At 41.5% G+C, this 144,179-nt stretch overlaps 5 long non-coding RNA genes across 6 annotated transcripts; 3 read left to right on the top strand and 2 right to left on the bottom strand.

Annotated features, from left to right (window-relative positions):
* The first annotated feature begins 62,907 nt into the window (after positions 1-62,907).
* On the top strand, positions 62,908-67,546 carry LOC310894429. The gene is made up of 4 exons (XR_014579898.1): positions 62,908-64,292; positions 66,325-66,596; positions 66,703-66,769; positions 67,452-67,546. It is a non-coding gene; the product is annotated as an uncharacterized lncRNA (long non-coding RNA).
* A 5,983-nt stretch (positions 67,547-73,529) lies between these two features.
* LOC310894433 lies at positions 73,530-143,917 on the top strand. The gene is made up of 3 exons (XR_014579904.1): positions 73,530-73,942; positions 132,987-133,052; positions 142,595-143,917. It is a non-coding gene; the product is annotated as an uncharacterized lncRNA (long non-coding RNA).
* Positions 86,519-96,474, bottom strand: LOC310894432. 2 transcript variants are annotated; one of them, XR_014579902.1, is made up of 4 exons: positions 95,188-96,474; positions 93,321-93,447; positions 89,200-89,294; positions 86,519-87,311 (listed from the first exon to the last, which is right to left on the bottom strand). It is a non-coding gene; the product is annotated as an uncharacterized lncRNA (long non-coding RNA). The 2 variants fall into 2 exon arrangements; XR_014579903.1 differs by lacking the exon at positions 86,519-87,311 and having other exon boundaries at positions 88,816-89,294.
* On the bottom strand, positions 113,027-123,159 carry LOC310894427. Its single transcript, XR_014579896.1, has 2 exons — positions 122,894-123,159; positions 113,027-115,433 (listed from the first exon to the last, which is right to left on the bottom strand). It is a non-coding gene; the product is annotated as an uncharacterized lncRNA (long non-coding RNA).
* On the top strand, positions 123,183-126,074 carry LOC310894428. Its single transcript, XR_014579897.1, has 3 exons — positions 123,183-123,322; positions 124,803-124,995; positions 125,731-126,074. It is a non-coding gene; the product is annotated as an uncharacterized lncRNA (long non-coding RNA).
* Positions 143,918-144,179: the final 262 nt, after the last annotated feature.

Here is a 144,179-nt window from a genome sequence, read left to right as displayed (position 1 = left end):
GCTACATGGAAGATATTGCTTCAAGGGAGAAATGGCAAAGTCCAGCCTTCAGTAAGTACTGTATATCACTCTCACAGTACTAATAAAATATTGATTTTATCATAATCACTTTGAAAATGAAAAAAAATATATATCTCCAAAACAAGGCATTCTTCAAATATCCAATGAACCTTGTGTTAAAAAGTTCAGGCTTAGCAAATGGGCTATAAGGTTACACTGAGGATCAAGTTTACATACTGTAGTGCCCACTGGCATATATTTCTTTAAGTACACATTTTAAAAAGGATGTGCAGAAATTGCTCTGTATAAAATTCCAGTGACTGGAACTGAGAGCAGATTTTCATCCCATTCCTAATTTTTGCAAAATTAATGCATACTCAGCTACATGGAACAAACATCGATGTATGTTACTCCTACAGATGGTAACACTCAGTGCATGTCTTTGTTGAAGGATTTTTCTAATTGCTGCTTTGCATGAGTGAGGAATGGTGACTAGTTTCTCTTAAAAAGCAGGTAAATGCAGAGGTTACCAGTATTTCTGCCAGCACTGAATAACATCTGATGCAGCATGCACTTGCACAAAGCACCCCATCTGCAACATCTGCCGTGGCACAGGGCAGCAGTTGCTCTGTGTTGGTAAGCCAACCTGAGGTGAGCTTTTTAATGAGTGCTAATTTAATATCGAGTTACAGGCTCTTGTTTTCTATACTATAGCATTATAAATCTCTCCGCCCTACTGCCGCTCCTGTGCTCTATGGAAGAAACTGACAAGTAGCAGCTACAGTGCTGCGTGATGATAACCTCAAGTATAAAATTGCCACGATAACATTTAGTCATGGTAGACCTACAAGAGACAGGAATGTGCTTCTGTGTTTGGGAGATTGCCAGCTGGGGAAGGCAGAACTGTCAAGATAAAATATCTAAGGAATGAGGTGTTTAAAAGAGAGTATGGGATATCCATCTTTCACTAAGATACATTAGGAAGCCATTAAGGAAGAGGTAAAGAAGTTTATAGTAGAATTTGCTGGAGACAAAAATGTGTAAGCCCTACCATTTAAGCCTGATAATTGACAGAGCAGCACATCTGCAGCAGCTGAAAGATGCCTTTCTAAACAGCAATTCACTAAAGGGATGGAGTGACTGGGAACTGAACTAAATGGATCACTTCAGGAGCCGGCATTTTGGGCCCTTTCATTCACTCTGCTTCTTACCAGCGAAAAAGGAACATTAAAGCTCTTCAAAGAGAAAACTGTGTCTCTTGAAATTCTTTCTCAAAAGGCCTGAGGGGAAATCTGGAGGGTATTTTGCAGTGAGTTCAAAAACTAAAGGAGATCATCACTTTGAATTTTTAGCTACCTAAAGGCTGAAATAGGCCCTAAAGTTTTCTCTAATAAAAAGGAATACAATAGTAGTGTATGTATTAAAGCCTTACTCTGGTCATCATCTTTGTATTTTGCCACTATATAACTGAAAAATTCAATATCACTTAATCACCTGAGCTATCCATTCTCTCCCATTATTAAAAGTATTGGTTCACAAGACTAAAATGCAGGGAATTATTTGTAATAGAAGTTGTCTGAGACAAAGAAACCAGAATCAGGGCTTACAGAGTTGACCTTGTTTATCCATGCCTGAAATACAATGAAATCTAACTGACAGCAGGCTGAAATTTATTTTTATATTCATGTATTCTTGGATTTAATTTCCAGCATTAACTTCCTATTACATTACTTTTTCTTCTGGCATCAGCTGGAGCTGTGATTAAGAAAATATTCTTATCTATAAATATCCTTTCTAATTACAGGGAAATGACACATTATTTTTATTCTTGACCTTGTGATTTTCATTTCATTCTAGATTTTTAAGACATTCAGCTATTCAACTATGAACAGCAAACTGTTCATCCCTCCAATTCTGTGCTAAAATATCACTATGCTGATGATTTTCTGTCCATTTAATTCTATATTTCACCTTCAAGATGCTCGCTAGGACAATTTGTCTTGCAAAGGCTCTCCAACAGCTGCTCACTGCGGCATGTCCAGGCTTTCCAAACTGGTGTTACTGTCCCCTCCTTCTCCTCCCTGCTGATAATGACCTCTCAGTTAAACCCATTTGCTCCACTCACTGCTTTGGACAAAGGTGAACACAAATACAGTCTCTGAAAGTGTTTCATGGGGGATCTGAGGCAGGGTCCTTGATGTTTGTTGGTTTTGAGGAATGATCTCTTAAAATTTGAACCCCAGCTTACCTCCGCACATCAAAAGGACTGAGATGTGCTACATGGCCTACAAAATAACTGTGTGGTCTTAGGCAGAAGAAGCCTTGGCCAATGCTCTTTAGGAAAACTATATTCACAGTCTGAAGAGCAAGGCCAGGTCTGAGTGCAGCCAGGGTAAGCAGCTGCACGGCTCAGGGAGGAAACGAGCTCACATCCTGCTCCCCCCCAGCCTTTGCCAGAGGGCCGGAGGCTGGGCTGGTGGCCCTGCCAGGAGCGGGTTTGGGATGTGTGAGGGGGCAGCCGCTGCTGGCATGGAGGAGTGGAGGCAGGGAGCCGAGCACCTCCTGGCACACCAACATTGTCCCCCTGCGTCTCCTGTCCCAGCTGGAGGCAGCGGCAGGAAGCCTCCTCCTGCAAGGCCCATGCTGGGCACCTGGCCTGGGTGTGTCTGTACCTTTCCCCTTCCTTCTCCACTGGCGGTGGTGGCCCACGCTGAGGCCTGGCATGGCTGAGAACTCTTGAACGTGTTCTGCAGTCAACTTGGCTGACACCTGGCACGTTCTTCTGACCTCCGGAGGTGTCAGGTCTTGCGTGATGAAGAGCAGCCCACGTGGCATGCCGCGCTGCTCAGGTGAACTCTTGTGGAGAGGCTATGCCGACCAACCGTCCTACAGCAACAAATTGAGACAAAATTATTTTGGGGAGCAAAGACTTGCTGTTCCTCCTGCTAAGGCCAGGTGTGCACTTGAGTAACTGCACAGGTTTCGTCTGGAAGACTCTCAATTTGCACCACTCTAAATTACAGCAGAACCAAGTGGAAAAGGTCAGTTCACCAGCCAGTAGCAACCAAAAAAGCTCAGTTGAAATCAGTCTAATCCAAGTGCACAGTGAGCTCTAAGTGAGTGGGATGAGCTACCACTGTGTTTCACACTGAACTGCAAAGCCACATTTCTTGAAAACGTCGCTGACTTTCCACTCCCAGTCTTAACGTATGGGCATGACTCCCACACAGTAAAAACCAGCAACTTGGTGCCTAGTTTGGGACAATCATCAGGAAACAAATACCCAGGTTATTTTATTGGAGAACCTTCATATCCTGTGAGCAAAAAAAAGCCAACAATGAGCGATCCTAAAGTGAACCACTGCACACGCAAATTGTGCAAAGGAGCCCTTGTCTTCGGGGCTCCACTTCAACAGGAAGGTATCAGTATAATTTGGATGGCTTCCACCTCAGCAGCAGCAGCAGCAATCTTCCCAGTGCAGTCTGTTTAACCTGGACAAGGGAGCACTAAATTAAGAACAAAAGGGGAGAACAAAAAGATGGGACAAATGAACATTCATTTAGAACAAAAATTAATATGTCAAGAACAAAATTAATCAAGACACCTAAGGACATTAAGAGAATAAATTCTTTAATTGCTTGTACACTAAAGCCAGGGGTCTAGGTAATAACATAAGAAACTGGAAATGATCTTTTACGAGCATATATTCAACTTCAAGTTGGCCTTAATGAAAGTAGGGAGAAAATTTTACTTGATCAGAATGTTAAAATCATCGGTTACAATCTGTTTAGGAAGGGTCAGGTTGTGAAAAGTAGCATTACACGTTCTGAATCACTGACAACTCAGCAGCGAAAGAATTCCTATATCTCTGGATCAGTCTCTTGAGACACAAAATGAGAAATGAAATATAAATTGCAGTCTATTACTGACCATGATATAACACTAGAAAACAGGGAGACTAACTCCACAGGTTTTCATGGCTAGCATGCTCTGAGGAAAAACACTATTATAACAGGAGACATCACTCTGAAACAGGCTGAAAATTGCTCACTGTAAATGTTATGGTGGTCTTAGAATTTATAAAATTGATATACAAAAATCTCAGGTCAAACAGTCTTTCCTCTTGCATGGGAGAATTCTATTTTACATGTAGGTCTGAGAAAAGAAGTGGAAATGATCACAGAAATGGTGTGGAATTCATTTAAATTTTATATTTAAAAATAGCTTGTAATCTACATGTGTTTTATCTAAAATAGACATCTCAGCTCCTTTTGCAATGAATGGATGGAGCTAGATATCTCCAGGAGATGATTTATCCCATCCTGGGAGAGGTATGTAACCTATAAGGGGTAAATTCCCTCTGGAATGACCAACTGTCTTAAAAAAACTATTAGCAGAGCCCTCCATCTAGCTGGGGACACCCAGCCTTCAGAAATCAAAATCTGGAGGAAGTGAATCCCATTCGAACAGACCCCAGTACCTGGACGTGCCTATTTCTAGTGGGACTTTGTCAAGATTTTGTTTAAATCCTGCTATTCTGATAGCAGGATTTAACTCAAACGGTGGAACAGTCCCACTGCGTAGGAGAGATTGCCTGGCGGCACATATCTCTAAGAGAACCTTCGGATCTTCTCTCTCCTTACTGGTTATATCTCAGAGCAAAGTGAGAAGGACTAAGGCTTTTCTACACCATGACACCATTTAGACACTATTTTGCCCCTTTTTTCCAAGCCAGTTAGCAACAGGATAACAGGCCCTCATGCAGGACAGACGAGCTGCCCTGGGCTGTGGGAAAAGCAGGGGAGCTCTAAGATGATTATAATGCATTTATATACCTTCTCAATGGTCCAGATGAGAGGCTCTGGCCTAAGGGAACAGCTGACATTCAGTCAGAGCAGACTATCAAATGGATGCTTAATTTTCCACTCTCTTTCATCTTCACATGTTTAATTATGTGCCATTCCATGAGTCTGCTTTATTTTTGCTTTCTTTAGGAGAAACAGGAAACAAACATAAAAGTGCATATGTAATTGGTATAAGGGGAAAAAACGATATTCAGCTCCCATAAACTTTTGTTTGTTTTGAACACTGAAATAACAGGGACCTTTTATAGATTGGGCAACAGATCTGCATGTCCTCAGAACCTCACCCCCCAAAAAAGAATGGAGATTTTATTTTTGTGATGAGGGAAAATTCAAACACGCACCTGGTTCCACACTTATCTGATGAGCCAAACCAAGGCACACTTGTCTTTCCATCTGGACTTTCATCTCGACTCTCATCTGGACATTTCAATTTCCCTTTGAAGTTGAGGCTCTGTCTTTTGATTTGTAGTGTTTGAACGGGAATGCCACTGTTGTATCAAATGATTTCAGGGAGGGAACAGCACAGCGCTTGGGCTTACCATCAGTTCAATAATAGCAACATCACTCACATATAACTTTGTTTCGCTGGCTGATATTAAGAAAAATGGTTGCTTGCAGAATGATGCACAGGTCTGTCAAATATACACATACATGCCCTTTGGACTGAAAATGATTTTGTTTTATAGCACCAATTCGATGATACAAAGTTCATAAATTTGTATTAGGAATGTGATTGCATCATTCGGATCCTGTGGTGTGAAATCACAAGAGAAAAGAACCCAATTACTGCAAAAAACACTGGAAGTTTTGCGTAAAAATCAATGGCAGGATATGACCCATAGTTTGAAAACTTTAAGCATGTAAAAAGGACTTAAATCTTTATGACGAAGATTATGGTTCTGGCCTCTAAAATAATAGCGAGTATTAACTGCACCATCTCAACAGTTTTATGAGACAATAATCTGGTTCTGAAGTGGATAAACTATGAGGCTGAAGACTGGGTAGTTTATCTCAATGAGAGATCTGGAATACTGCCCACTAAAACAGAAGGATCGGTAGCATTATCAGCTGACTGAAATAAGTAAAATATATTAAACTAAAATTTAAGTAATTCAACAGCACTGGCCATAGGAAAAGTAGCTATAATTGGAGAAGCCAGAAGGGCAGGTTTCCGGTTTTGGATTCAAGGCTGGAAGAACATTAAATTTGTAAATATCGAGTAGGCAAGAGGCCACACTAGAAAGCTGATTGATTTGTGTCTGTTATAATGCCCCAAGTTTGTCTTAACCTGCAGAAAATATTGGGGGGCATGTGATGGATATACTTAATGTAAATAGAAGATTAGAGGCCATGAAAGGAAGCAAGTAAATGATACCTATGTGACTAATTTTCTTTGTCATGCTGTAGATAACATGCTGCTTTTTTTTTTTTTTTTCCCTCTGGATAACACCCCCCCTTGTGTCCTGGAGCAGGCCAGATTCAATCACTGAAATGAGTTCAACAGAAATTCCCAAGGAAAGGGAAACCTTAAAAATGAGTTTGAGGTAGCAAGTGGTTATGCTCTGTGTGATAACTCTCTTAGAACATTTCTCTTTTGTGGCTTGAAAATATAACAGGTATTAAAAAAAAAATAAAGAGAAAAAAAAAAGGACTGACTGTCCTGGAAGTGGTGAACAAAAATTCTTGAATGTGAACTTCATGTGACTTTTTACTTCCTACTAGGTTTTGTCTTTGTGTTTATTTGTCTGCAGACATGGTCTTTACATAAGGAATGTAGTAAAAACAAGTTTAATGAAAAGGAATTCCTGAGAAAGCTGTATGTACAGCTATAATCAGATACAATGAAACCACAAAAACTTCTGAAGGTGTGAGGAGAGCTGTGATTTTCTTTCCAGGATATTGAAGTAAACCAGTTCTATTTTATCACAGGAAGAGAATAACATCTCAACTGGATTAATGTTGTTCTTCAATTTAAAGAAAATTATGAGACACTGAAACAAAAGGGGACAAGACCTGGGTCTGCACATGCTGCACCGCTCTTGTGCTGTAGAGTTGGTTCTTGGCTCTGTCTAATGGCAGAAAAGGTTTTCACTGTGTCCTTTGGTGAAGTTAATAACTTTGCATCATGCAATTCAGCGTAATGAATAGCACAGGATCAGGATCCCACCCTCTACCTCCAGCATGCTCTGGAAAAGCTGCTGTGCCATCAGGGGTCATGGGCACAGTCCTGCAGAACTCACATTTCCTTCCTCTGAAAAAAAATGGAATGAAACCTGCTCTTTTATTGCCTGTTATACAAAGCTGGGCACTGAGAAGTGTTCTGAGCAAGCTGCTTTTCCTCTGAGCAGGGAAGTGCAGCAGTATTCTAGTGGCTACAGCTCGTGCTGGGAAGGCAGGTACACAGCAGCAGTAGTGGTGGTGCCCCCGAGCAAAATGGGACACTGGCTTCCAGTATTAATGGCATCATTCATGTGCAAGCAGGAGAAACAAGGCATGGAGCAGCAGTACAGCTCTCTTCAGCCTTGCCTACTAATTAGCTCCAGTGGTGGATTAAATGTTTATCATTAAAAAGAAAAAAAGGACCTTGCTACTTTCTGTGATGGTTCATTTCAGGTAACCTATTACCAGGAGCACCCGCTGGCATAGCCATTCCTTGGCTTGAATATGGATAATTAAGCCTAATACCAGCCTGCCTCGTTATGAGTTTGTTAGGGTATTTATTATTTTCTCCATTAATATGGGTGGGAGTCCCATCTGCACATGGAGAGAAGAACAGACCTCTGCTTGAGTCTACCACTTGGCAAGCCTCCAATTAAGTTAAACTTCAGAATTTGTCTTCAGGTCGATATGCGACAACACGTACGATAATGACCAGTTTCAGCTTCAGAGTGAAGCTGAAGTTGTACAGCTGCATTCCCGGCATCCAAAGAGCAGCTCACATGTGCAAAATATATTAGCTGCAATAATAGGAGCTACTTACATTAAAGCATCCTGAAAGCCTTATAGGAAACCCTTCCTCTAATGTTAGCAAGATGATTTATATATGTATCTGCAACGTGTCCCTAAGTTCTCTTTTCAGGAATCAAAGTGTACTAAAGTTTCACATTCCCAAGCTCCTTTTATTTCAACATGAAAGTGATTAAAGATGTTTATCTGAGCTGGAGAACCTTAAGACTGTACTGCTTTCATTGTAGGAACGATTAAATCGATCCCAGAGGGACTTCAGTCACATAAGAGAAGTATTTGAGAACTCTCCATTAACCCGTTTGCCATTTTCTTAACAAGAGCCCCTAATGCATAAACAAATACCATAAGTGTGACAGGAAAAACAACTGAAAGAACAAGATTTGCTAGAGGGAATGCTTTCCTGATATTAGTGACTGTATGGGACTTTGTAAGGAAGTTTTTTTTCCCCCTTTTTATCATGAAAAGGTATTCAGATTATTTGCTTTGATACAAAACATGATTTGGTAGAATGTAAAGACACTGGTTTGGCACACAGAAGAAATGTATCTGCAGCTAAATTATTTATTGCACATATTATATTTCAAGAACAGAAAACGCTAATTTTGGCCATAATAGTTAAAAGGCCAAATCTTACCCACTGACCAGAGTTTTGGAGAAAAGCCATAGCAACACTTCACAGAAGGAATCAAAGCTTTATGTTCTGGCCTTATGAAGAAAATTTGTATTAACCAAGAAAAGGATAGAATTACAAGTGCTAAGCTTCATTGTAGAAATCTGCATGCTGAAGACCCCTCTTCATGGCGCAATAGCGATCTTAGGACATGCCACTCTGGTCTACTAGGGCCAACAGTGTAATTGCCTGCTGCTGCTTTCTTCTCTTGTTTGCAGGGTTTATGGAGGAATGAAGGAGAGAGGCCAACCACCAAGCTGAAACCCATGTACTGTTCTAAAATGGACAGGAGAAAGAGACTTGCAATGAGCTGGCAAGCAAAGAACCAGCAGAGGATGTATTGCTGAGAGAGAGCAGCAGCCCTGGGACTGCTGCAGCCCAAAGGCTCGATTTGTAATCACTCCACTGCCTGAGTGTCAAAACCATTTGGCCCTCCAGGGTTTATAGAGTGATAAACAACTCTGTTTTGTCATTTCATGCCAAATTCATTGTATTTCTGCAGTGGAGGCTATAACTAATGTGTAGTTAAAGGAGATGGAGACGCTCTCTGGTTTCTTGAGTTGGCAGGAGGAGTGATTTGGAAAGCAGTAGCTCAGCTGGGTGGGAGGGTGCACTGTGACCTCCCAGCTGCAAAGGGAGCAGTGCTAATGGGCTCCCTGGGAAGCCCTCTGGTTATGAGATTTCACCTGGAAACTAGAGCTGCAGAGAGGATGAAACTTAGTTGGATCTAAGAAAAAAATATCAAAGCTCTCTCTTCATCGCATAGCCATTGGCAGAAACCTGCAAAACAAGAAATCAAAGGAGAAGAAATGTTTGGACAATATGGGCTTACCTGGAAGCTCTTTGAAGAGGTGCAATAAAGTGAAAGTCACTGCACCAGGCTGGAAGTCAAGGCCCTGCTTGCAAAGGTTGCCAAAATTAGAGATGAGGCAAGCATCAGGTAGTTGAACCATCCACAGTGGTCACTACAAGACAGCTCAGCTGGCAAAAGGTTTCCATGGCTCAGCTTCTTGAAGGTGTATCAGTATTTACTGGCTGAACAGTCACTGGGGCTGAAGTTTGTGCTATGAGATTTTACAAAATTGCCTGAACAGGATGAGTGCCTAATTTCCACTAACTTTAAACTCAATCTCCTTTCAGAGGGGTTGGAGGCCTGTCTTACACGGGTATTTCTGTAAATTCCACCAGTGACTCATCTGCATAGTGGAAAGGCAATTTGCAAGTCTGCCTTGCTTTGATAAGCTCCAGCATGGTGACTGGTTCTGGGAAGCTGGCCCCATGCAACCATCTCTCTGGGTGGGCACCACTGAGTAACAATGCCTGGTAAGGGGAAGTGCTTTTGACCTCTGGGTCCCAGCCACTGCTTGCCCACAGATTTTTATCAAGGTCTTGCCAGGCTCATGAGCTTGGAAGTTTCTAATTTTGCACGTAGGAATGTGTTTCATTCATCAGGTTTCTCAAAAGCTCTTACAGCTGAAATTTTTTTGCTAACTCTAATCTTACGGCCGTGTCTGTAATGTTATGTTTGGAAAATGACGACACAGGACTCGTCTATTATTGCATTGTTCTTAATTATTTTGCATGGAAGATGTTGAGTGCTTTTCATCACAGGATAAGAAATTTTGTTGCTGCAGAGTGTAGCCTGATACTAGTCCTTACTGACTGGGGGAAAGGAGTAATTCCTGTATTCACTGGACATTCATTTAGACTCCTTTTTATAAAGCATTACAACAAATTGGTCAGTGGGCTAAACTCCAAAAGGGCCACAGGCCCTGAACAAGTGTAATTCACTTGCATTTCAGGGATTGTAAGATGTGCCCTAACGTGACTAGCAGCAAATGAAATCAGCTCCGCATCCAACCCATTCACTACATTGGTAATAAAGACAAATACATTTGATCAGATTCTCAGCTGGATCAATAGCAATTTGAGCAGCTGGGAGATCTCACCCACCTTGTTACTGTGAGCCAGATTTCCATGGGAATTACAGTCCAGCTTCCCTCAAGCCTGTACAGGTTTGTGTGCCCAAAGTCTGCTTCTTCACGTGTGCAGGTGGAAAAACTACATGCTCAAAAATGAATCACTGAAAAGTTATCTGGATTATTTAAGCCAGATCTTCACAAGAACTAAGCAGATGCAATTCCCTGCAAATCAGTGTGGGTACAGCCATTCAAACCACTTCAAGTGAAATCGCTACTGACCTGTGAGGAAAGAGTATCTCTGTACCAGTATGTTAGCTTGCAATGCAAATTCAGGCTGGGGCCCCAAATCCCTGGTTATCCACACTGCCTGAAGGCTGGTAATTACCCTTCCTCTAGCCACAACTGAATGCATTAGCTTCCTGGCAGGAAAAGACCGGCACTGGGGAAAATGGGTTCACCTTTGAACCTTGCCTTTACAGGCAGAATGACCACAATTGCCTCGATTGCAAATTTGAGCACAACTTCCCAGAGAAATGTGGACATGAACTCTGGGTCTGAAATTAGGCTTACTAACAGCTCTGTGTTCCTGGCCTCCTCTACACACCAGAAACCCTTCCAATTAGCTTTAGTATTAGTGGTGGGTAAAATAAAAGAACAACAAACACAAGCAACCCAAAGCCCTGTATCATTGGTTTAGCTGGGGGTGGGGGTGGGGGAAGGAATCTCAGGAAAATGTACAGAACAGACTACTTTCTGATCTAGATCAACAAATTCACCAAATCAAAATATCAGAAAAGTTATTTCAAGAACTTTAAATTTTGTGATTCACAGGGTAAAACATATTAAGGAAAAACAAAAACAAAACAAAACAAAACAAGAAACAGGAATTCAGAATACCAGTCAGATGTGTACTACTCACTCCTCTCCTGTATCAGCTAGGTCTACTTTGATTTAGCTGGCATGATATGAAATGAAGAAATGACTTTAAAATCCTATAAAATATCTGTAATCAGCTTGGCATGAGGAGTGTGATTTAACATGTCTGTGTCTATCAGATAACAGAAAGGAACACAATCCTGACTGGAGCCTATTAAGATGCAAATAAGTATTAACAATCGATAGTAATTTCAGCATCCTCCTGCCAGACAGCCTTGCACCCGGAAAATATCTCTGAGCCACTTCTCATGGCTTGGACTAGATCTTTTTCTAGCTTTAAGTCTGACTTTCAAGCATGAGGCTTTATGTTTTCTAAACTTTTCTGGATGCGCAAGTGTCCCTGCTGTGGGGCTGTGTATCCAGCTTAGGCTGAGGTTTCATGACAGCCCATTGGCAACAGAAACACTGGATGAAAGTCTGTTTCTCATTTTGATCCAGGAGTTCAGACATAACCACAGCAGTGCTGTCTTTTTAACATGGGAACAATGAGCCCCAAACATTACCATGACTGCTGTTCTCTTCCCAAATGCTCTCTGCCTTTGCCAAAATAAAATTCACCAGAGTTCTTGTGAATTGAGGATTTGCTTTCCTGTCCTGGCAGATGCCAGGTCTAAGCAGGCAGAGTCACGCCCTTAAAAAGAAAACCTATCTTGCACGTCAGACACTGATGGCTCAACATCCAGAAATGCTGTATGATTATACAAGTGATCTGTGAAGGGACCCTGAAGAGACCCTGACAATGTGTAAGACATTGTTCATTTCTATTTACCTCTGCCTTGGGGCTTGCATGGTTTTCAGCTTTGATACCAGCAAGTATGCGGTAGCTTTTGCCCTCATATACGATAAGTATAAAAAGTTATTTGGCTGATGAGCCGAAGAAGTAGAGATGTGTGGATTTTCATAAAGGAGACTTCAAAAAGAAGAAATGGAGGCCATCAAGAGTCACTGGAAAGCAAGTTCCCAGTGAGGGCATTGCCTGAGTGCTACAGCTCTTCACCCATAAAACAACTTCACTGACCTTTGAAGTCTTCAAGGTGTCTTTGAGAGCATCAGCATCTGTACTCCCAGATGACATTAGCTATCAAAGAGGGAAAACAGACTGATTCTGTGTCTAAGAAGTTGTGCTGGCTCATTCCTGATGTTAGTATTGTGTGAGTTGTCTTGCCTTTGGCTCCTCACGATGTAGCACGGAAGCTTCATTTTGGCTTCTGCTTTTCTCTTTCTGAATGTGTACTGCTAGTGCACAGAGCTATTTGAAACCTATGACAATGGGACAATGACAAGGGACAATGTCTTATGAAAACTTGGCACTTCAAAGATGTTCCCAAATAGCTACCAAAGTGCTAATTCTCCGGGGTTTCAACTGACTGCTGTTTTTATTATTATTTTTTTTTCTCTACAGCATCAACAGAATGTCAACATTAAAGTAAGTTCTCAGAAAATATTTTTATTATTTTTTTTAATCAGCTTGCTGGAGAGGGAGACCAAGGGATTTGTGCTGTCATCTACAGGTCACAGTACAAATAGAAAATATTTGTGTTTTCTCCAGATGTTTTTGTTGCCTGCCCTTCTTTGCATTCCCCAAGCAATTGCTTTGCTTTCCAGCTGGATATTTTGAAGACTGTCATCGTCTGTTAATCTAAAAAGCTAGAATAGCCTGCCCCTGTCACCATCACTGTCACTGGCATTTTGATGTGTCAATATTGTGTGCTGCAGAAGACTGTCCTTAAGAGACAGTTGTAGTTTTACTGTATGCTGCACGCAAGCTACTCCAAGGACATCCTTACAAAATGGCGCTTAGCTGAAATTGTTCCCAAGTGATGCCCCGTCTAGAACACAAACACCTTTAAAGACTTTCTTTGAAACTTTTCCAGATTCCAGCTTTTCCCAAGCTTCCTATTAAAATCTTTACCTGAAAGGGATGAGTTGCTCAGCCTATGTTCTGGCTGATATAGTATACAGATCAGTGTTTACATCTCTCCTTGCACTGGGTCTAATTTATAATTTAACACTGTTGAGACCAGCCTGACAATGTAAACATGGTATATTGATGACCTGCAAAAAAGAGAAGCTGTCTTCTATGCCAAGTGCCTGTGGCTCTGTTTATGTTGGAAATGCATTATTAAAGAATGTGTGTGGTCAAGCTATAACCTTTCTAGTACTGAAGTATTCATTTTACTCTGGGTCATTTCTTTGTTTCTCCTCACATAGTCTCCTAATCCAACAACCGATCGAGTTTCAGCCTTTCACTTCAAACGCCCCCCACCCCCCAATTAAGATAGCACGATACACAGTGTGACAGCTTTTTCGGTCTCTATGAACCATGTGTGGTGTGTCTTGTACTCAAAAACTGAATTATACTAATTCTGGGAGCAAATATGCTATCCAGATAGCCTGAAGCAATTTATTTCCAAAGCAGCCATTTATTGTCATCTCAGCCTCTGCAAAATAAAAGGTCTGGATCATTTATAATTCATTAAGACTGACATGACAACTGGCTGAGGGCATAATGTCTGTCACACTTGGACTTCTAGGTAGAGGTTGGAGATGGGGACAACAAAAACAGTACCACAGTCTTGGCCAGTTTATCCACTTCTCTGTACTTGGTCCTGGGCTGCCTGATTTTCTGAGAAGCTGTGTCAATCAGTGGGCTCCCTAAGCTACGAAGTTCTGTAGAAGTACTCCCTCCCACAGCCTGGGTGAAAGCTGTAGCAGCCTTTGTCCATTAAATATACACAGGGGACTTCCTAAATAAGCCTTTATTTTACTGTCTTCAGAAGATATGCGTATGGTGTGATGACCCACAAGAACTGTTCAGGAAAAAAGAGATGCTGTGGTACTAGCACTAAAAAAATGGACTCTGAATGTGAGGAACAGCAACCTAAAAGCCTTTGGCAGCATTGTGCTGTAACTAGACTGGTGCAGAAGTGTCATTAATCCTGCCTTGGGAAACCCGTGCAATGAACTTCCCTGCAAAACGAGTATAACACCCTCTGCTTCTGAAAATGCTTGAAATGTCCCATTTGACCTTTCTCTTTTGTCCTGTATCTGTGGCACCCAGAAGGTCTTCCTCTCTTTAAGGGGTTGACAGCTCTACAGTACTGATGGATCATGATGGTTGCTCCTGTCCTATACCCAGCATTATGTAATTCAATATTTTGATGCAAATATTTTATTGTATAAAGGACTTTTTTTTTTTTTTTTTTCCCCAAAGGAAGCTCAAGGTATGCTAAGAGATGTGGTGTGATGAGTGCCCTGAGACACATAAGCAGAGCCGTGTTTCATTTGTCCAGCTCCAGCGTTGCACATGCTCCATCTTGATCAGTTATACAACAAACAGACTTTAGTTAATAACTCTGACCCAGAGAAATTTAACATATTTTTATGCTTCTCTGTATTTTAAGAAATATCTGCACATTAACAAATTTGCCCTGTGATATGAATAAGATTACAAGGAGAGGAATGATCATTGCAAGTTTTGCAATGGTGTTTGTAAGAAATTATAGAAATGTAGGCAATTAATGCAAAAGCCCTTTTTCTTGTGTGCATGAACACAAATATATTTAACAAATATATTAAATATATTTAGCAAATATATTTAACTCTTCTGAAAAAAAGATAGCAGAGCAACAGTGAACTAACCTTAGTAGTATATATTTGGGTTTCCAGGTATCTAAATTAGTAGCAACCCCTTCAGCAGTAAACGTATCTTTTTGGCGAGGTTGCAATGTTAACTGTGTCCTAGTTTTGTTGTTGTTTACTCTGTGTGACATCTATTGACTCAAATGAGCCATTTTTTATTCCTTTGTAGACACAAGAGTGAATTTAGCACAGTATGTTATCGCAGAGCTCCTCACAGACAGTGCTGACAAATAGCTGTGTGGACAACCCATTCAGGCTGTAGTACTATCTATCAGCAATGACAGTAGCTGGCAAACCAGTGCTGTTTATATCAATTTGTTATTTTCTAGGAAGTTACCCAGCTTCATTATTATTGGGGGAGATAAAACTAAGATGAGAGGCCAAGACCCTCATTTGGTTCTTAATGCACTCCCATTGCTTTGATGTATTGCAGAGAACAAAATTGACCGATGTGGTAGCTCATTACACAGGGAAAAAACATACACTAAAATAACATATTTTCTCTAGCATCAGTTTAGTGACAGCTCACAGTGCTCTAGGAAGGATCTTGGTCCAGATATTTAAAATATACCCTCCCTACTTGGTCCTGCAGAATTAACTGGGATTCACGATGCACAGCAGTCTGTAGGTGCAGAAAACTCCGTAAGATTCAATGTCTTAAAGAACAAGTGTATCACTTTATGAGCCCTGTCTACCAAAACATTTCACTGGTTTTTGCACAGCATTACACAATACCAGTACCATGGCACTTCTTTAGGACATTATTCCAGGCTCTCTGTGATACCCTGAGCAACAAATCCTTCCCATCCCTTGCACAGTAGGTAAAAACCATAATTGTTATACCACAGATGGGGAACATGAGTCCCAGAGAGGCTCAGTAACTTTTCTGGGGACCCATGAGACCAACATAAGTATCTGGAAAACTCAGGTTACACTCTGGCTTTAGGGGGGGTTGCAACTCAGGGCAAAATTTACTTGGTTTTAGTATTTATTATCACTCACACAGTAATGTCTAGGCCAAAAAGGCTGCAACAAGAAATAGAAGCCAAGAAGATGGGGATGCAGCTGTGTAGGAGAAGGAGAGGCAACTGGGGAGTACAGGGGATGTTCAGAGCACTGAATCATTGACTGTGGCCATGGCAGAAGTGCCCAGGGATGCATCTATGACCCGTTTACACTGTACATGAAATGTACATTTATCTTATATTACATGTATATTATATTACATTATATGTACATTATCTTTCCTAAAAAAAGAATTGAGAAACTCAGTGTGACATCTTGTTTGCCCCAGGCAATTAAAACTAAAGGTAAAAGCAGTCTAAATACATTAGCGCATTTCACAGCCCTTTGAGATTTAGCCCTCAACAGCCATGTTGTGTCCATTATGTACACCTGTTGTAAGACTGCTGGTATTACTCTCTTCCAGCCATGATGGGTAATAGGATAAAAAAACAAACATGGTATCTGGTCCTCTGGGAGTTTCCTGGTATATGTGTGGACTTGTCCAAAGCCTACATCACCTCAGAAGTGAAAGGCACTCCTCACTCATTCAATCTCAGCTTTGCAGGTTTGCTAGCATTGTCATCCTTCCTGAAATGTGAGGGGGAAGCTCATATGTATACAGGAAGGCTACTTCCTTGTGCAAACAGTCGTGTTGGAATAAGAAATGTTCCTCTCCAAATGAAATACTGGTCCATAGAAAATGATACTTTTGCACTGAGCGCCCATAAAAAAAAAGGGGAAAAAAAAAAAAAAAAGATTATTTCTCCAGAATTTATTTAGGAGGGGCAAATGGCAACTGGTTAAAGTTGATGCTCAGCATTTTATAGACAGGACACAGCAACAGTAAAACACCGATGACCATAACAGTAGGGCTATCAGTGCATGAGACTTGCTAGCCAGATGTTGATTTTCCTGTGTTGGAGTACTGGACTTGGAGTCCTTGCAGACAGGATTCATCTTAGCTAACTTTAGACATGGAAAGAACTGGGGCAATATTCAGAAACATAGGGTATGTTTTCTCTGTTCTGTTTTAAATGTCCACTGTAGGATGCATTTAGTCTGATGAATACCAGCCCATCTCATTTTACCTGTAGTCAAGCCTGGAATGTTACCTATCTTATTTTATCTGTATTCAAGCCAGGAAAGTTACCTATCTTGCCATTTGGGAGTCAGACCCAGGATTCAGCTTCACTGGTATTGTAAATAATGTCACATTGTCACTAATGACGAAAAATACACGGAGCCTTGAGTTTGTCTCTGATCCCAAAGTGACCCTCCCTGGCAGAGGAAAGTCCTAAAATTCTTGATTCACTACTGACTCCGAGCAGGGAGAGCTGCCTATTAAATCACAAACAACACTCCCTCATGGCTTGGATGTTTCTCGAACCCTTATGTTTGTGCTGGGACTTGCTGTACCTGCTTATTTGTATGAGACAAGAAGCTTAGAGTACAAGGTTAGATAGCAGCAAACATGCACAGGTGCTGCTGCTTCTCTCAGATGTAATTAGGCAGCTCTCCTAATGCAGGGACGGAGCCATCCTTCGAGCTGTAAAATATTTGTCTTTCATTATCTGTCACCCTCTGACTTTTAGTTAAAGCAATGCTCCTTTTCCTGGAACATGCACATAGTTAGGATCAATATCATAATCCTGTCTGACAGCTACTCGAAGGCTCCTTTGTGTTGATTAGGTTTTGGCAGCTGAACTGAGCTGCCACTGCACTTTCTTTTAATACTGACTAAGTGATAGGCTCGACAAGAAGTAAAAAAAAGGAAGTAAAATTCTCTTAAAACAAAAAACAATTAGCCCTTTTGTTACTCCAGTGAAGTGGAACAGATACTTCAGCTGCTGGTGGTGGTACAAGCAGAAACCTGCTCCCCATCCCCTGCTACACTCCAAGGACAGATGGATGAATGGTAGCGGTTGGCTTAAAGATGTCTTCATCTGTTCTGTTAGGAAGGAAAACAGGGCTTTGGCACCAGCGTTTAAAGAAAATAGAAGGTGCTAAATTCACTAAACTTTATTGGTTCGAGTGTATAATAATGATAGTTTAATGGCAGGGAAGAGGCAGATAATTAGAAGTGAGCAGCTCTGATTGCCCTTGTACCGCTGCTCCAGATAGCTTCTCAACACTTCTGAATCCTTGTTTGCTTTGTCTGAAGCTGAAATCCCACAAGGTCTGGATGTTACCAGCTGTCTAGCTAACTAACTGCCAGCACTTTCCCTGAATGCAAGCTATCAGCTTCCACAAAATCAGCCTCCTCCCCTGAGCTCTTCCTCGCTGTCTCTCCCCGTGTGATTGCTTTTATCTATTGCTTGCAGGAGCTTCTTCTAATCATATTGCTTCTTGCCTCCGAGGGTCAAACACAAGACCATTGCTACCTACACAAATGGGGAAAACTGTCACCTCTGCTAGACTGATAAGCATTTGGCAGGCAGGACACTGTGAAGTAGAAGAGCAAACAGCCAGCAATCTGCAAACACCATAAATATGTTACAATCTCAGCAGGAAGATGGGCACTATATGTACCAAGAGGCCTTTGTTTAATGAGCTGTCAGAAAGCAGGCATGAAATTATGTTTGAAAACATGTGCAAGCTGCGGAGACAGAGCTGGGGCATTAAAAAACCTCTCTGCCTTTTCTGTGGATGTTTGGAACGTCTTATCAGTTTGAGAACTGTCATGTGATGAGAGCTATCATTAGCAAGGTAATAGCGTTTGAAAGCTACTGATTTTTCTCTCTCAGCTCCATTTTGTGATCTAAATGAGTGAGAGAAAAACTTAACACTTCTTTTTGCAGATTTTTTTTTTTTTTTGTCCTGAAAACATAACTGGAAACACCAAAGTGAGCATAAAGGGAGATATGTCAAAATCATTGTAAATTGTAACCGTGGAAGCAAAGAATATTGTTGTTAATCCTGCAGAGATTGCATTCGTATTACCCCAGTTCACCTCCCACCACTCGTTGATTTCAATCATGCACACAAACAGCTTTGTGGTACAGGTGAGCACTGCATGTGACAGCAGTACGAGGGTGACACAGGGTCGGGGCAGCAGCCTGCAATTCAGTGGTCGTCAATAGCTGTAAAATTCTGTGAAAAATATGATTGCTGCAGTATATTAAGAGTGCTGGGTCACTTTAGGTAGGTGTAATAGGGTGTGCAGCAAAAGCAAGCTTCCATTGCTGTTAAATCATGCAGAACAAGTTGCTAAAGGTTTAAAACAAATCCTCAAGTATCCTTCGGGGTCACAAAGCTCTTTCTTTCTAAGACAAATGGAAATTTTCTCCATGCCCGAGCGTCTGTGTGTTTTCTTTGATTTTAAGAAAACTTTTTGCTATTCTTTTGCTGCTTGAGCATTTATGGTACACCCCCATGCTGAAAGGGGACTGGGAACATTGGACTGGATTACCATAAATCAGGGAGGTACTCATTCACAAAGGTGGCTTCTTTTCTTTCCTTTGTTGTTTTATGAAGGGCGTGGATTTAAATCCAAAGCTTTTTGGTTGGATCAAGTGGACTCCAGATCAAATATGTTCCTGTTCTTCTGAAACCCAGGAAGAACTAAGTTTTGGGAAAGCAAACAAATAAACCAAGAAACAAAGGATCAACTTTACATGGATCCTATCAGTTTTTGCTGCAGCATGAAGTGATCAGATCACAAGCAGTGTAGTTTTACCAATGTTAAAAAAATAAATGTTAAAAAACACATGATGTGGGGAGAAAAGCAGGGCTTGTAAAACTACACGTTTAGGAATTTTGCAATGGAAAATGTGATGTACAAGTAGACAGAATATTTCACAGAAGGGACTGTCTCTCTTTGAATTTTGCCTATTTATTAAAACAAAACAAACAAAAAATCAAGCAAGGAAAGAAATGTTTCTGCCATGAAATACTTCTCAGCATTGTCACACCGTTTGTGGTTTGGTGAGATCCTTGTATGGGGGCAGCATTTAACTACTTATCTGTTTGTCCCATGATCTTCCCACCCCACCTCACTCAGCATCCCCATTGCACCACAGAGGACATGGTCTATCAGGGAAGCGTGTTCTTAGAGGGTAATACAGATGTAACCCCCCTGTATTTCACATATCATCACCCTGAGTATTTCCAGATAGGAAGATTCAAGCCATAAATCTCTGGTTTGGGATTCTTCCCTTAACAGTCAAATATTTCTGTGGGGAAATGTTTAATATTTTTCAAACTGCTTTTTCAATGTTAATGTTTTGCCGGTGTAAAGCAGATGAGGACAATAGAAGCAACAGATAAACCTTGTTTCCTCTGCTTTCCATTTGCTGATCTGAAATAGGTCAATTTCTGCAAACGTGTTTCATTTTATCCTCACTAATATGCTTCAGTGCGTAAACCTACTAAAGCAGTGTTTGATTATATTAAGATCATAAAGCATGGATACTATAGAAACCAAAAATATCCTGTTAATTCATACAAGAAACTGTTTTGTCTGACCTTGAATAGATTATATGCTACATGCAGGAAATACTTTGATACTGTGGTCTTCTCAATGATGCTAGCTTTCATAAAAGACAGCATTTCTTTCCTTTTCCTGAGAGAGTGTCTAGTTTCCAAAGAGGTTATGCACTATTTGAAACAGAGGTAGATGCTGAACTGCAGGGAGATGGGCAAACAACTCTCAAGAGAAGGGAAAACTGAAAACCTTTCCATTCCATAATTTCTGAAATTAAACCATTTTACACAGGCTCATGAGGTGCTTTTTTTCTACTGCATTTTCTCTCCTCTCTGTGCTGGCTTTGCTACTGTGTTCAATATAATATACACATAGAATTTTACTTAGTTTTGACATTTTTTTTCTACCTTTCAAAACTCATTTTGCAGGGTGTTAAAAGGAAAAATGAAACTGTAGTCTGCCATAGGTATGGATAAAGATATTGAAATATCCTTTATTTTTGAAAATGCCTAATACCAAAAAAAAAAAAAAAAAAAAAAAAGCTTAGCAAAATAAGGAAATAAGAATCCTCAGGCAAACCAACCATCACCTCCACAAAGAACAGAAGGGGAAATGCTAGAGACTGATGGAGAAGAAAGAAGGAAAATAACAAATAGAAAAAGGAAAAAGAATTGTCATTCACAAAGCAGTGTTTGCTCTCCCACCTCCCCTCCCAGATGCTGTGGCAGATAGGAACAGTATTTAAAGCAGGAACAAGAAGAAGATAGTGAACTTAAATGTTCAGTCTCTGAAAGAGATAAAAAGTGATTGTATTTAGTTAGGCTGGTGTAACCAGAATTGGATTAATACTTCAAAGATGGATTTAGAGAAAAGATGTTGCAAGACTGGAACATAAAGGAGAAATAGCCTAAAAGAGCTTATGCAAAGAATGAAGAAAATATTTTGGTGAAAGGCTTGAGAAGCTCAGTCTGCAGTGTCTCTCTGAAACAAGACTGAAAAATGATTTGATTATATCCAATGGAGAGTAACTGACTAATAAAAAAAAAAAGAGAGAGAGAGAGAAAGAGAGAAAGAAAAAAGAAAAAAGGCCTTATGATACAAGGAAAGAAAGTACAATGGCAAACTGTAGCTGGAAACAGAAGGCAAAGAGATTCAGAGGAGAAGCACTGGGACTTGCTCTGTCTCAGTGCTGCAGAAGCAGTTCTGACAGACATCCATATTCCTCGTGTATCTCCTCAATGATAGTCATAGTCTCTGAATAATGGAGAATAACTAACTAACTCATCAGAAATCTGCCCACTTGGGATCAGTCATATACAGAAAGTGTTTCAACAAGCTGAACCTTAGCTGATGGGTCATACATCCTGACTACTTGAAGATAACCCATAGTGGGTGAGTAAAAAAGGAGCTGCTACTAGCATTTTTAAAACCACGTGCACAAGGAGGTAATCCATGTTTTCGTCATGCAGCAGCCCTTTGCAGGCCAATGACACAACACCTCTTTCTTCATGCTCTCTATCTAGCTTTCACAATTCAGAGGATAGCAAGAGGGGAGAAACAGGGACTTCTGTGCTTTCTTTGAGTGCAATACGTGGGCAAAGACAAGCAAATTCCCACAGACTAATCTGAGCTTCTTCATTTGTAAAGAATACAACTGCCCAGAGTGATCACATCTATCCCATGGGTTGGCCAAAGGGTTGTCACCAGCTGGAGACAATTAAGGCTTGCTGAAGTTGTAGCACTGCTGAGGCTGATGCAATTCCCTTCTGCCCCTCACAGGGGGATGGCTCCAAGTTGTGCATTTTCCACGCTATCTTACTGTTCACTTCTTTGCATATCCAAGTCCCTGCAAGGCTGGGAGTGAGAAGCTTGGCCATGAACAAAACAGAGAAAGAAAGAGGGAAAAGATCAAGATTTTAAGGGATCATACAATGTAGTATGGCAGAGATTAGCAATTGCGTTTTAGCCTGCTTTAGGTGCTGCAGGATGGATCTCACTGAAGATTGAAGATTGTCTTTTGTCTTTTCTTTTGTCTTTTTTTGGCCCATAGCCTCACCTGACTGATACAAAAATGGTCAGGAGGGACCTGTTCAATCTCTAACTTCTCCCACCAGAGAAGGAAAGCCACAATGAAGGGGCTTCAGTCAATGGAAAAACATGCATACCCATGGAAGCACAGAGCCGTACTCTTAACACTTGAAATTTCACTTAAGCCTATTTGCTCAGTCAGTGGAAAGGTAGGGTGCCTTTGAAGGCTTCTGAAGAGCAATTCAAGAACCTGAAAAAAGTGATGAGTGGGGAGCCAGGAGCGCAGGGACTTCAGCTGGAGCCTTCCAGCCTGGCTCAGTGTGAGGCTTTAACCACCTCTGCCCGGAGCAGGGCCAGGCTGCGGCTCCTGCCCGTGTCAGCAAGGCAGGGCATGGCTCTGCAGAACAGACGGTGCAGTAGAAAAGACCGCTGTGAGTCTCAGTCAGGAGGGACTGAGCATTTTTCCCATCCTGCTTTGGCAGGATTGGCCAGGGTTTGAGGCATCTTTCATTTCCCAGCTCTGTTTTTGCTGCAGAAGACACAGCTTCTTTCTATTTTCCTAGACTGGCTGATCCCAGCATGCTCCAAATCCATGAAGGGAAATAGGAAATGATTTTCTTAGTCCCTGAATTGACCCGTGGGTCTGACGATCCTGCTAGACTCGGCAGTTTCTCTTCTGGCTTGAGGAGCACATGTTTATGCACCTGGGATCATGCAGCTTGAATTATTCTTTTAAACATTTTCATAGAGAGTGGCAGTGTAACAGAAATCACTAAACAAAATGTACATTGTGTGTGACAGTTAGCAACGGGCCGGTTCACAGATTGTTAAGGGCTATTGAAAGTCACGCTTATGTTTTTCTTCTTTAACATTTTTCAAGGACAATTTGATTGCATTTCCCAGAAAGGTTAATATAAACAATCTGCTCCCCTCATTTTTATGAGAAGCATTTAAAAGTAAAACGTCCTGCTGTTATTTCACTATTGCCTATGTTATTGATGGCTGAGGGTTCCCAAATAGGTTCTGAATTTTTGCAGCTTAGCACATTTCTGGGAGAATTGCTCGAAAGTCCACCATCTCTTTCTCCATCCGGGCAGCCCTGAGAAAGACAAATTTCTTCAATATCTCTTTTAGCCCAGAGGGCAGGATTCATCCCTTGAACTTTAAAGCCACAGGAAGGGTAGGCATCTACTCAGAACCAGTCATTCAATGCCCTCTGCAACCACCAGAGAGGAAGAGAAGCAACTCTAGGCAACAGCTTTGCTCATCTCTCTTAGGTGCCAATCTTTGAGATAATTGACTTGTATTTTGGACATGACTTTCTTTCTCCACCAAAAATAAAGTCATTCAAAACAGCTTGCTTGGGCTGTGCCATCCCTGACCTGCCCTGGTGTGCTTCCTGGCTCTGCCTCACAGATCGTGTTGGTAGGACCCCCTCTCTATCACTGTCTTCCAGGGTCACTACCTGGCTCCAGTGCTTACTCATATACTCTGCAGTTACTTAAAAATGTGGAAATATCCCCTTCAGAGAATAACTTCTGAATGCTTGTTATGACTGTTTTTGGGACAAATCTGAAATTCTGTTGTAAGTCTAGAACCACAGGTAGGTTTTCCACATTATCTCCGGTTGACCTTTCAGGTTAATATTTATTTGCAGTTTATTTGGATGTTTTGAGCAGGGAGGGGTTGGACTAGGTTATCTCTAGAGGTCCTTTCCACCCTAAATTTCCCTGTGGTCATAGCTATGATTTTCACATAACCAACATATTACCCACCAGTCATTCAACATGTTCATCCTATGCCCAAGGAGGTGGATGTTATATTGATTTTTTAATATTTATTTGCATGCTTCCTCTCCCTCTTGGGGCAGGCTGGGTCCCAGTTGTGCTCTCAGACCTGCACGTGCATTTTCCATTTCCTCCCCTTCGATAGCTGCATGGCTGCTCTTTGTAGGGCTGACAACGCAAAAACAGGGCTTTTTGAGCAACTTGCTCTTATGTGAGCAAATCTCTGCCTCCTGCCAGCCAGGTCTGCCCAGAAGGCTGCTTTCTCCTTGTGCATTTTCCGTATTATACTACTGTTTGTTTCTCTGAGTACCAAGCCTCTGCAGATGTATTACTGCTGCAAAACCTGTCCTTTACACTCACACAGATGTGTAGAGCACTTTCATTCAGATTTGCTGGAGCGTGTGTGATCTCAGTGCTGTGGTCACTGGTGCATAAAAAATATTTTGCCATTTTTCATTAGACACTCTCTGGCTGCAGACACTCAAATGTGATTGATTACTTTATATTAAAAATTAAAGTGTGAGCAAGAATTCAGGTGTGCACATAAGTGGAAGGAGGCATGTATTTAAAAGCGATCTTATTTTAAGAAAGAATAATGATTGAAAATAACATAAATAAATAAATAAGTGGAATCAAAACCCACCTACTTGCTACCACGGAGTTAAAGCAGAGTTTACTACGTGTCTCCAAAAACACATAAAGAAAATGTGATTTAAATTCAACCCCCCAAAATCCAGGGTGCTACACTATATAGGCTGGTGGCAGCCAGCAGGGCTCCCTGAGCCCAGGAGGGTGGGTGGTGCCACGCCACACAACCCTCATCCCATGGGGCCCGTGGCGATGCTGCGGTCCAACACCAGCACGGCAACAGGGGTGTGTGTTTGTGCCAAACCCAGCTCAGAGAAAGTTCCCATCAAAGCCTTTCTGTAAAGGACATGCCGGTCATTCAAGCCCTAAAATTTCTGAAGTGACTAATGGTTTCTGATGCCTCCAGTGTTTTGGCATGTGGGTTGGGATGCACTGTAAGAAACTAATTTTCTGAAGAGAAGAGTGGTTGCTCTCTAATAAATGAGCTTCTAGAAGAGTCAAACCCAAAATTAACAGTCATTTTCCAACATTTCCAGCATTTATGTAGCCTTTGAGCAGAGAAATGTGAGATCTTACTTTAGGGTGAAAAGATTATAAGCCCCCATACTGGTGAGAAAATCAAATATATCTTGGTAAACATTCCCTATATAAGCAACATTTTCCAGAATCTTTCACTCACTGTATAAAAGCCCACTACAAGACAGTTAACATATCTAAAATATACTCCCAGCTCTCCAAGACTTACTCACAAATCATCTGGTTTAAAAGAGCACTCTCCAAGTGTACTTCACAAACTTTTCCATTTTGCCCTCCCAGGCAGCCTAGCAACATCACTGGCAATAAATAATGCTGCAAAGGAAATTCTGTGTCAACTAGGAGGGTTAAAAAAAAAAAAACTGAAGAAAACGTACAAAAAGTATAATTTATTGCCCCCTAGCATCTGCTTTTATCTGCCTCCTTTTGAGAACAAATTAACAAGTCTTGCATATCTCCATACGTTGCTTTCTGTGGAGCATCATGGCTGTGAAGGTACGTTTGCTTTGTCCATAAAAACAAACATGTATGTTTGCTATACATTAGAGAATGTGAGGATTAAATGTTGATGATACATTTATAAGATGATAAATCACTGCAAGAAAGAAAAATCAAAGCCATAAGGATTTTTTTTATTTTTTTTTTGTCTACAGAAAGCAGCCCAAATCTCAGCTTTTTATGTATACTCTTCAGTTCATAAAAACAGATGCTTTCAAAATGCAGATGAACCCCATATGCTTAATAAAATCACCCTTCAAAGGTCAGTAATGAATTTACATTATTTTTTAACAATTGTAAAGTTATTTTTTAGTGCCACAAACAGAATGAAATTGGCTTTTGTTTTTAGCTTTATTTTTTTGGTTTTGCTTAGCTATAGCCTGTGTATGTATGTGTATAAAAGATTTAGGCAGTTCAGCTGTAAATCCACTCAAATCTTTGAACTGAGTTCTCAATAAATATAGGTAATATTACAATCTGATCTGTGTTATGTGTGCATAAAACAGTATTGAAAAATATATATTTCCCCCTAAACTAATGGTGAATAAATTTAAGCCAAAGAAAATTCCCAGTGCAGTTATTTTTTTTCCAAAAATATATTTACCCTAACTTTAAAATCTAATACTGATATAATTTCTAGACTAACAATATTAATATGCTTAACCAGCATTTTACATTCAATTCAATTGCCCTAATGTCATGATTGAAGTATCATTGAAACATAGCTATAAATTACAATTATGGCAGAAAGGAAACATGGATCTGTATTTAAAAATGAGGGCTAGATGTGCTCAGAGCTCAGAGTAGCTGGGGAAGTCACCGGGGTTGTTTCAGATCACACCAGGTAGGGAGCTACATCTGAACCCAGAGTGTCAGGGGATGGTTTACTCAAGGCACACACCAGTGACAATTGCAGAGATAACATTAGTCCATTTGCAAGAGGGCTTGTAATCAACTGAGCCCTGCTTACGATGCTTTGTTAATAACCATTCCTTGTGTTTGGTGTATTTACGCACATAAGTATTTTTCTATATAACATTAACATATAAAAATAATATACAGTGGTAATGCCAATCCAAATCAACCAGAAATCAATATTAAGCCTTCCAAATGTATGGGACAGCTTTAAAAATGAGATTGGATCCACACACAGTTCTCAAATTCTTTTAATTTTCTTCTAGTTTCTGGGATTTAACATGATATTCAACTTTTCTATCTTTCTTTCTGTAACAATAGGGCTTGGAAATGATGATGTGTGGGGGTTCATTGTTTTTTTTTCCATAATGACATCTGCCATTCTCAAATGGTCATGTGCTTCCAAGAGCATTATAATTAAGAGGAAAAGTAGCAAGTGTTGACAATAATTGCTTGTAGATATCCAGAGTCAGTTTGATCAACTTCTACAACAAGGTTGTTGAATATGAAATAATAGCCAGAAAATTATATTTCTTATGGAGAAGGAAATCAGCCACACTCACAGACAGAATCCTAAGTGTTAAGTGAAGTTTCATCCTTTGCTTGTTGGAAACCACAGCAAAGTCCCCTGTCTTTAATGACTCAAAATCAAGAATTACTTTAGCAGCTCTAGGAATTATGTACCTCAAGCCTTAAGCCACATGTGAGACTTTCATTAAAACAGATGAGTTAGGAATGCTATTAGAAAATTAGCCTGCTACTTGCTACTTTAACTTCCTAAAACACGAGGCTTTGAACTAAATTGTATCAGTTTGGAGCAGCTGAAATTTTCTACTCTGGATTTACATCTCAGTGTTTTGTGGTGGTTTTTTTTTTTTTTTTTTTTTTCGGAAGTCTCATCTAAATGGTCCAGATGTCTACAAGAGAGAGGCTAATAAAAAATATAACTTTTGCCTACATTAAAAAAGCAAACCTTTCAGCCAGTCGGCCAAGGAGTTTCAGCAGGATGACAGCCTGGCACATGTGGCTGAAATCTGTCCCCACCTCACAGACAGACATTTTGTACTAACCTTCCCCAAATCTGCCCCATTTATCAAGCCTTTGAAAAACCTTGCTGGGCACATATTGGGTGCAGACTTGTGAGGTTTGGCTCCATCTGCGCCCAGCCCAGGCCAGCAGCCAGGATGCTGCACATTGCCGCCTACTCCAGCTGGATCCCTGCTTGCTGCGGTTGCCACAGGCTTCCTCCTCCCCAGGAACATGCTAGGAGTTGGGGTCCTTGAATTTGAGTCACCTGATAGGGACTGGAGGGGTCTTGGGGCTCTCAACCTGCCACAGGCTTGCTCAGCAGCTGTGCTCCGCAGGCCCCCTGGCTTGCTGCCCCCAAGGTTTCTCCTTGCGCCCTAAGGCTGCCAGTCTCCCCCCTCTGTTCCCTTCCCTGCTGCAAGGAGAGATAAATGAATCCTTGTGGTGTTCTAAAGGGAAATAAAGTAAATCCAGGGGTTTCCTATGTAATCTCCACATAAACATCTGGAGGTGGATGTTTAAGATCCCTTAAAAATGGATGTGCATGGCAGAAGGAAGAGGGTATCTGGGATCCTGCATGTGTGTGTCCAGAGACAGACAGAGGCTTGTGTCCGTGTCTCCCTGTCCATGCTGGTGGCTGAGCTGGGATGGCCAGGGAGGAGACAGGTTAGAGAGGTGGAAGCAGCTCCTTCCAGTGTGTCCTCAGCATCAGGCAGCCTGGAAAAAAACACACCACACGGTAGCCCAGAACAGAGGCAAGATTTCTTAGAAGGGGGAATATCTATGTTAGCACCAAAAAAAAAACAAACAAAAAACTACCAAATGAAAACAAACCAAGAAAACCATCAGGCTTACAAGTGTTTTTGCATGTCTGACAGAAAGGCAACAGACTTTCAGTACAGATTGGAAGGAGTTTTGACTCTTGATTATTTTAATAATCAAACTATTGATAAGATAGTATGAGAGAAAAGAGCCTGACTCTCTTTTTTACAGAACCATGACTACAACACGACATATAACAAACTATGCACTTAAAATACATTTATATGAGGTTCCCCCGGGATACAGAAGCATCAAGCAGCAGGGAATGGGAAGCTTTTACACACGTTTATGTGGCATCAGAAGGCTTGGGGGCACTGACAACACCTGAGCATATGTGTAGGTATGTGGTTTTCACACAGGCATTGTCCTGCAAAAGGAGACATCCCACACAGAATCATACAAGGGAGTTTCCAGCCATGGCGTCCCTTTTCCCCCACTCTTTTTTCTCCTTGTGATATTGAGACACCCAGGGCAGCAACAGACTCTTTACACCCAGCCGACTTCAAAACAGTTTCTATCTCAGATTACCAGAGTCTGCAGAATTCAGCTGTTTTGAGAGCAGTCAGAGGTCACTGCAAATCAGCACTCTTTGAAAAGTAACCTGTCAAGGCACCCACTTCTCATGGCTTACCACATCTATCTAAACATATCTATACACAAAATGGATGACGTCTCCTGCTGCCCTTTCGAATGGTTTAGTGTAAGACCTCTCTGTTTTCTCAGCCTTTGTACTTCTCTGATACACAGGGCCAGCCAGCAGCTCCAATTAAAAGAGCAGGGAAAAAAGAGTGGGTAGATCTTCTTCCAGATGGCTTTGAAGAGGCATCAATCTGCTACAGAGATTTGCAAGACCCCAGACAAATAGTTAGATAAGCCAAGACTTATACATTAAGGCTAAAATCACAGCACTGCATCAACCCACATGTTTTTTCAATATATGAATTACCACAGCAGTTTGGTTAAGTGGAAAAGGTGAAAGTGTAAACTTAAACGAAAGAAAAACAAGGACAATACTAGTAAGTTTTCCTACTTTCCCATTATTCCTGTTCTACACTAGTGCATCTAATCTTCATTACTCCCTACCACTATCCAGCAAGACTGTACCAGTACACCCATCAACTTGAACCGAGCCAATTGACTGATCCTATCCCACACCATCTTTTCATATGGCTGTTCTCATTACGGCCACAGATAGCCTCGACAGAAGGTCTTTAAATTCCCCAGTATAAGGGGAAGTGATTTCTTATGCTTCTGAGAGGCCACTTTGCCTGTTGGGATGAGGTGGTGCCGGGGCTGCCTCACCTTATGACACCTCGGTGGCTTCGGGACAGCACCGCACGGGTAAACCCACCCAAGCATCACATTTCCCACGTGCAGTTACACCATCAGGAGGAATCCTTCAGGTCACCAACAGCACAGACATTTTGTGACCGCCAGCACCAGCCAGTGCAAACATGAGGAGAAACCATCAGGGTGAAAGGGAGGGATTTGCAGAGCTCGGCACTTCTCGAGCGCTGGCTGCACCTGGCTGGGGCAGAGCATCAGCAGCCACATGAGCAGTGGGAGCCCAAGAGGCCGTGCCTGCCCCCAGGTTGCCCTTGGGGAGCTCAGGGACACAGGAGGCTGATGCCATGCTCCCCCCACAGTGAGATGATTTCCCCCATCTGTGCAGGCTGCTCCAGCCACCGGGGAGTTCCTGCTCCAGCGGTGAGGGCAAGGGGTGAAGGGGGCCGGTTGCTTTTGCAAACACGGTTAACAAAATGTTGATATTATGCTTAAATGTTGTCTCCTTGTCACTCACAGTTATAGGTCCGGATGTTAAAAATGCCATCATGAGAAGGAGCTGGTGAACTCTGGTGTTAGGGTCTTTTTCATTTTCAGTGTGCTTTCTGGGCTCCTGGGGCTGTGGCTGAGTGTCTAGTGAAGGACAGGGACAGCTTTAGGTTTCATACAGAGTGGGTTCAGTTCATTGCATAAATACAGGCAACTTGTTTCATTTGAGACATGCCAGGGCATCCAGACTATCTTGGAGAAGATCACAGGTCTCCTACAGGTTCTATGCTGTATGTGCCAGCTCTGTGTGGGTTGGATATCTTAGTTACCACTGAACATTTCAAATAGCACCCGGCGTCTGTGCTTCAGCAAATTAGCCAAGCTCACCACGTCCTCCTCTTGTCAAACAGCAGTGAAGTTATTGCATGGGCACAGGATAACTCACAGGGAAAAACTTAATGATTTAACTGAAAATTAGAAATGGAAAGGGTGTGATTCCCCTGGGAAGTTTGCCATTTTATCACCTTGGTTTATAGCTTGCAAATGAACTGTGAGAAAGGTTGTCCACTACAGGTGAGAAAAGTTGTCCAGTATCAACACATTGATAGATGGGCATCTCCCTCAGGATGTTCTGGCTTAGAATCCAGATTATAAGAATGAGAACAGAAGGCCTCATTTCAGACAAGAATAGAGAGTACAAACTGTTTATTGCAGAGTAATTTTAAACCACTGCAAGGGAAATTATTAAAACTCAGAATCCATTAAGGAGAAAATATTTTCTGTATATATATATTTCTGTACCCAAATTAGACCTAAAATAAAATCCTTATTTTTGACCCTTCAAGAAGTGCCCTGTATCTCTCATGAAAGCCAATTTTATTTCTTTAAGAAAAATCAATTGGAGGAAATGTGTAAACTGATAAATACAAATGCCTTAAGGAAAGAAATGGCCATGTTTAAAAATTAAGTAATCTGGATTTTATGACTTTATCTAAGGGGTGAAGGACTCCAGATGAAGTCTTATCAAAGACAATTATTTCTTGGAAAGAACAACAGCATTGAAGTTTCCTGATAAGGATGGAGCTACATCATGAGATGAAAAAGAGAATCTTCAATCGGATCCAACTCCTCTTATTGCACATCAGACTGGATCCACAAGTCCTTCAGTTCCTCTTTGGTCTGGATGGGCTTGAAGTGTCCCTAAAGAGCCAGAATGCTTGCTCCTTGGCACTTGAGTCATTTGTTCATAGTTCCACTCTTCAGACACCCATGGCCACTGAAGAGACTGAGGCACAGTCATCCAAAGGACATCCGTAGCAATCAATGTTTGACTTAAATGACACCAAATATAAGGAACCATACAAATATTACCCTCAAGAAATTGAATTGTTTGATATAAATAGCAACGAAAATCCATCCATGGGATGTATACAGGTCCCGTAAATTATCACCAGCTATATCTCAGATCATGTTCGCAGGCTAGGGAAGAATTCACACCCAGGGGAGGCTGCCTCCAAAACGCCAACACTGACAGCTGTGTTGACATTTCAACATTGTGAGGGTTTTGATACTCCCTGAGCAGGCCATTTTCATCCCAGAACAAGAGTGTCTATACGTGAATTAGAGACCTGCCTGGACTTACCAGGTGTGCTGCTCCACTGGACTTTGGGGCTGATATATAAGGGGACCAGTAAGTGTAAACAAGCTCCTGTGTCAAGGTACGCAAAAGACTGCAGCTATTTTGTATATTTGAAGCCTCGATCCACTTCCCTTTGTTTTTCCATCTTCCTGCTTAATCATCCGGCTGTGAGAAGGGAGATATTATGAAGATACAAGTAACAGGATGAACGTTATGTCCTGTGTTATTCAAGAAGTCAGATTCAGTGATGTAGTGGCCCCTCCTGGCTCTGCAATCAGGAGTCTTTTCTGACTGACACCATCAATTCACTTGCTGGAGAAGCCTCGGGGCCCAGGCAATTGGCTCATCTTTCACACTATCTTGCACTAATCGGCAGTAATGAAGGTATGTGTCAGTCTCTGCTGGATCATGTGTTTTAGGACAACTTTAGAGTAATCCTAGCTGTATGGATGCCACCAGACCACTGTCTCAGTCAAAACTGGAAGGAGAGACTGACTTCACACCACTCTGCCTCATTGTCAGTAGTAGCTACTAATTTTCTGGGTGAAAATTTCCTTCTTCCATAACAAGTTGAAGGTACAAACACTTATATGTGCCTATCCATGGTTCAGCCCAATGAAAGCCATGATGTACTCTTATCATCAATCCAAAATTATGGATATCAAGTTTTGAAGGTATTAGCTGATGCTAAATGGAAAATACAGGCTAAGAAACAGAATATCAGCTTGTCCTTGCTCACCCAGAGTTCTCCATTGCCATATTTACTCCACTCCACCATGAGTAACTTTTCTCAGGGAAATATATGCCACATAGGCAATCTGCTTAACAGGTAGAGAGTGCGAGTAATGGCCAACCTTGCCCCCTCATAAGCCTTCATGTAAGGTCCCTTGTCACCCAACATCATCAGGACAGGGCTTTTTGGCTACTTTTTGCTTCACACAGGGGATGTGGAGAGCATGAAGTTAAATCACAGTAACCTACAGGCTGCCCTCCAACTCGTGTGGATGGTTGGTGTTCTAGCCAGAATCAGAATAACAGAAAACACAAGAGTGATATAAACAGAGAAGTAATACTAATCAGCCAATGAATTTCGTTACAAAGTGTGTACAACACTTCCTCACCGCCACATATGCTTTCAGTACTCTAAAGGAAAGGCCAAAAGGGGAGTAATAAAAACACCCTCGGGTACTAAGAAATTGGCTCATAAAATAACTACAATAACAGTGTCAATTATTAGGTTTACAGTACAAGATAAATATAAATGGACTATATCCCCAAACTAGCAAAATATGGGGAATCAATCTCAATAAAAAGAACTGTTAGGGTAAGCTATTTGGGAAGCAGATACAAGCCTTTCCTGGCTTAGAAACATTAGGCTGCCCTTCTCGGTCGTGATTAATGTCTTCTGCTGCCAGATGACACTGAACTTCGCAGCGAGTGAGGCTTGGAGGGAGGTATTTGGAGTGCCTGCCTGTAAACTCCAGAAGCGTTATGACTTCTGTGGAGGATAAATGAACAAATCTCTGTATTTCTGCTCGAAGAGACACTCTGCTAACACAGAAATTAAACATATTTACAAGACAGGGAGTTATGATAGAAACCTGACCAGGCATTTCTCAAAGCAGTTGGCATCGTATTCTACCAATAGTGCTATGCTCTGAAAGCTGATCTCAAAGCCCATGCCGTGTTATGGGGGGCAAAGATGTTATCACAGCATGAAAGTGTGAGAATTCTGTGGGTTTTGGTTGTTTTTTGTTTGTTTGTTTGTTTTTCCTAATCTTGTTTTCCTTTGGGAAATTAAAAGGGCTTTGTTGTTGTTGTTCTTTTCCTTTGGGATGTGGCTAATGGGAATATGTTTGAAAGGGAAGGCAATGGTGGAGTTATACTTAACTTAGTTTCACTAAAGGTCTGCAGGTTAATTCATCCTTGATCTGTGCTTGCTTGGGCTCCTCACAAGACTGGTCATACAAATGTGTCATCCCATTAATCACCTCACTGGACAGACTCGCTCTCACATTCTGGCTGTAATCCTCTTTCTGCATAACCTGTTGTGGAGCTGCTTGAAAGACGACTAACCAGAGTGCAGCACAGGACACAAATACCCACTGGGAGACAGGCTGAAGGATGACATGAGTCACCTCATCTCTTGTTTGTTACGACACAGTGAAAAGTCCATAAGCTTCGGCTTGAGTTCACATCCTGGTTATAATTTTCTAATCACTTCAGGGTGATGTCATGGGTAAAAAATGCATGAGTGACTGAAATTAAATTGAAAGCTAGTCTGTTCCTTTTAGCATTACTACATTACTAGAGAGTGAGAGGGGACACAGGGAGTTTTTTCTTATCGCTTGTGGCATCCTTATTTCACAGAATCACAGAATCACAGAATCGTCTAGGTTGGAAGAGACCTCCAAGATCACCCAGTCCAACCTCTGTCCTAACACTAACAAGCCCTCCACTAAACCATATCACTAAGGGCTACATCTAAACGTCTTTTAAAGACCTCCAGCAGGGATGGCGACTCAACCACTTCCCTGGGCAGCCCTTTCCAATGCCTAACAACCCTTTCAGTAAAGAAGTTCTTTCTGATATTCAACCTAAACCTCCCCTGTCACAACTTTAGCCCATTCCCCCTCGTCCTGTCACGAGGCACGTGGGAGAATAGACTAACCCCCACCTCTCTACAGCCTTCTTTAAGGTACCTATAGAGTGTGATAAGGTCTCCCCTGAGCCTCCTCTTCTCGAGGCTAAACAACCCCAGCTCCCTCAGCCGCTCCTTGTAAGACTTGTTCTCCAGACCCCTCACCAGCTTCGTTGCCCTTCTCTGGACTCTCTCGAGCACCTCCATGTCCTTCTTGTAGCGAGGGGCCCAAAACTGAACACAGTACTCGAGGTGTGGCCTCACCACAGCCGAGTACAGGGGGACAATCACCTCCCTAGACCTGCTGGCCACACTGTTTCTTATACAAGCCAGGATGCTGTTGGCCTTCTTGGCCACCTGAGCACACTGCTGGCTCATATTCAGCTACCTATCAGCCATTTATTTCTCAAGACAGGGAGGACTTTTCCACAGCACCTTGCTGTGCTGCTTTCTTTCAAGGCATTCAAATGCATCCAGCAGTGCACCCCCTGGGCATGCCTGGTGAGATCTTACCTGGCTCCTGAGGTCCTTGGAACAGAGGTTCATTAGCCAGCATGCCAGCACTCCATAGAAATGGTCACCACAGGCTCAACTCAAATAGTTCATTGCCCAGTGCAGCTATTAAAAACCAATTTGTTAAACTGTGTGACCACAAAAATGCTTAAACATGTCAGTTGTTCTAATTTTTCAGGGGGGAAGTGGGGATACATTTTAAAGAATGTAGCACAGCACATAAGAAGGTCTGATTTTAACCAGATGGCCTTTCAGTCTCAGGTAATTATGATGATCAAGACAGTACGTTTCTGAGGCACCTCAAGGACAATTTCTGTTCAAACCACAATGAAATTATGTAGAAACAGAAGGCACTATTTGTGGCAGGTGAGATTCACAACTCTTGTATCATTACCGAGATCACTAAATGTAATATTATGCTGACTTAAGAAAACTGTAACAATTACAATTATGATTTAAGAACATAACCCTAATTACATTAAAATAAAATAATAATAATATCATTAACAAAGAGCCACTTCTGAAGAGCAATTTTCATTCAGAACCAATTTTAATGTTCTGGGCAAAAGTCCATCCTAATCACATTGAGAGTCAATACATTACTGTTTGACTTGAGGCAAAGGCACATCAATTCTTGACAGCTTCTGCAGATGCTCTGTCCTTTTGCAAAAATGCCCTTTGGTGTTTGGACAGGGTGGTTTGCAAAATGGTTTCATATCACAGCTATTAGGTAAAGTATAAATTCCCCCAGTGGGAAACACAGTCGTCCTCTACAGCAATGTAGCCCCCCTTTTTATGGATGAAATGTATTGCTAAATTGATCCGAAACATTCAATGGCTTGAGGGAGTGCTCTGTATGTGGCAGAAGTTTCCCAGCTTCTGTGTTGCATTTTTCAAGCTCTGCAGACAATTTACCATGGGGCTCTGGCACATTGTGTGGGTTTGTGGCTTCGCTGGGTTTGTTATTCTAGCCACTTACAGCAAGGCTGAACAAAGTCACTAGTGTCTCCCCTTAAGAAGAAAATTCTGATCGAGCCCACACTGCCATATGCAATTTTCCTGAACTAACAATCCAGAAGAAGCAGCTACAGTTGAAAAACAAAATTTTAGCTTGTTTACAACTGGCGACCCCAGCAGACTGTGGGGTGCAACTCTCTGGAGGACCATGGTTTGCCTGCCCTGTCTTCACATGTGGTTCTTGGCCACCAGATGAGGTGGACTTTGGTGCATCCTTGCAACCACTCCTATGTCCTGATGGGGCTTAAATTTATTCAAAGCACACCAGTAAGGACTGGCACATGCTGGTCACAGTGTGCCTGTACATTTCAGCTCCAGAGGTCACACAAACAAAAAAGGTTGAGAGCATTCTGGAAGGGTTTCTCCTCTCTCTCTCTCTCTCTCTCTCTCTCTCTCTCTCCCCCTCTCTCTCTTTCTCTCTCTCTCTCTCTCTCTCTCGCTCTCTCTCTCACTCTCTCTCTAGTTTTGTCCCTGCATTTTCCTTTTTTTTCCCCATGCATTAATGTCTCAGGCTACGCTTCTATGAGTAAAACAATGGGAATAGCATAGGTAGTCTTCTGTTCAGATCTGTGACTGTTTGCTCTACTATTTTGGTAATGAACCTCACGTACCATAATCAGTAAAAACTTCAGCACATATTCATAGCACCCATCCTACAAACCAACTTTTTGTTAAAAAAAAAAGAAAGAAAAAAAGAGTTTTCTTTGAAAAGAACACTTTTGGAAGATATGAGAGTTAATGTCGAGATGAGGCTGTAGCATGGTTTCATTTCTTGTGTTGTATAGTCAATAAATTATTCTTTCTAGTTTTGGAACAAAGATCTATTTGCTAAATATCTTCATATCCATTCAAGTCACACACCACCCCAAGGCTCTTAAACATAACAAATATTTACAATTTAAGTCACATCCCACAAGCTAGATTATATTGTTTTTATGCCTAGGCATGAGCTAAAAGAGACCAATATGCTCTGACCAGAGAAAAGTTTAAAGGATGCAATGAGGATTCTAAATTCATGTGATAATTTTTCAAAAAATAAAATAAAAGAAAATAGAGAGAGAGAGAAAAATGGCTCAAAGTGGAAAAACATCTTGTCAATATAGTAGCCAAGTTAAACCAGATGCCGCGAGGGTAACTTACCATTAGAAATCCCAGAGGTGGTTCTATTTACCAGGGAAGGGATGGAAGGGGTAAGTGAAATTAATATTAATTGGGTTTATTTAGCTTGGCCATTGGCCACAAAGTTCAGATAAAGTGCATTTCCCAGCCAACTCTTGTACATGTAAAATTTCACCAAGTCAGATGTAACTTAATGTTTTTCATCACTTCAAAAAAAAAAAAAAAGTAAAAAGCTGTATGGAGAAACAGTTTCCCTGCTTCTTTTGGCCATATTAGGTGCCTTCATTGTGCAACCATACCTGTAAGAAATATTTTCATAACAACCCTGCCGCTGGTCATCCAAAATTGAAACTGTGAACATGGCACTCTGACTCCCCTTCTCTGTAATTAAAGTAACTGAGCAATTTCTCAGTGAAAATTTCTCAGGACTCTGAGCAAGTCCTCCAGAAGTTTAATATAGCAGAAGCAAATTTCTTTTTACTACAGTATTGTTTTAAACCATCCATGTTTGCTGGGGGATGAAGGTTTAAAAATGAAGTGGCATCCTGTGAGCAGGGCACTTACTGGGGCTTTTTTTGGACTCATGAGGTGTTGCTGAGCTCGTGCACATTTCTTGAGGTTGATCAGACAAGACAAAGCTGGGCTGGCTCACATGAAACAATCTGGATTACGGCAAAACTGTGGGCTAAAATCTTGACCTGCGATCAGAAGTGAATTTCAGGCATGGCAGAAGGATGGGGTGGTTCCACTGGCCTTGGGCATGCACTGCATGTAGGTCTGTGTAGCTGGCATTATTAGCCTGATGCATTAATAGCCTCTCTAATGAAAGATGGGTATTTTCTCTTCCAGTCTTGTGCAGAGCCCCAAACTACTCACTAAGCTCTGTGCTGTCAAGAAGATACAGCTTTGGAGGAACTGCTTATTTTTACTGAAGTTTTCAGAACATACAGAGCAGTGACTCATGGTGAAACCTTCTTCCCTTCTCTTTAAATTGGTTTCTTGTCATTTTTATGGAACAGAATTTATTTGGCACTTTAAAAAAATGCAGAAATATCTCTATGCTGGTGCCCTCATTGCACAGAACTGTACATTATCTGCTGACTTAATTTTTCCTTGTCTGTTCTTGAAGTGCAGTACCAGTGGGAAGCTCCACTCATGACATAAAAGGCTTTTTAGGGGTGAAAAAGCCCCTGTGTAAGAGAACAAACTGCTGTTTGGTGTCTGAGAACACTCTTGAGAAAACCTTGGCAAGAAACTTGCTCAAAGAGCAAGAGAAGAGCAGGTCAAGCTGGAGGAACATCTGAGCAGCAGTGGAATGCAAGGAGTGAAGCTAAATTTCTGTCAAGCCAGGCTTCAGTGCAGAGCTGCAGTCCATTCCCTTGTGACAGCTTCCTTGCCTGTCACCTACTGCAGGAATCTTTTTTTTTTTTTCCTGTGCCTTTTCCTGAAAAGGAACAACCCAGCTGCCTCATTTACTCAGTGAACACATTTGGCATCTGAAGAGCTTGGATGACAAAGTTTTGCTAGCTGCATTTGCTCAGGCAAGGACATCTGGCTGTCATTCCACACACCCCCTTTGCATGGCCTTCTGCTGGTCTGTTTGTTGATCTGGCCATCCATGCTGTTATGTTTCAGATGGCTGGGACCATGACTCACAATTTCCTTTCAAGAGGGTGAAAAAATGGAAAACAAAACTCAGCAAGCTCTCTGCTCTTGTCCTTGATTTGCAAGTATCAAGCTACCCTTTCCCAGGAAAGAAATATATCTTTCTTTCACAGATCTTGAGCCAGTTTTCAGTCAACAAGTGGCCATATAACATCACGGTAGCTGGCAAAGCCTGGCAGCTTTGCTGATGGCCTCAGGTATCTTCTGGCCTCAAGAGACACCCTTGGCTGAAACCAGCTGATGAGGCTGGTTTGCAAAACATTTTCCACCCAAGACTTACCTAACAGTTTCCCAGCATGAAGCAACTGTTTTCTAAGCAGAGAGAGGGAAAGAAGAGGTCTTTCCAGATCCACCAAGACCTGCTCAGTCCCAAGAAACCCATCTTTTACTCCAGGGATTCTGTAAGAGGAGGAGATGCCTTACTGTCCATCTCCTGGAAGTGAGATGAAGGATGTGTCTAGGGGAAGGTGACTAGTTCAGGTCAAAGCAAGGACATGGAGTATAACTAAGAAAACTCCTGCTGAGGCAGGTGGCAGAGGACATGGTGGAAATCACTTCCTGTCACTGTTTCTGTGGTGACAGGGTCTGCTGTCCCAAGGCCTTCACTGAAAGGCAATAGTTTACAAGCAACATCCCACTGCATTGTCACTGCAACCTCATTCCTCTGCCCCCCCCATCAGCTGAGTGATGCACAGACTGTACAAATACACCCATTTCACTGGTGGCACACAGAAATGCCAAAGAGAAAAGGCTATGCCCCAGTCACACAGAGTGAAGAGGCCAGGTGGGAGGCCAGGCAAACCCAGCTTCCCACCTGAAAACAACAAGGGAGGTGTGGGAAATGGGCACTCCAGTTGCTTAGCCTCCCCTGCACCCAGAGCACTGCGATCTGCTGCAGTATCAGCCTGACCTTTCACCCCTGCTGACTGCTCACATTCAGCAAGACACATGCTTATTACTCAACACAGTAACTGAAACCTATTGGACTGTCCACGTGCTTCCAGTTAGGCATGATTTCCTCAAAGTATCTCGCAAAACACTTGGTACAAACATACTCCACAATAAGGAAGAAAATGTCTGGACCAATATAAACCCAGGAGGCAAACTACTGCACACCAATCCTAGCTTGCACGCTTCCTCTTGCCTACTGAAAAAGTTATTGAAAGCACAGGGTTCAATTAGTTGTCAGTGACCCACACATTGCTCAGTATTTTAACCTGAGATTATACCCACAAAATGAGCATGGAGGGAAAAACAAACAAACAAACAAACAAAAAACAGAGAAATAAAAAGGAGAGGAACTCTACATCCTCCTGCATTCATCCAAATCGTTGCCATCATCTCCAAAGTGGAGAGTTGGTTAGACAGAGATTTAATCTGCTAGCAAGTAGGCTTGGAGGGAAATAAGGGATCTTCTATCCCCCCTTTCAACAATGTTCTGTAGGCTTCTGTGCTAGCGTGGAGATTTCAGAAGAACTTCCTGAGAAGTTAAAGAGGAGGAAAGCTGCAATCTATTCAGTAAGCCTCCAAGTGAGTCAAAAGAAGGATTTATTACTCCACTGTATAAGCTGCTTTTAAGTAGTTCATCTTTCTCCCTCTGTCTGTTTATTTGTCTCTTTTACTGTCCCTAATGAAGAATCCCAATGCTATCAAGGCAGAATTACAGACACTTTATGTTTCTAACATTAGTTCTGCTGATCTCCCTTCTTTTCTGGTACTTTTGACTGCTGAGATGCATTTGACCTGCTGTTGGGAGGAGATACAGCTGCTAACTGCATTCTTCACTCCATCTGTTTTTACTGATTGGTATAACTCCATTAAAATCAGTGAAATAGCGCTCATATCAAGCTGGCATTACACGCTTTAGAATAGGGACTATAAACTCGGGACATTTCAGAGTTTTGCAATTAATCGAAAATCCACCACCTAAGTTTTTCCATGCATGCTGCTTTTGAAATCAGCCAAAAATGTTACACATTATGTGGGCATAATTTCTCAGGCAGATGGAAAACTGCATGCAGAAGCATTTGGCACAGGTCTGCAGGCAAGCAGTACTCTTCAGTATATGGCCAGGCTTTCTGGCTCTCAAAAAACATCATCTTTGCTCCGAGAGAGAAAAAAGGTGTCAGAAGAAGCATGTTTCTGGAGCTTCTCTGGATGCTCGAACCTGACGGGAGAGTTCCTGTGACGGGATACACTTTGTGGAGCCAGCAGTAAACTATCCACAAGTTTCCTCAAAGTCAGCAGGACCCCACAAGGCAATGTCTGTCACTTCCTGGATCGTGGCTGTCTTGCTTCCCTCAATTTTATGGTTTCTAATCCATTTCCATCACTTATCCTGTTTTATGGTTGTAACTGATAAGATAAATTAAGCTCTTTTTTGGAAGTGTCAGAGTTTAGAGAGCACACGGCTGTCAACTGGAGCACAGCGCTCTGTAGGCTCGTCCACTCCGTGACCTCATGCAGCATAAAACAGAAATTAAAATTATTTTAGGGCTTGAAAACACACATGCATCCCCATCAGACATTCCTTCAGGGACTCTCGTGAGATCAGAGCGATTATTTTCTGCTCACCATCCCGCCCCCTGCTGTGCTCACTCGCTGTGGCCGGTGTGCATATCGCCAGCACATGTGCACGCATGCGGAAATGCGGGAAGGGGCAGGTAATTAGCCTTTCTGGAGGGGACATGCCTTTCTCCTGAGAGCAGAACGAGAGCGGCCGGAGGACTGGAGGAGAGCAGATGTGAGTTATCAAGGAGGGAAGCTCGCAGACGGGACGTGAGGGGCAGCATCTGGCCAGCCAGAGAGGCTGGTAACCATTGTATCTGAGATGCCTCCGGGCACCTGAGGAGCACAACACCAAAACACCAAAGATGGGTCAACTGAGTTTTCATTGGCAGAAAACTTTTCAGATCAGCTAGACTATTTCAAGGTCTCACAGGGACAGGATTTCTGCCATTTTGCCATTCTGCTCTGCTCTTGTAGAGTCAGCCCTCCCCAGGGTGTTTTGGCAGGGTTTGGGGTGCTTGAGTTTGAATGGGATGAAGGTTAACTGGGTATTTCCAGGGCAAGCCAAGAGTCCGGCTCAGAGCCATTCCAAAAATGCTCAGCCCGAGCTGCAGCCTTGTCATGCAGAGATCATCCTGAATGACAGTTGACTTTTTTTTTTTTTTTTTCCTGAGCCTGCTCACCCATTCCTAATTAAAACGATAAGTTGAGGACAGTAGCTTTCTTTATAACACGGCCATTCCTTTCCCTTTTCCCCCACAGGTTTAGCGCTTGTGCTGACTGTTGAAAAATCAGTCATTAACAGCCAGGAAATGACTTTGCCATCAATCAGAATATTGCTCAGCCATGTTTCAGCTTTTTCCCCTTTCTCTGCGTAATTATTCTCATCCTCTGCTGATTACAGTTTATAATAGCTATAATTCTCTCAAAATCAATCATTACTTGACTTAACCACAGGGTTACCAGTAGAAACATGAATGAACACAGATATCCTGGACTGTTTTTTAATTATTATTCTTATTTAACAACACACAAGCTTTTAGGTAGATTATACTTAACCTTCCTCTTGGCAGTATTAAGCAGCAATTAATTTATTTTAATTTTGTTTTACATCACAAAGTGTTTGATTACATGGCCATTCCATCCATGCCAGGTGTTTTGATGACATGTTACTAGCACGTTATTTGGAGGTGAAATCTCAGTGGTTGTCCTAAATTAAACTGCTTTAAAAGAACAAACAGCTCTTGTTTGCCAACACTGACTCCACAATCAAAGTAAAACCCAAGTACCTGATTTTTATATTTGAATTATAGGTAAACACAGTTAAATCAAAGGCTGGCTTGCTCTCCTAAAAGGTGAATTTTGAGTACACTAAATTAAAAGCAACACTGGGATTTAAAAATCACATTTTCTCCTGAGCAGATTAGAAATTTGTAGCCTACCACGCACCATCATATTCCTACTACAGCTGAACAATGGCTTTCTGTTATTTCGCTTGCACCATGTGTTAGACCACTTTGCCTCTAATCATTTTCTCTTGCCCATATATTCAGTTTCCCATACTGATTATGTAGGTCTCTCATGCAGAAAAAGGAAATATTTAAAAATTGAAGGAAATAATTATATGAAATAACTAAAATTGTAAGCTGTACTGAAAAGCAGGTGTAAAGCCTCAATTGACTTTCAAGTTAAAATAAAGATTTAATTTAAAATAGACCTTTTTGTTATTTGGGTGAGGGAAGGTAATTTATGACATTATAGCATTTGATAGGGAATAGGAACTAAGTGTTTTGAGCCTCCTCTTTGTAGAGGTATGTCAGAAGTACTCAAAGGAAGCCATTTTCCCCACAGAAGAGTAACAAGTTCTATGATCCTATAATTCCATGTCTATTCTTGCACAAAACCTAGATATTTTTGTCAAGTATTTACATGCCAATTTCCACTTGTAATGCCCATGTCACACATCTGGCTCCTCTTTATTTGCCAGCTTGCAGTGAGCAGTAAATTACTATTAATTTTGACCTGATGAACAGTTCATCTACACATTCAACTGACAAGAGCAAATCTGGGAGAAAACTCGCGGTCATTAACATACAAATATGATACACACATAGATGGTGCCCCTTACAGCTATCTGCACTAAATAAATCAACTTCACTAGTGTGTCAAAATATAGTAAATACATTACTGGAGACAGTTTGCCAGTCTCAGATCCTGAAAAACAAATTCTGATATGAAATAGCTTGCTATATTGGTACCAGTGTTCCTCTGTGTTGCCTTAGACTTTTCATAAGGTTGGTAGCAGGTTTTGAACGAGTGTTAAATGAAAGAAAGTGTGAGGACTCACAGCTGAGATCCCATTTTATCCACCCTTTCTTTATAATTGTATGCTCCCGCATTTCATTGATAGAGCCCCTGTTTTCTCTCAGCTGCACCAGATATGGGTGCAGCAGGGAAGGGTCTGTTCAAGAACATTTTGTCAAAAAAGACTAAAAGATCACTTTTCTTCAGCAGACAGCATGACTGCGTGACTAACCTTGAGCAAAAAGGCACTTGAACTGCATAGGCCAGCCAGAAAGCCTGGTAAAATGCCTTTTATCACTCTGGTCCAAACTCTGGTCCAGCCTATTAGGTCTCCTACCAAATCTGGTGGCCCTCAGAGTGGGAGAGGATGATGGTGTCCAGTGAGCCCTGCTTCTTGCAAAGGAGCTCTGACACAAGTCCCGGGTCTCTCAGCCACATGAGAAATGGTCTGTAGGCCTAGGACCCCAGAGGCCATTATTTCAAAGTACTGCAGCCATCATGCAGGCACACAGAGCACCTCCTGCTGTGTCTCTGCCTTTCAAGAAACAAAGCTGTGTTGTGAACTATTGGCAATGTTAATAGCTTTCTTCCCTCTAGAGATTTGCTCCTGCTTTGGCCCCAAATATTTCAAAACAGCTGAAGCTGGCAGTAAGAGCCATGGGAAGAAAAAAGTGATGCATGTTAATTTCTGGTTTAGACATGATGAGAATTTCATTCTCTTCATTAAAATTCCCCTGTGCCAATGGGATGTTCCTCTGATTCATGGTCTATACCTTGTAATGCTCCTCTGTGAGATATCATATATGCAGTCTGAAGTCTTTAAGCAATTTTGCTGTCCTCTCCTTCCAAATACACCAGTTATTGCTCTCTTGACACAGAACATGTTCTCCTTCCAGTTAGGTGGTTGCATGTTTATTTAGGAATTTCGGGGCTTCTTTTACATTCCCTATAAAAAGACTGAAGTTATCAAAGATGGCAGCACCATGTTTATTCAAAGTTGGAATGGACAGACACAGTGAAAGGTTTGCAGAGAAACCTGCCAGTGGTAAATAGAAAAATAAAATGCAAAGGCAAAGCTGGATTCATAGTGACTTGGGAGCAGATTTGTGGGGCACAGAGAGTAGAACAAATAATCTGACCTAGTCGTCCTGAAGAAATGCCTGAAGAGGACAGACAGAAGGGCTCTATTGCTGGGTAATCAGATGAGTAGTTAAATTCCTGTTAAAAATATCCCATCTGTGGAAAGCTATGGTGTTTTGCTACTCAAACAACAGGTATAGATGTTTGTGCTATTTTTGCTTAGACAAAGAGTGGAAAATTTGCATTTAAAATGAGTAAAAATAAAGTCCTCATAACATAGCACTGGGTTGTCTCTCCTTAACCTGCTTAATCAGTTTAGGCCATAGCAACTGCTTTCCAAACACAAAAATAAAGCCCTTACTTAACTAGCAATAGAGACAAAGGCATCAAGGATTCAGAAAAAAAAAAAAAAAGCTACAGAGATTAGTGTTCTCTCCTACCCCGTAAAGAGTATTTTTATTATTTGTCATTTCAAAAAAAAAATATGGTAGACAAACATGGAGTACTTTTTTTCCAACGAGGAGCCATTTCGGGAGCACTGCATTTCCTTAGCCATGAAATGCACTTCTCACAATGTGAGCAGAATGACACTGGAACAGTGTGAAACAAGAATCAGAAACAGGTAAAAAGCAGGATCAGAGCCATTCTTCAGTTAAAAGGCAGCATACTGGAAGTACAAGTAAATGACCTACTGACTATTTTTTTGACTTCAACAATCTGAAACCAAGCAGAATTCATCCAAGCAAAATAAGGAGACTGGAAGCCCACTATGGTCAACTCCATGTGGAACCAACCTTTGTTGACACAAAGGTCCTGGATAGCACACCAGTGCAAGAGATGCTCTAAAATCCACCAAGAGAGTTATCGGGTCAACTGAGCAGAGAAGAAGGGTAAATGAGAGTGCCCTAAGAACAGCTCCTAAATGTATGTGAAAGAAGTTTGAGTTTGGGTGAATACTTCCATTGTCTAACCAATTACCAAATATTTTAAAACGGATCACTAGTAGATATAGATGAGTGACCATTCGTGTGCCCATTTTGAAAGGAGCATGCTCCATAATACCAGCCCTGCTGCTGTGAGGATGGTTTCATGTCCATCCTCACCACCCTTTCCTAGGGAAAGGAGTTGGCTGAAGAAAGCCCATATATCCTCAGAAGGCACCTAGAGGCTTCCAAAGCAGCATGGAGACATATATATGGACCACAGAGTCACTGGGGAATGACCAGGCAGCTTGTGGAGCAGTGGGATGAGGTGTAATGTGTAATATTGATTAAGTTTGTGTCAGACAGAACTGGTACACATGAACTCTATTTCATTGCTAGGTTTAAAGAAGAGCAATGCCCACCAGACTGGGGGATCTATGATTGTTCGCATCAGCATATACGATGAGAAACAGTCGCAGCATTCCTTGTAACCTCATTGATTCATGTTGCATAACCATGAACAGGTAACCAGATGCCATAGAAAGCCTTTTTCCCCCGTTTTCTGCCTTGCCAGGAGACTTTGTTCACCCTAGATGAGCATGACCTGGGTGACTTAATACAAAGAATAACCAAATACACCTCTCAGTCCACCATTCTCTTTCACCACTTCCACTGTCACTGTATACTCTGCATTTTTAAAAATATACACACTGTGCTGAAGTTTAAAGTGCCATGTTGAACCTCCCTGTGATGAACTCCATCACTGCTGGGAGAAAGCTGATGACTTTTCAGGCTGAGAAGCTGTGCTGAGAACCTGAGAAGCCAAGCCCAGGAGCCTGGTTATCAGTGTACTGGGCTGTCATCACACAGAGTGGTATCACTGAATGATAGGGCAAGCCTGTGAAAACAGATAGAGTTTCCTTAAAAACTCTACCTAACAAAAATACAAATCAGTGGTAGCAATCACACTGCATTATTCCTCAAGTCACCTATTTAAAATCACTTATTTTTTTCTAACTACCCTAGGGTGCCGCATATGTTTTCAAGTCTAGCCATAGAGTGAGGGGGTTTTTGTGCCAAGTACTACAGACCACACAGAAGAAGCTGCAATTAATGGCATTTCAGTGTTCTGCATTGCTGATCTACTTAACAATCCATTTTCGAGGACATTTTAAAAGTTGTTTAGCTGACTGCCAAAAATGAGGATCATTAAAAATAGATTCGCAGCTGTTCGGGAAAACTGAGATATAATTTTGTCTTCATTATGCCTTATTGCAGATGTTATTGATTTAGTCTCACTGCATTTCGGTGGGCAATATCAATTCACGCTGTCTTTGACTTTGGAAACTGGGAATTCCATTTATTCTTATTTTTAGAGCTCACAGTGTAGAAGGAGGAAAAATAATCATGAAGTAAATTTGGGAGAGAGCCTCTTTGTGTGGCAGCATCATTGTGCAGGTGATTGGAGCTGATAAACTCATCAAATCATCCCAAGACAGTGAGCCTGAGATTGCAGCAGAGTGTGTACAAAACATGCCCTGAACTTAGTACATGAATCTTATATGAGAATAGCCTACAGCCTTAAAACCAATACTACAGATCACAGACAACAAAGAAAAGTGTGAATGTGATCATATGCTATCTTCATGATATTACTGCCTTTTTATTATTATTATTTCATTATATCATTGAAAGTTGGCACTGTTCAGAATAATAATTTACCATGAAATAAATTAAGTAATGTACACCTAAGTGTACATTATCATTGCCAAACACAGAAAGAAGATCATTTTCTTCTGCGAAGAACATGCATTTAGTGAGAGTTTTCACATGCAGCTGCAGAAATTGGGTCTGTGTACGTACGGATGAACATATATGTTTGTGTGTATATAAATGTAGGATCAAATGCTGCTCTAGGTGGCATGGGGAAAAGATTCAAGTCACACTTGACCAGCTTCACTAGGAGCAGAAGACTAAGTTCCCTGGTATTTGTTCACTAGTATAGGAAGCCTTCAAGCGTTCCTCCAAGAGAAATTGTATAAAAAATTCCTGGAAGTTTAAATAAAATGCATACGTAAAAGTCCAAAGGCCATGAGTAAAAAGAAAAAATAGTAATAATAGCATAACCACTGAATTATGTATTAAATACACCTCTCAGTCACTCATTCTCAACAGGCATTGCAAATATACATGTTTTTGACTGCATAACACTGCATAATGTTACCCGTTTTGATAGAGAACAATCTGCAAACAACCTTCCTTTGTCCAGCAAGTTATTTTAAACAGTTGTGCCTCTTAACACCCTCACTCTGACTTTGGTGAGATCTTCTCACTCAGCCAGGCTTTAATGCTTTGTAGCCATTTTCAGTGGTGTGAAAGACAACTATTTCTGCAGCCCTCTTCTTTGTTGTGCTGAAGAGGACCCACACATGACCAGTGTGTGGGTTGGGAAAGCAGCTGTGGCATTGTTAGCCAGCACTCGCTTCCCACATACAGTACAACCCACCACAGACAATTGTCACCCACGGCATTTCTAAGTGGCTCTTTGTCCACTTCCATCACTTAACCCAGCAGACTTCCTAGTCTGCTAGAATTAACACTGTGCACGTTGCTGATTTTCACCTTAGGAGCACTCATCTCAGAACTGGTGTGGGACAGTCTTGCTGCTTTGACTACAGATCGTTCTGCACTGGAGGAAAGGAACAGATATTTTGCAGCAACACCTGGTTTTGGTAATCCCACTACATGTCATTTTTCTCCAGGACTGCTGAGAATGCTTAACATTTTGCAACCTCATAAAGGACTGGGGACTGTAAATCCCCCACTTGTATTGGCAAGCCTTCAGCTATAGTGGGTCTATGTGTGTGAGTAACAGCACACAAATATAAGTAAAGGAATTCACAGATTGTCTCTCAGTGTTTTAAAAGGAACTCAAAGCTCTTTACAGACCACAATATATCTCACACCCACAGAAGACCATCTCTACAAAGGAACTTTTCACATTGAAGCCTCAATGGGAGCATCTCAGAAGAACAGAACTGAATGAACCCTTGCAGCACTGAGTCCTGTGTTACTAAGGAGACTACTACTCCAAACCCCATGCTTTGCTAATTTAATTTCTCATCCAGCAGAGTGAAGTATAAATGCTGAATTTAAAGCATATGAACTTTGAAGAGAAGAGGGACGATTCATGTGCTTAGTTTTATGTGCTTTGCTGCTACGAGATTTGGCCAGCCAGCCTGCATTAGGGGTATGTATGACTTCAGGTGATGCAGTGAGCTGAAATAACTCACTTTGGCCAAAACAAAATTGCATTTTTCTTTCCTCACTGTCCCCATTCTTGGCCATGTGCTCCCATCACTTGCCATGCACTGATACCAACACTCAGCAGACCAAAACCTGCATGAGAGACAGGTGGAATGACCCAGTCAGGGAAAGAAGAACAAGCAGGTACAAAATGGACAGAAATGCAGAAAGGCTCCTTCTTGTCCACAGGTGTGAATCTCTCACTGGACTTGGCTGTCCTTTGTGCTGACGCCTACATGTGACTGTCACCAATGAGACATGGAGAGAACTCAACATCAGCATCGGACTTCCACATTTTTTCAACTAAGTATATGAAATCTGAGAAGAAAAAAAAACCATTTTAACAGAAGAAACTCCTGTGTTTCAGCCAAGAAATATAAATACACAAGGGAGAAGAGATGTATAGAATTATCCCATGTTTGCAGGGGCATAAATCCTTTTGGGTAGTGCAGCCTGCTTTGCTGTACTTTGGCCAGGAACCTCAGCTGGCTCAAAGAAGTGGACATGGTTCCTTGCTTATTGGCTGACACATAAAGGATCAAACTGGAACTTAAAAATATGAGCTCTTACTGTCTTAACTCAAGGCTCTAGGCTGTAACAACATGTCTCTGCTGCAGATCAGTGGTCTACTGAGTTGTGTCCTGTTGGCCCTTGCTATGTGTCGCCTTTCTAAGTCTCCGCTGACAGTAGTAAAGGGCTGTTCATTGCACTCAGCTCTGGATTTGGTATACAAGTCCATGTGTGTTGGCCATCTAGTCCTATTATTTACTGTTTCCTTGGTTTGAAATCACCATTACTCTAAGCTTGTAAACATCATCAGTGATATTGCAACTTGGGCTGTGGCCATTGTTTTGAGTATTTATTTGATGATTGGGTCTTGCCCTATTCACTTATACATGTGAGCCTAAATCCATGTCTCCTGGGAGCACTGTGCAAGCATTTCTTAAGTGCTTCTGTGCACTTCCTGGCATTATTCAGCTGGGCTGCATGGGCTTTCTCTTCAGGGAAATACCTGAGGCTGCTCTGACCCATCTGACTTTGTGTTGAGTTCCTATCTGGTCTCTGGAGACTTCACTGCAGTGTTCCCACACTGCCAAGCAGAGCTGCCTCCCTGCCTGTTCTGCACTGGTTAACAATCTCTTCCTTCTCCAGACTGCCAGCTTCCTATCGCTTTGTGGATACTCTATCCTCACTTCCCAGTCAAAGCTGAATGCGGTCTGAGTTCTGCTGAGGAGCCCTGTGGTCCACTGTCTGAGCAGAGTCATGGCAGCAAGACTTTGCCAAGGGCACTGCAATGTCTTTTTCTCAGTCTTTGCCTGAGTGTCCTTCAGACAACACCATTTCTGCTCAGGAATGGAGTATAAAAATTAGTATGGCTAATAGTACAATGATTAAAAACAACCTTTATTCAGGTTCATGCTCATATCTCATGATGCAGTTGAACTGCTCCTTTTGTGTTCTTCTGTGCACTCTGCACAGCCTGCACCACCCTAAATCTGCCTTTCTTTGGGCGATCATACCATACCACTGGATCTTCTTTTGGTCTGCAACCACCACGTCTTTTTCTGGTGTGGGAAGCATGGACACACCACATAGGAGGTGATCTTCTCTCTGAAGTTTAAACAACTGCAGTGTAGGTGTGTACAGATGAACACGGCCCTTGCAGATGCTTTCACAGCTGGTGGAAAGAAGTCATTTTAAAGCTCATCTAGTTTGTTTGGAGAAGCACTTTAAGATAGAGCAAATAATAACCTGCAGTTCACTGACTATACTGACTACATCTTAAGGACTGAAAAAGGAGCCCAGAGTCTGGATGTGGAGTTCAGTGAGATGATCCCTACCATGACACCAGCTCTGAAATTGCTTAGCACTTTTAAAAGCAATTTGATTTCTATTCTTCTCCCTCAGCAGATAGGACTCACCTGCTGATGCATTTGCAGGTGATGATAGTTCCACTCTATAAGTACTTCATATTTTACTGCCTCCAGCACCCTGTTGTGTCTAACGTCTAATTTGACTGTCTAGCACCACCTTTGAGACGGGCTTTCAGGCAGGTTGATAGATTGCATCTTTCAATGCCTGAACGATTTGTGAAGTCTCAGTAGAGACAATGGGCAATGTCATTTCCTTTCAGTGCAGTCTAATGTCAGGTGGTGACATGAGTGCAGTCCGCGATGGCTTATTCACCAAGCTGCTTGTTGTCAGAAGGCACACTTCACTGATGGCCAAAGGTGAACTGGCAAAAATGTTCCCATCAAAGAAGCATGGGCAATGAATGGGTCATTCTCAGCCCAGATATTTTGCTTTTCTGTACCCACATCATCTCTGCTTACATATGCTATAGGCTGATGGCTTTTGAGCAGTGATGCTGCTCGATTTCCTTTCCTAGTGTCACCCTTTGCCTCACATTGCTCCACAGAGCAGCAATGTTCTATGATTTATGCCTGGCTTAGGCTATCTTTATGCTTTCAGATGCCCACCTGGGGCCTCTGACTAACCCTGCCGTGTGGCAGCTGCCTTATGGCTTTGCGGTACTCTTCTGCATATGCAGAGCATCTGGACATTTCCAAAGATCGAGGCATTTCCTGAGGGAGCCTCTGTATCTCAGAAGGAGAATGGGGCTCAGCAGAGCTTTACCAGATGCCCTGAGGGGCTGGTCTCGGCTTCCTCTGCTGCGTGTAGCCTGTGCTCAGCCTCACACCCCTCAGCAGCAGACATGGAATGGTATCATGAGCCCATCTTGCCTTTTTCTTAGTTTCCCTTTCTCCTGAGGTGTGAGTTTCATCCATGAAAGCCATCTGATGAGTCCTGCCTGTGCCCAGGACCATCCATGGGTAGAGCAGGCCCAGAAAAGACCAGGCGGGGGATTTATTTTGGTGCTGTGCTCTGTAAACTAGGAAGAGCTCCCCCAACAGCTCGCTTGTCACAGCTGCACTGCCCAAGCACCCCTCATGTGCTGGAGGACATAATGGCTTTCTCCTCCAGCTCCCAGCCAGCCCCAGCTCGCCGGAGGTGCTGGCACTGCGCTGCAGCTGCTCCCCACCCAGACGCCACCCGAGCGGCCCCTGAGACCGCGGGGCTCAGCCCTCCCCCTGTCTTTGGGCCCATGAAGGTCTCTGTGCTCCTCCTCTCTGGTGGATGTCCGTCCATCTTGCCACTGCCTGAGCGGCTGCGTTTTTGCTTCCAGGAAGGGCTGTGCTGGGGTACGAAATGGTTCTGCGTCTCTCCTCTCACATACACAGGGCTGGTTTTGCTCCCCAGGCCCTAGTGGCGTCTCCCTTTCTGCCTCAACACAGCTCATACTCCTGCCTGCCAGGGGTGGTGCTTCAGGAGCTGTCTCACCACTGGTTTGCTCCTTGCCCTGGGTAGGTCAGCTGCCCTCATTGTCAGAAACGAGAATGGACAACTTTACCTCAAAAATACTATGTAGAATGGCAGGTCCCCTTAGCAGAGGTGTCTCTGAGTGGGGCCTTTCTGGTTTCAAAGCTGTGAGGGGGAGTTTTGGCCCAGCACATACCTGTTCCCTCACATTCCCTGCCTGCAGGTGAAGGCAGTCTCTCTCCATGCTTTTGAAACGTTTCTTAAACTGGACATTCAGCATTTCCTCTGTGCAACGGGCCAAAAAACACCTTTGCCCCTTATTCAGAGCATCATTTAGACCTTGGCTGGCATTCTAGGCAGGAGCCCCCACACCCATTGATCTCCCCAAATGTTTCTTCCTCCAGGGCGCGTTTCGGGGTCTGTGGGGGTGTTACTCCCACATCTCCTGGTATCTGGGCTGCACCCCTGATCTATCGAGGCTGTCCTAGCTTAAGCTACTATGACTGTTCTTCCTCATTTACATACGTATTTACTTTTCTCATTTCCCATAATTAAAGCGACTGCAATCCCGATTAATTCCTGTCATCCACGTCCACGCTGTTTAGCCCGAATGACAGCACTTTCCAAGCTACGCTCAGATCAAACACGAAGCCTCTCGCCGTCTCCTTCTGAAACCCGCAGCCACGACAGCTAAGAAGCTCAAACTACATCCGGGCTAATTAATAAAAAATTAAAAAGCCGCGGGCGCACTTGGCTGGGCACAACCAGAGCCGGCGGCCCGGGGCTGCCACCTGGTGGCGGTGGCTGCGGAGCGGCGGCGCGGGGACAGCTCCCCCCGGTGGCGGCTCGGCACGGCACGGCTCGGCTCGGCTCGGCACGGCTCGGCACGGCACGGCTCGGCTCGGCACGGATCGGCACGGCTCGGCTCGGCTCGGCTTGGCAGGGCTCGGCACGGATCGGCACGGCACAGCACGGCTTGGCATGGCTTGGCTTGGCATGGCGAGAAGCTTCCCGCACAACAAGCATCCTCCCGCATTCGGCCAAGTGCTTGCAATTATATATACACATATATATACTATATATATATAGTGTATAAATATGTATTTTATACGTATATATATATATTTCCTCTATTTTATGTCTTTCTTTGCGTTTTTCTCCTATAAACCTGCAGCACATTGGCTGGCGAGGAGCACGGGGAGTGCACCTCAACACCTGCAAACCTCAAATCCTTTAGTCCAGGTGACGTGTGCCCAGTGAGGGTCAGGGACAAGGTGATTCTGATATGCCCTGAGAGGTAAGCGCCATCCCCAGGAGCATAAGGGATGCCCGGTGACCAGGCCGACTGCCCCTTTCCCGTGACTCTTCAGTCCGCTAACCTGACCCATCCTGACTTTGCACCAGTGGTGCAACGACCTCACGGAGCCCTGGATCCGGTCCAGTACTTTTTATTTAGTTACATTCTGATAAAGCATCTGCTTTAAAACACAGGTATTATCTGTAGCCTAAATTCTGTTAGGAAACAGCTTACCTCAAAAGCTGACAAGCAATGACAACCCCTATTACATATGTATTACAACACCGGTGGTAAAATTGACCAGTAAATCAGTGGCAAAAAAGTGACCAGTAAATCATGGGCAAGACCTGACTACTGAGGTACAGAGTAACTGGTTAGGAGTTAGGCTGAAAAAATAAAATAAAATTAAAATAAAATAAAATAAAATAAAATAAAATAAAATAAAATAAAATAAAATAAAATAAAATAAAATAAAATAAAATAAAATAAAATAATAAAATAAAAAATAGCTAGCTCAAGCCTCGGACCAATTGGTGCTCCAAACCTTTTATTACTTTTGCAAATGTAAACACAGTAATTACATCAGCAAGGGAAGGAAGCTTCATTTAGTTCCCCTCCCCACCAGAGGGCTTCTTGCTTGGGCTGGAATTAATAAATACATCATAAACCTTGCCTTCTTCTTTCCTCCTCTCCCCCCAAATCCCTTGGCTTTTTGAGACAGCATTTTTCAAGTGAGGGCCTCAAAATGCTTTGCAAAGGTGGGCAAGTGAATTATTGCCTCTCTTGCCTGCAGACAAAGCTACAGGTCTAGAGGGGAGCCTCTTTGGAGTTCGGGGGGGGTGTGGAATTTGTTGTCCAGAGTTTCCCATGGGGAAGCAGTGTCTCCATTGTGCCGACAGGGAAACGGAGGCTGGCAAGTGACTTAACTTGGGTCACGACTGCCTCCCGTGGCTGGAAAAGGGGAAAGGCAAGGGAAAGGAAACCCAAGAAGCTGTGGGTTTTAGTGGTGGAAAAGCACAGGGACCCTTGGGGCCTTCTTCAAACAGAATGGGATTCTGTCTCTTGCCAAATATATCAGTTGAAAATGCTGGCATTTGTGTTTCACTGCAAAGAGACTTGCAGACAGGACTTGATCTCTAAACTATAGCAAAAAACAAGGCAGGGAAAACAAAACCAACCCCAAGTTTACTTGGCAAGAGAAGCATGGACCCAAATCTCAATCACATGGCACAGGGGATGTTGTGAAGACATCCTAAGAGTCTGAGCCCACTCAGCAGGAGTGCAGATGACCGTACCGTAAACACGTCTGACTCCATGCAGGCAGTTTGACTGGAAGTCCCTGAAGAACATGGGCATAGGGGGAGAAGCAGCCATAGGGCAACAGGGAGCAGCACCAGGTCCAGCCCTTGCCTGTCCAGTACTGAGACCCCACACTAGAACAGTCTTCTGTATGTGCCACTGAAGGCAGAAAAGTCCTCTCTTAGACCACTGTAGCAGACAAGTGGCCCTTCAGATGTCTCACATCACTGCAGTGTCTCACTTGAAGGCCATTGCTGGTGGGACATATGTGGGTCCAGCACAAGGCTCCCTCAGCGAGCCTCAAGGCAGCAGCAGCTCCTGCCAGGGGAGGCAGCCTTGGAAGAACAGAATGAGTTAGGGTATGAAGCTAAACAGGTCGATGTGAAGGGTAAATTGCCTGTTGGCAAAGGGAGAGGCCTACTGCAAACAGTACTGCAGCACGAGCTGAGCAGCCATCACAGCAGCAGAAGGGTCCCTTTCCCATTTTCTCATCCACCCAGGTTTTTACGTGTCTAAATGGTTTCGGTGCTGTTAGTATGCCTTTCACCAGAGCTGTTTCATCTCAAGAGACGTTGTCGGAGAGACATTTGCAGGCACAGCAGAGCTGGAGAGCTGTCGCCTGTTGGGACAAGCATCAGCCACTCCAGAGGAAGGCAGGACAGCCGCTAGATGAGACAACGCGTCACTGGGGACATCGTAAAAGGCAGCAGAGAGTCTCTTTCGTATAAATTACAGCGTATTTTTTGAAAGTTTGGGCTACTCCAGCTGCTGCAGCTAGGAGGGGCCTTGCCCTCAGTCAGAATCATCTCATGCAATTCGCCGGTCATGGTGGTGGTGCCTCACAAATCCCCATTCTGCTCCCCCTGCCTCCAGCTCACTGATTTGGAAAAGGCTTTAGCAAGCTTGCTTCGTATTATTATTATTATTTTTTTTTTCTTTCTGTGAAATAAAAAGCATCTGCCCACTCATCACAGATTGGATCTTCTTGTAAGTCAGAGACCCGGCAAGTTGCTCACACAAACATTTGCAGGGCCATGAAGATGAAAGGAGCTGCATCTGGCCTGCTCCGCAGCCTGTTGTTTAAACAGCAGCACACAATTCATACACTTTAGCTACAAAATAATAATGTGCTTTTAATTTACATGGAATGAACCCAGAAAGCTATAATTAGAAAGAGAGTTTCTGGAAGTGCAACGAGAAAATACTAATACAGTGCAAAAAGTGATCCAAAACCTCCAGTCCCATAGAGCTGTGTTGTCTAAAACGTTGTGCTAGCCAGTTTTTCTCTCTTAATCTAATAGGACCGCATCACTGGAGCAATCCTTTGTGAATGTTTAGCCTCTCTGACCATAAATCTTAGCCATTTGACACCCGAGTTATTAAATTATATTTGCGTTATATCATAACACAATGCTTAGACATATATCATGCCTCCAAGGATAGCATGGATCCAGCAAATGGTCAAACAAAGCTCCTCATTCCAGACCTTCTTTAAAGCTGAGAGAATCGCTCTAACCTGCTGGCAGCACTGGCCTGCATTTGGGTCTGTGCTTGATTTCACTTAGAAGCAGACCATATTACACATGCATAATGTCCAGGTTATTAAAATATGGCTACTTTTACAAGGAAAGACAAATCGCCAGCACTAGCACATAGTCATTTCTTATTACAATCCTTAATTGGGATTTCAGAGAGGTCATACACATTATGTCATAAGTAATAAAATTTTGGGGACTGAACAGAAGTGAGAAAAAATATTCATGGCATTGAATTATTTAAGGTTTGAATTCCACTGCATGGTCTGGAGAGGGTCTTCAGAAGCAATCTCTCCCTCTGTGCGGATGGAGGGATGTCTCATTCAAACACCATATGGATGCTGTCTAACAGCTCGTATCAGCCAGTGGTATTCTAAGGACCAGCTGTGGTTGCCTAGTAGTTTCTGCCTGCTGATTGACCTTCCCTGGGGTGTAGCACACGCGACAGTCGGAAATCACAAAATTCACCCCAGGTAGGGCAGTGCTCTTTATGGTGAGTTACAAAGTCAGCAATTTGCCTCTTGGCATTAGAGAAAAATAAAACCATCACATCTTGCCTCAAAACATGTTATGACTTTTAGGGGTTTGTCCCACTTGGTCTCACACCTTGTGCTTCAATTGTGCTAGGGATGTTTTGGAGCTAAAAGTCTTCATGGTCACGCTGACACTTCCAGATTCGCTTTTGGCTGGGGTGCCAGTATGTGTGTGGCCGCAGATGTTTTACAATTGCAGCAGGCGCCTCCAGAGAAGCTTCAGCAGAAAGCTCTTGCCAGGTGTCCTGCCCCTATGAGAAACAAATGTAGATGATTCATGACACCCAACAGGGGAGTACCACACCTAGTGGTTCTTGCATTATTTTCTTATTGCTCCAGGTTTTTGCATGCAAATTTCTTGCAAAGTAATTTCTCCAACAACTTCAAAATCTGTACTAATTTTGTAACAGAGCCTTCCCCATTACTATAATGTCTTTCCAGTCATCAATTCTTGGGGCTTATTATGTGAAAATTAGAAATACATTATTACCAGAAAAGCTATTCTCTCAACTGCGCAGTCATTTACAACCTGACATAATCTCTTAAAATCTGAATTGTTTGCAATGAAACAGACCTTTTTTCTTCATGAAGATGTCAGAGAATTTCAATTTCAGCTAATTCTTGCAACCCTAATGAGTTTCCTTCTCTAAGGAACTGGCAATGGTCTTTGTGCTATAATAGTTCCAGGAACAATTGGAAAATACTTAGATAATAACATAAAGTTTTTTAGATCAATATCACTTTTGTAATGTGAAACTTTTGCCAGATCTGAGTGTCTAAGCTGTTTCCTCTTTTTCTCTCTTTCTTTTTTTCTTTTTCTTTTTCTTTTTCTTTTTCTTTCTTTTTCTTTTCTTTTTCTTTTTCTTTTTCTTTTTCTTTTTCTTTTTCTTTTTCTTTTTCTTTTTCTTTTTCTTTTTCTTTTTCTTTTTCTTTTTCTTTTTCTTTTTCTTTTTCTTTTTCTTTTTCTTTTTCTTTTTCTTTTTCTTTTTCTTTTTCTTTTTCTTTTTCTTTCTTTTTCTTTTTCTTTTTCTTTTTCTTTTTCTTTTTCTTTTTCTTTTTCTTTTTCTTTTTCTTTTTCTTTTTCTTTTTCTTTTTCTTTTTTTTCTTTTTCTTTTTCTTTTTCTTTTTTTTCTTTTTCTTTTCCTTTTCCTTTTTCCTTTTTCCTTTTCCTTTTCCTTTTTCCCTTTCTTTCTCTTTTTCTTTCTTTCTTTCTTTCTTTCTTTCTTTCTTTCTTTCTTTCTTTCTTTCTTTCTTTCTCTTTCTTTCTTTCTTTCTTTCTTTCTTTCTTTCTTTCTTTCTTTCTTTCTTTTTCTTTCCTTTCTTTTTCTTTCTTTTTTCTTTTTCTCTTTCTTTTCTTTTTTTTTTAATTTTTCATTTTTTTATTTTTCTTTTTTTTCTTCTTACTTCTTTCTTCTTTTTTTAAATTTCTTTCTTTTTTCTTTTTCTTCTGTAAATTTATTTATATTTTTATTTTTAATGAGGATTTCCCTGAAAAGTTCTTGTGCACTGAGGAAGCTTTATACAATTGTGCACACCAAGAAATGACATTCAAGAATTTAATGGGCAGAGTCTGTAGTACAACACCTGGAAAATTGTACTGTTGCAGCATTGTAGCTGAAATTTCCAAATAGAAGACCATTCTTTCATGTACTTTGAATATTTTACTTTGTGTGTTATGAAGAGTGCATGCCCAGTAAATCTGATTGCAAGCAACTGTGTCATCAGCCCACTGAAAACAGGTCCATCTGTTCAAATTAATCGGTTAATACACTAAGACCGATTTTATTCATGTAGTTTCAAGCTTGCATTCACAAAACATTCTATTTTGCTGGCAAGTTAGTTGAATGAACTGTATTAACCCCAAAAAGATAAACCTCAACTCAGGCGGCAAGCACATCTGGTCCAAAACTTGTACCTGTCAATGAAAGCAATTCTTGGACTTCAAGGGGCTTCAAAGTTGGTCCAAGGAAGGAGGGCTCACAACTGCTGTCATGAAGCTTATACTGCCTGTCTTGAGACATTTCTAAATTGATTTCTCACTCTCCACATCAGCTCTTAGCCTTTTGTTCTTTACTCTGCAGAAATGTCAAGCTCCTGTTTATTTCAGGATTTCCAGGGATCTGAAGACAGTTCTCTGCAAGATACTGCAGCCTACCTTCTGGAATTTTGACTGTGTACCATAGATCTCCAGAGCAAAACTGCTCTACCTGCATTTGAAAGTTTAAGGGTCTCCTCTGAATTTCAGAATCACTACAGAACTGCTCTGAAACTAGGACAGATTTCAGACATCTCTACTTTTATGTGAAGGAAGAGCATGGGTAGCTCTCCCAGCCTATACCTCCCATAGCTGCCCTTCTGAACTGAAGAAAAGTAATTCTGAAGGAAATGTCTGCAGTCTGTCCCAAACTCGTTTGAGATCTATCACTCTTGCACTGGGCAGGATTCTGCCCTTCTTCTACTTGTTGCCCTTTTTTTTTTTTTTTTGCTGTTGTTGTTAATGTCTTTGGCAAGATGCTATCTCTCTAACCTGGTTCTAGTAGTCCCCCTTGTATGAACATTTGAGTACTATAAATTAAATAAATTTAAATAATAATAATAATAAATAATAATAATAAATTAAATTAATTAAATTAAACTTGCCCCACTGCTAACACATTCGAATTAACAAGTTCCCACTGCTCTTGCAGCCTGGGCTCTGCAATCACCTTGGGCCAGGCAGTGCTGTAATTTTAATGCTGCTTCCTTCTGCAATATTTTACAGCCACTTTATTTTCATTCTTTGTTCACTCTTAAAGCTGGCAAAAGTTTGCTGTTTGCTAACATCACCTTTAAATTGGAGAGCCAAAAAATGCAAATTCCGGTTCAGTGCCTTCTTGAAATTCTAAGTTTCCTGGAATTCCTGAAATTCCACTTTCAACTAAAAAGCAGTAGATGAAAGTAAGAAGCATGTTCTAACTGCATTTAGTTTTCCAGACTGAGGTTTATCCCAGTGCAACGTGTGTCCAAGAGTGCTCACGTCTACATCTATGTGAAGGAGCCTGGGGGCTGTTGGGTTTGTCTCTGTACCAAGAGTCACAAACAGCGAAGGACTGGGGCTCCTGCTCTGCTTCCAGTACAACATGTTCCCTGTCTGCAAGGCTGAGGGGGTGGAGAGGCCTGTCCAGTTTACTGCGCCATCTGCTAGGTTCAGCCAAATCGCTTAATCTTAACCAATTTCAAAGGGAATGAGGTCAAAACTTCAGAGGTGACCTTAACTCTTCATAAAATATTTGCTGTCTCAGATGTTATGAAGAAAAGGTTGTTTCAGAGGAACGAGGATGACTTGCCAAGATTCCTCCTGACACTGAAATGCACTTCCTTCTCCCTCCACAAATACCAGAGAGCTCATCACTCCTCTGTCCCTGCCAGCAACAACGAACCATCCCTTGTGACCTCCCCAGCTTCTTCAGTGCTGCAGCTTCCATGGCACCCCATATGCACACCTCCTGCCCCCTATTTCATCCTGTGAGTTCCCAGGACACGTCTCTGTACCCTCACGCAGCTTCATCTCCTCGGGTCCTTTTCATTGCCAGATGTCCTACAAGCAACTAGGACCCCCTTTACACATCCCACCTAGACCCCTCTGGGATGGGACACACATTCAGGTCCTATTTAGGGCTATGCCTCATCCAGTCTTTCCCTTCTCAGGCCTTTTCCAGAGGGACGTTACAAGTGTCATTAACTATGGCTCCAAGCACTGCCTAGCCAGAGTTGTATCAAGACAGGCCACCTCCTTCTCAATGTCAGATGTGCACTGATACAAAACATTGCTCTGTAATTTACCAGTACAGAAAAGTTGCTTTTTTACACACAATATGCTGAGAAAATCCTCAGCTTTAACAGTTGCCCAGAGCTCTTTGGATTGGACATGCAGTAAAATAGGCAATGCAGAGCATTTTAGAGCTTTTTTTTTTTTTTTCTCTTTTTTTTATCCCTCCCCTTTGGGCACCAGGAAATTGCACAGAGACATTTAGAGTGTGAGGACAGCAGCTTTTGAGAATGGAGTATGTTCCTAGAAGCATCTTTCTTCCTAGCATCCTCACCTGGATACTGTTTTTTAGCCATGGCTTCTTCCAGGTGTTGATTTCCTCCAGCTGGGAGCCAGGAAAGAGCAGTATATCCATGTGCTGCACATCATGTGAAGAGCAGGACCCAGCCAAACAGGGTTTCATGTAGATGCTGAGACAGAAGAAGACAGCAGCCCATTGAAGACTTTGAAGGGGAAGAAGCATTTGATCACACAGACCTCTGGCCTTCCCTCAGAAAAGGAAGATAGGAAATATTTTTATGTTCATATTCTCTAGGAGGGAGAACAACGCCTAAGAATCAGGTCAGTGAAAGACAATCAGCAGCATAAGTACAGTTGTGCTCCACTTGTGTGGGAACACAACATGTGCTATTTTAGCACCAGATCCTGGCTTGAAACACAGCTGAGGAGGACAAAGGGTATCAGCAGAAAACCTGGGGATGCAGAAAGCTGTTTTTCATTAACCTCTTCACTATTCTACTTAACACAGGCTGGTTCAAACGTGGATGTTGATCTGCCAAGATTCTTTGCCCTTAAAACTTTGCTCCTTCTTTACCAGAAATAGTGGAGGGATATCAGATGCCTGAAATGTCATAGATTTTTTCTATGGTTTACTAATATGAACCTTACTACATTCTGAAGAAATATTGCTCTTTTAGTTAATCCATTTCTATGTCCTAAAATCACTGCTTCATGGTGGTAAGAGGGCTTTAAAAACTCCATCATAAATGATCTTTTCTGATGGAACCCTACATCAGGGTTTTCTTCAGGAGTTGATAGTCCTTTGTGGCCTTTCTCAACTTGCTTAGGGTATTTAAAAGAGAATATGAATGCCATGCAGGCTGCATGAAAGGAACATTGAGGGTGACTCGGCGTTTCAATTTAGAAGAGTGTTTGGGTTCAGATAGTTGGAGACAGATCTGTTGCCATGTTAGGTCTGAGAAGGGTGGTGCCTTATGAGAGGGAACAAAGCTTGTTGCGAGTGAAGAGACATGGTGGAGTCTAACAAAAAGGTCAAAGTTTGCAATGTACTGTGCTTTGGCTGCTTTTTGACCAAAGTCAGCTGCTGAACAGGACTGTTCCAGTTTACATGATTTTTACTTTCTACTGGGACATCTCAGCTCCCACAGGAATGCAGGAGTACAAAAGTGATTTGATTTGCGTCAAGCCCTATAAGCCCAAGTCAAAAGACAGTCAAGAGGGCTGCTGCCACCGAGATCCTCTGATGTTCAGTGCAACAGCTGAAAAGACAGAGTACCATTCCCGCAGGGGGACTGGGCTCTTTGCCTGTGGCACACCCCGTCTCTCCCAGACAAGCTCTCATGAATGCCATACAACATCAGCACAAAGCCCATTGACTCCATCCCCTCTGGCACAGAGCCTTGTGCCAGGCCCCCCGCAGTGGCTCTGATTATGCAGAGTGCAGAGGAGTGAGATCACTGTGTTGAATTTTGAGGAATGGCCAGCAGATGGGAACAATCAGATAAAGCCGGTAACCATCACGGAGGAGGGGGAAAAAATGCAATTAAGTTCTCCTGTGAAACGTGGGAGCTAAGAAAGACCTTTCTTTCAGGTGCTGTCCAGCCACTGCTTCAAATCCTCACCTGAAGGAATGAAGTGACTGCTCAGCCCATCTGCGTGAGTGAACTATCACAGCCATCGTGTGAAAGGTGGGTTGGGAGAGGCATATCCTTCTACCAACATCAATACAAGAGTGCCTGGGGGCAATCTGGCAAACAGCTACCTCAGATCTGTCCTGGAAAGCCTGTATGTGTGCCTGAAAGGTCAGTGAAGCTCAACAAGACAGAGCAGCACGACTGGGTTTTGTTGAGCAAGCAAAGGAGAAGCAGGAAGAGGTCAGGGATAGCAAAACTTTGTTGTGGAGTTTTGGAGGACAGAAGCAAGGGCAGTGACGTGAAGGGACTCATGAAGAGAAGCAGGAAGCTTCCAGGGCCCTATCCAGGAAAGCATGGCATAGAAGCATGTTGATGCCAGGGAGAGGGGGAGAGGAAGGGGGCTCTGAAGTCTTGTTCATGGACCCTGGAAAGCCCACGCCCATTGATATTATGAGGTTGTAAAGGGATAAATGAAGTAATGTCATAAATGAGGTAAATGAAGATGTCAGTGCCAGTGCTGTAAACTCTTTGAAACACGGACCATCATTTTGTCTGGTGTTTACATTACCCCTACCCCTGTAAAGGCCTGGCCCATAACTGGGTCCATTCTACAGATGCACTGTTAAATGGCCTGGTTATCATCGATGAGATAATGATAACCACTCATGGCAAAAATTTCAATCCCACTCAAGGTGGAATAAAACAGTGGGACCAGTAACTCCTACTAGCTGCTATGGAATAACGTTAATTTCTAGCCACCATTTCTCTTCTCTTCTCAAATGCAACTTCACTTAAAAGAGGGTGACTTTGATTGCTCCTTGAGGGCTGTTATTCTGTCTGCACCTGATGCCTGAAGAAGTTGGTTCAAGAGCTCATGCATGAGTTCATCCTCAGTAAATGGCAGCATTCCCTACAGCAGAGGTTAGTATCACAATCATCACTTTAGCTGTAACAAAACAAGACAAGTGACTTCAGTGATCAAGCAAAACATGTACCAAGAGTCAAGTTATCCACAAGGGAATATAGCAGTAAGCAATACCTAGCGATCTAAAGAAGCAACTTGCAAAGGAGAAAAAGAGAAAAAGAAAAAAAAAAGAAAAAAAAAGTTGGAATTTGAGATAGTTCCTGCCCAAATAACATATTGGATCTGTGACACTTTGTTCTGGTACTAATTTCCTGGCAGCACTCACCACACACAGTTTCTGTTCCCTGGCAATAACTAACAACACTACCTGTACCTTCGCAGATGGTTTGGTGGTGCATATATCTTTCTAGAAGCACGTAATTTGTTTTCCGGCTGTGATGTATTTGCCAGAGATTTTCAACTGTCAAAACAACCCTGTTCCTCGCTCATGATCTCACTGCCGTGTACCCATTAGGCTCCTGTCCAGCCCAGAAAGACTATGGTGACATGCATTGCTGAGCACTGGCCTGTGCTCTCATGATGAAGCGCTAAGTTGAAGTTGGCTTGAGAGAGAAGCAGTCAGCTTGGAAGAAGACCTGGGAGAGGTTAGTGTTAGAAATGTTTATATCAGCGATTTGTGTGAACTGATGCAAAAACGGGCTCGCTGGGTCATGATTCGGCAGCTGGGAGGAGAAGAAGGGTGAAGAACATGGGGGTTTTATTTGTCCCTTTACATACATCTATGAAATAAGTGAGATATTTACTCTGGCTGGGGTCTTTCTCTTGGGAGAGGAAAAGGACAACAGTAAGAAAGCTGTATATTCTTGATCTGGCACATTTGTATTAAAATACATATACTCTTAGGCTTCAGACCTTGTGGAGGGAACAAATCTCAGGGTAGCATTACAGTATGGGAAGATGTGGGACAGCACTCTCACCAGGGCACATGCGTGCCATTTGGGCATCAAGTCCCATCCTTAGGGCTGTGTGTTCCTGCAGGACAGAGGAGACTGGACGTGTAACCATTTTAGGGAGGTTTTTATTCAAACACCCACCAAAACAGACTGTGCCATTCCATTCACACCATGAGCTTCATCCACACTGTGATTTTTTGCTAAAAGCACTGATCTGGAAAAAAAATCTCTGTTAAACCTGGAACAAATTTCAGAGGAGGCTCCATTTGAATTATTCTCCCAGTTGAAAAGTGTTTTTTGGGAAAGGGGAAGGAAAAGAAAATGTTTTGAAATAGTCGAAGTATCCCATGCCTGTGATTTCTGAAAAATAAATTAATTTTCTGGTTCCGTTTTTTGTTTGGAAAATGTATGCTAGTGAAAAGGAGGTATCTTTTTAAAAATATCAATATTAAAGTTAATGATTTGGAAGTAACTAGACATGGGTTTTGTTAATTCATGTTAACAAAAAAAATACATATCTTTTCTTTCTATAATCACATTGCAGATATTTTTTCTGGTTTTGATTTTTAGTCCTGATTTAGGAAGGATAGGAAAAAATGTCAAAATGCCTGTGAATATTTTCACAAGGACTGGGGAGAACATTTTCCCACGCCACTCTACAATCAAACCCTACAGATGCCAACAGATTACTGATTAGGCTTTCCTGCCCTTGACTTGGGATCATCGTGTTGCAGAGCACTTGGGGACAGAGCAAAAGGCACCTCTCATCATGCTGTTAATGATGTTTTTCGACGCATACAGAAAACACGTTCCCAAGAAATGCCTTAAGTGAATGACTCCAAAATAAAGAACAAAAGTGTCTTTAGTAACCTCTGTTTTTCAACCCCTGTGACTTATGTCTTCAGATATCATGAAACTGGTTTTAAAACTGCATGAATGGTGATCCTGTTTTTCAAGCTTTTCATTAGACTCATTAATTTTTTTGTGTGCATGAAAGCTGAGCATCTCATGGAGGATAACTACAAGATTTTAAATTGTCAGAACAGGTAGCATCACAAAGGCATGCTTGCAGGGGAGACTAGAGGAGACTGGGTCTCTGCATGAATTTCTGTTTAGCAGTAGACATTGTTTGGTTCATTGTTTGTGAAGTCTAAGCCCCATAAGCAGGCAACGTTTTTAAAGATGGAATGTTAGGATATATTCCAGAAATACCCACAACTAAACAGAAAAATGGCAAAACTTGCAGCAGAGTTGAGACCCCATGTGAGGCAGTGGTTCCAGCTCTTTCCTGCATCCAATCCTGTTTGTTTTGAAAAGTATGATGAACAAGTCTTTGAGATGTCAGTGAAAAATGGGTCACTACAGTGAATCTCAAGCCAATTAGTTGTGCTGGGTTTTATCATGCAAGGGTGGAAGAAAGATTCACTCAGCTCTAATCACACCATAAAAAAAAAAAAAAAAAAAAAAAAAAAAAGGAAAAAAAGGAGAAAAGAGGCAAGCCTGGGACCTTTGCACCTCTGTCTTGTCTCAGCCATTTCATCTTCAGTCGTAAGAGACCAGAGCTGCAAGGACACTAATGGGATCCCTGGTGATTTTAGTGGAGTTCCCTGTATAAACACTAGGTCAGAGCATAGTTCTCTCCTGCATTAAAACTGGCTTATAGCAGTAACAAATAAATCTCACAGGTATTCAACCAGCACCCAAATCTTATTTCTGTTCACAGGACATGACACTAGCCTGTCACTTTCTGCAAGGCAGTCTCAGAGCAAGGTTGTGTAAAGGACGAGATCTTTCTTCCGCTGCCATTACAGACCAGGAGAAGAGATGCTAACAGCCTCCTGTGTACTACGATGGAAGGCAGCTGACACAGAAAGTGTGGAACCAGAGAAAAAAGTGAAGCCACAGATTTTGCAAAGGGAGACACTGTGTGGCAATTTACTGAAGCTTGTTATTATTGGTTTTGAGTTAGAGTCCTTTGTCTCTTCAGTTTTTATGGTGAGAAAAAGAAAGGAACAAAAATGTAGCAATTGCTGTTTAAAAACAGCTACAATTTGCTGTAATGGAGCATGGTCTCTCAACTTCATTTTTAATTAATTTCCAGATCCAGGAAATCCATTCATCACAATTCTGGAATGCTGGAAAACTCACTGAGGAACTACAAAGGGCAGGTAAAGCAAAAGCATTTAAAATAGTTGCAGATGAGCTGATAAGAGGCTCAAAGAAACAGTTAAATTTGTGTGCAGATAACTCAGCCACAGTATCTGGAATGTATAAACATAGCACTTTTTTTTTTTTTTTCTGGTCTTAAAATTTGATCCAAGTCTGGGAGTTAAAAAGTCCCATTTTGTGTAATCAGGTTCTGGTTGAACATGATTGCTGAATTATTTTAAATTGAAGACACATGTCTGGATGTTGAGTTCTGTATATTATTCCAGGATGGTGTCCATTAGGTCTTATCCACAGGGGCTATCTTCATTCCTTATGCATCAGGATTAGCAAATGGTGAATCATGAATATGGAGACAGTGAAAAGAATGTGGTACTAGTTAAAGGGTGATTTTGAAAATTATCTTGCATGCATTATTCAAAACTTTTCAGTCTCTCCTGCATAGAGTCCCTAAGGCTGTTTAAAAGTGTTATTTTAAAACACGGTTGTACAAGGCATTTGCATTCTTTCATTTTGAGTCTTGAGTTTAGCAATGAACCAACATTTGCCTTAACCCCTTGTCAGTCCTAAAGCATTCTCAAGAGTATGAGTTGCTCATCTAATGGTTGTGTTGCCATATGCTGTCCTTCTATAATAGATCTGCCCCTGACCTCTATGTTTTTACATTGCTTCTTTTACTGGCAGATGGACCATTACATAAATTGAAACATATTTTCATGGATACTCCCAGTGGTAAGAGTATTGTCTCATTAGCTCCATGGGGAAAACAGTGTAAACCCAATGCAGAGTAGCTCACCTATCCGTATGGTGGGTGAAAGAGGCATCCTTACAGCATATGTTACAGGCAGCGAGACCTCCTGGATTGCTAGAAGATCAAAGTTCTGAGGCGTGGCAAGGAGACGATGAACAAAGACTTTGTATTTTTCCCATCTGGGCTGTCCAAAGGCTCGTGTAGCTCCCTGTTAGCTCCTAAATAACTGGGCTTGAGGCTCTTTGGGTGCCTTGCAGACATGTACATCGGTCACCTCAAGATGCTCTGCCCAAATATTTTCCCTACACAGAAATCCTGGAGGGAGAACTTCTCAAAGTTTTCTGTCCTCCAGATTTTTTTAAAATAAAATGTCTCAAAAAAAAATCAAAACAAAATTGACAAAAAGAAAACTGTCACCGCCATTCACATATTTCAGTTTTCACGTTCGTAACAACCGTAATGGGAATCTTATCCATTCTTTAATCAAAACTATTTGAGAAATCACACCACCCAACTTCTTCACAAGGGAAAACACTTTTGTCAGTATGTGGAAGACTTGATGACAGAGTCAACAGTGATTCTAATATAACATTTCATGAAAATTGAAAGATATCCCAACAGCCTGCTAAGGGGAAGTGACCACAAAAAAATATGAATACCTATAGTCTTTGCAAAATGTGTTCCTCAGTTTTCAGCCTGGGAAACAACAGAGTTCACTGTGCATGTGGGCTCTCTGATTCCCTCATGATGGCATCTCCATGCGTAGCCTCCCTCCTTCCCTCCCTCCTGCCCTCCTTAGGCAGGGCGAATCTTCTGGGCTTTAAATCTTTCCCAGCCAGGAGGAATTCTGAAAGGACAAAAACAGCTGGGAAACACATCCATGCCTCCTGCAAAGGTATGCGCCTTAAATATTACTGCAAGGCACAACATCATTTTCCAAAAATCTCTCACTCTCTTAAATAACACACAACCTATTGTTCTGAGCTGAGCAAAGGTGGAGTTGGCAGCTGACGTGTCTGAGGTTTTTCGATAAATGGGTGTAATGAAGTAGTCATGGCTAATATGTGTTATAAGCTTAATATGAACCTGAAAATCCCACAGAGGAGACATAATATCTTTAAAAAAATGATACTACAGTAATGATTCTAAATCCTACAGCTTACTATAGTGTTTAACTGTTTTGAGCCATTATCATGATATTATTTTAGGGATTTTCATCGCAGTAGATAGTTACATTAAAATTACATTTAAGTAGATAGTTGCCAGACTTTGCTGATGCCTTACTAAGAAACACACAGCAGACACTTGTGAAAGTACTTCCCCTTGCCACATATAAATGGGTAATTTACAATATGGCTGGAGATGACAGATTTAATTAAATTTCTTTCAAGGAGCTCATTCTGGCAGCTAACCTTGTGCTGGAAAGAGTGTGGCACTCAGCTGTGTATTGCTTAGGACAAGGTTCCAGGAATAGACTTTTTAGTAGTGCATACTTAAAAGCAAGTAAATATCATCTTACCTCTGCAAGCCAAGAAATTGAGGCCCAAAGATGTGATGTGTCTTGGACACCACTAATGACCTTAATCCTCAAAGTCACAGAGCCATGCTGTAAAATATCCCAATCAAATCAAGAAGCAAGTTCTCAAAAGAGTATAAAATATTACTTAAACAAAATAACTTAATTCAATAGGTAAACAGGAAGAAAACAAACTACAGCTTATCACAGTAGGCTCCCACATTAACAATTTTCTTATTGATTGTTGTAGGCAAGTTTTTACATAGGGCTCAAATGTACTGATTGACCGAAAACTGATTAGTTTAGAGGGCCCAGATCTGACAATTTCACTGTCTAGAATTTAAACATGTAACACACAAGCGAAGAGGAACATAAATCAGCAGGTCATGTATCCAAGTTTCATCAACACGACCACGCAGAAAGTCTCTTCATGTCAGCTGGGAATGAGGAGCTGTGTTTTTCAGGGGATGGAGGCTGTCTGGATCCCAACAGGATGGCACCCTTCCTGCCCAAAGACGACTTGTCACCATGCTTCTTGAGCCAAGGTGGACAAGAGAATGAGTATCATATACACAGATGCATTTGTGTGCATGTTTACTTAAGTGTATGTATGTATGCATATATATATATATACATACATATACAAATATACAGTGTGACTATATATACAAACATACAAATACACAAAACAGCTATGTGATCTAACTGAGCTACACTCTGCAGCTGCTTTATTTGGAAAACCATCCCCACAGATTCATCTGCACTGACATGTTTACAGTGAAATTCTATCTACAGCATAAAAATCTTGAATATTGCCTCTTTGAAGCAAATTTGCCCTTCACCATATTGTATGGCATGCAATGTTGTAGAATGGAACTAATCCTCTTTCCTTAAATAAATAAATAAATAAATAAAAACCCACAAGCCCTAATGATGGGAAAGGGCCTGTTTATTCATCTGATTTTTAACACCATACTTGCATCCATATATCTCAGCAAAGGCAGTAGAAAATCCTCTCAACACCAAGTACATCCCTTTGCCATCTTAGTGTTTTCTAATTTGTATTTATGCTTCCTGTACATTTTCAGTGAGTGTTTTCTCTTTTGTTCTTACAATTTTTAACTTCAGCTAACTCCTGTCTTGCTAAGAAGTGATACAACTTCATACAACTACCAACACATATATTTTTTTGATCTAGAAGCAAGGTCTCATTAAAAGAATCAGGAGCTGGATGGTGCTGGCTGCATTCAATCTGCCTGGAATCACTGCCTACAATGCAGCTTCTTCTTTCTTGCTTCACTTTCCTTGAAAAATTCCTTAAGCAAGATCCTGACCCACTTCTGGTTTCCCAACCATTCCCTCGGTACAAAGAATACCAGAAAAATGCAGAACTTCAGAAAACTTTTCCCTGCTGCAAACTCCATGCTTTTGTCTATGATGTTTCTTATTCTTGAGCAAGCCAGCCTGTCCTTGATCCTGCTTATCAGATGGGCAGGCAGAAGAAGACTTTTGAAGACAGATAGGCTTTTGTTCTCACTGTAATACCCCTTCATGAGAGGCTGGGGTTGTTCTGATCCCTCAGGACACCTAAGTTCACTGAGAACATGCAGGTGATGTCTGGTAGACAGTGCTGGTTGTGAAACACCACTGCATGTACTATCAAATTGTTAGTGCAGTTTCAACTCAGATAGCACTTTCACAACAGACTTCTGGGTGCAGGTGTGGGGCCATTCCTAAATGGAAACTTAAATGCAATCACCCTTTTCTGAAGGGAAAAGATGTCCATTCTTCATCCTTTTTCTCAGCGCAGAGCGCTGCTAAGCACATTAAAGCTACCAGGATGCACTACCACTGCAGTGCATTGGTCTTCTTTTCCTCTGGGCCTCAACGTATCCCTCATCACCAGTCAGAAAATGTGGAAAAACAATTACAAGAGACATTGTCAACTTAGTGATCTTATTAAGTACAGTTCCAATAGCATTTGGGACATTTCACTTATCCCTATACAGCTTGAGCTGAAAATGTACAACTGTGCCTTAGATACTGCCTTGTTGTGGTAACTCCCTGAGTGGAAAGTACGAATAAGCTCTGCTTACAGGAAGAAACGTTTTCTAGGATTCCTTTATATACATATATATATATATATATATATGTGCTGTTCAGGAAGACGAGTTTGCTAATTATCTCAGTAAAATCCACTGAATTTTCAAAACCTCATTATCTGTGTAAATTTCTCCTGTTTTATAGATTTATCTGTTTGTGTTCCTGTTCTTTCCATAGGAAATAATGGCAAGTTTCTACACCTTCACAAGTGAGATAGGATGAAAGGAGGATAGGTGAAACAAGCAGAGCAAATTTTTTAAAATGCTTGGCTTGTCCTATTTTTATCTATCATATACAGCACAGGCTTCCTCTGTCAAAAATATTCTTCCCTACCAGCAATGCATCACCAGCTCTTACACACTAGGTAGCAGAGCAGTGTGAGAAGTCACATCCCAAGGTTATTCTGTGCAGCAGAAACCTTTCTTGTCATCTGGCTGTGGTTCTCGGAGTTCTACAGAAGCAGGATAGTGAGAATAAAATGTTTTGAATCCAGTGGCCTGTGCCCTGGCAGGTGACTGCAGGTAGCATTTCTGCCTGTGGTTCTCCTGCCTTAAGTTTAAGAAATATTTCTAGTCCTACATTTTGGGAGTTTTATATGTTGCTTGCACTAATAAAAGCTAGTTCTGGAGAATGAATGTGTGTGTTTTGTCCAAAGGCTAAATTCATTTAATTAGCTTTTGGGGAATCCTCCAGAAGTCCAGGCAGAATCTGGCTTTATGCATGCTGAAACCCTTTAAAAGTCTGTAGGAAACCTGAGAATACATTGTTCATTTTTCCTCGCACCTCAGAAGCAGAAGTTCTAATTAGTAAGGTCAGGCTTATAATAAAACTTTTGTCTTTGCAGATACAAGGGGAAAACTCCCTACCTTTAGCTAACTCTAGCTATGCTTGCAAAAAGGAAAAAAAAAAAAAAAGAGAGAAAGAGAGACAGAGAGAGGAAGAAAGAGAGAAAGAGACAGAAAGAGAGACAGAGAGGAAGAGAGAGAGAGAAAGAGAGAGAAAAAGAAAGAAAGAAAGAAAGAAAGAAAGAAAGAAAGAAAGAAAGAAAGAAAGAAAGAAAGAGAAAGAAAAGAAAGAAAGAAAGAAAGAAAGAAAGAAAGAAAGAAAGAAAGAAAGAAAGAAAGAAAGAAAAAGAAAGAAAAAGAAAGAAAGAAAGAAAGAAAGAAAGAAAGAAAGAAAGAAAGAAAGAAAGAAAGAAAGAAAGAAAGAAAGAAAGAAAAAGAAAGAGAAGAAAGAAAGAAAGAAAGAAAGAAAGAAAGAAAGAAAGAAAGAAGGAAAGAAAGAAAGAGAAAGAAATACAAACTACACCAAACAAACATGGGGTAAACAATGAAACCAGCAAAGGGCTGTCTTTTGCCAGTGTAAATTAAGGCGTCCCAAGAGGTGGTCTAAATATGCAAGCAGAAAAACTCCTTTTGCCAGTATAAGCTGTATTTCCACAGGGGGGCTTTGCTGCTTTTGCTGGCAAAGCATTTATAGCGTAAAGCACGGTTGCTGATACTGCCTTGTAAGCACAACTGATAAAAAATAACATGTAATTATCATTCCTTTTGCCTGCCTGCACTGGTCATTTGTGGCCCTCAGTTGGACGCTGGCAAACCACATACACATGGGTCAGGATCTGGAGCAGTGGGACTCGAGGGCAGAGCATGGTAAAGAGCAGGAAAATCTGAAAATGAAAATAAAATGGGAAACCAATGGTCATTTTTTCAAAATGCTAACTAGTCAGCCAGGTGCTATTCAACAGGATTTGTGTCATCGAGCCCATTCATAAAAATATTGGTGCTGTAACATGCATCAGTGTAGCTAAAGTAATGCAGACTCATGGGTGATGTGGTTACTCCTCTTTGAAAAAACTGCAAATATTTTCAGATGAGGGGAAAATTTGCTTTGACTAACCTGGGAAAATTGACATAAGAATACTATTTGATTAACCATAAGGCGATTAATTTCACGTTACCAAAATACTGAGTTCGGAAGTCTAATCCTGCTTTTCCCTTGTGTAGCCATATACTTAGCTATCCCATGTGTCTGTATCCTTAGCTATACCTAGCTAAAGATGTCGAGGGCTGTTCTGATTCCAGAGCCACTGCCCCGCAGAGGTCTAACAAACACATCTAAAACAGCACGAGTGAGGTCTAATTCTACGAAGCAGAATGCTCTCATCTCTGTATAGCCTGCACTACTTTAAAAATCTTAAAAAGAAAAAAAAAATCCTTGATCCTCTAACTTTTTGAGAGAATCTTGCTTAGACTGTGCAAAAAGAACCAATTGAATATAAGGAGGACAAAATGCAGACTTGAGCCCAGGTCCAGACCAACATATACCAGTGATTTCACATGGTGTCATTGCAAAGAGCTCCTGTGAAAGTTGTGGTATTAATAGAGTTGAAATGGCACTTAACACTTGAAGGGATGGTTCCTCTGGACTGAATAGGAGTCAGGATAGCACATTCTTCTTACTGGGGGCAGGTGAGGGGGGGCAGGATGTCACCAAATGGCAATGTGCACGAGCAAATACTTAGCAGCCTGATGGAAAAAATACCAGCTAAAGCTAAAGCAAGTATTTTGTCTTGAACATTCAAAAAAGACAAAACAAACTAAAAGTATTCTCACTCCCACTGAGCTCAGTTAGGTTGGGCTGGTGAGTCAAGCCAGGACAGAATCCAGCCCAGAGCAACACTGAGGAAGAAGAGAACATCACAAAAGCACAGAAACAAAGATGCAGGCACCTCATATACCAGAACAGGAAAAGGAGGCGGCGGCATCATGCACGTTTCTTTGTTGGCATAACAAGCAAAGAGAGGTGAGTGGTGTCTGCATCAGGTGATAATATTCAGTTGCAACCGATATATTTACCATATTTCAGTTTCCATGCAGGAAATGATTAATTGTGATGATGCCTAGCAATTATATACTATGTTGCCTCTTCAGAGCCTTACACATACGATAAGCAGGTGTGAGCAATTTGCCATTGTAATGGGTGTCTGTAGCTAGAGCCATTCTTCTTTACTGTTTGAGCTGAAATCGGTTGCCTGCATACATTAAACAGTGCAGTGTTAATCCCATCTCCCTTTTTAACTCAGGTTTGGTTGATGATCTGTGAGAACCATCTGTATATTTGAGATTCAGAGTGTGAAATCCAGGCATTGTGGATCATGGGTTGGTGGTCAAGGATGTCGTCCGTATTTTGTGTAGCCAGAGGAGTCCCCATAGGTTCCCTGTAAATGCCAGTGCCCCTGCTCTGCATCTGGTGCCTTTGAGCTCTGCCTCTTGCTACCCGAAGTAGCAAGCACCACAGCACACACATGCCAGGCTTCTTGCACCTCCTGTTTGGAGAAACTGCAGAGAGCAAAACTCAACACAACAAAACTAGCAGGCACCACAGTCCCAGATTTTGCTCTGCCCCCTCCTCCCCTTCCCCAATCACCCGTGCGCCCCCACAATGTCCATAAGGGAAGAGCTCTCCTTGCCACATCACCTGATGCCCAGCAGCATCGTGTTGATGGACTGGGGGGTCCCAATGAGGCCTCAGGCGAAGCCAACCACAAAAGGTGCAGAAGGAGACTTGTGCCACTGCCTTGTCAAAGGAGAGTGCTTTGGGAATCATCAACCTGCAGCTGAAAAGAGTCTCAAGGAGAAGATGACTATTTTTATAAAAGACACAGAACAATAATACCTTCGTGCAGAAGCTGATGTTCAGAAAAAGTCTGAAATGCAGATGTAGATTTTGCTTTGCATCTGGCTGCCCACACTTCTGCTCACTGGGTTGCAAGATGCAAGAGATGGTTTCTGAGGTATAGCTACAAATTTTGTCTTCACAGTAGCAAAATTTGTCCCCAGAGACTGGAAGACCAAGCCACAGATGCACATAAAATACCCATCCTACCTCCAAAAACTATCATGGCACAAGAGAATTAAACCAAGGAGGGAAAGAAAAATCAAGCAAGTTGCTATTGCTTCTGAATTTAAAATATAGGAAATGTTGTCGTAAGCACAGGGTTTATATGCCAGCACTGAGGGCAGGTGTTTTACATGTCTCCAGCTTACCACCCATTACCTGCAGACTGTGGCCCTGACAAATTATAGGCAACATAAGCAGAGAATAAATACGAAAGGTATTTCAATCCAGTGCGATTAAAAGCCCTGCTACCATGTAACCTCACTTCCAAGGAGATAAGCAGTATCTCCAAAGGCCACATAAGGTGCCAAAACAGTCTAATACATTGAGGCAGCCCAGGGGGTTGAAACACCCCCTGCGTTTCCCCCCTTCACTAAGTGCCATTTCTGTGCAGTTTCGCTTGCACGAATGCATTCTATCAGGAAAAAAAACTCCATGAGAAAACTTCCACTTTCTTATGTATGTTGGAGTATAGAACAACACCATGCCCGTGGTTTACACCTGCATTTACCATTAGTCGCTGCCTTAATAATAAATTATTGAAGACATATTCCCTTTAATGTTTACCTAAAGAGGGAACAGCTAGGAAAAGCTGCATACACTGAATTCAAGAAGGGGATATTTCTTTCCTACTATAAACAGAAATGATTATAAAACCAGAATGCAAACTGAGCTCCTTGCCCTTCAGTTTTGTATGAGGTTACATTTCTTTGCAAGACTAATTTCTTCAGTTTTTTACTGCATTCCAACCCAGGGAGATATAAACCAAAGCAAACAAAGTACCCCCCAAAGGATTCTCTCCCCCTAAAGCGGGGCTTCTATTTTTAATTCTCTACAGCTTTTAAAACATTTGAATGGGAAGCTTCCATCAGTCTTTGGTGGAAAAGAATTCCTGCTGGTCTCTCAGGACATCCACTCCAGATAATCTCAGCTGGCAACTCGATATAAGACCGATATCTCTTCTCAGAGGGGTTCCTTGCATTGCGTTTCAGCTCATTCTGCCTTTGCAAAATAACTCTTTAAACAGCCATATTTCCTCCCTCAAAGCTGAATCAAAAAAAAAAGAAGAAGTAAAAAAAAAAAAAATTGACCTTGCTCGTTGGCAGTGAGTCTTTCACACTCTGTTGGTGCCTTTCTCCAAAGCTGGCTCTCAACAAAACATAGCTCTGACTTTGCTCTGGCTGACAGCAGAAATGCACACAGGCATTGCTGCAAGGTCTTTCTGTTGTGTTCCTCCATCACACCTCCAGGAGCCTTTGTTCACAGTATCACCAGAAGTCTGGACCCTTCTCCAGGGTGACAGTGATGGGACAGAGTGGGAAGCAGGAGAGATCTTACAGCCATCACAAACATGATACAGAAAAAAAATGCAAGAATCTGAAAAAAATACTCTATATTTCCAACATGTAAGTAATAGAGTGGGAAAGGGTAGAAAACATACAAACATTGTGCCTGAAGAATTTAAAGGAGGGCTCCTTTAAAAGGCTTAAAGTCTAGCAATCTATCTGTCCTTCCAAGAATCTCAAGGCAGGAGCTATCTCCCCATGCTCCCCAAGGAAGGAACCAATTGCTTATCATGAGTGAAAATGTGACTGAAATGTGATAGCGAAAAACAAAGCAATCTCTAATAAGTTAGAGATTCTTTCTCAAACCTATCGAGCACAGTCTGCTTGGAGTCTGTTTTAATCTGTTGCCATAAATAAATCCATTGAGGGAATTTTCCATGAGCTTATCAGACAGCAAAATTCTGCAAGTCACATCCTTGCACGCTGCGTGATGCCTCTGGCAGATTCAACCTGGTTAATATTTATGCTGCAATCACCAGTGACTTTTGAAGCCTTAAAGCCAATATCTCCTCCAAAAAAAAAAAAAAAAGCCCCAGAGCTCCTGCAGATGGGCTATCATCATAAATTCACCCCAAAGTGGAAACTCAAATAACAGATGTGTGTTTATAAACACAGAAAATAAAGTAAATGACTAGATACAATTTCCAGGGGCTTAGAGCTGCAAGGTATCCTTACACACAAAAGCCCGTATTCACACTTGCCTGCACCAAGAGAGCTTTCGCGCTTACCTGGGAATTTGGATTACGATCACTATTATCAAGGGGCAAATTTTTGACTGGTGAAAATAAATCATAATGTGCTTTCGCTCTATGGGATGATCTCTGAGTGATTAACGCCACCATTTACCTCCCCGTAGCAACTGTTTTTTTCCTATTCCTGGATGAAGAGAGCGCAGAGGCATATGGGAAGGTTGTGTAGGATGTGGCCGCCATTGACAAAATCTTAACTTTTTAGAGGCCACCTATCTACCTTGAAATATGCTCCATGCCAAAAGGCAGATAAGGGGTTAAGAGATCTCCCCCATCTTATCTCTCACACACTCTTATCTGCCCAGCAGTCCATAATAAATCAGAGGACCTCTTCTTCTCTCTGGCTCACTCCAAATTCCTTGCTTCCGCATGATTTGGGAAAGTTTTCCTGACCTTTCATGACTTCTGTGATATTGCACAGAGCATGGGGTTGGAAGAAGTGCATGAGGGAAATCTGGCAGGTATAAAATATGCCTGCAACTGGGTGAAGACTTCAGCAAAGCATCACTCCGAGGATCTCCTCTAGGATTTGCAATCTGCTGCTCTTTCTGCCTTCAGGAGAACTTACCTATGGCAGCAGTCCATGGGGTAGGCCCAGCATGGATCCACTGCAGAAGGGGCAGGGGTAGCAGGAGAAGACCTCAGGGCCTGGACACTGCTTCGTGCACTCCCAAAGCCAATTTGACTTTTTCATGATTATCAAGAAGCATGGAGGAGCTGTGGAAAAGGTATCAGACACATTGGTCAGCTATGCAGTAACATATGCAATGTGTCACATCACAATTAGCCCTTGATGTAGAGGAGTGAGAAGTTTCATGAAAAAAGATAACAGTATTACTCAAATTTCCCAGTGTTTCCACTCTATTTAAGAATCTTCCTTCTTCCTGCTCCATCTTTATCTCCCATTCTCTTCACCAAGTCCACCCCCTGAGGGCTGAGCCACCACCCCAAATCAGGCCACTACTCAACATCCTGATCCCTCTCCTCTCCTATGAAGACCCATATGACAAGTTTGCCTGCAGTAGCAAGGGATTAGGGACACCTAACCAAAAAATCCCTCCAGGTTTCTATTCTTGTAGTGGTTCAGCTTTTCCTCTGCACATCCAGGAAAGGCTCAGTATTAATTCTCTCTTTCCAGGTCCCACCTTCAGCCACTGACCTCTCTTGCAGCTCTTCTCTGTACACCCCAATACGTGATGTGCCGCCTGTTGCTCAAAAGGTTCTGTCACACAAAGCAACAGTTGTTCCCTGAACTGATATACTGCACTGGATCGTTTTGTTTTGTCCTAGTGATTGCTCAGAATAGAAAGTTTGAGATTGAGAGAGACCAGGCAGGTTTTCAGTGTTAAATATGAGGTTGTGCTTTTTTTGTTTGTTTGTTTTTTCTGCAGAGGTGGGGCTGTGGTATCCAAGGATGCAGCCCTAGCCTAGGAGATGGGATTTTCTGACAGCGATTGCCTAAATGCAGTCCTGCTGCTGCTTCTTGCTCCCTCCCTTGCCTGCACAAGATTTTTTCCATTTGAAGAAATTCAACAATACATGTAATTTTTTTGTTCTGTATTCTGCCTTAAATAGTCATTTTCATGGCAGAAATCAGAAGAATATGAACATATACTAGCAACTGCCACATTGCAATAATACCACTTTTGCTTACCTAAATGGTTATACTGTCCCAAGTGTTTGCGTTAGTGTGCATTCACTATACACTCAATGAATGTGCACATTTGCCTTTGTGGTATAGTAATGGCTAAGTACAATATAGGCATATGCGTTAAAAATAGTGAGACGAGTTATTTGGTGGTGTAACTCATTCACTCAGGCTACCACAGCACTGACTCTGGCCCCACATCTCTGTTTCATATATATTTAATAAAAAAAAAAAAAACTTTATGGTTTTCAAGGCAGATGTCTTTCACCTCAACAAATGCAGCATGAGAGCTTATAACATAGAAGCAAGAGATATCTGCCACTACCTAAATGATTTAAAAAAAAAAAAAACATAAAGGGAAAAAGAAAACCAACCGTATACCTACATATGGTATTTAATACATACCTCTAATGGAATGAGCTTCATAATTTATTCTGGGGTTTACCTTTTCATGAACTCTGTCTTGTTCCTGTTCATGAAAGATTTTCTGGTGCTTCGAAGATATTAAAAGCACATCATCTCTGTCTCCCTCCTCTTGTTTCTGTGTTTTCACATATTGATATATTTTGCTGGTGCACATGGCACAGTAACAGCAATAATGCTCTTTGCTTCTGCTCTGCTTTTTGTCTCAGGATCTCACGCCAAGAGTTATAAGGCAAAGAGCCTAAAGTTAGGTTTTTATACTCACACTGTGGCCCTTAAATTGTGTCCTGAATTTCAGAGGTGCTGACTTCAAACGGAATTGGTGGTTTGCAGTACCACTGCTCAGGTGACTTAACACCCTGGGAAAGGTTTCACACACTCATGTCTCAACATGATCCATGAAGACCTCATGGCTGTGGCTGCTTCTGTAGGATCCATCAAAGGTGGTTTGCAGGGGTGTGTCCATGTGAGATGTGGCATTTGTGATTCTGGAAAAAATGGGGAGCTCCACAAATCAAAGCAGATCCATGACAATATGCATAGATAGTTTGCCACTTTGGAAATGTCACACATCAGAGCTGGGATTTCCAGGGTCTTCCAAAATACCTGTCTCCTGCTCAAGGATAGCTTTCCCAGCAAAAGCTTTTCTGCAAAGCAGCTTATGGAGGTCTTCTGCTGACCTGCTTGAAATGAGTTGCCCTCATCCCTGCCTCTTTTTGATCACATAAATCCTACAGCTCTTATTAACTTCCCATCGATAAAACCAAAGGTGAGCAAAACATTTCCCCAGCAGTGTTTTTGGCTGCCCTGCTGTTGTGCCCCATGTAGGGGATGCCCCACAGAGTGGGTACGGGAGCGGCACGGGAAGTAGGGGCACACACTCATGCCAGAAAGGGATGGTTGTCTGCAACCTGCTGGGGTTTATTTTTGTTTTCCTAACAGAAACAGCTCTGTTGGTATAAAACATGTGCTAAAACAGGCACGAATCTTCTAAAAAAATCCCAGCTCACGTAGCCCCTATTTTATTCAGCCATCCATCTCGTGTTACAGTTAATGGGAATAACGTGATTTTCAAAAGACAAACTTTTGCCCGACTTTTCTGTGTATATATTTCCCTCAAATTTATACATTTTTATGACATTCTTTTGCTTTATTATTGCTAAATGATTTCTATCATTTAATGGTAATTTGTCCTGTTTACTCAAAGCGCTCGGCAAAGGAAAATGGAAAAATGCATACACCAAAAGTAAACCCCAGTTGCTTATCTCATTGCACAAATATTGTTTGTCTTTTTTTGTTTGCTTGTTTGTTTTTTCTTTTTTAGAGAAGTATGTTTCTGATAGAGTCAATTATTCTGCCAACGTTCTCTCCCAAATTTGCTGTTTCCCTTTTCATCTCACTTTTTCCCTGCTCTATGCTCTGTGTATTTTATTGAGAAAACAAACATACTTGCATAGCCTTTGCAGTCCAAAGACTGGATAGGACGCATTCGAATGTGCAAACTTCGGAGCGTGTGTAGTTTATTTTTTGTGTAATTGATTTTGTAGTAGATAGAAGCCATGGTATAAACTAACAGGATAATGTTTTTGATCAGTTTCCAATGCTTAATTACAAGTCTGCTATAACTAATTTCCTACATGCACTCACAGCTGCTATTCTTTTGTCATTGGCTTATTTTTCTTTGAAAATCTGAAAGGCATCGAGCTTTTCTCTGAGAGTCATTTGCTCTGATTGACTCCTGCAGACACCTCATTGCTGCAGTCGTTTTGCAAAGTTGTATAGCTGTTTGGTACCTTGCATTCAAATAATATTTTTTTCTTTTTAATTAATAAAAAAAATGTTGTTCCAAAAAAATATGGACTCTTTGGCTCATTAGACCATCAGACCAGTCAGCTTTGCAATACAAAAAGCCTTGTGGGAAAAAAAGCCAGCAGAATTTACAGGATTGTCTGCACTGCTCATTTATTAAAGCTGCATGTTTTGAAAGAAAGCACTAGATGATGATGGGATACTTTTTCTTTTCACAAAGATAAATGGGACATCACCTTTAATAGTGTATTTTATAGGAAATTCTACCTAGTGAAACAGTACAAAATCTCCATGTTAATGGTTAATGTACACATGTCAATTTATCCTTTTATTTTATTTATTTATTTATTTTTGGTAGTTTTGTAGGTTACAAGGAATAAAGGGTGGTGCTATCATAACAACATGCTGAGAAGGGCCTAGGTTGGAAGCAGAAGCTGGGTGCAAATCTGACAATCCCAACTACCCCTGAAACCAACAGACCCCCAGCTCTATGAGAGAGATGGAGATGAAATCAAGGTCCAGCATGTGCCTTTGGGCCCCTTTCCAATGGCATAGCTGTGCAAAACTCAACCTGCTCACACAGTGTGGCTTATTGATTAAGGGTCAGACTGGGTAAACGTCATGCGACAGTAGTGCTGGTAAGAATGTCACCCACAGTTGTTTCCCCCAAAACTTGTTCTTAACATCATTCTGTTCTCTGTCTCAGCATATGGTGCCCCATCCCTTATTTATTCCAATGAAACCTAATTTGGGTTTGTTCTCTGGATCTGGATATTCAACTCTCATTAGTGTCAACCATTCTTTAGTAAATCTTCGGGCACCTGAAATAATACAGTCAAAGGAGAATTAAGGTTGCTTGATGTGTTTAAGAGCCACCAGTCCTTACTTTCAAAGAGGCAGCTAAGCCAGAGATGGGAGAGTAACATATATCTCTAGCTCCCAATGTTAATGAAGACAACATTTTATATCAATGATTACAAGCAAATGCAAATGTATGTAGATTGTTTACTTGGACAAGAGATTTCATACATCCGTCTCTGCATTCCTCCTCCTCCCCCTCTCTTTTCACCCAGGAAGAGATACTATTGTTATTCTAGTCATCTTTCTCTTGATTTTATTATCTAACAGAGCCATAAAAATGACAAGAAAATGGATTTTTCAGACAACAGTCTCCTGTTCCTGGTGTAATTTCATGTTGAGCTACAGATACTGACAACATCAGACAGTTTATACATCTCTCCTTTAATTGTATACTGCAGTCCCATTTTCAGAGAGGTGCTCACCACTACATAATTAAGAAAGTGTTTAAAGCATCTGAGTACTGTTAGATGCTGGATCGAGAAAGGATTGTGTGTGAGTCTGCTGCTGGTGAGGCTGTTTTTGGGCCAGCCTGTTCCTTGCTGGATGTGTAAGGGGTGACTGTGCAGTTCTCAGAGGAGGCTGAAGAGTCAAAAAGAGGTTTGAAGGGGTCGTGAAGGTCAGTCCCCATCACAAAGCTACCAGGCACCGTACCTACATGAGGTATTTGCATCCTGGAGGGGCCCAACATGGGCCTTACACATTACATCTTACACATTTGGACTGAGGTAGGGGATTTCAGCAGGGACGTTGCTCCACAGCTCCTCACGCTAAGTCTGAGCTAGCTGAAATGAGACAAAAGCTAAGAGCATTGCAGGGTGTGCAAAAGCGTGCAGGGTGTGTCCACCTCATTGCCACAGGCATGGTTGGAAACTCAGAGGGAAACAGATAAATTGCCTTCATTGTCTCAGGGCTCAAACTATTTTGCTTTTTAACAGGACAAACAGGACACCTCCTTCCACCAAACAAACAAATAACAAACTTCAGTACGTAACTCTGTCCCTCCACATTGCAACAACAAAGCAAGCACCCAGCCTTACTGCCCATTCTGTGCAATAGGATTGTGATATTTCACAAGGGGGTTTGAATACCTCACACCTCGTGGTTTTCTCTCCCTGGGGGAGCTTTGCAAATCCCAGCATCAATCAAACAGCTCGCAGCAAGCACGGATGCACAGATCTCCCTGGTGGCCTGCTGATAGGCTGCCAGAGGAAGGACGAGGTCTGGGCTGTGGAGGTGGCCAAGGACCTTTGTGGGGTGGCTGGGTGCTGCAGGACACAGCGTTTGCTGGCAGAGGAGGGCAAAAGGAGGAGGAGAGAGGTTCAGCACAAAGGATAACTGAGAAGCATCTCTCCCCTGGGGAAAATGTTTCTGAAATAATAGATATTTTGATTGATTTGGAATAATATTTAACAGATGTGGACAGAATATCCTCCATTAAAATAAGATACTCTTATAATTGAAACAATATTCCTTGTACCACTATCTGCAAACTCAAAAAGCTTATTTTAGCTTAGGGACAAAATAAGCTTAAGCAATGGGAAGCATAGCCATTTCCCCACTTGTTTTTTTTTTTCAACAGCTACCTCTCATATCTCAGAATTGTTTGTTTTATTAAGAAACCCTGCAGTCTGAAGCCGATTTATAGCAAGCCCAAAGCTGTGTGTTGCAGTCGCTTTCATAAGGGCTATTTATTTTTTTAGCAGCTCACAATAAAAAAAAAAACAAAAAGTGCCAGTCTGTTCCATATGCAAAGCAAAGGATTAACCAGAAGAGGAACACTAATAAATTTCTTTCCTTCAGGAAAGAGCCAGCAGAGCTGGGGCTTCGATTTGATTTAACCTAACACCGTCGCTCATCACTTCAAAATGCCCTGCACCCCCACCGGCTGGTATCACAAGGAGCATCGTTTGCAGGGAAAATCACGTGCAGAATCCTATCTGCAACCAGCATGCATAATTACTCCACGTTTTCTCCAGAAGGGATTATCCCGTGGCAATAATTATGCCAAAAATATGCCCCAAAGAATAATATTTCAGACAAGTGCCGCCATCCAACAAATCCACTGTATAATTATGTTATTTCTCCCCTCTGAAAGCTCTCACTCATCTCTGCATCGTGCCCGCATAAGCCCTCCTCCAAGGGGAGCACCAGCTTGCTGCCGACGATGGCACATACATCAAAGCGCGGGTGGCGAAGCTGCCCTGCCCGGGCTCCTGATGCGGAGCCATGCTCGGACTTCGCCCCAAGCAAAAGATGCCACCTCTAATATAGGGAACTGTCACAAATTTGTTTTTTGTCATAAATGAAGCATGGGGCTGCGGTTTAATTTTCCTCACTGCCCTCTGTCAGGTAATAACCGTAAATATTGTCCTGAATCATTAAGTCACAACCTGAAATGTGATCCTGCCCAGTTCCCAATCAGACAGCCATCTGGAAGATGAAAGAAGTCTATTTTCGTTGCAGAATGATCCAGACTCTAATTTGTAGTAACAGTCTTAACAGGCTGTTTCGGAGACATTAACCAGAGACTGGTGGCGGTTACTCAAGGAGGGGGCACTACGTGCTGCCTACAGCACGCGTTGTGGGCAAAATACCCCATCGCTGCTTTGAGTTTCTGTGGCTTTTCATTTGAGGGCCATGTCTCTAAATGGGCACTGGTTATGTACCCAGGGTGGCTGGAAATATATTACGTCGTAAAAAATGCCAACACGTCTGTGGGAGACAGAAAATGGCATTTCCACAGAGCTAGCAGTGGAACCGCAGGTCGTATAAATGCCTCCTATCTTAGGGTTAATTCCATGCTGAAAGCAAATATTTTATATATATATATAAATATATTTATACATACATATAGCTTTTTATTTTCTGGCTACTGAAAAAAGTGTTTCCACCATCAAAGTGCTCTTTTACTGCAACAGCAAAATACCTTTTACTCTGTTAAAAGCTCAGAAGAAAACCAACTAAGCGATTACGTGGCTGAGCAAGAGCACTGTCAGTCGAGAGCATTTCACTGGGACCACTGCCCCCTCCTGATCCATACTGCCTTTCCCTGGGGAGGGACATCAAAGCCCAGCTGGGCTGCAGTGGTGCAAGAAGAGCCAAGTAGACAAAGAGGGAAGCTCTCACATGGCCCCTGCCTGCCAGGATGCAGGGGTGCGGTGTTTTAATTCTCTCCCATTGTCCCCCATTGCCCCTCAACAAACACCACAGAGACTTGTTCTGCCCATTTGTAGATTTAGGAGCACGGCCTCTCCATCAGCACATGTATGCCAGCCTGTGACTTGCATGGGTAGGCTTAAAATTAAGCCCAAATTAGGTGACTTCAGTACGCCATATGAAAAAGCTACAGGCTTAATTCTGAAAGACAGGTAACTTTGTCATAACTCTCCTTCCATTCACTTCAGAAGAGGGATGTAGAGATGTCTCTCTCATTCTTAAACGGTGATGAAAGCACAGTGTTCAGCCTGTCCTCGTTCTCGCTCCCTCGCTCCTGCAGACCTGCCAATTAAAGATAGATGCAGAGGCACAGAAACGCAAGTGCATCTGACAGCAGACATCTCTCAAGCAGAAGTTCAGAGGGGTGATTGTTTGGCTGAGTCTCCTATTTTCCTTGATGTTTTATCATCCTGGGTTATGTTTCCTTTAAGGCTTACAGAAAGCATTTGCTATAACAGATGTGTGTGTGTGAATGAGCTTAGCCCAGAGGTTTGGAAATGACCACACAGGGGTCTCTTACAGGTAGAGATAACTGAATTAGCATCTTTCTGAATAAGCCCTTCTGTTTTTCTAAAACACTGCAAGTTAGAAGTGGTGTGGAGAGAAGATAAGGAAAAAAATAAATGCTGTTTCTCTGCGTCTCTGCACTGCAGATGTACAACATAGCAGGACTGTTTACCAGCAGGTAGGATTGAAGTGTGTCTTGCACAGGCAGGAGAAAAGGGAAAGAAAAATAAGGATTTTGTTTCCTGAATGTTGCTGCTGAGGAAGAACTATACCCTGCCATATAGCCTGCATCCTGAGTAACAGCTTTAGCTTCAGCCTGGTGCGAACACCCTTTGCTCTGGCTTGGGTTATTCTTTGAATGTTGTGTTCCCTGGGACACACCAGAGCACACCACCTTAAGTATGCATGGGTGTCCTGCACATTTCCTACCAGATGCTGAATTACTGGTGTTCTCATCTAAGCTCCCCAATGGGAGGACACAAAGAACCCTCTGGGTGTGTTTGCCCCACACCTCACCGCATGGGGCTCACCACATCTACTATTTCCATCCCAGCAGGGCATTAGCTAGGATCAGCAGTCTCTGGTGCTCAAGGCTGCATGTGTCAAATGGAAATCTCCATTCTGGAGCTGATACATGAATAGACAAAACAGTCACACAGCAGGAGAGAGGAAATTCCCTACCGAGTTCCCACTTCCCAGACCAGAAACTGATGGAGGAGTGACACCCTGGATGCCCAGGCACCAGGAGAATTGTCCATCCTGACCTCCACAGTGCTCATGTTCAGCCATGGAAGTGAAGAGGTCTGTGGAAGAGTCATACTTGGACCCATATTTCTATGACCAAAAGACTGTTTTCCCTTCCCTATTGAAAAGTAAATATGTCTCCGCAGCAGTCACCAAAAAACAGCAGGACCACAAAACACTGAAAGCTTTGCCCGGTATTGCATTTCCAGAAATAAGTAAAGGAAGCTTTTTTTTTTTTTTCCATTATTTTTAAATGTGAAAGCCTGTGTGCTATACTATTACAGTGCAATGGACCGCAAATTAAATTGTATCATACCGTGTCCGGTAAAAAATGTCCATCACAGCCCTTTGAAATTGTTGGTGAGTTTTTATTTAGCTTTTTTTTTTTTAAGTCACATAATTTGGACAAAGCACAGTTGTGATAATAGGGAGCGTGCTGGGTCTTTCTACATTCCATGGCTGTAATAATGAAGCCATTAAATTACTAGGTCAGAGGCCCCAATTCGCAAAGAAATAATACCAGTTTATTATTTCTAATCTTATTATGTTAGAAAATTGTCTTGAGATGTAACGTCAACCTGTACTGGCTGAAGTATTGATTATATTAACCCAATGCTCATGGATAATTCAAAGAGCTTGATTTCATCTAATTTCTGTAATTTTTAAAACAGTCCAGCCCAATTTCTTTATGGCAAACTAATCCAGAATTATTTCTATAAATAATGAAAATGTATTATAAGATTTGCTAGGAGTAAGCCAATAAAACATTTTGTGTGATGGCTAGCAGAGTGGGAATTTAATCCTTTTCTTCTTTATCTTTCTTGAATCATGAATCTTCTTTTTCATTTTTTCTCCCTTTTTAATCTTCCATTGTCTCTTTGGGAAATATATACCCATGTTTTTCAGAAATATCCACGGACTTGCTTTGTTCACCTCTTAACTGAAATTGATAGGTCCTTTGATGATTTTACCTAAATAAATATAACAAACAATATAATTTCATCTCTGCCAAATTTGAATCTTGCCCAGTTTTGTACAATAGATATACAACTAAGGGATACAGAGTAAAATTCCAAAAATCCCAATATTGCTTGGTTCCTGGAGCAAATTTTTTAAAAACTTTTAATTTGCTCTGAAGTTTTTAAGAAATATGTAATAGTGGATATGTGTGCACAAGTGATGCACATACTCTTATACTTGCAAGTACACCTGGATGTGGTCCAAAGCCTATTTAACTCAATGGGAATCTTTCCATTACTTCATTGAGGGCTGGATCGAGCCCTAGGGGTGCTGGTTGATTTCAAATATTCATTTTCTAGGGTTCTTTTTGATCCTTCCCACTGACCTTGCTCTGTACCACTTCCCCAGTTCCCTTCCAGAAACCCCAGCTTGAGAAAAGCTGTGTTTAGGGATTTTAATCTGCCTCCTTTTCTGCCTCCATCCCTGTGGCTTTCCTATCAAAGCACTACATGCATTAAGAAAATTAATGTGACTTAAGTTACTGAACCAACCTGAAGGCTAGTTCACTCAAAAATATTTCCTATACGGATATTTATTAGCTCAGAAGACATGTGTGGGCAGAGTGTGTTATTTAGTGACCTGTAATGCCCAAATAATGATCACAATAAATCAGTACTCATTACTATGTAAGGGAGGTCTGGATCAAGTGACTCAATAGGTAATGAGGTCTAATTTAGTGCCATGGTATTATTTTACAGAGTATTTGGGGTGGGGAGGGGTGGGAGGTGGGAAGCTGAGGCTGAAGGGGGGTCTGGTTACCTCAGATTTCTCGTGTGATGATGAGCCTCTAACTTTGGGCAGTTGTTTCAGCAGGGTGTTGGAGGTCAGGCCTTTAATTGCTATTGGCTGCATTTGGCTACACTAAGTGAATAAATATTTCAGGTCTGGACCTCTAACACTGGGTTAAATAGAGCAAGACTGGGACTAGAATCAATATAATGGGATGTAGGGAGCGGTAAAAGAGCACTGAGTTGGAAGATAAAGAATTGAACTCCTTTCCTGGGGGAGCTCCCTGAGGTCCCCCTTCTCCTCTCCACCAGGCATCGAGGAAGCCTGGGGGCACCAGAGGTAGGCTCCTTTACAACCCTCATGCACATCCCAGGAGCAAGCTAGACCTCACACACGTACATCTTTTGCAACATGTTTGCTCCCTGCCTCCCAGGTTCAATCCATGTCTGGAGGTTTGCTGAATATCATCAGCTAAAATTAATAGTGGGCATGAGGAGGTGAGCTTGCCATCATCGGGGTCTCCAGGTAAAGTTGTTCGGAGCTGAAACACTTAAAAGTTAGTAGATCTGTAAAAGTTAATTGTTCCATCTTCTGGAGCAGCCTTGAGCGATCCATGTTGTGGGAACTGACAATATGGACACAAAGCTGAACTCTCCCGAGCTGTGAATCTTTGAATTTCAGGGATACGTGGGACTGCCTTGGGCACGTAGGGATCCAGACCCCAGCAGCCAGGTGCTGGGCTCTCCTTGGGATAACTATTCAGGGAAATAATGGGATATTCTTTAGTGTGAGTGGAGCCAAACTGTCATCCACAGAAATGCATACTCCTTCTGGTGGAAAAGAGCCTCTGCCAGCTCATCTCCAAGCCTCTGCTCACAAACAGTATACCTGTTATGTCTGGATGTTAGGGAGTGATGAGGCCCGCGGGAGACGTCAGTACAAATCCTGCCTGGACGATTCAAGTGGAAACTAAAACATTTTCTACACTCTAATACCTGAAGGAGCAAAGAAAAACACTCCAAAATGAATTTACATCCCAGCTTTCCCTTCTTTTTGCCCATCTTTCTTTCTCCAGACAGACAGAGTGAGAAGTGGGGAATCACTCAGTACCTTCAGTCCTGCTCTGCTTCAGGGCCAACCCGTGTTAGATGGCTTTGAACAGATGCAGCAGAAAATCCCTGTCTACCTCCAAAGTGTTGAAAGGCCTGTGAAAATAAAGAAATAAATAAAAAGGAGAAAAGAGGTGAGAAAAAAATGAAAGTCCTGAAATTAACTTGATGTGTGGAAAAAAAAAAAAAAAGAGAGAGATGGTCAAAAGCAACAACTATGTAGCAGCAAACAGCATGTGCAGAAGAATATCATGTTTCTGCACATCTCAGAGCAGGAATAAGGCATTTCTCTGTGGTGGGCATCATTTTAGATGGGAAGGAGAGCAGACAGACCCTGGGCTGTAGGTCTGAGAGCTCTCCAACCTCCTGCTGTGGCTCCTACACAGGTTAACCGCTTGCACTGCACAAGGCAGGTTCCAACCAACAAGCTTTTCAAGCCTTGTCCACCAGCATTGCTACAACTATTTTTAAATCCCCCAAGAAGAGCTTGCCACTTAGCAACTGCCCTCTGATTTCCTAAGAAAATGGTATCTGTGTAATGATGCACAATACCAGAACTCCTGTCTGTCAGTGCCTTCCCTCCTCTCTCCCTCCACAAACTTAGCCACAGATTTTAACCAAATTTGACAGAGCAGTAGGAGTCTTGAAGACATGAAATTCTACAAATTTCATTAGATAGTCAGCCATGTAGAGGAGACAGGTCCCGGTGGTGCCCATGCTGGCAGAAAGGCTGCCGAGTGAGCTCGACCACACAAACTCAGAGGGAGCAGACATCAGCGAATCCACAACGAGAGAGCTGCTACAAATACTGCAACCACAAGAAAAGCCTCGTATTTCATTAGACAGCAAAGACTCCAAACACAGACTACAGAGTCACTGGAAACCAGATTTTCATGGGTCTTACTACTCAGAGCTATTTGACGTTAGTACTTTATGTTTACATGTACAATCTAGTGGGAATCTACAAAGCAAATAAATAAATCCTGGGGAGACTGAGGCACTGAGAAAACTCCAGGACTACAGATAGCATACAGAGGATTCATATTCTAGCTCCTTTCCCATTCCCTTCCTCGGCCTTCAAGCCCTCCCTCTACTCTTTTGGAGGTTATCTGGACACTGGCAACTTGCAGGTTATGGGAATGGTTATGTGTCTGATAATACAGCATTATTTTTGGCATTCTCTCCTTCATGTTTTGGAATAAAAAGGGGCTCTTTTGTTCTAGGTGTGGGTACAGGCTGAAGTGAAATACCCAAAGGTCTGGATATCTCTTTGAGTTGTCCAGTCAGCACCGGTTTCTTACCGTCTGGAGGCCTTTGACACAGCAATCCATTATTTCTTGGTTTAATTCTTTATGCACGGCTTTTCATATTGATTACCTAACATCATTAGTTTTGGTCATTCCATACAAGAGACAATGGAAAGATCAATTTTAACCATATGAGCTAAAGGAACTTGCTCTTAAAGCATCCAGGGACTGGAATCATTTATCTTCTGCTCTCTGAATCATAAATCTTTTACAAGTGCAGCATTAGATTCATTGTTTGCTACAGACGCATGTGATGTAGTTGGGGATCATTGTAAAAGTGTCCTACATTGCACTGTGAGGCTGTACCCATAAAGCATATTAATGTACAGCATTGTCATGGAAATTGTCATGAGTTGCTGCAAAGAGCATGGTTTTCACAAGAGCTCTGCAAATCATTGATTTTTTTTAATTTCAGTGGCTGAAGTGGAAAGAGAGGATTTGTTTGTTAGACCTAGAATGGAAAATATTTGCCTTCTCAACTAATCAGAAACTGTTTTGCATCCAAGAAAATGTTTTGTTTCAGGCTTTTTTAGTAAAAGTAAAAGGGAATTTGAAAGGGAGGAGCTGGCCTTACAAAGGGATTTCAGTAATATTTGCAGAATTGTGCAGAAAACAGGAGGTAGTCCATTTACCTGCAATAACTAGGAAGATAACTATGGTTAAGGCTGTCAGTGCAAAATATGGGAATGTGCTGTTTAGGGCCATGTCTGCCTGTTTAGGACCTAGGAAAGAAGGGGACATGCCGTGCTACAGTGTCTCACTTAATCACATTCATGAAAGCTGTATTGCTTTTCAAGACACTTTATACAAATCAAGAAGAAGAAGGTTTTGAGCCTTGAACTCTCACATCCTAAGTCCCAACCACTGGGGACAGATGAACGGAGTGGAAAGACAAGATACATCTACGTTTCTGCTCTGAGCCTGTACCAAAACTTTCCAAGCAAACTTTAAAACAAATCATTTATCACTCTTGTGTAACCAGCTAGCAGTGTCCAAACTCTCAAGGCAAGAGTGGAGTGGGAGAAGCCATCGTCGGAAAGTTCAAGCCTCAATGACACGAGCAAACAGAGCTCTTCCACAGCATTGTTACCCCCTGGTTGGGGCTTGTCACTGCCAGGGAGCACGATCACAATCAATGGGCCTACTTCTGACCAAGATCAGTGCTGTACCAAAAAAAAAAAAAAAAGAGGAAAGGTATTTTTGTTGTTTCTGACCTAAGAAATAGTTGTACGGACATATCTGTACATGTACAAGGGTTCTGACCTCTCCGAGGCATCTGATGCAGTTTTGCAGTCTCAAGAGGTCTGAGTCAGATTGCTTCAGAGTACCATACAAATCTGAACTTTCAGATAGTTCACCAAACAAATGGATGAGCTGGAACTCTAGAGATATTTCACATTCAGAAAGAATCTAAAAAGTATTTTTTTTCCAACTGAATTGAAAATGAGTTGTTTATTTAAAAAGAAATAAAAAAAGTGAACATTTTTAGACAAGAGTTTTTATTCTTCCCCAGATTTTAACTGTTCTACTTGGAGCCTTTCGGGAATTTGCTGTCATGAGTCTCCAGATTGTCAAGTGCTGAGGAATATAACTGAAAAATAACAGTCCCTATAAGCCCCAGCTGGGTTGATCTCTTTCAAAAGCCTCCAAAGTCATGGTGTGCCTCTTCCTTTACAGAGAAGTAATATCATTTTAATAATTCTACAACTCTTACAAAAGACCCATTAGAAATTTGGGGCTTTTAGACTTTTCAGCCAATGTTCAGCTAGTGTGATTCAATGGTTTTTTAAATTCCCTTCAAGAAACCTATGCTGAGTCACAAAAACTGAAGACCTAGGAGGCAATGAGAGTATAGCATGGATAAAGAGGTGATAAAAATAACAGGAAAGCCTCAAAGCTTTTCCTTTATCATGGACTAGGATACTTAAGAGTGTAACTTTCCTCCAGCTGCATATATTTCATTTCTTTTTTTCAAACCTCCTAAGGCAGTGACTGGTAAAATAAACAGACAAGTGTAATGTTGGAAGAAAAAAAAAAAAAAGACAACCAAAACTAAGGGTTGAGATCACACAACCACACCTTCTGTGGAAACCAATGGGTAGTATGGGAAAGCTGCATGTACAGTGGTTGCATGGGGTGAAATAATGGGGGAGCTAGAAGAGGATGCATAACGTGGCATTACATGACCAGAGACAAAACCAGTGTACGTGTGAGCAATTGGAAGGACCCTCTACAGCAATGGCTTGCAGGAAAGGTTTTTGCCTGGGAAATACTGCAGTACTCTTCGCTTTTGAGAGACTCAGGCCTTTTTGTAGAGCTGGTGGTGGTGATAGACAATGCCTCATTCATTCCCAGTAGCAGTGTGATTACAAGACGGAGGTTTGGTGAAAGAAACAAGTACGTGGAGGGCAGACCCTGTGCAATCCACACCTGGAGCAGATAATAAACTACCTGGCTCTTGGGGAGAACATTTTATTCCAGCGTGGCTCAAGATGATGTATGAAACCACCAAAGATTACAGTCACTGATGTCTTGGGAGTGATTTGATGTTTATGGTTAACCCTAACATTGCTTTTGTTTATAGGCACTATTTCTAGAGTAATCTTATCTTGTATGGCTTTTATGGAAACAAAAACTATCAGGCTACAGCTTTTATAGTGCAGAGAGTGACATGGATTTGATTTACACTTCATTACAAACCAGTTCTACAAACTTCGCTAAGATGCATAGCTCTTATTTTCCCACTGAAAGCTAGAAAGGAAATGAGACATTTCTGAGCTTGTGTATGTGACTGGATAATTTGTGTCAGACTTACCTAGCAGCATCTCTGATGTTCACGTTTCTTTGAGCATCAGAATTTCAGCCTGGATAACTCCCCCCATGAGCAGGTCAGTTCCTCCGTGTTACTCTGACATGTCAGGGTGTTCGTCTTACAGCCTCTCCTTTAAAAATGGAAATAGAGATACATGTTTTCACTCTTCACGTATTGTTGTGATGAGTGTTGGAAGCACAGTGAGTGATACAGAAAAACCACAGCTGCACCACCAAAAGGGAAGGAAGGGGAGCACAAAATGGAGCATATTCTGCATGTTGCCATGGTATTGGACTCCACAGGTCCCTTTTTTTTTTTTTTCCCAGGTATAGGCCTATGTACCCTGCTTCAGGGAAGCCCTGAGAAGTGCAATATATATTGCTGTATGGGGCAATTAACTTTATCTCCTGCTGAATAGAAGGGAAGCTTTTGAGGTGAGCTTTGGGCCTCGCAGAGTCCAAAGGATTTCCAGGGAAGTCCATTCCCATATTAGCCCATCTATCTAACTGTCAACACATCTGAAGAAATGTCCAGAAACCCCATGTGAAATCAAAATGCTGAGCAGCAGTCAGGCCTACAGCAACACTGAAGTCCATAAGGGGAAAAAATAATACTTTTACCTTTCAAGGAAAATAATTAATTTCTATGCATCTGTTCAAAGCAAGAAAAGACAAGAAAGAAAATCTGTATTTTTTACAGAGAAATTTTGTGAACTTCCTAGCAAAATCAGCTTTCCAGAATGAAATGGCAATTTCCCTGCTGTGAAAAAATCCCTTTGGGTTTCCATAACCAACTTAAAGAGAAAAAAATAAAATATTATTTAGATGTTTTTATTATCTAAATCACTGGGGAGCACCTCTGAGGGATCCGCTTGGGAAATCCAGACTTTCCAAATGCAGACCTGAACCATCCCAACACCTTGTTAATGCTAAGTGTTATTTGCATCGCAGCAACACGAGGCCACAGTGGAAGAAGTAGCTCCAAGCACCAAAGCACAAGCACAGGAATGAAGCAGGAGATCCTTTTGCCTGGAGCAGGAGGAGGGATCTCCTACTTGGCAAACCCATCTTTGCTGCTGCTTGCTACTGGCCCTGGGAGGAAACAGTTTTGTAGGAGGGGGTGCTGGAAGCATTTTGTCCTGACTGAACCTGAAGCATCAGAGGCGAATGAAAGCAAAGCTCCACAGCTGAACTTTATAATATACCATGTTACATAGCTGTTAAACCCCTTCACTACTGCCTGGAGGCTGGGAAATTGTTACTAAACCTATCCACCATTTCACCATTAGAAAGCTACTTGTTCTCATTGTACCTAGCACATGCTGCAGCTGCAAGGATCTGGCATCTCTAGAGGAGTCACAAGGCTGGGGAAGCACAAGGTCTGTGTGCTCAGAAACAGCCATCCCTGGTGCAATTTCAGTGCCTCATCCCTGAGAGCCAAAATGTTATCTGAAGGGAACCACTTGGTTCCTCCAAAGTCAATGCTATCCAGGGTGAAATTTCCATTGCTCCTGATTTATGGCCCCTGGATTCTCCTCTGTGAGCTGAACAAGGCTGGTGTATCTTCAGACCCACTGACACTCATGGTCCTGTATGGGTGCTGATGGATGGCTGGGGGAGAGGAAGAAGGGAGAGGTTGGCTTTCAGAGCTGCTTGAGTATTAATAAAGTTGGGAAAAAGGAGGAAAATAATCCTGCAGCTAGAAATCCTGGAATTAACTGAAGAAAGTTTCAGGTCTGATTATGAAAAGCACAGGAGGTGAGCGTTTCTGGTTGCTGTTAGCATGCAGCAAATTGAGGTATTGTAGTTTTATCTGTTACTAGAAAAGCCCTCTACTTTAAGGAAAAAAAAAAAAAAAGTAGGAGCCCCACCGTCTCATTTTTAACAAGGACCAGCTGAAAAATGAAGGCAAGCAGCACACAGACCATCTTATGTCTGCCAATTCATTTCCTGGCCCTGAAAGAAAAAAAAAAAAAAGAAAAAAAAAACGAGAGAGAGAGGGAGAAAAAAAAATCCTCTTGTTTCCTCTCATGCAGGCCAAACATGGCAAAGCACCAGGGGAATTCTGAATGGAATCAATTGCACTTGTTACTAACTGAGTTTTCTTTTATTCTTATATTACCAAGGCCTGGATATTCAGCTGCAAGCAATTATAATGAAGAGTTACTGAGTAATGGTTTCCAGATTGCTCCATGATGGGGCATTAATTGAAAGGGACAATTTAAGAGCTTAGGCCATGTAAATGCATTTCTTATTCTGTCAGATTGAGAAATTTCTGACTACAAGAGGCTGAAATGCTCGGAACTGATAAAGACTTAATAGTAGCCACTTAAGTGAACATTTGGAAAAGGGATTTTACATTTAAGGGATCAAGAATAATTAAATAAAGTAGAGAGTCAGGGTTTTATTAGGAGTCAGAATGTGCATGTTATCAGCAGCCTGGTAATTCCCCTCAGAGGCACACAGCATTGCAGGGGGGAGATGACAACGGGGTTTGGCGCGTTATCGTGCCGTCTGATCTCGCATCAGTCCTTGATGCTCCAGAGTGAAAGGCCCTATTGAGTCCCAAAGAATCAAAGGCACAACTCCCCATAAAGTCAGCAGGATGAGTTTAGAAGGATAACATTGCATTGCTGATATATCCAGTCTTTTCTAAATGCCAGTTAAGAGAAAGCACTTCCGTACTGATTCCTGATAGAGCTATTGGCTTCAAGTGTAACAGAGGAGAAACGAGATTTTTAATTCTATTGCAGCCAAGCAAACACAGACAAAAAATATCCCTTGGAATATGCTAGTAAAACCTGGGGTTATTTGTTTCAGTGAAGGGATGAAGCCTTGGAATTTGCAAGCTGTCCAAGAGATACTATTTTCAGTATGATATAACCAATGTTTCAAAGCTTTCATATAAATATTTTTTTTCTTGCACTTAACTATGAAATCACGCCTTTCATTATTTTTCTTCAATCAATATCTGATTATCCTGGCAATTGCTATAGATAATACAAATGAGAAATGCATTTCACCCCAGGTTAGTAAGTCTTTCTAATTTTTTCATGAATTCACATGAAACTGAAGATAGCTACTGCACAGGAGAAATGTTTTCTTTCCCGCAACATTGAGACACTTCTAGGAATAATTCTGGGAAGAAGGAGGGGGAAGGGAGTTTATGCCTTGGACTTCTGTCATTATCTAGCTTGAACAGATGGAGGCTCAGGCACTTGCGATTAAATCACTGAAATGAAGACGGACACCACTGAAATGGTGGTCAGTCATTTGCTCGATCCTACGTGGCAAGCAGCCCCCCTGAAGCAAGCCACAGCCTGACAGAGAGCCATTACTGGGATGCCTGGGGTTGCAAATATAAACAGCGTCAGAGTGGGTGGTCAGCTCAGGTCAGGCTTGGGGTTGATTCACAGGCACTAAATTAATCCATAAAGGGGATATTGCTAGGACACAGTGTGGAGAGGGGGGAAGCAGGGTGCATGCCAGTTATTGGGCTCTTACAAACGAGAAGGCCAGGCAGGAGTCTGTGTTCCACCATCTGACACAAAAGAAAACTGGAAGTGAGGGCAGGAGGGAAATAACAGCCCTGCTCCACTGCATGGCAAAATCCTCTGGGCTTCCCTGGAGGTCTTCCTCCCAAAGCCCTCTTCCCCACCATAGCCCCATGTCATGCCCTACGTTCCCCCTGGTTATGGCTCAGGGGGGCTGTCCCACCTCAGGACCTCCATCCCAGCTGCTTCCCTGCCTCTTCCCAGCTCCTGTTCACCCTCAGGATGGCAAAACCCACCCTTGCCTGCACTGCTGGGAAGCCCTGAGTGAGTGCAGTGCAGCAGCCCTGTGAAAGGGCAGTGAGGCAGACAAAAACCCCATGCACACTGTCCCCTGATGCATCCAGGTCTCTGCACCAGGGTATGCACCAGGGACACCCCAGTGACAGGTTGCTGAGTTTTTGCCTCTTTGGCACCTCTGCCTCTCCCTGTGGTGGTGGCAGTCCCCACTGTGGTGGAGGTGGAGAAGACCCTCGCTGAGAAACCCCAGGAGCTGTGGGAAGGAAGCCTGTCAAATGCAGGATGGAGCCAGGGTGGCCTTCCTTGGGGCCAGCAGGAAAAGGCGCCGTGGTTAATCAAATATATCTTCATTCATTTAGTGCCTGGAGAAGAAAATGTGCATGGTGTTACTTCACTGAAGCCACAGGAAAACAGGCTACAGCAGAATGGGAAATTTAGGAAAGGCTTTCCCCGTTCCTTGTTAAAAAACATATATTTATTTTCAGTAGGAGGGCTTCTCTTCAAATCAATGCCATTGCTTTCTTCATTGACTAATAAACTTACACCTGGCATTACTCCAGTCTACAGCCAGTCAGAAATCCATCCAGAAATCCCACACATACAGGAAATAAATGAAAAAGCATTTTTTTTTCTGTTATCATTAAAAGCAGAGAGAAAAAAAAAAAGAAAAAAAAAACACTATTTGGGAATAAATAACATCACCATTAAAAATAGCCTGTGGAAGGCTAGAGGTTTGGAGTGGGGGGCAGCTGTTATTGTTTATCAGTTTAGGTTTCCCCCCCAAGTCCAACCCTGCTTTGAAATGTAACACGTCATTAAGGAATTTGTAGTTACAAAGTACAGACACTTGCTCCTGACAGTAAGCATGGCCACTTCTGTCAACAGAGCGAAACCATAACCACTCCCTCCACCTTGCCCCTAGTCCAAAACAGCAAAAATCCTGATTAACAGCCAGGATAAATATGGCAACCAACCAAAACACTATCCAACACGAAGCTTGGTCAAGCTATAAAACTGCCAGCAAATAACCCAGAAGCAAAGCTTGACGCTGAATTTTAAGTTTAGAATAATAGTCTAACCCCAAGAAATATGAATCTGATAACCGCTGAGGAAGGAGTCTGGGATTTTCATTAGTGGCTGGCGTGGTGGGGGTGTGCTGCTGGTGGGAGGCGGGATGCAGAACAGCACAGTGCTGAAATGTGAAGGGGGCAGAATGGTTCAAATCCTGAGAAGGAAAAGGGAGGAGGGGGGAAGAATATTTGTTTTTAAAGGCATTTTTACATTAAGTCACACAAGTGGTTGAAAGACTCACTGTTCATGCAAGTCCTAGGCTGGTCCTCTCTGATGCTGCATAAAAGTTCTTCTGTTTGCTCCATGGGAGCGGGTGCATGTTCAGCACACAGAAGTTAATGGGCTGTACACAAAGTCATTTTTCCCTCAACTCCTCAATTTTTAAAATTTTTGTTTTAAGGAAAAACCCATGACCCCATCACATAATGGAAAGTCGAATGCCTCAGTGTAAATCAAATAATTAGAAGGATATTTCCCTTGCTTTATAAATTTCACTCACACACACACAAAAAAATCCTCAAGAAACAAAAAATCTTGGAGGTGGCTTACTTGTTTTTTCTGGCTCCAAGTATCATTGCATAGTTGGCCCTCATGCGTCTTGACTTTGTGACACCCAGGTTTTAGTCATGCTTAGCCTTTCTGAAAAATAATAGTAGTAATAACAGCAGTGGCAGATTTAACCACAAGCAGACGGGATGTTGCCTCATGGCCCCTTCTCTGTAATGAGCGTAGGTTATTTTGGTTGCTATTTTCTGCTCTGCAGAGGGCTTGAAAGCACTTATATATAACTCTTGGCACCAGACCAACACCCTAAACAGCATTTCAAATGTAGCCAAATACAAACTGCTCACCTAGGCAGGATTAATCCGTCCATTGTCTACCTGCTGCATACATGTGTATAGATGTCTACATGGAAGCTCGGATGTTGATTTTCTGTGCATCTCCAAATTTTTCCTATGATCCTAACATGCTAGTGACAGGGAATACGATAGTTATCCGTGATTTTTGCAGCAAACCAGAGAAGTCCTCTCTTCTTCGTCTTACACAGCATCATGCCAGACTGTTTATGCACGATTTCCTAAAGCCCTAAAACTCAGTTCTGGTGTTTAAAGGCCAAAGTAAAAGCTGCTTTTAGTGGAAAGAAGCTGACAAGTCTTTTTATTAAGACTCTTTAGCTGTATTTTGAGGGTTTATTTAAAAACAAAATCCATTCACACCTAGTTAGTGAGACTTCTACTTAAGGAAAAGAAAAAAAAAGTGGAAAAGAGTAATACCATTTATAACAGAAAAAAATAAAATTAATTTTTTTTTTTCTTTTTGCATGTGATGTAAATTTTATGCAGTTTTTCTTATAAAACTAGACCTCACTGGGTGCCTGGGAAAAGGAAACTAGGAACTAAGATGTTACATATGTTAGATAACATGCTGCAAGCAATTATGCAGATACACAGTGTTTGTGCAGTTCAGAGGAACTATCAGCTCTCTCTCACCTCAGAAATCCTCAAAGGAAGCTACCAACAGATTCCCAGATTTCTAAGGATGCCATTATTTGATAGCTCAGTGTTAGATAACCATAACTGCAGTCTCAGTTTACCTCACAGCATCTTCACTGTAAGTTCAGGAGTAGTTTGCATAAGGGGCAATTGGTTGTGAGCAATCAAAATCACCTAGGCTGCTATATTTGGATTTGTTGGATATAATCTGGAGGGTCAGATGTCTCTGAGCAACCCCTCATGGCATTCACTCATGCTAAAACATCCAATTTTATAGAAAATTTATTAAAAAGTTTTCTACTGCATTTTCAAAGCCACCCCACAGAATTTAACAAAGTTGCACTACAGACTGTTCCACATCAGTTTACAAATCCTGATCATCCTCCTCGAGGAGCAAACAGTGATTTCCATCTCAATTCAGCCTCCTAAAAGGACATTTCACAGCTTTACAGATACAACAGGAATTTAAGCTGTAAAAGATGCTACTGCAGTGCTGCTGACAAAAACCTGGCCATGGTACCTGCAGTATTCACAAGCAACACTCCAGAGAAAACGAGAAATGGAAGAAAAAGTAGAGTATATCCTATGAAGATTGGTTGTGTCCAGGGTGTCATGTGGCACTGTACTTCTCCTCCAGCCTGACAAAGAGTGCAGGAAAGACAAAAGAAATCATGGGAGTCATGTCATGGCATTATACCACCTTATTTTCCTATCAACCTCTGTTCCCAAGCCAACAGATAATTTTTGCAGGAACGATGTCTTTCCTGGAACATCTGGATCCCACAAAGGCTTTCGAAGGGGAGCTGTGACAAATCTGCTGCTGACACTGGCAGCAACAGAGATGTGAGCGTGTTTCTGTTAGAGGACTGCCGGGGATGATTGACGTGATAAATCATTTCTCATTACCCCAAAACAGAAGGAAAGAAGACTTTAGAGGAATGTTCTGCCCTTTTATATCAAGGGAGGAAAGGCACCAGCATGAAAGGACTACCAATATCAAAGACCAATTTAATTATAATAAAAAATATGGTAGAAATATGTATGCTTATCTAGTTATGCTTTGATAGTGAGGTTACTTAGGCATCAGAGGCAGACAGCAGGCATGACTGAGGTTGCAGAACCACGCAGCAGGTGCCTGTGGGCAAGATCTGAGTCTTCATTGGCAGCTACTGAACACCTTCAAGATGTAGATGTTCATCATCATTCTGCAAGAGTTAGGTGCAAGTAAATCCAAGGATTTGCAGAAATCTTTGGGTAGGTCTCTGACCACACAAGATTTCCCCATACCTGATCTGTTTAACCAGGTGGTTTGGTCTGGGTGTATTTACCCCTTATTGTTTCAGGGACAAAATTTAAGAATAGTATTTTCACTTTAAAACCAGTTTGGAAAATATTTCCACTGGTATATACAACTGCAGGCAGGAGGGGCACTAAATATATGAATAGTGAGTGAACAACTATCTTGGATAACATCTGTGGATGACAGCCATTCCACCACCACCCTCCAAAAACCTGACACTTGGCTGGCTACTTATCAAATACAAACCAAAGCAGCTGCAACCCAGATAGGCTGAGCTGAAAATGAGCTTCCACTGAACCTACTGGAAATGGTGACACCTGGCTATTGCCCGACTGAAAGTTATTTTACAGGGGGAGCTGCCAGCGCACGTGCACTCACACATGGGCTGCCCTGGGACCAACCCTTGCAAAAGGTGCAGCATCTGAAATTCCTGCCAAAACCTCTGAGACACCGGCGTTTACAAGGACTGTTAGTATGGTCTTCCCTTGACCATGATAAGTCAGGAATTTGCATGTATTTGCCTGTTTGCTCTCTTGATTCATCTGCAATGTATGCAGCCATGATGAGACCCTCAAGCCGTGAATAACCAGGGCACTGGGAAAGAGCAGGCCGTCCCCTGTTGCGTGAGCTTGGTCTTGGAGCTCTGGTGCTTTATGGAACTGCTCAACAGAAGCCTGTAACATCCAATTTTTTTTCACTTTCCCTCTTAAACCACTTAATTTGTTAGTAGGATCATTCAGGGACAGCTAAAAAGGTCAGAATTTGCTAGTGAGTGCTGGGGTCAGATCCTGGACCTGGGGGACTGTTGCTGCTCTCCTCCCAGGGCCCAGAGGCCCACTACAGGCTGTGTTAAATGGCACCATGACAGCAGGGTCCACTCCCACATTTCTGCATAGCTGCAGTAACAAGAACTACATCTATCCAAGCCCAATGGTGTCCTTCCATTACACAATATTTCTGTCCTGCTGGTGCCACATGCACAGTGTGTACAGAAAGCAGAGAAGTGGGTGCAGAATATAAACCCCTCAGCTAGTGATATCCATGACAGACAATGTAGAGCTCCCTAGGATGATTTTATGAGAATTAGCTGTTTCAGATTTCTTTTTCCTTGTTTCTTTCCCCTCAGAAACATCACTGAATCACCGAGCAGATGTTCAACAGCCATTGATTTTGACTGTCAGATGTAAGAAAAGACATGCAGACATTTAATCTACATATGTCTGTAAATCCACCTGCTCTTGCCAACAGTATTGATGTTTTACTCATTGACCAAAACCAATAGTACATAGGGGTGCTTCTCTTCTGAGACAAGGTCTCTCTTTCTCTTTCACCTCCATTTTCTATCTTCTTTACAAGATGCACATCTCAGAATTTCCCCTCCTATTACACACCTGTATATGTTGATGAGACTTCTATTTTATTTTTATTTTTATTTTATTTTATTTTATTTTGAAGAAGAATAAGAATTATTCCTGCACTTTGTTATATCTTGGTAATGCACACTTGAAATACAGTCTTGATATAGCCCTCTAGACCCCACCAGTCTTTCAGCTGAAGTAATTTCAGCCCTTAAATTATTGCAAAGTTAGGACAGGCCTCAGTGTTACACATTCATTTCAGAGGCTCCCCCAAGTACAGCAGCATATTTAAACTTTTGCCCTGCAAAATCTCTCCTTTTATAAAGTTTTGCATTGCAAAACTTCCACCAGAAAAAAAAAAAAAAAAAAAGCAAATTTACTAATGTATTTTAGTAGGTGATGACACAACTTGAGTAATATACATTTCCAATGTGAAAATAGCACAATAAACTGAAATAATAATAAAAAAGCTTGCTACTATACTTTATTCCTCTCATGGAGAGAAATAGATTAGAGATTTCCTTGCCCTGTTTGGCATCAAGACTGTTGGTTGGTATCACATGAGTCAGAGATTTATCAATCTCCAACTGTCAAATATTTTATATGGTTTTAAATTATGAAAGTTTTTTCAGCAGCTGAGCTAGTGATGACCTAGTGAAAGTGTATGAAGAGATAAAAAGCATCTGCAAGGATGTTACCAAGAGGATTCCATACAAAATCCCAGATGTTGGTAGGGGGATGGTTGGACCAGATGATCTTGGAGGTCTTTTCCAACCTTAATGATTCTGTGATTCTATGTCTGCCACTGGACATGCACAAGACCCCAGTGAGGCAAACAGGGGTGCCAAGTGCCCATAGACCAAAATCAACAAGGATCCACCGTTCTTCATGTGCTTTAGATCAGCCAGTTACTTTCTGTTAGGGAAAAATAGTAGTTGTTATTATAAATAAATAAGAATGGCCTGTATGGTTTCTTCTAAGTAGCAAAGCATCTATAACACACAGAGTGCAATCCTGGTATGCCCATACTTCATCTTCCTTTGGAAGAGGCTGGTACAGGCAAGTTTTAGATTTAGATTTTAGAAAAAACATAAACTGCATTTGAAACTTCTCCCAAACGCAGGCTTTCTCATACTACACCTTACTGTTAGGATCAGTGATGACCCTTCTAAACTGAGAATTCCTTTACAGAAATTTCATTTAGGGGAAGATTAAAAAAGCACCAAAACTCTCCAGGCCCTTCCTTATCTCTTAAGCATTGCAGCCCCTGGGATCAGTCTGTGCCTCCAACTGTTTACAAGAATTATATCATGACTGCTGACAACTAGTCATAGGGATCAGTTTGTGCACAGACTGTGAGCCTTGCTTGCACAGCATGTTGGCCAAGGACCTGCAAAGAGTGGATCACCAAGTGCAAACCAGTCTATTTTTTCAGCATTTGTGGGGCATTGCAGATAAACATTGCAGATAAAACATTCTTCATAAAAGACTCTCCATGCTGTGATTACAGACCACCTCACTCCAAGCATTAAACCAGGAGAGTACCAGGGACTGTTTTGCTCATTCTTTAAGATCCAATCTGCTCAACTGACACAGAATTTGCAAAACGTGCTTTGCGGTCTTCACACAACAACAAAGCACTTATAATTTTGGCTCCAGTCCAAACCCAGTGATATTTATCTGATACTTTGCATGGAGTCATCATATTTTCTTCCACACCCACACTTTTCATTTCTGCAGCTTTAACTAGACTTTTCATTAAATTAGGAGTTTGGAGAGCTTTTTCTTTCAACCTTGGAGTCTGCAGGTTGCTTGACAAGTGCTCTACACTTGGCAGCACCTTTAGAAGTTTGACAGCTTAAACTTACAAAGACACAACACTAAACCACTGAATTCATTTGGTTTGCTCTGTTCATTTCAAGATCATTTAATCAAGTTCAGCAAAAACATCTGAGAAATAAATTTACCAGGAGACAGATACAAGGCAAGCAATTCACATTCTGCAGTTTATTTACTAGTTAGCCCTGAACAGTAGCCAGTCAACTTCTACCTAATCCCTAATAAGGTTGTTTTTCCTTGCTCCCATCAAAAATCTAGCACTCTGACCTTAATGCAAAGTGATGGATTAATGTTACACATGCTGTTCTTAAACCTCAGTCACTCTCTGCTATGACAGCAGGATTAGAAGGGAAAGTATGGGCTGAAGGCACGCAGTGGATTCAGTGATTTAATTGTCTGAGCTTCTGGTGTGCAGGATTAACTTTGGCTTAAATAATGTCTTTTTCCCATCAAAAGGAACCTGTTTGAAATTAATTCCTTTTACTGAAGTCCCAAGTAGATCACTTTTGATTTTTAAGATAGTTTGTGCATGACAGAGGTGTTTGTTTACCTTAATGTTCCCAAAACATTAATCTGAAGCTGTGTGCTGCAGCCACTTTCTGCATCTTATTTTGGAGATGTCTTGATCAATTAGTGCAATGTCACAGTTACATGTAGTTATTGTATCTCCAGCTGCAAGCTGTTAATAATAAACTTGCCCACAGGACAAACCTGCCATATGGCTGATGGTCAAGCAAGGCTAAAATATGCATTAGGAAAAAAATACAACTGTCAACATGAAGCTGGATATAGCTTATTGGATTTGATGTGGGCATCTGACAGCAATGTTTCTTTTAGCAACATTCTGTATTGCAGGTCAGGAATCTGCCTACTGTGGAATATTTGTCACAGGAAGACAAGGGAAAAAAACAGGGAAACATTTGTGAAACGGACAATATAGGGTAGGTTAATGGAGGATAATTTTTTTCAAAGGAGGGAAGGGGAAGTGAATGTTGATCTGAGTTTTTTTTGTAAGAATGCTTTGCTAGAGAAAGCCTTATTCTAGTGTGTGTTTTTTTCACAATCAGGGGAAATCAGCTGCATATGTCAAGAAAAAAAAAAAGGTGTTGTTTTTTTTTTTTTCTTACAGATACAGAGAAACTTGATTGTCACATAAAACATGAGCTGTGGAAGAAAATAGCCAAAGTCTATTTGGCAATAAATATATTCTCAGATTATAATTTCTTTGTGTTAGGTAATGGCTCAGCATTTGTTGTTTTCTTTCTTTCCCTCTCTGTCTCTCTTTTTTTTTTTTCATAAAATATATTTCTTGACATCTATTCCAGCCATTCAATGAATGGCACTGGCATGATTTCTTGCCTCATTGATAACACCAGTGCAGCAAATACTTCCTTTAGCTTTATAAAAGTGGAAGGTACCACAACTGCATTTTCCATTGAACAAGACAAGTCAAAGAATGGCATGAACGTAAAAGCAAGCTCTCCTGTTCAGTGACAGCCTTAAAGTCCTTCCTCTTTGCCTCATTAAAGATCACCTCCCAGTAACTTCAGTTCATTTATGAACTGAAGGGCATGCAAACAGCTTCCTTCTCTACTACTTTCATTTTTATCAATGGAAACAGAAACCAACCTACTTGCTGTTCTAATAGCAGCAGTGAAGACTCTATTAAAAGTCTGAGAGTTCATTTTACATGTGGCAAGGGCTGATTTGATTAGTAGGTAATTAGAAGCACACTGTTAATTATGAAATTTAAAAGGGATAGCTGAGAGTCACAGTTCCTAGGAGAATTCTCCAATATATGGTAAAGCAATATTTTTTATTAGATTTTGCTATCAAGGCCTTGTTCTTGCAAATACTTCTGCACGTGCTTATCTCTGGCACATGGTGAATGGTCTCCTTGACTTTCATGAGTCAGTCCTGACTTCATTAGCAGAAGCCCTCTGCATATGTCTTTGGAAAGACTGTGTTTGAGATGACAAAAATCCCTTCCCAGTTTCCAGTCATTTCTTCAGAATTTCTAAACATTTCTCACAGAGATGATATTTCCATTCTACAGGAAACATAAAAAAAATCCAGGAAAGCTTTCCTGGTAGTTCAGAGTTATCGGAGCATTGCAGGACATATCATGAGGTAAAAGGAGTGTTTCAATGCAAACCTCAGAACTTCAGCAGCTGATCTAAACCTGGTGACATTGAAACACTTGGCTTCTAAACATGTCATCATGCTGCATTAGAGAGAGGTTCTCTCTCTGCCCACTCAATGCAGAGATAACCAAACCAGACCAACTATTCACCCTACTGTTTTCTGGGTTGAGGTGTGCTATCTATTCCAAAATGGCATATATTTTTATGACAAACTTTCTGTGAGGAAGTATTCTACAAAAGCTGGATCTTTCCTGGGCTTAGAAGTATTCTGAATGGAAATTAAGAATCTGGTTTAATCCAGGCCTTTCTTTTTCACAGTTTTAAAAATGCAGAGGAGAAATTAAGACTGTGGACTTAAAACAGATTTCAAACCCATAAGCCATCAGGTATATTTGTGGGTTATTCCCAAAGTCCCTACATGTTAAAATGTGTTTTTCTCCGGCTAGCTGAATTTATACTGTGGCATAAACACAGGTTTGGCATATTCACTCAGCAAAGAAATCTCCCAATTAATAAGACAAGATAAGCAATCAACAAGAAACACTTCAGAGTTCAAAAGAAGAAATGAGGTGTTCAGTAAATGGGAAAAAAAAAAAAAGAAAAAAAAAAGGAAGTCTTTCTGATGTGGTACAAAGTACAAAATCAAGAGCAAAGGAAGAAGAAAACCAAGGGAATAGTGAAGATCATAGTGAGGATTGATAGCAGTGTAGAATATGAAGAGAGAACATTTTGTGTGAGCTGTACATACCTGAAAACAGTAGAGCCCTAAGAACAAGGAATTAACTCTAATATATATTATACAATTTTTCTTGCTATTTCCAACAGCAGAAACATGCTTACTTTGATCACAGAAAGTTAATTAAATGTGCCAATTCTTGGTAGCATATTTATGAGCCACCACTTACATTAACAACAGCTCCGTGTATATACACAGTAACTCATTTGTACATCACCACGTGCTTATTGTTACTCCATATTTTTTCATGATTTCATCCTACCTGTTTTGTCTGAAGGGAGAGTATGTCTGCAACAAATCTGAATCTTCATGATAGCCCTAATTTAGGTGTTATGCATGCACATTTTCTGTGGCCTTCTGGGCCACCCATCTATTAAATGTCCTGCCACTTGGCTGTTTTACATGATGTCAGTTCGTGATCTGGCTTTTTTTACTCTGTTACCAAATCCTGACTTCTTAAAACATTAAATAAAATGTTTCTTTCAGGGTTAATTATTTTGGAGTGTGACAGAAACCAGCACCAATAAAGTTTGTTGACATAAAAAGAGTAGATGTGAAAATAAAAATGTATGCATGTCTACACTGAGCTCCTGAGCTAATGCATTGAGTTTCAGATCTTGACAGAAACTTGGCCTCCATCAGTCTTGACTCTGTTTAAGTGACAGGATGGCTGGCAGCACTCACCGGTGCTTGCAGGATGTACTAATATTTACAAGCAAAGGAAGGTCTCTGGCTTTGTTGAAATAACACCACTTTCTTAATTTGACTGCTGCTCCATAGCAGACCTTAACAAACAGCTACCAAGGGAGGAGGTAAAGGACTGAGCTTTCATCAAATGCTAATGTTTACCTTAAACTGAAAAAAGTCACAATTATACTAAACAGATTTTTGAGGGCAAAGTATAAATAATGATATCATTCTTCTGGAATATCATACTCGGGATGACAATGTAAACAGTAATGAGTTCCAAAAGCAAAACGCAAATAGGGGAAAAAATATATTGGACAAGATTTCTTCACATAAACAATCAAGAAAGGCTTGCAAGTTGCCTGTTTGGTCCTGAGGTGTACAATGCATGTGTTGTGTGCATTGGGGGAGAGGTGGAAATGTATCTAGCATTTCCTTTCAACCTGTTGTTAAGGCAGTGGCTGATTGCAAAGTTTTAGGTTTTAACTTTGTACCAGTAGTATTAGGTTTTAACTTTGGATCCAAAGGAACCTGAAGTTTCAGAACAATTTCAAATCACAGTTCCATTTCTGCTTTAACTTTGAAATAGGCAGGTAAAATACACGGGGTTAATATAATTGCTTTATACTGATAACATTTGCATTCATCTGGAAGGATGTCAGTTTAGCATGGTGGAGTGCTGTGGGATTCAGTTTGATTTACTACTCTTTGTGTGTCTATATACATCTGTACTGAATGGGTTAGTATACATAAAATAAATGTAAATTATCTATGTTACATGTAGCTGCATATAAAGGTATTCTGCAGAATTTGGATAGCCTCCATCAACACAGTGATTCACAATTTATAAAATATTTTTTCTCTTTGCAGCCCTATGTAGTAAAGTAAAAAGAGATATCTATTAATAGAAAATAAACGGAGACTGTGGAGGATCTGCATGTGTTTGCTCAAGATCATTTGGTAAAACAGCAACATGCAGAGTTACACCAAGTCTATAAGTCAATACGTACAATACCCCAAAGAATATCTGGGTGAAAACCAGCTCTATAGAAACTAAGAGGATTTTACCTCTGATGCTAATGGCTCAGTTCAGTTTTGCACACCCTCCCACACACACACACATAGGACCACTGAAGTCTGGAATTCCCTTCACTTAAAACAGTATGAATTTGACGTTTTGTGTCCAAAAGGCAATTTTACACGGAGAGCATTTGATGTTGATACACATTAAGATGGAAAAATCTGTGAAAGGGTACTTTTGCTTTGATATATGCCAACAGAAAATAAGAGTGGTATAACAAACCAACAAAAACCCTACTCACAGCCATCGCAAGGCTCCAGCACGCAGTGTATAATTGGAAATGTGTACTGCTAAATAAAATAATCAAATATGTCTTCAGCTGTCGTTCTTAGCAAAATAACTAAAAAGACCTATTGCTTCTCTGCATGGGGCTATTGGAGGGAGGAAGAGGCACAGCCTAGGTAAGGGGAGAGTGTGCTCCTATACTGTAGAGCACTGTCCCAGACACCCCTGATGAATTTCCAGGAGCAGCACACGTCAATGAATACGTTGTCTTGCACGTTTCCAGCCATGACCAGACACTAAGGCTCTTCTTAGCTATGTGTAGCAAGTTTTCATCTTTTATCCCAGTGTTCAGTTTTTTCTCTGTCAGGAAAAAAAAAATAGTCTGAAAATTTGAAAGGATGTGATCTCAAGTGTTGAAACATTCAGCCAAACACAGTGAAATACACAGCTGGAGGAATGAAATAGAGAAGCTATCGCTGCTGCTGGGGATGAGATTCACAAGTTATTAGTCTCCCTGGTTGCTACCAACTATGAGTTATTGAAGTTTCATCCTGCAGGTGGAGGAAGTTTTAGACTCCAGCTCTTCGATGTCATACAATATGTGACTATAGCCTTTGGTACGTATGGTTAAGGCTAGCTATCTGTTTATCTCCTTGTTCACTTTATAAGTTTTCAGAAAATGTAAGTCTAGTTATCATCCCAACTTAATCCTCAAGCAGTGAATTTTCTATTTTCCTCTGAAAATTGGCAGTAGCTTCAATGTAAAACACCATGAAATTATGAAATCTGTTAAACCTTTGGAAAAACTACCCCCAGGGAAATTTTGGGTTTTCCACAGGAGAGAGAGCTTGCACTAGCAATACATATAGTAAACAAGTGAATATGACACAGAGATGCTGCATGCAGAAACAAAACCATGACCACATCTTGTATGTTGGAAAAACTCAGCCAGCAGGACTTCTGGAAGCGGAATATTTTCAAGCAGGTAGGCTTGAATTTAGATTCTTAAGACTCTCAGCTTTGAAGCTGTCAGTCAGGACAATGAGAAGAGTATGAACTTCACAGAAGTTTGTGGCTCATTCACTTTCAAGACCCTGACCACCACTTTGGCTGACCTCTTGATTGCATTGTCACTCTCACATCTCCTTAACACAAAATAGCATTTTAATTTTTCAAATTGCTCTAATTTCATCCCTGTCCCTTGAATGGAAATGAGGGTCCTGAGTGACAGCTGGAGACAGCAACTTTCAGTGAATATTAAAGACCTTGCAACACTGTAAGAGTAACAGCACTTTTGAGATTTTCTTATGTTTTCCTGCTTTTATATTCAAGCAGATTTTTTTCTTATTGTGCATCTCATTTGGGATCACCATAGTGAGCTTTTGTTCCTTTGCAGGAGAGTCTTGGCAGAAGATATTAAGGCATGAATTAAAGAGGACTTTAGCACCTGGGCTTTCGGCAGTCTTTTTCTCTGTACTTCTAGGTCTTTCCATCATAGAATTACAGCAGCTGTAGCTGTGAGAAAGACTCACTTTTTCCCTTCTGCTTTATGTAATATAATTTCAAGCTAAAGCCTGTGACACTATGAAGCATCTACAGTTCCTATGGATTTCAATGTAGAAAGACAGCCTCGGTATTTTTAGTATTTCAAGGTTAATTCTGACAACTTGGAAGTTTGCAGATGAGGAATTAATATTCATTGTGCTACTAGCATAACACAACATTGGAACAAAAAACAAACAAACAAACAAACAAAAAACTTTTCATATTTGTATGTTGTGTTTTTTTTTCCCTGAGTTTTGATTAAGAGAATCATTAGAAAACTAAAATCTGATTCAAATGGTCCCACACAGTTTTGAAGCTTGGCTGCTTCTGTGAAATAAAGAAGGAAGAATTATGTGCTTATAAACCATAGCCAGTAAATTGTGTGACTGGCATCAGAATTCCAGCAACCCTGCCTTTCAAATAAAAAACATTCCAGCAAAAGAATGATGCCTCTGTCAAAGTCCAGGACTTTGTACGATGTGGCTCTGCATAAAATGGGTCTCTTCTTTATAAAAAGTCTTTTTATTAGCTACAGTTATAAAACTACCATCGCAGTTAAGCACCATTGTCATTAACCATTAAAAAAGGGACATGGTTCCTCGTAGGCTACCCTAAGGGCACAATTGTTTCCATACTTTGAATTGTTTGGCTGTACATTGGGACATAAAGGCACAGCACCTTTTGGCCCAAGGCACCTTATACATGCCATGAGCACCGTGGTGTCTGTGTAGAAACAACATGTTGGTGGCTGCAGGACAGTGTGAGTTGTCCATTCTCAGATCAAGCCACAGAAGTCCCCCTTGAAACAGCAACTCTAACAAGCACATGATGGAGAGTGTGAGAGTTGGTCTAAAAAATCTAAAAACCTTTTTTTTTTAAGAATCCTTTTAAGACTTTCTTAGGTCTATATTGTATTAAAGTGATGCTTTTATATATGCTCTTTCTACACAGAAAACTTACTTCAAAAGAGAAAAAACTAGGACTACCTTCCTGTTTTTTGTCCTCAGCAGAGAACAAATGTAATCTTTCCATTTCATCCTCAAATATTTGCCTTGTGGTCAGGAAGCAAAAACAATTTGAAAATCCCCCTAGGAAAAATGCAAGGAGCATAGATTTCAATTTTATTCCAGTTAAAATTTTAATACCCCAAATTAAAACATTTGAGTGTTTATAGAGCTCCATGTTTGATGTTTTTTATTGGATAGACGATAGATCCATGCCTTCAGAAACATTGCTTTAATAGTTCAAACACTGAATTGCAGAAATGATTTGGTTTTGAGGGATCAAAATATATAATTCTTCATTCTAATAAAATGTTGAATACCAGCTATAACGTAGATTATAGTAGTAATGCCTCTTGTAGGATCTGATGATCCAAACTTGCTTCTGTAAATGTCCTGGAGTTAAGGTTAATGCACCAAAGAGCTGTAACTCACCCGTGGGTAATAGCACCTGATACAATATAATAATACTAATGCAGCAGCACAGGGCAGCAGTGAAATTGCTCTTCTAAGCTATGAGTAAGGCTGTAGCTCACAAGATGCTTCTCTACATACAAATCTACCTTCTTTCTGTCCAATGTGTTATTGAGCAAAAAAAAAGAAAAAAGAAAAAAAAGGAAATAACCTCATCTTCCCCTCACATAATCTTAGAGTGAAACCAAATAAAGCTGTAACTCCTCATACTTATTATCTTCCTGAAAACAAACAAACAAATAAACAAACAAAAAAGAAAATCTTTCACTGAAGGCTTATTCCCCACCTGTAATATCTTCCTTTCTTCAACGCCCATCCTGACTGTAACATTATACAGCTGCTGTATCCAGTCTATTCAGTAGTATCAGTGTTGTACTTGCAACAGGTTTAGGAGCACACTTTGTATTTGATATTTTACTTTCATTTTATTGGCATAATTTGGCAAAAGACTTGGATTTTTATCTCATTAAAAGACGTGCTTGTCTTTAGTCTTGAGCAGATTCCTTTTTCTAAAGTGGTCAGATACAAAAATGGAAACTTCAGTCATACACTTTGTTGAGTTACTCTTCTATTTTTAGCCCATGATTACTTCCTAGGTTTTACTTATTTGATGCCCATCTCCAGGGTGTCTCCATGCTCAGAGGATTTCAGGACACATTCAACATCCCAGTAAGAAAGAGAATGCTCCATCCTTTCTGAAGAGAATGTTCCACCCCGGGGACATAAAATCTGTCATCTGAAAATGCTTGTACAAAAGAGTAACATTTTGCAAACCCCCTTCCTAAAAGTGGCCAGGTTTGTGCTTTCTCATATTTTGCAGGGAATCAATTTGGGAAGTTTTCAGCCACCAAAAATAATTTTTTTCTCCCAGTATCCAGACTCTGCTGACATAGAGATGTCAGATTCAATGAGCACATGCGGCTGAGTGGGTTCTCCTTCACTTGGTTGTAAGGAATCCCATCTGCCTCATCTTAAAGCTGACAGGAGGGTTTCTGTGCCTTGTCATATGCCAGATTCATTACAGGATTGAGAATTTCAAGGAAAGGCTTCAGCAGAAAGAACATTAATTTCAGTATGACAGGAGAAGTAACAAGACTCCAGAGTGAACTTTGTGTTTGTAAGAAAGAACAAGGAATATAAAATTTTCTTAAAGTGAGTTTTCTCCTTAGGAAGAAAGTACAGTAGGTATCATCAGCTCCAGCATCATTAAATGTGGAAGATATCTTCAGTTCCCTTCTAGCAGTTTAGATGCCTGTTTTAAAGGTTCACTATTTGCTCAAGATGTCAAGTGTTATTTTGAGAAGAGTCTGAGTTGTTGAAAAAAGGGGTCATTTCTCCAAATCATCAGTCTTGTTCTGTTTTAAAGAAGGGAAGGGAAGGGAAGGGAAGGGAAGGGAAGGGAAGGGAAGGGAAGGGAAGGGAAGGGAAGGGAAGGGAAGGGAAGGGAAGGGAAGGGAAGGGAAGGGAAGGGAAGGGAAGGGAAGGGAAGGGAAGGGAAGGGAAGGGAAGGGAAGGGAAGGGAAGGGAAGGGAAGGGAAGGGAAGGGAAGGGAAGTTAGAAAGAAAGACCTTACTAAGACATTTGACTATGATAATATCTTCCCCAGAGAGGCATGATAAAGAGATTTTCTAAATGAACACCAATCTATTTCCATAGCAGAACAGTTTACTTTTCATCTATCACTAACCATTAGAGTTGTCTGCAAAATTTCCACTAAAATACAATTTTGACAAAGATTTGGAGAGTATGGGGTTATTTTTTTCCTTTATTCCAATTGATTCTTACAGGCAGAAAAGTTCCGTGACAGGTGGTTTGCAAGCATAGTTTCTTAGATCTTTGAATAAGGAAAAGAAGCTTTTTGCATATAGAATGGGAAGTCAGTTTTTGCCTTGCTTATTTAGAAGTTATCTCCCCAAAAATATGGATGTGAAGAGGATTTCCAGTAGATAGCTGGGAGTCAGGTTTAGATTATAAGGAGTCCTGACCCCCTCCTCTCCCTAACTGCAGGGACGCTTTTGGGGCACATTTTGCAGGGCAGGATTTGCCATCTCCATCAAACGCCTGTGCAGAGTTGTAACTTATTGTGGTGGAAAAAAAACGTGTCAACTATTGCTCTTGCTTACCCCAGAGCTATTCAATCAGCCTTAGCTTCACAGTCCTAACCTATTTATAGGTTAATTACTGTAAATAAATGTTAACAAAACAGGAAAATACATCCTTATTGACATCTTTGTGTCACTATATCACTTTGTGCCACTGCTTTGTCACTTTAGAGGAAAGATAAAAAGGAGAGCTACACAGGGTCCTAGCATGAAGGTACATGGCCACAGCACTGGTTAGGATCTGCTGCTACAGCTGGGAGACTGGTTAATTTAACAGCAGGCATCTGGAGGAAACTTAAGGAAAGGAGATGTTAATTACTGCTAAATTTAATAGCACAAACTGAGGTGAAAACAATTGCAGTCATTCAAATTCAGCAGTAATCAGCTTAGTCCAGGATTTGGATATTTTATGAAAGAATCTATTTTAATGACTTGAAAGTTATACCAATCAATGTAAAACTGTAGCTGTAGCAATGAAACAAGGGAAAAAAACACCAGCTAGCAGCCCTGCTTGTGAATAGCTGGCAGGGGTCCTCAACTGACCAGCACAAATCTTGTTCTGGGGATGGAGGCTAACTGTGCCCCTGCTCATATGTTTTCTAAACCATAACTTGCTCTTAATAAATGCAAGGGAAGATGATAAACTGGATGCAGGCAAGCAGTGCTTGTTAAAAACTCTGACTGTGATACTTCCACCTCTGTTCTGCCTGCAGGACTGTGAGTTGCCAGTGAAGTGTCTGATATCCAAGGTGAGGAGGACAAGCCTGTCCTAGCTCCCTGTAATGCTTTCTTCATCTCCTCTTGCTTCAGTTTGCAGTGTCTGAAATAGTTGCTGTGCCAGCACCAGGTTCAGCTGATGCAAGAATGAATGGGAGCACTGTTCCTTTGGCTCCCCGTCAGCACTGTGCTATCGCTCCAGCTCCCAGCTTCCACCTCAGCTTCTCCTCAGCTTGCTCTGGGTCCATAATGAGGACAGGTCCATAATGAGGGGGCAGTCAGGGGCAAGAGTGTGGGGGTATGATGAGAGGGGGCTGAGAGAGCTGTGTAAAATAACACGATCCACCTAAGAATTGCACCTCATCTTGGTTTTAGAGATGAGGTCTTAGCACAACAGATGTTTTTTATCCTCCCCAGAACAAAAAGCAGTACTGCTACATCTGTATCTTCAGTTGTGAACATTTTGAAGAGCAGACAAAGGCTTCCTGGGTCTTCATGCAGCACTGACCACCAGAAAAGCCCACTCTGGTTGGACTCACTGAGTGTTATACCACTGCAAATAAACAAACAAGAAATACAGTTGCAAAGGCCCCTAAGTAAACATCATTCAACACTGTCATGGTTTGGGACCCACATTCTCTCCATCTATATCTTAGCTCCCTTTATTTGTGTCTTTGCTTTGGGCAGTTCAAGACAGAAGAAACCCAAGAGCTCAGGCCTCAAGAAACAAAGGTTGCCCTAGGTCTTCTCAGCAGGTCTTGTGGGCAGCTTGGGTCCTATAGCTCTTTTACTGGCTTTCCCCAGAGGCAATAAAATGCATTATTCCCTTTACCACCAAGAATGTGGTGGGCAGGTCAGGCTGGTAATTCCAGCATCACAAAACGTGCCAAGGCAAAACTTACCCATCAGCTTCCAGCAGGCTCAAAGGAGAGGGACGGTCTGAGACACTGAGAACCTCATCAGTTTCTCCCTCTAACACAGTCTCCAGACTGGATTTTGCTTTTGCCTTCATAACCAGAATATTTATTTCAGGGAACAGGAAAAGGGTTGAGGTCACACACTAAAATTTATGTTTTCGCTGAGAAGCAGAAAATTGTTGCTGTCCTTCTGGTTATTTAGCTTGCCTTGTAAATGCCATTAAATCATACAGGGATGAATCAAAAAACAACCTCTTCCCCAGCATTTTTTTTGAAATTCAGACTGCCCCACTGCAGCCCCTCTGTTCTCTGCCAGCAGCCCACTGCCTTGCACCTATTACTTACGAAACCTTTAGCAGTACCAGAGCAAGAGATAACAACTTCTCACAGCATTTTCCTCTCACAGAGGGCAAAAGGGGGCTGGTACGAATTTGGCAAGCAATAACTTTTAAGGCTAAATAAAAGCTGTGGAGTTCTACTGCCTACAAGCCATGGGAACTGGAGCGCCATGAGCCACCTAGTAAATATGTGAGCTGTCAGAGTCAATGAACAGTAAGATACGGGTGAACTCTGTGCAGGCGGATGAACCGAACTTTTTAATGCATGCCTACCAAGATGTGAAAACTGGTTTATTTCTGGTGCCTGCTCATGCTATTGGCTCTGTCAAAGAAAACACATAAAATGTTGGCACCATAAATCTTGACAAATCCACAGGATAATCCACTCATACACCTAACCAAATAACACTTAGAAAAATACTGCTACCAAAGCTAGCACTGGAATGATAAGACTTCATGTTGTTATGAACAGAAAGATTGAAAATGGTAGGCTCGAGACAACTAGAGATCAATAAATACAAAAGAGTAGAACATAATCTAATGCATATCATGCTTTGCCTCTTTATATCAATAAAGCATTAGCATATTTTTATCTATTTCATTACCAGTGAAGCAACCTTTTCCCTGCATCTGGGTGTTTTACTTTATGGGCGATGCATTCTTTCCTAGCTTGTTGCATAAAGTGAGCTTCAAATTCTGACCTTGTATCTAACATGAGATTGATAGCAAATATTCATGCAAGGAGAATGTAAAATATATTTGACTATTTTTAATTCCAAGGCACTTCTGTTTGTGATTGAATATTACTGCTCCTCACCCAACTGAGAGCACATAAACCATGGAAGAATTTCTGAAGACGGAACAAATCTGTTTTGGCATTTGTTACAGGAGAGAAAGCCTATTGTTACAGGCACCTAATAATTCGTTCTATAAGACCCAATTTTCAATGGCTTATATCCTCAACAAACTATAGCCAATTAAGCTGAAATTCTCCATGCCAGGTTTACATTCAGATTTATATTCAGACATAAGTTTTATCCATACCGTTCAGCCACCCTGCAGATACAACCATTGAAAAGATGTTGTGCAACAACATTAAAAATCTCACAAAATCCTTTCTCAGAGAAGCTGTTGTCCACCTGACTTTGGAGCAGGAGATTTAGTATGTCAAGTCTGTCCTTCCTGGGATGTGTCATGAGGGGTGTGTGAGCAGAGGTGGGCTGGTCCCCATGAGGACAGTGGGGCTGAGGGGTGGCTGGTGGAGGAGGGACTGTGGTCGTGGCATGGGCACATCAAGAGCAGGGAGAAAGGTGCAGGAGAGGAGAGGGAAAGATGCACGGAATAGCAGGGCAAGGAGACACGGAGAGGTGTGCCTGTGCTTTGGGTCAGGAGGAATTAGGTGGATGGAGCCAGCTCCTACTGGAGCTGAAATGGATCCAGAGTCCTGGCCTCCACATTCCTCTGCTGTCAGCAAGTAACTGTGAAAGCCATTAGCAAAGCGTGCTTTGTCCAGGCACTTCCTAACCTCAGAGTGATTGAATTTGCAACTTTAATGCTCTTTCAGTGTAGCTATGGTGTCTAACACATGCCGACATAGCCTATTGGTACACACACATATGATGTACAGACAGACAGACGTAAGTTTTGTATTTGAAGTGCTACAAAAGCAGAAACAGCAGACAGCTATCTAAACTACTTACTTATGTGTCTCTGATCACATGGATGTCCTGGGAAGACCAGAACCAGAACTCTTTTTTTATTAAAAAAAAAAAAGTAAGAACAAATAAAATGTCATTATTTCTTTTCCATACAAAGACATTTTTGCACAGTACCATTGCACAAATATAGGAGTCCTACTTGGACCATGGCTAAACAACCTCTCAGTGACACAGATCTCAGAAGAGGACTATTATAGCCCACCAGCTCTGAGAACTACCTGCTGAATACAAAAATCCCTAGGTCTGTAGCCCAGGCTTTTCTATTTCCAAAGCCAGAGGGATGCATAGGATGAACTTTAAAATTTCAGCATTAGAAAACTAAAGGCAATGGATCAATAGGTCCAGCCATTCACTGAAAGACAAGCAATGAAATACCTCCAAAAATCAAAAATATGTCTGGATCTAACAAAAACAATAAATATTTTCTTAAATTAAAAGATACTCTCTTACTGGCTAGCTTGCAAAAGACAATTTTTAATGACCAAGATTTAAATTGCACTCAAAAATATGTTTACAAAAAATACATATCAACAGAAGGACTTTAGAAGTCCATTTGAAACTTGAAAACCCTATTGCATTCGAATTTAAAAGAATTAATTACTGTTTTTTGAACCCCAGCAGCAGAACACACACACAATGAATAAGAAGTGAAATGGCTGGTCGAGTACCTATAAAAGAGCAAATAATAGAGAAAAGCAACAAAATGTTTGGCATTAAGGTGCAAATAAAGATGCTGCTAAAAGAAAAAAAAATCTGTGTAAATCTGAATGGGAACAGACCCTTTTAATAGCTAGAGAATTGAAATAATATCACTGTGCTGCAACCCCTTAATACTTGCCAGGTGAGTCTTCATCCAAAGACATTTTCTGACCTAGCTAGACCCCGAGGCCGCTTTGTTTAGGGCTAAAGGGAAGGAGTAATTTGTGAATGTCTGAGTGCCCATTGAAACCAGGGAAAGCACAGGAGGGATAGGGATGGGGCCAACTGACCGGGCTTCCCTGGTGGCCACTGTGAAGTGGAGAAGATGATGCTGAGTGTCCTGGTGTAGACAGTCCAGGGGCAGCTCCCAGGGGCACCATGCCTGACTTCACAGGAACCTGAGCCAGGTCCTGGATTTGGGGATGCAGTGGTGCCTAATTATGAATAATTCCCCCAAGGAATTTAATTATGGTGGAAACTTATCAGGTATCTTAATTCAACATCACAGAATTAATGCATTTTGCTTGATTTTTCATCTTTCATTCAACTGCATTTTCTGTCAAATACCAAAAGAATTTGCTAGATGGTCTCTGGAATGTGAGTTGGATCGACTAATCATTCCTAGTCCTAATTCAACATGTTTTCCCTGATCAGATAGATGAGTTTAATTCACATTACAAGGAGTTATAATTGTAAGCCTGACTCTTTCAGAAAGAGCAACGCGCTCAAACAAAGTTACAATAAACAGGATTATAGCATTTTAGAGCACTTTAAATCTTTCTTTTTAGGTCTCATAACACTTCCCTTCAGCAACATACCTAAAAATATTAAAGCCTCTATAAAATTTATTAGCTGGGAACAGAGTACAAATGTATTCCTTCTCTTACTGTGTATGACCCTGCTACTCCAGTGCTTGTTAATAAACAGTCTCCAATCTCATATAAAGCATGTTTGATGCATTATTGCATTGTTGATTGTAATTTTTGTCAGCACCTTCGTGACTGACATAGCATAATGGCATGTGTGTTTCGTTCCTAGCTGAAAAGCATGGACTCAGATCTGTATATGTTTTATTTAATTGCCTCTGTGCCTGGGCTCTGTTAAATGGCTTGAGGAAACCTGATCTATTGATGTCTCGTCCCCTATAAAATATATCACTTCCGATGCAAATGGTTGAGCATGTGAACTTAATTCACTTGCCATCAGTTATGCTGGGAGTAAAATGTGGTTGGTAGAGAACAAACGTCAAAAGAATATAAATGCAGCCAGAACAAATTCTGTTTAAACTTTGATTGCACCTTCATGAGAAACCTTTAATTAATAATTCCAATAGAAAAACTTATTTTTAGAAATATCGAAACAATTAACCTTTGGTTAAAAGCTGAAAATAAATGGCAGTCCTTCTAAACATTTTATTTGATTTAACCAGTTGCTGAATCTTCATTTTGAAATGTCTAAGGCAGGAAACAGTGATCCAGTCACACCTCATTACTGTCTAACAAGGTCACAGGCCACCAATGATCTAGAAGAAGGTGTAGAGGGAACACTTCAAATGCTCAGGAGGATGTTGTGGAAAATAGCTTAAGTCTTACAGAGTAGCCTAAAACAATATTGAATAATTTCTGTCAGCTTCTGAAAACAATACTGAGTAAAAATAGAAACTTCTGCAGAATTGCAAGAATGTCTTTAATATTGACCTATAGCTTTGTAAGTGCTATATTATTTTAAATCTATAGAAAAATAAGTTTCCAAGTCTTATTTAAAGATTCTTACAGAGAGAGAAGGAAGAAAGCAAATGCCTAAGACCCCGGAAAGAAAAACTTTAATATCCTGGTTATTGCCTAGTAAACTATTGTGATAGGGTAAGACACGGAGAGATTTGCTGATCTACCTGCCCATAAAAGTTTGCACATAACTGGTTTCTTCACCATTGTAGAAGACCACAATTTGAATTAACCCTTTGAAAGGGCTTATTCACCATTCTGAATCTACCTGTCTTTCATAAGAAACACTTGCATATTCCTGCTAGTCATCCTATCATCTGTGAAAGGAAGGACAAAGATTTTTACCAAGCACATATCAACAAAATTAAAAAGGGCACAACTCTGCTTTCATCTGTATGTAATGGCAATGCTCCTGTAAACTTTTGAGGAGACCAACTAGATCCATATAGGCTGGCAACACCAGACATCAAAAACTTCTGTTTCAAAATCTGTTTCCTTCTCCAGCAGTGAATCTTCGTTCTTTTCCAACTACTCTAAAGAAAAAATGGCACCTTCCTTTTAAAGACATATCTGGCCCCTGCTAAGGATTTTCAAAATGAATAGTCAGCTGTGTCTCTATCTTCAAGTAATAATGGGTACGGACAGGCAGCCAAGCCTCCTATGAAAAACACACACCCTGTTTTCCACCATCAAGTCACTGGTTCTCAGAAGACGTTCTCCAATGAAACTTGAAAAGTAACCCAAAATCCTCTAGGAAAAAATCTGTCATTGAATCCTGGCAGACTCACTTGTAATCATGTTGAAGAGAAGTATTTTTAACATCAGGAATATTGGAAATGATTTATATCAAAATGTTTCAGTTCACTAGAATTACACAACAAGAAATCAAGTGTTTTTAGGTGGTCAAAAAAAATTATAGGATTGTAGGAATCCTTCCCACGATTCAGCTCGAATTGCAGATTCCTTTTAAGAAAAGAAAGTTAATTTGAGTCCAGCTGTGGTATATCCGTATGAAGGCTTTATTGTGTATAATAATCTATGCCATCTGCTTTGCCTATTGGAAAATTTGTAAGCAATTGTGAAACTGGTCTTCTTGTGAAATACCTCAGCTTCTCCAGTGTAAAACCATAGAATTTGCTTTTTTGTTTTTGCAGTCCAGATGAAAACATCAAGATATTTGGCAATGGCATTTCCAGAATCACAAAGTTGTCATATAAAAGATTAGTTTTCAAAACCCATGAAAGGACCTATGTCTGCTGGTTTATATATTAGCTTCTAGCTGCAGAGTGACTTTGCATATTCCTCAGAGTGAAGAACTTTTGCCAGAAACTTAGCATTATGAACGAGTTTGTCATGAAACTTTAAGCAAGTGTTGCTAATGATCACCTTGAGTATATAAAATGCTTTACTGGCTTTTACAGCCCTTCATCCTTTTTTTCTTATTTCCATTGTGTTATCACAGTTATTTCTCACTTCACTGGGCTGTTTGTTCCTGGCAACCAACAGGACACAACTCTGTTCCTCAGAACAATGTGTCGTGAAAAATATTTGAAGCTAATGTTAGATGACTGAAATTGAAAACAGGGATGTATCAGATATCAAAAATAAGTAAATAAATCTGGGTCATTCCCAGGACATTCTATTGAAAAAGAAAAAAATCATTATCTTGGAAATTATATACTGCACTTTAAGAATGTATCTACTAGAGTCAAAGGCACAGAATAGGGCAACTTCCAGAAAGAAGAGTTATACATAGACGTGCTGCAGCTCTTGGCCAAGAGCTAACTCAAGGCATAACCAGTTATATGACATCCAGTGAATAATGAGAAAAAGACCAAATCATTATATCTCTATTTTATTTGAGTTAAAAGGTGGCTAGCAGAACCAGCTTAGGAGAACATTTTTCTGATCCAACCTCAATCAGCTCTCCCTTCTCTATTGCCTGCTCTTTTATCCTAATGCATCTGATGAAAAGCCCAATATTCTGTATCAAATCTTATTTCCTTATTACTTCCTAATGTTTCCAGGTGTTATTACCTTCTTTCTCTCCTGAAGATCATCTGATTCTTGATTCTACAGAAATGGCAATATCCCTCTGAGTCTCCTTAATAAGCCTTCTTGTAGGAGCTGGCAAGAGCAACAATAGTTGCTTACCTAGGCTCTCCCTAGCCTCTTGTATACAAGTAACAGACTCAATTACCTGCACACAGTTATTGTATGAAGAGCAAAAGGCTCCTTCATCATCTTCTTCATCTTTCAGGTAGGTCAAAGAATGATTCTCTCCAGCCTGCTGCACATATTGCTGTGTTTTCCTAAGAGATGCACCATTTATCTTAGATAAAGCAACAATAGGAAGAGCTGCTAAGTCTTGGTATTTTTTTTCCACCTATTTCACAATATTTCAAGTTCGTCAAAAATCCTCAGCTCCCAGAGACTATCAATCAGACAGAATGGGCCTGTCATAATGCAGCACTTGCTGGAAGGCACAAAAGCACACCCAGACACAACCTACAAAAGCAAAGCAAGCAAACGGGGCATCTTGTCTCCTGTGGGAGATACAATAAAGCAACAGAAGAACAAGCCCTCAGAAATCACCCCACTCAGCCAGCATACTTGCCTGCTTTGCTCTGGCATGATACTTCACAGTTTGAAAGTCCACAGCCCCTACAGAGAGGGTGGCTGTAGGGCATTTCAGTTCTGCTCAACCTGAAGCAACACACAGCCTCACCACAGGCCCATCTGTGAACGTTTATGGCCAGTCCCCATGCCAAATACCTGAAACAGCAATTTTGAGTCATCAGGGCCACTCACAGTGGTAGAAGCTGGACTTAACAGAAAACAAAGGCAGGGTTTGGCTCTAAGTGTGTGATGCTGGTGGCGATTAGCAATCACCTCCAATCAATTAGCCTCTGCATTGCCACACTGCTCACTGGGTACTCTGCAAGGCAGCAGCAGCAGTGCTTTTTAGGCTCCAGGAAGGCCTAATACCCTCACTGTGGGAGTGCAGACATCTTAATTTTGTGCTTATTGTCAGAAAACTTCAGAGGTAGGGTCTCTAACTCCTTCATTATCACCAGACCTATAGCAAATTTTCTGTCTGCCTTATGATATTTGATTGTTCTTTCATGTAGTTAAATTAAGACCTGCATTTCCCTGCCTAATTCAGAATCTCTGTAACACCTTTTTGCTTATTCAGAAGCTGTGTTCATAACAGTCGTGGCCTTACTATGGTCTCTCATTGCACTCTGTTACCTGCTCACTCACATGCACTCCTTCTATGATGCTGGTGGTGTTTGTTTAGCTTTCATCTAGCAGCTGTGGCTCACTCCAAAGCTGCTAGGATCCTCTGATCATGCCCCTTTTTATGTTTTTCTCCCCAAAGCAAAGCATCACCTGAGTAGACACTAGTAACCTCTAGACTATCACAAACCTGTTGCATTTCCCAATGAGCTGCCGTAGGTGCCAAGCACAACCCAACCAGTAGGCAGGGGAAACAGTTTCTTTCTTTTACATGCATAAGGTGCTAAATCTGAATAATGGCGTTCTGTGTTTCTCCTAAGAAGAGTGCCAAAACCCTGCTGATGCATCACACACAAAAAATATTTGCTTTCAGTAAGGTCTTTACTCAGAAGTAACGGAATATGATCCTCTTACACATTTAATTTCTTCCAGTGGGCTTATACTAAGCAAGGTAATGTGTCTTTTTTGTACCTTGACCAGCATCTGGGGTTTTGCTTATGGCTGTGGGATCAAGAGCCAACCCACCTTGTCTACACAGATGAAGGAGCTTGCTTCAGGCTTGAGCTGTAGAAAGTTTATGGTTCTGAGTTTCTGACACCTTTAAAAGATAGACTTCACCTTTTCCTCAGTAGATGTGGTCTCTGCCTTTCCAGGGGACTGTGCTCTTTCTGATGAGATCAAAAACTAGGTATTTTTTTTACTCCATTGGTGGATGTATCTTAGCTTGCTATGATTACAGGTGCTGTAGGCGCCTTTTCTTCCTATTTGTGATATACCACCACATTCAGCCAACATACTACCAACACACTGCCACTCCTCATAGAAAAGATAACTGATTTCTGTTCAACTACTCTGTTATCTTTACCACCAAAGGAGTGCCAAAGGAATGATTATATCACTCCTTCTAGCGCCAAGACAGATCATGTTCCTGTGTCCTGCTCCTACTAAACAAGACCTTTTGTTTGCTCTTGATGGTTCATTCATTTCCTATTATGATACTTACTCAAGATGGTAACCCTGCTGTTATTTGGTTTCATATGCAACCTAGTGCAAAATGAAGTAATCTTCCCCCGTGCTTTGTCTTGTGTTTTTAGCTACAGCTCACGCAGACATGTGCAGTCTGCGTAACTCTGCTTGATTTGCTTATGCCTTTCTACTTCAAATCTATCTCACCCAACACTTGATTCTCTGTCATCTCCATAGTGCAAACAGTGTCTGCCCCTACTAAGTCTCGTTTTAGACCCAGGAGAGGTTTTTACCTGTACGCACATACATTCTCTCTGGAGCCTGCAGGGAAGCTTGCATGGAGGGGAGGCTGCAGATGCTCAGAGCTCTTCATTGCCAGTGTGACCCAAGCTCAGTGGCCAGATGCCTCCTCCTTCAACTTAGCAGACACCCCTCTGGATTTGGCAAGAGGAGTAACCAAAAATGCATCCTGGCTCCACACCTGCATCTCATGTGCATGAGCAGAGACCGGAGGTGAGCAAGAGAAAGCAGATGGCGGATGTCATTGTCAGCAAAACTCCCCAGAGCCTTCTCTGAAGTTTAGTTTTCAAAGGAAGAGCTGTGGTTCTACTCTAAAGTTGAAGAGCTCACTGCTATTTGTTATTTAGGCAGTGGTGAGTGGGTCTGGCTGCATTCCTAAGCTTTCCAGTACACACGCTTATGAGTTCAATATAGTCCTGTGTTTAACTGCTTACTGCTTTTCCCCCTAAAACAGTGACACAGGAACTCATAATCATGCCAAAAATGTACTGAAATATAGATTTAAAATGACATAACAATACAGCTTCTGAAAGGTAAACTTGTGGCTTAAAACTAATAAAAGAAAAGTTGTACATAAACTGATATTTAGCTAATCAAAAAGAGATCAGCAACCACCAGCCCTTTGTGAGGGACATCACCCCACATAGGTCAGTAAGCCTTTCATCCTGAGAGCTTCAAATACAGCAGGTGATTTTAATCCCTGTAACACGGCAGAACAATATGTACCAAGGAATTTGGCTCCCGGCAAAAAGCCTGTCTGTTAGCAGGAGGCTAGTCATCAGAGCAGCCTGTGTGGTCTGCCAGCGCGTATATTCATTATCCCCCTAATTCCTGTTGGGCGCCTCCAAGCAGGGGATCTGGCTTCTTGGGCTCCCTACCAACATCAAATTGGTGCTTGTTATTCAATGCCCACACTACATGCAAAAATACTGTCCTCTTGCCTTGCAGGTCACGCGTGCAGGACGGGAGGCAGCCCAGCAGCACTGGCAGTCTTTGTAATAGAGCACCCAGCATTTTTGGAGACACTGCCATCTGGCCTTCAGCTTTTCAAGAGTGACATCCACCCCCAACCTGCAAGCATCTGGCACAGCTCAGAGAGAGTCTCCTTCAGATCCACAACTCTTTCACACCCTGCAAATGCACCAAAACAAGTGGTGGCTGGGGCAGCACAGAGCTTGCAGCTGGGGAAGGGTTGGAGGAGAGACCAAGATGTGAAATGAAAATCTGTGGTCAGGAAACAAATCTAAACCTGTGTCAGACAGAGGTGACAAGTTTTCCCACTGCTATACCACTGTGTCTCAAGGCACCCCTCCAGTATCTGTTCCCTTAAGGCTGCGAATGGCAGCTGGAGTAAAGGCTTGTGCCTGGGGAGATGCCTTCCTTCCTCTTGTAGGAAGAACTCCCTATGAAATGCTTTCTGTCTGTCATGACATGGGATGTTTGTGCGGAGAAGTTATTTGCTGAGTCGATTTACCAGCCTCTCAACATTTATAATAAAAGATGCAGGAAATGTTCTCATGTAACTCGCACTTCTGGCTCCTTAATGGGATGCGTGCTCATCAGAAGCCTCTTCCCTGCAACTCACTGCTCCTTTTGCACCGTTAACTGCACTAGTTTATGTTATCCCTGTAAGGACTCACTCAGCCTAAGTTTGAAACAACCCTGTAGTTTGTGAATTGCACATTTTTCTGTTTTGAATTTAAAAAAATAAAAATAAAAGTAACTAAAAATCCATCTATATATTTGATACTAAATTTGGAATTTTGTTTTGCCTTCTTACCACACGTTGTTTTAATATTCTTATATACTGATCATTTTTTAAGTGAAAATTAGAAAGTATGTAGTGACACTTGGAAACTGTTGGAATTTTTTTCTCTCCCAAACTGGCATACGGTACTTTTCTATTAAGGTTTCACACCTCTGGCTGACATAGAATCTGTTTGCTAAGAAAACAGGTTTTTATCAGGTAGTGAAAAGTTTCCTACAAAAAGAAAAGGCAGTGTATTTTGATAGTTTGCTAAACATCTGGAACTTTTTCTTTTCTAAATACATTAAAACTTTGCACTGCAAATGGACTGGAAGCATGAGAAGGCTCTGAATGTAAGGGCCAGGGATGCTGAGTGTGTGCCATAGCCAAAGAATTTAGAAAACGCAGAAGCATGGCTGAAATAATAAAGATAAAAGGGAAAGTAGAGCTAAGCCACCGCCACATCCAAAATCAGCTTTTCCCAACAGGAATTTCCATTTTGGCATTGGAGTGGTTTGGTCAGGGCTCACAGGCTTGCATCCATTCCCACTGCTCTCCTCTCCTGGTAATATTTGCCCAGGGGACATGGTCACATTTGGGACACAAAGGGGTGAGGAAGGCTTGGGCACCCTGAGAATGGCTCAGATGTGTCCCCGCGGATGTGTCCTCAAGGCAGCAGGGGACAGATTGGTGCCATGTCGCTTCCCCTCAGCAGCTGAATTTTATAAAAGCAGCAATATCAGATGGAGTATGTTCCAGGTCAATCCAAACCCAGTCATAGTTCATCGTTCTCGGTGAAAGAAAAACAAACAAATTCATTCTGATTCTGGTCGAACAAAAGGCTGTCTCCAGGCTTTTTCAATTCAATTGTTTCTTTATGAAATAATTATTGTGAAATTACACATTTAAAAAAGTCATTTTGAAAATGTCAAAGCAGAATATTTTGATTTTTAAAAGGTTGGCAGCAATTTGTTTCTTTCTGACAAAAATGTAGCCATTCAGGCCAATTTGCACTGGGACATGCATTGTTAGTTTGCTTTTTTTTAATGGCTAATCTTTTTCTACCTTTCTATCTATTAGGGGGGACTTTTTGCTTCAGATGGCCATTTAAGACTCCATAAGCTGTTCTCAAAAGCAGACATGGAGGAAGGATCATCTCTTCACAGGTCCCCCACAATTTGTTTAATCCCTAGCCATCGTACTGGTGACAGGTTTTATGCCTACTCATATAGTACATCAGCTAATGAGTAAATATTGCAACTTTGGAATTCATTTTAATAATTCATTCCATATTCATGTCTCAAAATGAAATATCAGTAGCTACGTTTTATGTGACAACATTGATCATACTGCAGAGCTTTAGGTAAACATGCCATGTATTTACAAGAGCTTGCTATTTCGTAAAACCCAGGCACACAATCAAGTTATGGAGGTTTAACGATCTCCTTGCCAGCTGGGTGGAGGTTTAAATGAACTGCAGTCTAGATAAATGTATCTCACTGCATTTTCCACCAGCTCAGAAGGCTCATGAAGAGAGCTGAGACAGCTCAGAGCAGATTTCACCATGCTTTTCAAGACCTGGTTAATTCTTAACCAGGTCACCAGGCTGAACACGACCTGTGTCAGCATGATCACACAATGCTGCTGTTGGAGAGCCCTGGGTGCTCTGCAGCACTTAGGGGAAGTTTTCATGGAAGCAGCTCTGGCACACCACTCATGTTGCTTCATAACCACCACCAGTTGCATTGTTCCACAGCCACAAGCCACCAGGCGTGCCAGCACCATGAAGCCCCAGGGGAGGGGGCTTATTTTGAAAAGCCTGTTTGTGTACAAAGCAGATCTTTCTCTTGCAGAATTTACATATGCCAGCAAACCTAGAATATCCCAAGTCGGAAGGGACCCACGAGGATCATCAAGTCCAACCTTTGCCACTGAAATGGTGCTGTCCCACTAAAGGGACTACTGTTTGAGGTAGCACTCAGTTCTCTTAGAGTGATGCTGCATGTCTCTGGCTAGGGCTCCGGACGTGCTCACAGTAGATTTTCATTTTGGACTGGTGAGCAAAGGTTACACAAGGCATTCTTGGTGGTGAGTTGAGCTGCACTCACCCATTGGGCACATCAACACTCTGGGACCCCCCATGGACCTTCAGTCACCCTGATGATGGCAGCTCCAAGTCACAGCAGAAAAACATTTGTGCGACATTACAAAGGTCCTTGTGCTGTCTGAACTGCCTGTCCTGTTGGGATGACAGCCAACTTCATATTCTCTGGATCACTACTTTTGGGAGCTGAATATTTATTTTCAAAGAGGGGTAACAGGAGACCTCAGTAGATTATGCAACTGGCAAAGCATATGGTAGCAAATTCTGTTTTGTTGCTACAAGAAACTGATGTATATATTTACACATTGTTCCTGGCTGATAAAGCTCTAATCATTTCAGAGGAAGATAGGATGCACAAATATTACTGAAAATAACCCAACTGTTTCTCTATGTTTCTGTTGCTTAGTGTTCAGATTTTCACAAAATCATAGAATTTGCCTTGGATTGGGAGGGACCTTAAAGATCATCTAGCTCCAACCCCCATGCCACAGGCAGGGATACTTTGTACAGCACTTCCCAAACCAGGTGACTTTATCTTGTAATACATCTTTGCAGTCATTCATTTCCTACCTTCTCTTGATGTGAATCAGAAAATAGTTTTATTTGGTAAGAAATCAAACAAATTGCTCCAAGCAAGCAAAAAAATGGTCCCACATCCCAAAGAGCAGGTGTACATTTCCATAATGGCTGCAAAATTCAGAAAGGCTGTGGCACTTTGTTGCACGTGTCTTGGAATGGAATTAGTAATCTCCGAGTGCTTTGTCCTAGTGATTGAAATAAATTACTTGCTTAAATTGCTAAGCAAGATGACCCATCTGTTGGCCCATGCTTGTTCAGATTCTCAGTGGGTTTATTATTCCAAATAATGACTGCCATATGCAACAGTAAACAGTTCTCTTAAAATTGACTGAAAGATCCTGTGCTACTTTTGAAGGCAATTTACAAAAGTTATTCATGTTCCCCTCAAGAATCTGCCAATCAACTCAACTTTTAGAAAGTGATCCTGACTGGTTTACCCTGAAGGATCTATTGCACTGCTTTTCTGGGAAGGCAGAGATAAAACTATAGCAGGAGTATGGGTTGGGTCCGATTTGTTTTTCATGAGTGGGTAAGAATTAAAATTAGGAATCACACATCTCTGCAGCCCCAAACAGACATGTCCCAATTTATACATTTATTTGCATCTCCAGAGCATGTATCATATAATGAAGTTGTAGGAGTAGTCAGTATCTTTAGGCATGTTTCGCAGAGTATATCTAAGCTGACACAGCAGCCACAGCAATGATCCCCAAAACACCAAAGAAAGAAAAAGATTTTCCCCATCTAAATTCACTTTCCTCTTCAGAAAAGGCTCAAATGACTCGCTGGACTCTGTGACATGGACAACAAATTCTGCTTTTGTCGGAGCCAGGAAGGCAGAAAACCCCATGGGTGAGGGCTGTCCCTGAGCACATTGTCCCAGAGGTCCCAGGAGGCACGAACAAGGAGGCTGGCAACACAAGCACCTCTGTGGGTGTCCAGGTCTGGAGCAGAAATCAAGGGTAAAGGCAGGACCTGAGTCAGCATGGAGATGTACCGCTTGCTGTCAGCATGCCCAGATCGTGACACGGAAATTTGCCTACATAAGGGAGCAGGTTCCAGTGTAGCTACAGATGAGTATCAGCCTACGCAGGAGAAGAGTACCATCAGGTTATTCCCTGGGCAGCTTCTTCTACCTCTTGGTAACTTATTAAGTCAGTGAGACCAAATGAAACTACATTTAGCATCAAAAACTCTGTGCGCCTTACAGGTTAAAACATGTGTCTGTATGTTGCATTTAATCACTTCAATTTGCTTTATTGGTCTCTATTGTTCTTTTTCTGTTAAATCCTGCTGGTTCCTACCCTCTAACCTTACCCTATTAGGGAAGGTTTGAAAGCCAGGCTTCCCCAAACACTCCTCACCTCAGATACGTCTACTTAATAAATAAATAAGTGGCAAGGCTCCTTTTTGTAACTTCCTTTGCATCTAATTTAGACCATGCTCATTTCATCCACAGGCTGAACACATGTTCTTTTCATGCAAGGCCCATAAACCATGTTAAGACCACAGAGCATCCATGATTTGTTCATGATGTTAGCAGTGACTCACCATGGCCAGATTGCAGATGTTAAATTGCTGATGAATGGCCCAAATCCAGCACGTGATATTCAGCTGAGGTATTAATCATGTGTGGAAAGATCTTTCTTCTTTCTTTTGGTCCCTGTGAATAATGAAACCTCTAATACAGTATATTGTACTTTACAAGCTCAGTGAAATGAACTCCTTTCTAAAAACAGAAAAGGATAATACTATTAAAGCAGCCGAATGCTGTATATGACAAGATGACATATTAGGACTTTCTGACTACTTAAATGAATACATTTGTTTTTTGTTGATTTATGCCGGTGGGATGGGCCTTTCTTTAAAAAGCTCTTTCCCATGAAAAGAAGTTTTCTTGTTTCCTTCCTTCTTTGTTGGAAACAGCTAACCTGTTTCATCCAATAATGGCTTGATAGAAAATTGTTCATGAAAGGAGGAGGGAAGAAAGACTAAGTGCAAACTTGAATAAGAAAAAACACATCTGGAGTTGGAAATAATGTTTTCCGTGGGCAAGCTGGCAGAGGTCTACCATCTTTTGAGGTACTTAATGAGCATCAAGTGCGGGAACCGTCCACACTATTTTGTAGGTTTCCTTTCTCTTTTCCTTTTCCATTTCCTTTTCCTTTCACTCTCCATTTTCCTTTTCCTCTTGTTCTTACACAAGTATTTTCATTGGTAAGACGACAGCAAGTTGTCCAGGGCAGTATACATTAACTGCCTATGGTAAGAGTACTTAGTATCATTGTCCTTTCTTAGTTTTCTTCTGTTGTAATGTCCAGATGATCTGATGTCCAATCCCACATGACTTCAGGAAGAGTTTTTCCATACACTTATGTGCATTGAACAGCTGTTTTCTTTACTAACACATTCTGCACTGGTTTTCTGCCAAGTCACGCTGCACTGATAATGAGGAAATATTTATGGACAAAAAAAAAAAAAAGAAAAAAAAACACTATCTTAAAGCACACCGAAGAGAAAAAAAAAATCAAGTAAAGACCCCTGTGAAAATGGAGATACTACATGCTAAAACAAGAAATCCCTCTTCCACTCCAGACACAAAACACTTGTTTGTAGAAAAGACAAGACAACAAATGTCCATGTGAACACTCTGTGGAAGAAAGATATGTGATAGCCTGACTAATTTGCTCGGCTTCTTAGGTTGTGCTGAATTCTGCATTTCCTCAGCTAACTTCACTCACATACCAGGTTAGTGCAGTGACAGTTATTTCAGGGAGCTCTAGCATGTGTACATTTTTTGACCTCTCCAAAATCGCATGGGGACACACCAAAACAGGTATTTGAGCTCAGGTCTCCTAAGTTTGCCACTGTGGTAAGCACATTTCACTTTTAGTCACTGAAGGAGGTAACTAAGTTAAATCACAGGTGGAAAAAATAATACCATTTTTTGTTGAAAATTTTTCAAAATGGCAAATGATGACAATTCTAACCTGCTATGTTCAACCTGCCCTTTCCAGTCCATGGCAGGACTTACATCCTCCCAGACCTTGTTTCAGGAAATTTTTTTTAATCAGAGAAGTATATGAGCATGTGCATGCATGAGTACAGTGTGAATACCCGATTAGAGCTGAACATTTTGTTGAGTTCTTTCCTGAACCAGGGTGAAGAAGAAAGGCACGGAATGGATGTCAGGCTGCTTCTCACACTGATCAACACCTTTACTGACAAACTTAGAAGTGGTGAAGGATCCGGAGTCTACCCAGCTCCACAAAGCATGCAAGGCTTGAAATAAGCTTACTTTTTTCTGATGTGTTGTATTTATCACAGTGGAATTAATGGTGTGCTTTTTGACAGTTCACTTAGCTGAATTAATCTAGCCAGAAGTACAGGAAAATTGTTTTGCATGTAAAGAGCCTAGAATTGACATTTTCCCACCTTTCACTCTAAAAACAACGGTGTCTAAATCTGCTTTCTGTAGCTCGGGTTTTGCTTTCAAGCAGTGCTGATGTTGTGCAGGAGAAGTGCTCTTTCATGCAATGGATCACTGCCAGGAGGACAGACGAGGAAAGCTGTCACCAGGCTTTTTACTTTTAGATTCAGTCATGTCTCCTCTGATGTCTGTTTTTTTTTTTTTTTTTAATGGATTTCTCATCAATATTCATACTCATAACCTCCTTTGGCTTAGTGGGAGTAGAGAACCACTTCTTCTCCACCATACTGTTTTGTCTTTTGCTTAATGACTTGTTTCTCCTGGTAACCTATTTGCTTTTGCAGGTACAAGCTCACAAAATCCCATTAACTGAAAATATCATTGGAAGCAAACATCTGCCTGCAAAGAAGGTAAGTGAAGATACATGTAAACTTACATAACTTGGTGCAAGATAGCACTATATACTGGGTCCCCAGGTGTGGCCACATGCTTCAGACTAAAGTACGAAATTCCAAAGCCAAAGTGTCTCACTCTTCTTAGGCTCTTCTTATGGTGTGACCAAAGACAATAATGTATCAAAAATACATACATATATATATATATATATATACATATATTCATATATATATATATATCAGAGGCTGGGGTAACAATAAGTTAAAAACAAAAAAAAGGAAAAATAGAGGCTTGGAAGTATTTTCCTATGCTTCTAAAAAAACCTACCATAACACAAATCATTCAGTATGCCATGCTCCTCAATACAACAAAAGTGGATGGCTTTGATGCGGCCACAATTGTCCCTTCAGAAGGAAAATTCAGAAGTGAAGCAATGGGTTGTGGGATCGTTCAGCTTCAAGGCTAATGGAAATTTCTGGTAATGGTATCATGGATAAGTAGGGTCAGTCTCTGGGCTGTCATAGGCAGCAGGAATGACATTCTGTTGGCTGTAGATGCAGGGGGGAAGAAAACACCTGGGAGCATATTTGGCTTCAAGGCCGCTGCTATTTTGGAAGATGTGGACTTACTTTTGCAGGGACTGGGAAAGGAAGTAATTAATATAGGCTTATGTGCAAGAACTGAGGATAGCACTGCAAGTCTCTCCTGATAGCCGCGGCTAGCTATAAATACTTCCACACCCTGTGTGCCATAGCGTGAGATAACCGATATGTTCAGACAGGGATGTAAAGAATGGGGTGGGAACTGGAAACTCCGTGTTGGGCGCCAAGACAATTTTCTTAAGAAAGGAAATCTGAAACCGGCAGAGGGTGGAATGTACCACATGTGGAGGGCTTTGGCCTGCACACCTCTTACACCCACTTCAGTCCTCAAGACAACATTTAGAGGGGGTTCGAACAGAGCACAAACCAGCATGGGGTCAGTATCACCATAGTTAAATTAATCACTACTGCATTAAAAGCAGTGACTGGGGAAATATAATAATAGTTGGGCCATGTGAAGCAGCTGCAAAGTTTCCTAGCAACTTTAATAATGACCCTTCAACCCTTTCTCATTACTCATATGATTAATACTTATTCATGTGAATAGTCTCATTGATTTAAGTCATTCTACTTCTGTGAGTAAGGACTTCAGAATCAGACAGAGAAATATATAATTATACTCCTTCTCCGTTATTTCAAATCCAAATTTAGTTAAGTGCAGTGATTAACTCAGTAGACTTTGCCCCATAGAAGCTTTCCAGGAACTACTCTTTAACTAAGGGATCTACCTTAACAGTATCAACAACAATAGCATAATCTGCCTCTCTGGTCGCACCTGTATCAATGATGTTGTCTGAATATATTTTAAAGACAGATGTTTATAAGCAATCTTTAAAATCAGTCTTAAATCAGCTCATGAAAAGTAAAGAAAAAAAATAGGAAAAATATGAAAGACGCTAAAAACAGAATGTCTTGTTAAAGTTTCAATTAAAAAACATTTTTTCTCAAATACATTCACTTGTTGAGAACTGCCATTATATTATGACATTTTTCAAACAATTTTCACAATTCCATTAAGCAGTTATCAATAGTTAAGTTCCTATTTTTCCCTGGAAGGCCAATATAATACCATTCTGCTCAGTGTGGTCTGCGTTTTTGACATATGCAACAAGCCCCGAACACTTTCTCAGTATCATCATTCATTAGAAATCTCTAACCTGTCTCTTGTTCCATCGCTAAGTAACTTTCATCTGTCTTTTTCAACACATTTTCTTCAACTCCTTATGAATCACCTTGCTGTTGTCTTAGAGAAGATCCCCTTTATTAGAAGGATCTGCTTCCCTGGATGGGTGGGGGAAGCTAGAAGAATACTGTTCTTGTGCTAATGACTTCATACAGGTTTTCATTGCAGGTATCATAATCCATATTTCAATTAAGACTCTGAGGTATTTTTTCAAGTGACACATACTGTGGACTTCTCTCAGCTTTTATCAAATGCTCCATTAGGTGCCTGCCATTAACACCTCTCCATCAGGTTTGCATTAGGTATACAAAGCACATCTCTGCAGTTAAAAATCATCTCACTGTTCTAGGCAGAGTGCTGGACAGACCCAAACTGGCAATGGAAGTAAATGATTTATGGTCCATTTCAGACAACATTTCAGCTTCAATAAATAAGAACATGAACTTCTTTGCACCACCAGGCTAAGCCCGTTGCCTTATTCTCTGCCTCTGTGTTAGCACTGTATTTTAGAGGTGGCAAGTGGCATTTTTTTCTTTACTGTTGTGTCAGACAAGTTGCTTGTCTCCAGGTTTACAACACATTTGGAAGAAAACTGAACAAACACACACATTGGGAGCAGCTATGGATAATTTAGCTTCCAATAACCAATATTGTACCGCAACTCTGGAACTTTTCATTACCTCCTCCATTTCTCAAACTCAACCAATGTGCATTTCCCATGTCCTTCGGACTTCTTTGCACACTCGTGCTCATACATGAATGACTTTCATGTCACTAGGGGCCTTCATATGCTTTTCATTTGATACAGAACAACTAATACTTGTTGCTTTTTTTTATCCAAGCACTTCTGGCCTTCTTCTGGTCTGCCCCAAGTCAAAACATCATCTATGTAAAACACTCTTGCTGTATGACATGCATTACATTCTCAGCATAACACCTCAGGCACCCCAAAAGCCCTTCACAGAAATTGCATCTGCCAAGAGGTGTGTTAAATTTGCATAAACAAATGTTCCCAATTTTAACGTAAGGTGTACCCATCCAATTGTATCGTTCAAACAGAAATTGTGTAATTCAAAGGTGAAACACTGGGTCAGTGCAGTATAAAGCACCCATATGGAAAGGCCTGAGTTCAAAATAAACCTAAAGAGAAGATAACCTTAAGTGCACTAAACCAAACTTAAACCCTGAACATCAGCCGTTTCAACACAGACCCACACAGATCTGCAAATCAGAGGGGTGTGTATTTTAACACTAGCTGTGAAATCTACAAACAACACAGGAAGAGCTGGGGTTTGATCCAACCATTACCTGAAATAGAGGCTGTAAAATCACTCAATCCCTCTCTCCTCATGGGAGTAGAAATGCACCTTGCTATAGCTCATGATAAACTGGCAGAGACAGTCCTTAACCTCTTGGAAATCTGTCTTCTGTCTCACCATGGACTGTGTGCTTGATGACCTCCCTCCCGGCAGGTATTACTTCTTCACCTAGTGAGGAGCATTTTTTTTTTCCTCTGGCATTTACACAGATTTTCTCTTTTCCTATTATTTACTAAAACATAATTCACAAAGTCTGTTAGTGGAGACAAATCCTATAGACCAGTGCTTCTTTCAGTGCTAATCCTTGTTTCTAGCATTGTGTTGCCTTAAATATTACTGTACACCTCAAAACTGGTTCATGCTCTGACTGTTTTTAGGTCAGCTGCTCTTAGCTCTTCAGCTTTCTGAGAGAGGTTTTTCAGCTGTTTCCTGTATTTCTACGGCATTATGGTTCTTGGCTTTTCCTGTCCTCCCCTCAGGTCATTGACCTTAATTTGTTTTTCACTTTGATATCTCATGATATTCCAAAACCTTTGCTTCTCAAGTCCTACCACAACTGTCTCAGTGTAAAAACACACCCAGTTCTGCTGTTGTTCCTTCTCCACCAACTTCGAGGGTCCAAAAATTTCATCCATTTAAAGATGCACTTCCCAGTGCTGCACTCTCCCAACACAACTGAGATTGCTCCTATAGTTCTGCTCTTTTGGTCTCCCTTAGCTGCCCAAGCACTCATTTACTTCAATCCAGAGGTTCATTTATTCAATGAAAGAGTAATAGTGAGCTCTTCTGACAGAAAGTCCTTCTACTTCCTTCTTTCTACAAAACTAGTAATAAATAAAGCCAAAATTTGACATTTTCAATTTGCATGTTCAACTTTTCTCCCAGCTCCTCCTGACTTGGAGCAGGTTGGAGCAGAGCCAGACAGATGTGAGGATGTAGTTCATCTGGGAAGGGAGACCAGAGTGTAATTTGGCAATTCTTTGGGGAGGAAAAGGCATGCCAAAGGGAGCCAAGCCTCTGAAGAAGTAAAATGTACATCGCTCACCTCCTCTCCCACTATTCCAGAAGTAAAGTGATATACCTTTATTAATATTTATTGCCACTGAGCAGCACACAATAGCTCATAGAGATTACTGGCACCAGAAGAAAGGAAGTGAGCAAGGAGAAGAGGATGGGCAAGAGGGATGGGTGCAGTTAAATAAGCTGTCCCAGCCAGCGATGACAGTGATTTGGCTAACCGCTCTGAAAAGGTGCTATGACCTAAAAAAAAAAAACAGACCTTGTGCTGAGAATGGGCTCTCAGCTGAAGATTTCCAGTGCAAGAAAGTCATAATGACAAATAAACCAGGCTGACTGTGAAATGGACGGTGTCACGGTTACTTTCAGCCAGATACACAAAGCAGCTTTCAGGGCAAGGGGAGCTCAGAGGTGTTCGTGAAGCCCTTGGAGGAGGGATAATCATAGCACAGGTCCCGATCCCATGTGACCAACACATGCACCCCACCTCTGGAGCTCTGCCTGGGGCCGAGCACAGCACAGTGGGGCGAATCCTGCCCCTGCAGTGAGCCTGGCGGAGGGCATGGTCCCTGCCCACCACCTGCATGCACTGCAGCCATGTCCCCAGCACAGGAGCACAACAGCGGTGGGAGAACTTCAGGGGGGCACCAAAACCTGTCCCAAAACAGTGCAAGGCACCGTCAGGTGGTTTCAGTCCTCACAGCCAACAATGGAGCCTAAGGCCGTCAGAAACACTTGCCTATAAGCTTACATATTTCACTCTAGCAAATCCAGTGACAGGTCCCCTCCCATGAACTGAGCTCTGGATTTATCAGGAGCAGACATCTGTGGCCACCGTCTACTGGGACCACCCATCAGCAGCAGAAAATGCCTCCATGCACACAGCGAAAATCGGGAGGTCGGGGGTCACTTGCTTCTACCAGTTGACTAAAAGTATCTTTATACAGCCTGAATGGAAGGTCATTTTAAGATACTGTGCAATTCACTGGCAGGGCACGGCTCAGCACAGGACAAAGGCAGCAGAAGGGATCAGCCACATTCCAGCCCTGCTCTGACTTCAGAAGTCACTGAGTTTGCTATGATAACAATTTAAAACACCAGCCCCTTATCAATCACACATTGGATTACAGACAGAAATGCAAGCACAGATATTTTCCCCCTTCCAAAAATAGTTCCTTTTTTTTTTTTTCTTTTTAGAAAATGAAATATGAGGGAAAAGACCATTTTGTGTTTCTGCAGGCTTTACATCTTTCTGACTCAGGAGAAACTGGTAGCAGCTGGTTTAATTTCCTCAGTTTCCAGTGTCAAAGGTTCAAGCACAGTTGTAGATGGTCGTTGTGAGTGAAATGTTCTCCTGCTCTTTGGATCAAAAAATTTTAAACAAAGTCAGATGATCCACTTTCAGTGTGCTGGGAAAGCCTGGGTGAACTCTTTATGGATACATTTCTCCTCATATTTACAAGCACTGCTCTGCAAAATGTTCTCTACAGGGAAATATCTGTCTTTCAAGTGGCCATCCTATCTGCATCTTTCAGTTAACCCTTTCTACCCAGTCCAAAGAAGACTTATCCCTTGTCAAAACTCCAGGAAATCCTGTTAAAAAAAACTAGGATGGATCTACATTTCTTTTACTCCCAAATCTTTTTCCTCGCCAAATAAAGACTGAATAAAAGTAGAGAAAAAAATATATCAGAAGAGGGAGACAGCAGTCAATGAATTAGGCAGGAAAAGCAGTGAGAAAGGAGAAAAAAATCATCACAGGGAAAAACAGATGCCAAGTGTAGACCTATTGGTCTGGGCAATGAAGACTTACAAGGGAATCTGCTCATAAAGATAGTCTCTGACAGCCCAGAAATGTCTCCCAACAGCAGCTGTCAGGAGTGGGAGGACAAGCCCTATTCCACTCCTCCTAAAGATATGATAGTTTCCTATTGTAGGTGCTAATTATTATTTCCTTTCTAGGACTGAGGAAGGCTTTTAAATTTTTCCAATCCATCAGGAAAATAGGCTGTGACAAGATATATATATATTTGGCAAGATGGAACAGTATAGGGCTCTCTTCATCGTGGCTGAGAGGCAAAATAGAAAACAAGTGTTAGTGGAAAATTGTTTTGTTTCCAGCATGAGGGTGCACCTGGTTATCCACATTGGGGGTTTCAGGCGGTGGGACCACAGGGTGTGCGAACATGAGAAATATGATAAGCTGCATTTCTAGAAGCCTTCAGATATAGGAAAGGCTCTTGGGTCTCCACTGTGTGCATCGAGTGCTAAGGTTCATGGTTTTGTTCAGTTGTGCACCAAGGGTGTAAACCAACACCAGTCACTGGGGGAGCCTTTTCACTTCAGCAGGTGAAGGTGCTGACTCCACTTCCCGCAGGCAAGCCAGACCTTATTTTGCTGACTAAAGAGGATGGCACTTAAATTAAAACTTGTGTAACCATATGTTTCAAAACTGCGGGTCATATTTTATACAGAAATGACTGTGACAGGCTGTATATTTGTGCTGATTTGCTGCATTTCCGCGGTGCACTGCTGAATAAAGCTATCAAACTTTACCCCATTTTTAAGTTAAAAAAATAACCAACAATCCTATATGTCAGAAAGATTCCTTACGTGAACTAGATATGACAGTAAAAAAAAGACATGGCTTCCATATTAATGATATTTTCTGCAATGTTGAGGGATTGATTTATAATGTGTGATTGTGTGCACTTAAACCTCCATTTAACCTCACAGCACATTGTTTGAACTATATATTTCACTTGTGCTAGAAGCCTTGGGCCTTGAACAATGTGTAACTCAATACAGCAGAACAAATCAAACAAGAGAGTGAGCCAAATCGCAGTGTATTCTGCCATCATTTATAGTATGGGGTCCTACCACAACATACTGGGTTCAGCAGTTATGTCCAGATGAAACACAGAAAACCAAAATGTCAGTTTTGATGGCCAACACCAGTCAACGTGGAGCTGAGAGTTGCTGCTATGAAAGCAAGGCTCTGTCACTGGGACCCACATCTCCAGGCTTGGCAAGGTCAACCCTGGTAAATCTCAGGGGAAAATGCTGAAGTGAAATCCACGTGGGACAAAGGGCTACCTGAAACCCAGGAAAAGTATGTTGTTTGCAAGGAGGCATGAGGGGCATGTGGAGCAGGAGAAAAGGAAGGAAAGCTCAACAAAGAAGCTTGCAGGAATCTGGGAGCGAGAGCCAGAGCTCCGGTGTCCCAGGAATGAAGGCAGAGGCAGCAAGATAGGGCTGGTACAGCCTCAGGGTCAGGTCTGAAGCAGCCTGAAGGTTCATTGGACAGATGGTTTCACAATGTGTCCATGAGCCATCAGGAGGAGGCAGAGGGGGACTTCCTTAACCCCATGACAAGAGCCACATCCAGATACCATGCCCCGCAGCTGTCCCAGGGATGGTGTATGGAGGAATGACTCCGTTTGTAACGCAGCTGGGACCTTCACATCTCCTTGTGGTCATGCAAATGCTCAAGACACAGCTCCCAGCTATACTGCAAGAAGAAATAACGTCTTAATCACAGTGTGGAGCAGAGGCAAAACCACGCAGTTAACACAATTCTCAGATTACTGACACCTCACTTTAGGTGTAGCCCAAATGGCAGCCACTGGGGTATTTAGCAAATCCCTGGGCTTTAGCTGTAGTCTGCAGACTGCTGGGCATCCGCAGCGCAAAGCTAAGGAATCCACAAGAAGTACCTAGGAAATCAAGCCCTACTGTCTTAAAGAATAAATTAGCAGTGTCACTTCCTGTGTCAAATTCACATCTTCGTGCAATCCTGTTCTGCCAGTTTCCTCTCAGTACTTCTGGGTTTGAGGCTGTCCCACAACTTTTCCCTTTTAGGTGAAGAGAAGAGTTCATCCCCTGCCCTCACACCTAGAGCACCTAAACCCTCGGGTTTGCTACCACAACAAAAAGCAGTCATGGAGACTCAAACAAGACCGAGGAAATTTTTAGAATAAAAAGAGCATCCAATGTTTTATTAAATATCTTTTACAGGAGTGTTTTTAGGGAGAACATAAAACCTTTTAATTCAAGTCATACACTAACTATCAAATAACAGAGAGAAGCTCAACCAGAATAACTTATTTGTCTGTTCCAATACCATGTTTCTACCACCCTTTACCACAAGAGCTGGTGTGACCATGGTCACTCCAACTCTGAATGAGACTTTTATTCCATATCGTAAGTCAGATATTCCTTAGTGACAGAGCAGAGTCAATGCCTGAACGGGACCAGCATTTACAAGCTATCAACCCACTTTTTTGAGAGGTGGCCCACTAAATCTTCCAGCTCCTGCCCCACCGAAATAAGGCAAAGACCTTGGGTGTCTGATACCAAGACAGCATCTACACCATCACCAGCTGTGATTTGTTCTCTTCTCACTACCAAATAACAGAAAAACACGTCCTTTAGAAAGACAGTTTTGACTGAAGTTCATATAATCCCACGTCAGGTGAAGTTTCTTTGGCAACATCTGGCAGTGTTGCAGAATCTCTACACTCCACTGAGATTTAGAAGAACATATGGTTTCTGCTACAGCAAAACAAATCACTTTGTGAACAAAAAGCTCTGAAAAGGAGTGGGAAAAGGAAGATGAAAGTTTCAAGTCTGTTTGTAAATTATGCATTATCCGTGCCTGTAATGCCCAGAGGAGTCATAAATTTAGAGGTTTCAACAGAAAAGCCTATAGCTGACACCTTACATTCGTAAAACTCATTACTATCCCAGGAGTGAAAATGAAGGGGAAGAAAAGTGAATAAATAATTGAGAAGATAAGAATGTTTCATCATTTCCTTTTGCTCATTTTCAGCTTTTCAATGTAATTTCAAGACCAATATAGGATTCACATTAGCTGTGGTCTTAAATATGAAAAGTAACCAGTATCTTTCTAGCGCCTTTGATTGCACAACACAAAACAATTCAGTTAATCTCACAAGTACAGATGGCCAAAATGGGAAGCTCAAATATAAGATGTTTTCACTTTCAACATTCAGTTCTGCATCTGCCAGGCATATCAATTCTGTAAACTGGATCCAAAGCCAACCTGGGCTCTCACTTTATTTTTGGTACAGCTGAAATCTCACAAGAACTCTTCTGCTGGCTGAGAAAGCAGACATTGGACTTTAGGAAATTTTTAGAATATTTTGGATGATCTGGAGGCTGTATAGTATTTTAAAACTTTGTTTGTAGTCTGAGCCTTTTTATAAATTCCTTTTATTCTTTTTCACCTCTTTGGCCTTTCTATATATTAGCCAAAATCTGTAGAAGGATTATTCGTAGAAGCCCATGTGACATAGGACTCAATTTACACAAGTAAAACAGACGAATGAGTAAGTGAGTCACACAGAGCAATTTTGTCCAAATATTAGATGTGAATAACTGAAAACTATGCTTTTTGTCACCCTTTCTTGCAGGAACATCTGTGTCTAACATCGCAGTGTTGAACTTTTCTGCTTTTTCCTCACTTCACTTTAAGGCATATGTGAAATGTCAAGAAATAGATGCATCATCTGCCTTATGAATAGATGCAAAGATGTCTCTTCCTATGGATAGACGAAATAGATGCCTCTTTACCTCCCTTTTCCCTCCAGCACAAAAAACACAGAAGGAGAGGGAACAGAAGGGAAATAATAAAAAATAAATTAAAAAAAAAAGAAAAAAACCACAGCTTCTTTCTTTACTGTGAGAAGTCACCATTTTTAACTCAGTTTTGCAATTGAAGGGAAGCCCAGGGGCTCACGGCTGCCTTCCAACCCCTGCCAGGCAGGCTGAGGCTCACACATCGACCCTCACCTGAAGGAGACCGAAGAACCACAGTTTGGCCAGCAAATGGCTCACAGATGCTTTTGAATAGCTGTAAAAACACCCTGCACAAATGAACAACATGACACTTAGGGCTGCTAGTATTCCTGCCAGTCAAAAGGAGTCCACAGGAAAGCCTTCTGAGTAGTTTTACAGACAGGAATGCCCCATGGAAAATTATACATAAACACGAGAGGTTGGCAATACAGTGCAGAGCAGTGTTCCCACATAACTTCGTTTAGATTGCACTGAGCTGGTATATTTTTGTATGTCTTGAAGAAAAACATCTTTCTCATTTGCAGAAGATAAATTTAAAACACCAGTGGTATGCCAGTGCCCAGGGCCTTTCATGCATCAGCTTTTACTATTCTAGTCCATGAGTCATAATTTAGGGCATTTATCCCATAGGAACTTGTATTCCCTGGGCTACTCATTCAGATTGGCAGGTTTTGCAAACCAGCATGTAGTCCATAAGAGGCTGAAATTAAAAAGGGAAAGGTGACAGTGCACAAAGAGAACCCCCTAGGAAAATAAACACCAGCAGTGGAAAGCTGTGTTTTTCAGGGCAAGAACGGGTCTTTGCAAAGGAAGAGTGACTTCATGAGCAGTAAGGAGTGGGGGAAGTGGCTGAATCCGTCCCTGCATGCTAGGAGTCAAACTTGAATCGTGCTCACAGTGCTGGCTGCCCAGTCCATGCTTACTCCCAATCTGTCCTTCTGAAGAGCCCAGGGGCTGGTCAAGTCCCGGAAAAAGTCAAGACCTGCCTGAGTGTTGCACCTGGTTAACCAGTGACCTGTGTCCCCAGGCCAAGGGCCTATACACCTTGCGTATTTTGTGTGTACCATAGCAAAAACAATTGTCTGCTGTAGGTTTAATCCCACAGGTGGAGGCATTTCCTTCACCAGAAGGGTTAGACCAGATGACCTCCACAGACCCCTTCCCATCTCAATCATTTTGTGATTCTGTGTTTCCCAGATTCCCTCTAAGCCCCCCCAAGGCCTGGTGGAAGCACAAACCATGCCAGGCCTTGGCTGCAAAACGCCTGCCTAGTGGTACTGGCCGTGTCAGCTGCATCCTGCCTCGTCCTTTGTTGCTTTGATACCGCTGTCCTGTAAGGAAAGGGATCTGCAATGGGAACACAGAGCTGGCACTGCCCCTACTCTTTCACTCCACCAGTTCCTGGCAATGAGGTGTTGT

Source organism: Anser anser (assembly GCF_964211835.1).
Source record: "Anser anser genome assembly, chromosome: 2".
Classification (NCBI taxonomy): Eukaryota; Metazoa; Chordata; class Aves; order Anseriformes; family Anatidae; genus Anser; species Anser anser.
This window is presented reverse-complemented; position numbering and strand designations above follow the sequence as displayed.